The sequence below is a fragment of the Brassica napus genome, chromosome C1, assembly GCF_020379485.1.
Source record: "Brassica napus cultivar Da-Ae chromosome C1, Da-Ae, whole genome shotgun sequence".
In the NCBI taxonomy this organism is placed as follows: Eukaryota; Viridiplantae; Streptophyta; class Magnoliopsida; order Brassicales; family Brassicaceae; genus Brassica; species Brassica napus.
In genome coordinates, this window is record NC_063444.1 from 15,403,014 (window position 1) to 15,528,186 (window position 125,173).

Below are 125,173 nucleotides of genomic sequence, written 5' to 3' on the forward strand. Positions count from 1 at the left end.
TGATGTGTGGGCCGAGTTCCCATCATCTTTGCCTCTGGAACGTTGGCTTCTGATATAAGCACAATCTGAAACCACACAAAAATGAAGCCAGTGATTCACGGTGAACCAAAGTTGAACAAAACAACTTTTTACCTTGTGATTGGAAAGAGGATCCTGCTCTTTTAAAGCTGCGAGCACTTAGTGTGCACTTTTCATTGCAATACTTCTCCAGTGTCACAGAATTTCCCTTGCTCTTAGAAATGAGAAATTTATAAGAGGCAACAAAAATCGAATATGGGAGTTGTAGATTATCCATATCAAAACTTGAGACTAACCTTGGTATATGCACTCAAGACTCGGTTGATGTTATCATGAACTTTGTCAGCAAAGTCATTCAAGGAGAACGATCTGACCGTGAAAGAGATAAAAAAAAAGAATATCATTAACCAAGAGGAGAAACATTTTCAAACAAACCTATTAGCCTCTACGACTTACGGATCTCTGCGAAGTATCTCTTTTCCATGATCTGTTTGTTTAAACTCTGTCTCAAAGCTGCCAAACACACACACACACACATATATATATATATATATAAGTTCGTTGTAAGTAAGTTCAGGAAGATAGGAGCAATTAGAGCATACCCTTCCCCAATTGCCATTCTCCCAACCTGTCGTTCCAAATGCATCCTCTCGTTCCTGGCCCTTTTTCTATCTTGTACCTTTTCTGACCTTGTCTTTGCGATGATATGCCAGTTGTTGTACTTTCCTTCGGATAGATTGATTGATTGTGCTCCACTTGTAAGTGGAGCACACACATTACGCTCAGGTTTGATAAAATACACCACCATCTCCTTAGATCTGAGATCGTCCACTACATCGCGGAATCCTTTGTCGCCGGAAATCAACACAAGTCTGCGAGCTGTGTAAACTCCATCCTTCATTCTTTGGATAAGCTCCTTGAGAGAAGCCACAACTTCTAGGTCTGCGACTTGAGTTTTGCCGTGATAATCAGCTTCTGGAATATCTCTTTCATCATTGTAGACTTTGTGTTAGTGAAATCCATCTGATCCATGTCCTTCCGTGAAGAAAGCATGAGAGGTTTTTGATACCGTCATCTCATGTTTGGAGGCCATTGATGATCCATCATTTGATACTTGAGAAGTATGAGGCGACGAAAAGAAGATCAGTTCATTATCTTCGTTGTGGTTGTGTTTGAAGGTGAGAAGGAGACGAGGTCGGGAGATAGACATTGACATGAAAGTTTGTTTGCACATTTGGCTGCGGGTTATGGAATACCATGTCTTCGAGACACATGTGAACTCGACCAGGGATTTGGCAGGAGATTTTAAGAATATGTGGCTTGTAAAATATAATAGAATAAATATATTATTGTGTTGTGTTTGATAAGAGAATACAATATGCATATATATATAGTGGTAACATTAACATAATGTTAACACTAGATAATGCTAACTTTCCTAAACACTTAATGTAAATATGCTAAGAATATTTTGAGATTAACTTGTTTTTCAAGTCTTTTCTTTTAGTTCATGGGTTTCACGGGCTTCACAATCTAGGTCCGTAAGATACATATCTTTCGGCACAACATATCTCTAGTACTCCCCCACATGACAAACATGGGATGCAACACATAAATCTGCAATCACAAAGCAGACCACGTATGTTGTGGACGCTATGTCGAGGAAAACAAATCAGTAGATTCCTTCGGGAATAAACTTCAACTTAGACAAGGAGGGATGAAATCTTCAGCTCTTCTTTGGTCTTGACAATGAGAATACATCTCGTGGGTGCAACTGCAGCTCCAAAAACAATTGTCCTTGACTTGGATAGTCCATAACACGGACTAAAAACTGACCTAAGAATTTGAACGTTCAAAAAGAAGTCCTCCGTAATGGTTAAACTATAACCAATAAATTCCAAACTATGGGAAAACAAATTTTAAACTATAGAAAATCTCTAACAAAAATAACCTATGTGAAATCATAAACCCTTAGCATTACTAAAACCCTCGTATTCTCTTGCACTCACCCGACGAAAACCAAGAAAATTATCAGAAAAATAAAATAAACCAAAAACACTAAATAGAAAATTAAAAAAAAAACCAGCAAACCACATTGACTTTATGAAACCTGATCATGTGGCCGGCTGCTCATCGTCTTCATCATCAGCATCATCACCATCTTCTTCAGCATCGCCAACACCAATGATGGTTAGCATCTTCAAAACTTACAACGCAGAAATTTTATTTCAGATCCCTAAGAATCGAATGCTCTGATATCATGTAAAGTAGAATAGAATAGATATATTATTGTGTTGTGTTTGATAAGAGAATACAATATGCATATATATATAGTGGTAACATTAACATAATGTTAACACTATATAACGCTAACTTTCCTAAACACTTAATGTAAATATGCTAAGAATATCTTGAGATTAACTTGTTCTTCAAGTCTTTTCTTTTAGTTCATGGGTTTCACGGGCTTCACAATCTAGGTCCGTAAGATACATATCTTCCGGCTCAACATATCTCTAATATGGCTCGTTAGATCAAGAGGGATTGAGTCTAAGCTATTTGGGACGGTTGTGATCGCTCCTTCGTTGTTGTTTCTCTTTCCTTTGTCTTCATGGTAAATTTCTCTTAACCGTCTTTCTTGAATTAGTTTTCTTAATCTCACTTAGATTTGGTATTTTGATAGGAGGAAGAGAGAAAGAAGAGAATGGAAAAACTTTTGATTCAGAGGCAAAAGTGAATCGCTGAGAAGAGTTCTGGTAGTAGTGTATCAAGTCCCGTAACCTCCAAGAAAACTCCTGCTGGAGCCAAAACCGTGAAGACCATGAAGAAGGAGAAGATCCCTGAAGCTGTGACACAGTCCAAGGCTAAGCCGGTGCTGAGAAGCTCCACCATTGAGCGCCTTGCTGTTGCCAGGACAGTACCAAAGGAAACGCAACAAAAACCAGTCACTAAAAAAGCATCAAAACCTTTAGGAACAAGACAGAAAAAACCTCAAGAGAAGAAACCTAGTAAAAAAAGTCCGGGACTTTCTCGTGACCCGAGTCTCGAAATCAAGGAAACAGTTGAAGAAGAAACACAGTCTTACTTGCCGGTGAAGCAAGCTGATGAACTTCTTCCTGCTGCTTCTCCTCTTGATGAGTTCAAAGACATTAAAGTGATGCATAGCTTGCCGAATGAAACCATCAGAAACAAGATCAGACTAAGTTCACTGGTTTTCGTCTCAATCGTTGTAAACCAACCAGATGTCAACTACCACATCGATATTTTATTTGGTTTAAATATCAATATTTGTTTAATTAAACTTAGGGTTTGATGTTACTTGCTCTGTTCAAATGTGTAATTGCGAACAGTACAATTGCATGCGTTTGATACCCGATTATAGAAATCAATATGTGTCATTTCCTAAGGGTTTAAATTGTTCTAAATAAATCAAAGAGTCTGGAGATGATTAAATTGGATGGGGTTTCCAAATGTAGATATCTATCTTTCCACATCTGAAACTAAACAGAATTAATAAACTAATATAAACATAATGGAAATATAAAAAATGACAAAACATAAAATACATTTAACCCTCCACTTAAGAAATCAAAGGTGGAAATTCGCAAGTGAAAAGTAAAAGTTGAGCACGCGATCATCCACTTAAAACAACTTAGTTTAAAGTGTTCTAGATATAAATTTTTCGTTTTAAAATACAAACTAGATTTTGATCCGCGCTTTGAAAGCGCGGAATAATTTTGGTTTAACAAATTTTTATTTATTAGAAATTATAATTTCAAATATTTTATATATTTTTGAAGCTATGAAATTTATTTTATTTGTTTTTAAGGTATGCTAAATGTGTTGGGATAGGAAATTTATATGAAAAATATTTTATTAAAATTGTAGTTTTAATTTTGCTAAAACAGCACAATTTAGTCTTCTATATTAAATGTATGAATAGAAGGTGCAACTTTATTTTGTGACATCCATTTGTGTTTGTGAAAAATAATTCAAAATATATACTACGAAGCTCCACTTGGTAGGTTCCAACTTATTTTATGAAATCAGAGTGAAGAAAATTACAATATATTTTAACCCGTTTTACATTGGTTATATTTTTATAATAATATTATAAAATTGATAATATTTTTGTTCAACCCATTGTATTTTACATATTTATTAGAATAACCACAAAATATGAAATTGTAGAAACATCAAACACAACTTGATTCATTGTATAACATTATAACTAAATAAAAATAATCAGCTAATTTTAATATTTTATTTTTATTAAGCAAAAATATATTAATATAATTTAATAAATAAAATAAATAATCTGTTAAAATTAAGTATCTTAAATTAAAAAATTGTCTGCATGGTTAGGTACTATATTATGTTTTGTGTTAAAAATCATATTGTGGATGACCATAACCGGTCCGGTTCATAACCGGCCTAATGCTAGAGAGAGAGAGTCGACCGTGAGGAGAGAGAGAGAGAAAGAATCGGCATCTTGCATTTTCCTTATTAGATTATGATTTGTACTCTTTCCATATTTGTATTTCCTTTCTTTAGTCTTTCTATTATTCTATGACGGTGTAATTTCCTATATATAAAGGATTCCTTATGTTTATGAATAATATAGAAACATACAGATTCTATTCTTTTGTTTCACAACACGTTATCAGCACGATCACGCTCTAAACCCTAAGCTAAACAAACCCTAGCCGACGAATCCATAATTCCCTCGACGATAAACCCTAACCGTTGAGAACTCCCGATCACGAACCCTAAACCTAATTCTCATCTTGTTCCCGTTCGTGACACAATCCCAGCTCGCGACCTCAGACCGTCTCAGCTCGATCCCGAGACACGATCTCAGCCAGCTTGCGATAGACGACTCGATACCGCTCGCGACAACAGCTTGTTTCCGTTTGTGATCAGATGATCTCAGCTTCCGCTCGCGTTCCCGATACCAGCAAGGACAGCTCGTGATCCGTTCGAGCTCTAGACGACCTCAGCTCGTTCGCGTATCAATCTCAACGTTCAGCTCGCGGTTCTTCTTCTCATTGGAGGTCCATTCAACCCTACTAGAGGTTAAGGTAATTCGAAACCTTAAAGAGAACCCATAATCGAATGTTGATTGCTTGATATGAATTGAAACCATAAAATCTTAAACCCTAATCGAAACCATAGGGTAATAGATCAAAACCCCAATGAGTAAATCGAAGCTCATAATCATAAGTTCGATACCCCAATTCATGATACCTTAGCCGCATACATGTATATTACATGTTATGCAAGAAATCGATCCAAACCCTAAAAGCTAAAGACATGATCGATTTTATATAAACCCTAATCGTATTATATATGTTCTAAATTAAAAATTAACTTCTTGATGCATTGCTTAATTATTTGATTGCAATTATATAACTTAGAATTCGTATGAACATATAGAAACCGTATGATAGGCTTGCATTATAACCATATGTACATATAGAATTCGAATTGCTTGGACATACCTTATAGCCGTGTGGCTTCTTTTGTATCATGCATGCATATCACATATGAACTGATTGCATATAGAAATCATATGCTAGGATTGTAAACGAATAAATATTGCATGATCATCTCTTGCTTGGCCGTGAGGCTTGTTCTTAGCCGTGAGGCTTGTCATGGCCGCAAGGCTTGATTGAACTTAGAAACCTAATTGCTAGAACATATTGATTGCATTCGATTGAACACTATAATCTTAAAGATGAAATATATGATTTCAGATGTCGAAAATCAACAACTTGGATTTTGCTGCCTTAAATCTCTCTGGAGATAATTACTTGCAATGGGCACTTGATGCTAAGATCATCCTAAAATCCTAGGGACTCGGTGAATGTATCACCGAGGACAATAATGCAAGTGAGAAAGATAGATACAATGTGATATTAATTATACGTCATCATCTTATTGAGAGTCTCAAAGATCAGTATTTGACTATTGAGAATCCTCTAGACCTTTGGACAGGGTTGAAAACGAGATATGATCACCAGAGAACGGTGTTATTACCAAAGGCTATGTATGATTGGATGAATCTCAGAATCAAGGACTTCAAGTCCGTGGACGAGTATATTCGGCCCTGTTTAAGATAGTTTCTAAATTGAAATTGTGTGGTGAGGATATAACAGATAAGGATATGCTTGAGAAAACATTTTCCACCTTCCACACAAGCAATGTGTTGTTACAACAACAGTACCGAGAGAAGGGCTTCACAACTTATGCTAATCTGATCTCTTGTCTCTTGCTCGCTGAGCAGAACAATGAACTATTGATGAGAAACATTGAATTGAGACCTCCTGGAACAAACTCATTACCTGAGGCACATGCGGCCGTATAGGATAAGAAAGAGTCAAACCATGTACAGAGTGATAGCCAACATGGCCGTGGTCGTGGAAAATGGCATGGACGTGGTAGTCGAGGCCGAAACTCGTTTGGTCGTGACCGAGGCAACTCATATGGCCGTGGCCAAGGAAACTCTTATGGAGGCCGTGGTCATGGCCGAGGCCGTGGTACATCATTTAAACCACAAAATTCGACCAAATCCGTGTGCCATAGATGTGGTATGGATAATCATTGGGCTAAGACATGTAGGACTCCCAAACATCTCGTTGACCTCTACCAAGAGAGTTTGAAAGGGAAGAATCCTGAAGCACATATGACTTATCAAGATGGTGAAGATGATTTCAATCATCAACAAGACGATCTCATGGAGTATGAAACGTCTGATTGTTTAAAAGAATGAAGTTGAATTCGACATCTATGTTTTTGTGTTCTTTGCTTTATGTTTTCTATGTTTTGATATTGCTTTGAACTTGTTTTCTTATTATAACTTAATGAATGAAAGTTTTTGATATAAAAGTCTCTAAAGCATCATGACTATACGTCTTGATAATGCTGGTGAGTTCACGTCCCAAGCGTTTAATGATTATTGTATGTCCATGGGGGTAATTGTTGAACACTCCGTGGCACATGTACATACACAGAACGGCTTAGCCGAATCATTCATAAAACAAATTCAACTAATAGCTAGACCATTACTTATCAGGTCTAAGCTTCCGGTCTCAGGTTGGGGACACGCTGTCTTGCACGCGTCCCAATTGATTCGTATAAGACTGTCTAGTGAACATAGATATTCCCCATTACAATTTCTTAGGGGTCATGAGCCAGACATATCCAATCTTAAGACATTTGGCTATGCCGTCTATGTGCCAATTGCACCACCACAGAGAACAAATATGGGACCTCAAAGGAGGATGGGGATATATGTTGGATATGATTCTCCGACGATTATAAAATACCTTGAGCCAACTACGAGTGATTTATTTAAGGTCAGGTATGCGGATTGTCACTTTGATGAATCCGAACATCCAACATTAGGGGGAGATAGCAGTAAACTGGTAAAATAAATTACATGGAATCAAACATCCTTATCTTGGCAAGATCTTCAAACTCAGGAATGTGATTTCGAAGTTCAAAAGATAATACATTTACAAAAGATAGCTAATCAATTACCAGATTCCTTCGATGACCCGAAAAGAGTGACTAAGTCATATATACCAGCTGCTAATGCACCAATCAGTATTGATGTTCAAGAGGGACACAATCAAGTTGCTACAGAGTCTAGACAAAGTTTGAAACGTGGTAGACCAATAGGTTCCAAAGATAAGACCCTCATAAATCTAAGAAAAGTGCAAAGAATGAAACCGAGGTTGTCAAAACCCTAGACACGACCGCGGCCGTTCCAAAATCCCGGGACTTACCCGTGGCCGATCCCAAAACCCTAATAGCGATCGCGGCCGATAATGAATGCTTAGATGCGGCCGGCCCTGATGTATCTAATACTGATTCTTGGGACGCCAAGATTCAAGGTACTGAAGGTCCTGATAATAATGAGATCTCAATAAATTATGTCTTATCTGGGATACAATGGAACACAAAGAATGTTGACATTGATGATATATTTGCATACAAGGTAGCACTTGAACTTATGGATTTGAATGAGGATCATGAACCCACGTCTATTTATGAGTGCACTCAACGATCAGATTGGATCAAATGGAAAGAAGCTATAAACGTGAAGTTAAACTCTTTAAAGAAGAGAGGTGTCTTTGGACCAATAGTCCGGACACCTTATGATGTTAAAACCAGTCGGCCATAAGTGGGTCTTTGTGAGAAAGAGAAACGAACATGGTAATGTCGTTAGATATAAAGCACTGCTTGTTGCACAAGGATTCTCACAAAGACCAGGAATAGATTATGAGGAGACATATTCCCCTGTGGTGGATGCTACTACTTTTAGATTCCTGATAAGTCTTGCTATAAGAGAAAAATTAGACTTGCGGTTAATGGATGTTGTAACTGCATACTTATATGGGCCACTGGATAATGAGATTTATATGAAAGTACTAGAGGGTATAGAGTTGAAAAACAAATCGAGTACTCGAGAACAACCCTGTATAAAATTGAATAAGTCACTTTATGGATTGAAACAATCAGGCCGAATGTGGTACAATAGGTTAAGTGAGTACCTAGAGAGAGAAGGATACAAGAATGATTTGATCAGCTCTTGTATCTTTATAAAGAAATTTAGCCAGGGTTTTGTGATTATAGCAGTGTATGTTGATGATTTGAATATCCTAGGAACCTCTGGAGAGATCTCCCAAACAGTTGAATATCTTAAGAAAGAATTCGAGATGAACGATCTTGGAAAAACAAAGTTTTGTTTGGGATTACAGCTTGAGTACATAAGAGATGGAATCCTTGTGCATCAAATGGCATATACAGAAAAAGTACTCAAGAGATTTAACATGGCTGAGTCTCACCCCTTATCTAGCCCCATGGTCGTGAGGTCTCTCGGCCTGGACACTGATCCATTCCGTCCTAAGATGGACGATGAAGATGTCCTTGGTCCCGAAGTGCCATATCTCAGTGCCACAGGAGCTTTGATGTATCTGGCTAGTCACACACGACCAGATATATGTTTTGCCGTGAATCTATTGTCTAGATTTAGCTCATGCCAACCCAAATGCACTGGGACGGGATTAAACATATTCTTCGTTACCTACAAGGAACGAAAGACTTGGGTCTATTTTATACAAACCATAACAAAGAAGGATTAGTTGGCTTTGCTGATGCAGGTTATCTCTCGGATCCTCACAATGCTCGATCACAGACCGGCTACGTCTTTACTCATGGTGGTACGGCCATCTCATGGCGTTCCATGAAGCAGACAATCGCGGCCACTTCATCAAACCATTCGGAAATCTTGGCTATTCACGAGGCCAGCCGCGAGTCTGTGTGGTTACGGTCCATGACCAACCATATCCGAGTTGATTGTGGGATGACCGAAGGCAAGGACACACCAACCGTGATGTATGAGGACAATGCAGCTTGCATTGCTCAGCTTAAGGATGGCTACATCAAAGGAGACCGGACGAAGCACATACTGCCTAAGTTCTTCTTCACGCACGAGCTTCAGAAAGCCGGCAAGGTCCAAGTCGTCCAAATGCGTTCCAGTGACAACTCAGCCGACCTATTCACCAAATCACTTCCTACCTTCACGTTCAGGAAGCTCACGCATCAGATTGGGATGCGTAGACTGAAAGACCTTCAGTGATGTTCAGAACAGGGAGAGTAATACGTGTTGTACTCTTTTTTCTTCACCATAGTTTTGTCCCACTGGGTTTTCCTGGTAAGGTTTTAATGAGACAACATCTAAAGCGTATTACAAACTTCATATGGTTATGGCATCCAAGGGGAAGTATTATAAATCATATTGTGGATGACCATAACCGGTCCGGTTCATAACCGGCCCAATGCTAGAGAGAGAGAGAGTCGACCGTGAGGTGAGAGAGAGAGAGAGAATCGGCATCTTGCATTTTTCTTATTAGATTATGATTTATACTCTTTCCATATTTGTATTTCCTTTCTTTAGTCTTTCCATTATTCTATGACGGTGTAATTCCCTATATATAAAGGGCTCCTTAATACAGAAACATGCAGATTATATTCTCTTGTTTCACAACATTTTGCAGTTTATTCCAAAACCTATAAACACAATCTCGGAAAAAAAATGAGTAACCAAAAATATGAAAGTATATTATTTTGAAAAATATTTGATATATCTTCGACTTTCCTCAAAATAACATTTGTTATCTGTTTGTTAATGAATTCCTAAAATTATGGAGATTTTATTAGATTAATCATTGTTTTTAGATTATAATTATTTTGTCGTTTGCGCCGCCGCTTAGGGTTTTAGGCGACAAAAAGGCGATTCTTGGCGAAACTGGATCTGTGAGGCGTGGAGTGTAAAGGAAGAAGGGAGGGAGACTATCGAACACTCCTCTCTTACTTACGGATTCCTGTATTGCTTACAGTGCACGCTTTTATTTTGTCTGCTGTGGATTTAAGAATTCTTTCCACCCTTTGGTGCGTATAGGTAAAGTTTACTGATCACGGTATTGGTAAGCGACGATGAATCGTATGGTGGAATCACGTCACAGAGGGGACAACCCTCGTTACATAAGACGTCGAGTGCAAGAGAAAGAGGAGGAGATTATTCGAGTGCCGGCTTTCGACAATTCGGATTTGATAGCAAAGTTTAAACTCACGCTGGTAGGAAGGATGTTTCACTCTGATGGTAGAAGTGTTGAAGCTCTCCTGAAACATATGCCGAAACGGAGGATATGCGACGTGGAAGGAAGAGTCCGTGGAACTAATCTGGGAAATAATAAGTTTCAGTTTGATTTCGATAAAGAGGAGGACCTTCAAAAAGTCTTACAACGTCGCCCATGCCACTTTAATAAATGGAGCTTTTCACTGGAACAATGGATTCCAACAATCAAGGAAGATTTCCCTAACACTCTCGCTCTCTGGGCATCAGTATCAGGAATCCCAATTCACTATAAGAAATGGGAAACGTACGAAAGCATAGGAAAAGCACTGGGCTCTTTTGATACCGCAGATGTGGAAGGAGGACGGGTGAGAGTCATCATTAATGGGGACATGCCGCTGAAGTTTGAATGCAAAGTAGGTTTTGATAATGGGGATGTAGTAAAAGCATTGATCATATATGAAGATCTTCACAGGCATTGCTTTACATGTAAGAGGATATCACACGAGGAAGGAACCTGCCCTGAGTTATCTCCAGAGCAGAGAGAGGCTAACCGAATCCTCCGACTGGAATAGAAAGAAAAGGAAGAGCTAGCAGCGAGAGAGGCTTTCTCTGCTCCAGCCAGAGGTTTTGAAAATCATGCTAGTTTCGACATACAGACGAGATATCCTCGGGAGGTACACCTCGAAAGAAAAACGTCTCGATTTCAAGCAAAACGGAATGAGATTTCAAGCTCTGATCGAGCTCGTGGATCTGAACATGGAGATTTAAGAGATAGAATCTCGAGCAGGAGAGACAATCTTGCTAAGAACGTCTGGAACAGACTTGACCAGAGCCCGACGGATAAAGAATCTCGAGGACGAGAAAGGTTCCACCCGTATCACAAAGATAGACGCGAGCTCCCAAAATTCACAAGAAAAGGCTCTGAGAGTCTTAGTTATAGAGGAAGATATGGCGATTCTGCGTCATCCTCCAGTTGGAGAGTAAAAGAGAAAAGCCCACTCCCTGGGGATCGGTCCAGAGTGCAAGATAATGAGAGAAGAAGGACTGAAACCCCTACGAGATCGAAACGAACGTCATTTGACTCTCAAAGGACTATCTCAGAAGCGTTTCGGCCGTACAGTAGACCCCATCAGGGAGGAAGAAAAGATTATCATGAACGGCAAGAACAGATGAAGGAATGGCAACCCGTCCGTTCAGTGGAAAGGCGGAGTGAGGACCAGCATCGCCTTCGCTATGCTCAGGAACCATGTAACAGAGAAATAGAGGGTAGAGAGCGGGAGGCAGAGGATGAGCGAAGACGTCTTCTGAAAGGGAAAGCAATTGTCGGGACAGAAATGGAAAAGGAGACCAACAGAGATCCTAAACGGTTTGCTAGTGGGACTTTGGTCATTAAGGAACCGATAACAACAATGTTCCCGGAGAATCAGGTGGGCCCGGAGAAGCGTAATCCCTCTCCTCCAAGGCATCTCGATACGCTGATACCGCAAATTGATACGAGGACGACAGTACAAAAGGCTATCGTGGTTAACAAGGAACCCCAATTGGAGGAACAAAGGCTAGAGGAGGACCCACTTCTCTTGAGCGAAGAAGAGATGAACCTATTGGCTGAACAGTACGGGAGTGTTGATCTGGAGATGGATGAGGAGATGATAGATGAGGATGACCTTCTGGATGATCTGATGGAGGAAGTAGCTATGGTCCCTGAGACGCAGGAACCTCTGGAGACGGATGCAACAATAACACACGTGAAGCCTCCCTCAAAGAATCAAGAGGACCAGGAGCAGCTGAATAGGGCTATGGCTGGTGAAGACCTGATAGGAGAGAAGATACAGACGTCAAGTAAGGAAGCTGGAAACGAGAAGGAGAGGAAACAAGAGAAACAAGGGAGCAAGGGAAAGAAAGACAAACCGACTGGAGTCGATGGGAAGCGCAGGAACATGAGGAGCCCAGACACGAAAGGTCTAACAGCTTCCAAGAAGCTGGCTATCAGAGGTCGTGCCTCACCCAAAGGCAAATTGTCTAAGCATGCTCGGCTTAATTCGGGGAGAGTTTTGACCTCCACGACGGTCCCTCGTACTGAGGTGTATCCCTCGGCTGTAAGAAGCCGAAAAACTTCTGTTGCTTTAGGTTCGGTGGGGTCCCAGAAACCACCCAGTACTCATATATGAGTGCAATCGCTTGGAATTGTCAGGGAGCGGGCGCCTTCCTGACAAAGCAACACCTGCGGGAGTTGCATCGATACTTTCATCCTAGTTTTCTTTTTCTTTCTGAAACAAAAAACAGTTTTTCATTTTTGCATGATTTTAAGTTGGAGTTTGGTTATGATAATTTGTTCACCGTGGATCCTGTTGGTAGGAGCGGTGGACTTGCTTTGTTTTACATGGATGCGTCTGAAGTCATTATTAACTTTTCAAATAATCGTATGATTGATATTGAAACGCAGATAGATGGACATAAAGTGTATATCACTTTCATGTATGGAGATCCGGTGGTGGAATGCCGAGATAATGTATGGGAAAGGCTATTACGTATGACCGCTACTAGGACGAGAGCTTGGCTTCTAATGGGTGATTTTAATGAGATTACCAGCAACTCTGAAAAGAAAGGAGGGAAGAAACGTACTGATGCCTCATTCCTATCATTTAAAAACATGCTGTCAGGTTGTGGTATGATAGACTTTCCCTATAAGGGGAACCCGTTCTCGTGGGCTGGAAGAACAAGAGCAGGACGGGTGCAATGCCGCTTGGATCGAGCGGTTGGGAACGAAGACTGGCACAATATCTTTTCCCACACATATGTGGAGTATCTTTTACGATGGGGATCTGATCATCGACCCATCCTTGCGCGCTTCCAATCCAAAGACAAACAAGGAAGGAGGAATTTTCGATTTGATCGTAACTGGTTTGGTAAAGAAGGCTTTGTAGAGGCGGTGCGAGAGGAGTGGGAAGCATTGAAAGGGGAGCCGGCCATGAAACTTTTTGACAAGATCTGTAGAACGCGCGAATCTATCTCGAGATGGAAGAAGCACCGGCCTACCAACAATGCCAAACTGATCGAGATGTTAAAACAGCAGCTGGACTCGGCACAGAACGATGAGAATATCTCAAGTGAAGAAGAACTAGAGATAAAGTGGAAATTGTGTGCGGCATATAGAGAGGAAGAGATGTACTGGAAGCAAAAGAGCCGTGTATTATGGCTCCGGGAGGGTGACCGTAACACAAAATACTTTCATGCCAAGACAAAGCAGAGGCGGGCCCGGAACAGGATAACCAGATTGCGGAACTCGATGAATCAATGGGTTAGCTCGGAGGAAGACATCGAAGCAGTGGCCACTGACTATTTCCAGCAGCTGTTTACAACAACGAATCCTGAAACGATTGAAGAAACACTCCGGTACATTACCGCGTCGGTTAGTGATGAGATGAACCAACGTCTATTACGCATCCCTCACGATGAGGAGATTAAAGAAGCCACTTTTGCTATAAATCCTGAGAAAGCTCCAGGGCCAGACGGTATGACTAGTCTTTTCTATCAACGGTTCTGGAGTATTGTGGGTAAGGATGTATGTGCCCTGGTTCGAAATTTTTTCGAGACGGGAGAGCTTGATGAACGACTGAACAGGACCAATATCTGCCTCATACCTAAAACGGACAGACCGGAATTGATGACAGAATTTCGGCCGATCAGTCTTTGTAACGTGGGATACAAGATCATATCCAAGATCTTCAGCTCTAGATTGAAGTGCATACTGCCCAAGATCATTTCAGAAACACAATCGGCATTTGTAGCAGAGAGGCTCATTACGGATAATATAATGGTGGCACAAGAGATGTTCCATGCCCTGCGGACTAACCCGAGTTGTAAGGAAAAATATGTGGCGATTAAGACTGATATGAGCAAAGCATACGATCGAGTTGAATGGAGCTTCATGGAAGCTTTGCTGCTGAAGTTTGGCTTTGACCAACAGTGGGTGGCGAGAATTATGAAATGTATAACATCTGTCTCGTACCAAGTACTGATCAATGGCGAAGCCAAAGGACTTATAACGCCATCCCGGGGTCTCCGACAAGGCGATCCACTCTCACCCTTCCTGTTCATACTGTGTACCGAAGTGCTGATCTCACATATCAAGCAGGCTGAAAGGAACAAAGACATCACAGGCATCAAGATCGCTAGAGGAAGCCCCTCCATCTCTCATCTGCTTTTTGCAGATGATAGCCTCTTCTTCTGCAAAGCGGAGCAATCCCAATGCGAAGAACTGGTTCGTATCATCGACGTCTATGGTAAAGCCTCAGGACAACAACTGAATAAATCAAAATCTTCAGTTCTGTTCGGTTCTAAGGTCATAGCGTCCAAAAAAATCGATCTGAAAAGATCACTTGGAATCAATAAAGAAGGTGGAATGGGGATGTATTTGGGTATGCCGGAGAAGATTTGTGGATCAAAGAAACAAGTTTTTTCATTTGTCCAGGAGAGAATGAATGGGAGGATAAATTCGTGGTCAGAGAAACTTCTATCAAAAGGTGGGAAGGAGGTACAGATTAAATCAGTTGCACAATCAGTACCAACGTATGTTATGTCTAGCTATTTGCTGCCCCAGGGGATTTGTAAGAAACTTTCCGCCGCAGTGGCGCGCTTTTGGTGGAGCACAGGCAATAATAACAGAGGTCTACATTGGGTTACCTGGGACAAGATTTGTGTTCCAGAAGAGGAAGAAGGATTGGGTTTCAGGGACTTCCGAGATTTCAATCTGGCCTTACTTGCCAAGCAAGTGTGGCGCCTACTGACACACTCACATTCCCTCATAGCCAGAGTGCTTAAAGTACGATATTATAGATTTTCTAACCCTTTGCTGACTGGGAAAGCCAACTCACCATCGTTTGGATGGAGTAGCCTCATGGCATCAAAATCTATCCTAATGGACCGGATCAGGAGAACCGTTGGAACTGGCGCAGAAACAAAAGTCTGGGAGGATGTTTGGATCCCCGGGTCTCCTGCTAGGGCTGCAAAACCAAAACTGCCAAACTTTGATGTTGATCTCAGAGTTCATCATCTCATTGACCATGACAGGAAGGAATGGAAGGTCGATCTTATAAGCGAATTCATAGACGTGGAGGACGTTCCTAAGATTATCTCTCTCCGAATTAGCAAGACAAACCGGAGTGATGGATATAGCTGGAATCATACAAGCTCAGGATGCTACACTGTGAAATCGGGTTATGCTATTGCAGTGGAGCAGAGGAGGAACAAGCAGGATGCTGAAATGCTCTTGGAACCGAGCTGCAATAGTCTTAAGAAGAAAGTTTGGAAGCTGAAAGCCCCGAGAAAAATGAAACACTATCTATGGCAAGCACTGTCAGGCTACGTGGCCTCAGCAAGCAAGTTAAAGGAGCGACATTGTGGCACAGATACGGTCTGTCAACGGTGTGGAGCAGAGAATGAAACCATTAATCATATTCTTTTTGAATGCCCACCGGCAATCCAATGTTGGGCCCTGTCGACAGTTCCTTCATCTCCGGGGTTTTTCCCGTGTTCATCTATATACGTTAATTTTGATACTTTGCTGCGACTGGGAGGAAGTTTAAATACTGAAGGTATGGATACACCGATCTTTCCATGGATCATTTGGTATTTGTGGAAAGCCCGGAATGATAAATGCTTCAGTAATAAGGACACATCGCCAATGGATACTCTGCAACTAGCGAGGCATGAAGCGGAGGCTTGGAAGCTAGCTCAAATTGTTTCAGAAATGGTTGGAACAGATGAGACCCACGAGGAGACGCAACAAGCGCATGGGACTTCTGCAGCGAATGGAAGATGGAGATGTCAGGTCGATGCGTCATGGACTGAGCAGGACACCGGGACTGGACTGGGATTCACACTTTTGGAAGAGAATACAGAGATAGTAGTGGGACAGCGCAAGGTTAGACGCTCGAACTCACCACTACATGCGGAGGCAGAGTGCCTCGTCTGGGCTATGGAAGAGCTAAGTGGACGAGGTTTCAAACATGTGATTTTTGAATCCGACTGTCAACAATTGGTGCAAATCGTTACATCCCCAAAAGCCTGGCCAGCACTCGCACCGGAACTCGATGATATTCAACTACTTCGATCATCTTTTTCTCTATTTTCTTTATGCTTCATTTCGAGATCTCTGAACCTCCGTGCGGATTCTCTTGCAAAAGAGGCCCGATCACGAGACTCACCTTTTATACTTGTAGACGTTAAGGTCCCTCAACAACTAGCTCTCGAAGCTAGAGTGTTAGGATCTATTTGATCTTTGAATGAAGCTTTTGATGACAAAAAAAAAATCATTGTTTTTAGATCTGTATCAGTTGTTCTGAATTATTGTAGAACAACATGTGTTCATGGTATATATAAGAATCATGATTAAAAAGCTCATTAAACTACAAACATCGTGTACATACATGTTACCAATTCAAGTTTCTTTTGTTATTGTTGCATTATTTTTAGATCTGTATCAGTTGTTAATCATCTAGGAACGTTTAATATATTTTTATATGCTATTTTTTTAAATAAATTAGCATATATGAATTATTAGTTCTAAAATTTTCGTAGTGTAAATCATTGTTTGAGATAAATATTGACGTAAATTGTCAAAACTTAAAGGTTTTGTTCTGAATTATTGTAGAACAACATGTGTTCATGGTATATATAAGAATCATGATTAAAAAGCTCATTAAACTACAAATATCGTGTACATGTTACCAATTCAAGTTTCTTTTGTTATTGTTGCATTGTTTTTAGATATGTATCAGTTGTTAACCGTGTATACATATTTTGTGGAGTAAGAGCAAACAAATGAAGAAGGAGAAAGAAGAAGGTAACCCCTTTTAAAAAAAGGAAGAAGAAGACTATATAGGATCGCTTGATTTTATGCCATTAGTATAGTAAATGTTGTTGCCGTGACTGAACAATAAAACCTGTTTTTTGATTGGCCGAATATATTGGTAAATTGATTAAAAAATTCTAAAATTAAGGAGTGACGTAAGATTGTAATTATGAAAGAAAAGTAAAGGCAAAATATTTTGCTTTCATAGTATAGATGTATAAATCTTTGGTGTATCATAGTAATTTGAGTAACAAATAAGAGCATTGATTATTTTATAGTTAGAGAAATATAAGATAATTCTTTGGTGTATAATAGTAAGTTGAGTAATAAATAAGAGCATTGATTATTTTATAGTCAGAGAAATATAAGGTAATTGATTATTGAATAGTTAGAGAAATATAAGGTGAGACCAAAAAAATAGTTAAGTCTAGTGAATAGGTTCAACAACCTTTTTATAAGTAGATTTTTTGGGACTCCTTCCCTTTCAATTGTATAGATTAATATATATATATATATATATATATATTATTGTGGATGCATTAGAAATGCTATTGAATCCAAATAGAAAGTTTATTTTTATGATAAACTTATCGTACATGAACATTGTAATATTTGGTTTACAAAAATATACAAAATGTTAAGATATTTGGATTTTCTATGAATTAAATTATATTCCCTCTGTTTTTTAATATAAGTCGTTTTAGAAAAATTTTTATGTTCCAAATTATATGACGGTTTCGGTTTTCTATGTAAAATTTATTAACACTTAATGTTATATGACCAATGATAATATACCTTCTAGTTTATTATTGGTTGATTTGTGGTTAGGTATATAATTAATGGTGTTTTTATTTAGAAAATATAAAAAATTAATGATTTCTAAATCTATGTGCACAATTCTAAAACGAATTATATTAAAAAACGGAGGGAGTACTAATGTTAATTACTAAACTAAATTTGTTACAAGAAAGTCAGCATTGTTGTAATTAGAGAGTTTAGAGACTGAATATTTCTATGTTATTATTAATGATCAAGGGGGTTCCTTTATATAAGGATTACAAGATGAAAATAAAAGGAAAGTGTACATATCCTAATCCAACAGGAAATAGAAAAACTACCAAAACATTATAATGGAAAGATTACATCTACTAAGAAAAGGAAAGAGTTTTCTTTTCTCTAAGCTTTGTGGCCGTCTTTCTCTCTCCTGAAGTCGGCTCTCTCTCTCCTCTCTCTAGGCTTCGGCCGTCCCTCCATCTTCTAGGTATTGGGCCGGTCTTGGACCGGGCCTTGTTAATGGCAATCCACTCCATGATTTATAACACTCCCCCTTGGATGCCATAACCATACATGATTCGTAGTACGCTTCATGTTACCTCATTAAAACCTTATCAGGAAAACCCAGTGGGATAAAACCATGATGAAGGAAAAAGAGCACAACACGCACTACTCCCCCTGATGTAAACCTCACTGTAGGTTCTACATTCTACGCATCTTGGTGCGTGATATTTTCTGTATGTATAGGATGAGAGTAATCGGCCAGTTTCATTACTGAACCGTAATTAGACCATTTCGACTTCTTAGGTCGTTTCTCATGTCCTTTGACATCGAGTGTACCGGTAAAGCATATGTGCTAAGCAATGTGAATCACATTGTCCTCAGAGATCACTATTGGGTCTTTACAAATCGTGTTTGCATATGTCCATAGTCTAGACGTGATCGTCTACTATCAACTGCTCTTTACTTTGGCGATTTATGGTTACCATCGACCATGTATCAATCTGGCCGAATCATGACCGGGTCATAGACCTCGTCTATAAGTGTCCACTACTTGCCTTGTGGAGTTTATACGGCAGCAGACCGTTCTGCTATGCCGGATCTTTACTTAGGGGATCTGATGTCGGATTGCAACCTGATGGTTGATCTTTTGTTTCTACTAGTCTGTGATCAAGGGATAAGGACCGGATGCCTTTTAGCCGATGGGCCGGACGTTTTTATTCGAGTGTTGGACGCCTTTAGCCAGAGGGTCGGACGCCTTTAGCCGGGCACCCATATAGATTTATTCTATGCCTCTTTTAGGTTTAGTATAATCACAAGGAATTTCAAATAAATGGACTGTATTGGATTGTCTTTTATACAACTCCAAGATCATGCGTGATCACTTTATTTTACATACTATATGCAGCTGCTTTTCAGTCCATGAATCAGCTTAGGAACAAAGCTGTTCTTTCAATTTATCCAGTGATCCATATGCTGCTTACTACATCATTTGTATCTAATTTCATTCTTATGACCAGACCATTGTCAATTTCGAAAATCTGTAGCAGCATCCACCACATAGGAGTTTATCTCCTTATAATATGTTCCTTTGATCTATATGAGTACCTTGTGTAACAAGCTATAATCTAATGCTGTTAAGTAGGAAGACATGAACACTCTTAGACCTCGTGATCATGTGCCTTCTCTCACGGTTTCTTTATCTCACAAGATCCATATATTTCACTGGTTTATAAGATGGCGTTTTTGTATATGTATATGGCCAATACGCCCATCTCTCTTTTAGGTACCTTGAACCTCCACGTTTTATCTTTTCTAATCTCTATGATCTTTTATGATTGTACGAGTACTCATTCGTGGGTTCATGATCCTCGCTTATCTCTTTATGTTCAAGTGCTATTCTCTTATGCATCTTTTATATACATTCATGTGTGTGTGTGTGTGACACTTTCATATGTGGTTCCATTATGTTCCAGACATGATCTGATCACTTTAAGATTTCATTATCTAGGACCTTTGTTACCTAGTAGCTTGGCGTCCCAAGCTACATGGTTCGGTACCTTAGATGTGTAGCTGCGCAGCCTTTTCTCAATGTCTGGTATGGTTTCTCTTATAATCTCGGATCTGTATTCTTTGCACCATTCTTTTCTATCCGAGATTCCTTTATCTTATGGAACACTTGGTCTATCTTGTATAGACTCTATAGCAACTTGATTATGTCTCTTCTAGGACATTCATTTGGTGCTAAGCTGGTTAGTCATTTCTCGGGTCAGTGTCTGGCATTTCGATTAGCTTCTCAATTAGATAGCTTTGTATAACCTTTCTTTGGACGTCTTAAATCATAATGTATAGTCTGAGGATCTTTGCCAAGACAATGATGGTTTAAAACCATTCTTATCATTCTTTATCCAGCTTATAATCTTTCTCCTTTATTGTTTGGATAGACGGATGCAATCCGTGTACTTGGCCACAATATGATCACCCATGTTTGGCTCAAGTTTTCTTTATAAATCGTGGGAGAAAGTAATACTCCTATCCAACATATATTCCCAATCCTCTTCTGAGGTTCCATCTTAGACGGCACATTTATGTATGTGGTGGTTTATTCAAAATCTCTTAAGATGGTGTATGTCTGGTTTTATGACCCGCATTCAATCTGAGATGGGAATATCTATGCTCACTTATATGGCCTGGTGCATATTATCATTCTATACATGTAAATTCATAATGTTCCAAGCTTATAGACTTTAGAATCTTAGTCTTATAGATAATGGCTTACTTGGCCGAACCTTTTATGGTAATGGCCTCTCTGGCCGGTTATGGCCCTTGCGGCCGACCTGTTCATAACATGGTCTCTTTGGCCGAGTAATGTCCTTATGGTTTGGCTGTTTTAAAACATGGCCTCTACGGCCGAGGAATGGCCTTTTATGGCCAAGCCATTTGTAACATGGTATGGCCTCTACGGCCGAAGAATGGCCTTTTATGGCCGAGCCATTTATAACATGGTCTTTAGACCATAGTGGTACATGAACTTGTAGTATTGATCATGGGTTTATCCTCTCTCCCCCTCATGACCATGCTATAAGGTCGTGGTGCTTGGGACAATTAAGCCTAATGAGTTTCCCTTTGTGTACATGTTTCACAACGTGAGATCTTTTACGGGATAACTCTGTGCCTTTTCAATCTTTGCATCGAGTTTAGACTGTAGGATGGCTAATCCTATCATGCCATATAGTGTAAAATTTCGTGGTGTATCTCAATATGGTCACCACGGTTCTTGCCTCTCATCATACTGATCTTATAGCATAGTTTAAATCAGTAGAGATCATTAGGTATAGTCTCGACCACTTTCTTATAAAGTCTTAGGCGATTTTTCTTTCAAAATCTGAAGGAACTTGTTTCCTTTTGTTTGCCCATTGTTTCTATTTAGAAACCATATTATCATAACTCAATGGGTCACATATTATTGGGTGTATCTAATGTCCTTTAGACAATGCCTTAGCCATAGTTTCTTTACTAGGCTCACTATACTACTTTCACGATTTCTTACTTGGATATTATGCCCTTTAGGCAATTCTTTATCAGTAAAAACATTCATATGTTCAAGTAAGATCAGGCAAGATATAATGAAATCAAATCACACTCTTTTATATATATATAAAAATCGTGAATCATCAAGTAGGTTAAAAGCAAATCATAAAGCAATAAGACAAGTCGTATCGAAAATTTAGTCCTTGAGACAATCAGAAGTCTCAAAGTCCATCTGGTCATTTTTAGGAATGTCGGAATTATTATCGGCCTCATATCCGGAATTGTGAACCATGTGAGTCTCAGGGTTCTTGTTCTTAAGACTTTCTTGGTAGAGCTCACATAAGTGCTTAGGGGTTCTACAGTTCTTGGCCCAATGGTTTCCCATTCCTCATCTGTGACAAACGGATTTGGTCGAGTAAGACGGTTTGGATATGCCGCCTCGACCACGGCCATAACTACCTCGGCCACAGCCATAATTGGAACCACGACCACGGTTATTGTGGTTTCCTTTCCGGTCGGTCGAGTAATTGTCTCAGCTGTTCGAGTAATTGTCACGGCCATGCCCCTTGTATCCACCTCGGCCTTTGCCGTGTGATCTCTTGTCATTTTGGACATAATTGCACTCGTTGGGATCTTTCCTTTCAACCTCATTAGCCTCCGGTAATGGTGCTGTTCCAACAGGTCTAGCTTCACTGTTCTTCATCAGGAGCTCATTGTTTGCCTCGGCCAGAAGTAGGCACGAGATCAGATCAGTATATGTGGTGAAGCCTTTCATCTTGTACTGCTGTTGCAGTATCACATTCGATGAATGGAATGTAGAGTAAGTCTTCTCAAGTAACTCTTCTTCGGTTACTACTTCACCACAAAGTCTCAGCATCGAGACCGTCTTAAATAAGACTGAATTGTACTCATCCACCGACTTATAATCCAAGAATCTGAGATTCTTCCAGTCGTTTCTAGCCTTTGGAAGTAACACCGTTTTCTGGTGATCATATCTATGTTGTAAAGCATCCCAAAGTTCTAGTGGATTTTCCATCGTGATGTACTGATCTTTTAGACCTTCAATGAGGTGATGGCGTATAATACTTATAGCCATGTACCGATTCTTATCGGTCTCATTGTTGCCCTTGATGATAGTATCACCAAGTTCCTTTGACCTTAGACTGATCTTTGTAACTAGCGCCCACTGCAAGTAGTTATCTCCGGAGAGATTAAGGGCCGCATAGTCTCTATTTGAGATTTTCGACATCTGAATCACACCATTTAAAATTGAGTTTCACAATGTGATCATGCGGCCGCAAGATATATTAACAAGCTCGGCCACAAACATGTCTTACGCATTTTTGAAAAACAATCAATCTAGAAACGACCATGGTGCGATCAATTCATCAAGCCACTCGGCCATGCAGTTATATCTAATGCACCGGTTTCAAGATTGTATAAACTACATGCTGGTCGATTCTTATTTAAACAGTATGAATGCAATCCATATTCAGATCCATATGTATGCAAGAAATCCTTAATCAATCCTAGGGTTTCTGATTTAAACACTAGTAGGATTCAGTTTTAAGATTAAGGTTTCAAGGCCTTTTAAGATTTAAAACGAAATTTAGAGTTTTAAACATTTAAACTTTCAAACAATGCCTCACGGCCAAGGTATATGCCTTACGGCCAAGTAGGAGCCACACGGCTATTTAGTTCAATTCAGTGTCATCCTTAGAGTAATATCTAGGTTCAATTGCAATCAATCATGTATGATCAAATTCGATTATGAAAGCAATAAGGCCACACGGCCATGAGATGATATAATCAAGATCTTTATCAAGTTTAATTAGGATTTTTAGTTTAAACATGTCAAGCAATACAGATTCGAGTTTAAACAATCCTATCAATATCTCTAGGTGATCAAACAAACAATCAAATTTCAAATCAAACAATTTTAAAATTGTTTTTCCAAATTAGGGTTCCATGGGATTTCGAAAACTTTGATCTTTGATCAAGAGAGTTTGATTTGAGATTCAAAATCATTAAGACTTTGATTTTAATTGATCAATGGATCAATCTCGAATTATTGTTTAGGGGACCGGACTTATTCGAGCTCCGAATTACTCTTTTATGGTTTGATCTATTTGTCTTAAGGCTTTCATCTTAGAGATTAGTTTTTAGGGTTTCAATCTTTACAAACAATCATGTTCGATTCATGTTCTCAGAATTTGGGATTACCTTTGTTTTTCAGGTTGTAGAAACCGGACCTCCAAGATGAATGGATGAACCTCGGACGCGAGCTGCGACGCGGACGCGAGCTGTCTTCTACCTATCGGGTCTCGAGTTGGTTGATTGGGAACTCAAGCTAACCGTGATACAAACTGGAATCTGATGTCGTCTAGGATCAGGAACACCTTAGGGCTGGAGCTGATCGGATGCTGATGAGCTGGAACGCAAGCAAGAACAATTTAGGGTTCTTCGGGGTTAGGGTTCCAAAAGACCAAGGCGGCGCCGTGTATTGTTTCTGCGAGTGTGGGCGTGTCTGAGATCGGATCGACAAACGGTTTCTGCTGATGGATTCGTCTCGTCAAGAGCTTAAATTTGATATGTGGCTCGTTGTCTGGTTCCTCAGGGTTTGAGAGATAGATTGATCTTAAGTTGCGTCTGGATTAGGGTTTATGTGTGACGGATTTTAGGTTAGGTTTTGTCTCAGGGTTTTGGAGTCTATCGTGCTGATAACATGTTGTAATTAGAGAGCTTAGAGACTGAATATTTCTATGTTATTATTAATGATCAAGGAGGTTTCTTTATATAAGGATTACAAGATGAATATAAAAGGAAAGTGTACATATCCTAATACAACAGGAAATAGAAAAACTATTAAAACATAATAATGGAAAGATTACATCTACTAAGAAAAGGAAAGGGTTTCCTTTTCTCTAAGGTTTGTGGCCGTCTTTCTCTCTCCTGAAGTCGGCTCTCTCTCTCCTCTCTCTAGGCTTCGGCCGTCCCTCCATCTTCTAGGTATTGGGCCGGTCTTGGACCGGGCCTGGTTAATGTCAATCCACTCCATGATTTATAACAAGCATCACGGAAATATATGTTTTTATTATTGAGAGTAACATTTCTTTATGAAAGTAATTTATTACTCCCTCCGTTTCAGATTACTTGTCGTTATAGCATTCGACACACAGATTAAGAAAACATTTAATTTTGTATATTTACTAGATAAAAACGTCATTACCAATACACCTAACCACATTTTAACCAATTGAAAAATAGATTAAAATATAAAATCATTCAATTTTGCATTGAAATTATAAAACGACACTCATTTTGAAACAAAAATTTTGCCCTATAACGACAAGTAATCTGAAACGGAGGGAGTAGTGCTCAGACCTTTTCGATTGAAAGGAGAAGCCCAAAGCTGCATTTTCTTTACTCGAGAATAGATTCAATTTGTATGGAAACTAATGAATTTAGTGTTGGGTATGGGCTTAGCCTTCCCAAAAGGCCTGCAAGACAATTATCCAGTCACATGATTACAACAAAGAAAGTCAGCTCGTCGACTCGCGAGCTGACGATCGGCTCGGCTCTAGACTACTTTTTGTCGGCGAGACGACTGACTGAACGTCATCGGCTCGACGACTTGACTCAGCGGTCTGACGCCCCGGCCCAATCACTCGAGGAGTCCCATCGAGACAGAGTGCATTAGGTCAACGAGCATTTGTCTATAAAAGGAAGAGGAAAGGCAACAAGTGGAGGATCCGCAAATTACTACACACACATTTTCGGCTAGACTTAGGGTTTTACATCTTACATCTCGCCGACTTGTACGGTCCGACGAACTTATCTTCGCCGGACTATTTCATCCGTTCTCTTCCCCTTTTGTAACACTGTTTCGAAACATTGATCTAATAAAACACGTCTTTGTCTTGACCCACCGACGAGAACTCGTCCTTTCTCTTCACTAGTTTATTGACAGTCTCAGTTTAAACAGTTGGCGCCCACCGTGGGGCAGACAGAGTAGCGTCAACAAAAGATCATGACTCGACCCGACTCGCCGTCAGACGACGACTCGCCGGTGACTGAAGGCGCTCCAACAGCAGCAGCCTTCGCAGAAACCATACTCGAGAGGATGGCGCAGCAAGACGCCGCCCAGAAGGCGACAACAGAGCAACTCGTCGCCATCGCCGCCATTTTAGCTCCGTTGGCCGGGGGCTCAGGAGATCCGGCTACGACTATCCGAAAACAACTGTTCGACACTTACAGAACAGCCAGTGCCGGAAACCCCACAAACATGGATGCCGTACAGGTCCAAACGCCCGGCGGCATCGATCTCGTCACTATCCGAGAACTCGCCGAGCTTAAGCAATCAGTCCTGGACATGAAAGACCGGATGCTTGAAGGGCCTACTTCAGCACCGCTGATCAAACGCGTCCTCGCCGAAACCTTAAAAACCCCTTTTTCTCGGAAGATCACCGACGTTCGTTACCGGCCGACCGAAAAAATTTGCCTTCCGACGTAAGCCAGAAAGGCGGACCCAACAGATCACATCACGATGGGTCGAACCAACTTCTCCGAAGAAGAAAGGGACGCCGGTTACTGTCCTCTCTTCGTCAAAAGTCTTCAAGGACCGGCCCTCTGGTGGTTCACTGGATTGGAGCGAGACTCCATCAACGACTTTCACGACCTGACGACTGCATTCCTCAAGCAGTGCATTATGTTTACAAGACAAGGAGCGACTTTGTCTGACCTTTGGAATCTATCTCAAGGATCGAGCCAAAGCCTCCGCGACTTCATGGAAAAGTTCAAAGCAGTCGCCTCGAAAGTGCAAGTCCCCGACAGTGTCGCCGTCGACCCGCTAATGAATACCCTCTACTTCAAGTCCTTGTTTCGCGAGGACCTCTACAGAAATCCTACCACCTCGCTCCAGGATGCTATCGCTAGGTCGAACAACTTCATCCGTATGGAGGAAGATACAACAGCGATACTCAAGAAACTGAACACGGCAGCCAAACCGGAAACCGCCCCGAAAGCTCCCGAGGCACGCCAAGAACCCCGTTAGCACACCTCTGGCAACAAACCTAACCAGACGAAGAGTTTCGTCTATGTGGTCGAAGATAAAAACCCGCCTCCTGGACGACTGTCGTCGTACGCGAAAAAGGTTGGAACGTCTGGGAAAACGATGAGAAGCCGCAAACCTCTTTGACGCCTTCAACTTCAAGTCCTGGGTCAGCTGAGCCAAATCTGTGGTGCAGCTTCCATAAATCTAAAGCACATGATACAAGGAGTTGCATGCATTTGGTCGATGCCCTTATCTCATCTTATGAAAAGGGGACATCCAACGTCGAGCTGCCCAACCCTAGGCCAAACAACACCAAGAGCTGGAGCAAAAGCAAAGAAAACAAAGCTCACAAGAATCATGATAAGTCTGGAACTCGGCCAAAGCATACGGAGGATGACAAGCCAGAAGAGCAGGACGAAGATGAGGGCGAAGCACAAGTCGAAGAAGAGCAACCTCGTCGACGTGTCCAAGTCATCCTCGCACGACCAAGTTCCCCCTCGGATGAAAAAGAGGACAAACAAGTCCATGACTCGCACGAGTACTCCAGTAAGCGACCAAACGAGAGCGTCGGGTCAGAAGGGTCGAACGACTTGAGAAACAAGCTCAGAAGAAAGTCGCAGACAACTGATCGCACACACGACCACACGGCAATCTACGCTCAATCATCGAAAAGTCCAAGGCTAGGAAAATCGAGGACTCAAATGCTCGATTTCACCTCAGGCCACGAGTCATCGATCTTCGCGATAAGCTCAACTCTAAATCAGAAGATTTCAGGATCAAGCTCAATCGACCAAAGTGTTCAGATTTACGACGAAGGCTCGAGGAGGTGAAATCCAAGAGTTTCAACAAACACAAATATGTTATCAAAGACACGTCCGTCGCCAAGGACTTACCCGTTGTCGAAGACTCGCCTAGCGACTTGAGAACTCAATTGAGAAACAAACGAGTCGTCGAATCGAATTTCTTAAACGTAATCATGGGTGGCTCACCTCCTTGCGGTGATTCTGTCCGGTCAGTAAAGGATCATCGACGACAGGCAATAACCTCGAAGAAATGGCCATCGAAACCTAAAAATGATCCCTCGATCACTTTCTCACCAGACGATGCCATCGGCGTCCACCTACCTCACAACGACCCCCTACTAGTCGAAGTAGGAATCGCGAAGTGTGACGTCGCTAAAGTTTTGATCGATAATGGTAGTTCAGTCGATTTGATCTTTCGAGACACGCTCGATAAGATGGGAGTCGACTTGCGCAACATGAAACCATCATCTCGCTCCCTCACAGGGTTCAACGGAGCTTCTGAGACAATGATCGGGACGATCAAACTCCCCGTCTACGCATGCGGAGTGACACGCACAGTCAAGTTCTCAGTCATCCGAACGAAGGCTCCTTACAACGCGATCCTCAGAACCCCCTGGTTACATTCTGTTAAGGCAGTGTCCTCGACGTACCATCAGTGCGTGAAATTTCCAGGACCAAACGTTCAGGTGCAGACGCTTCGCGGAGACCAGCAGGCCGCTCGCGACCTACTCATTGCGACGGTGAAGATGCAACAATCGAATCCCCGCATCAACGCGGTAGCAAAGCAAATTCAACCTCAAAAAGACGATATCCTAGAAGTCACCATCGACGACTCTGACGAGAGCAAAGTAGTTCGAGTCGGAGCCTTCCTCGACGAAGAGATGCAACGTACAATCATTGACTTCCTCAAGAAGAACGCATCAACGTTCGCTTGGGCGACATCGGATATGAAAGGAATAAACCCCGCCATCACATCCCACGAGCTGAATGTCGATCCAACCGTCAAGCCCGTTCGCCAGAAGAGACGCAAGCTCAGCCACGACAGAAGCAAAGCTGTCAACGAAGAAGTTGAGCGACTCCTCGCAGCCGGCTCAATCACAGAGGTGCGATACCCTGAGTCGCTAGCTAACCCGGTCGTCGTCAAGAAGAAGAACGGAAAGTGGCGCGTCTGCGTCGACTTTACCGATTTGAACAAGGCTTTCCCAAAAGACAGTTATCCGCTCCCGCAAATCGATAGACTCGTTGAGTCGACTGCCGGAAACGAGCTCCTGGCTTTCATGGATGCATTCTCGGGCTACAATCAGATCACGATGCATCCGAATGATCAAGAGAAGACTGCGTTCATCACTGATAGAGGAACTTACTGTTACAAAGTAATGCCGTTCGATCTTAAGAACGCCGGTGCGACTTACCAAAGACTCGTCAATCGAATGTTCGCCGAGAAACTGGGGAACACGATGGAGGTCTACATCGACGACATGCTGGTAAATTCATTCCGCGCAACGGACTATCTAGACCATCTTAGAGAATGCTTCAAAACGTTGAACGAATATGGCATGAAACTCAATCCAGCCAAGTGCACCTTCGGCGTCACCTCAGGAGAGTTTTTGGGATACATCGTCACCCAGTGAGGAATTGAGGCAAATCCTAAACAGATCACCGCCATACTCGACCTCCCCAGTCCAAAAACCAGCAGAGAAGTCCAGCGACTCACGGGAAGAATCGCAGCCCTGAATCGCTTCATTTCCAGATCTACGGATAAATGCCTTCCCTTCTACGAGCTGTTGCAAGGGAACAAACGTTTCGTTTGGGACGAGAAGTGCGAGGAGGCGTTCAAACAACTCAAGGAGTATCTTACGACTCCTCCCGTATTGTCAAGGAGTATCTTACGACTCGTCCGAGAGGATCGAGGAGAGCAGAAGCCTATCTTCTGCACGAGCAAGCGCATTACTAATCCGGAAACTCGATACCCCACCCTCGAGAGGATGGCCCTCGCCGTTGTAACGTCGGCAAGAAAGCTGCGTCCTTACTTCCAGTCGCATACAATTGAAGTACTGACTAATCAACCGCTTCGAACGGTGATGCAAAATACAAATCAATCTGGACGGCTATCGAAGTGGGCTATCGAGCTCAGCTAGCACGACATTGTTTTCAAGAATCGAACAGCTGCAAAATCTCAAGTCCTCGCAGATTTCCTCGTCGAGCTCGCGCCAGAGCTCGAGCAAGATCTAATCCTTCCAAGTCAAAATTGGATACTCCACGTCGACGGATCGTCAACAAACAAAGGATCAGGAGCGGGAGTACAACTGCAATCCCCAACAGGAGAGTTAATCAGACAGTCGTTCAGCTTCGGCTTCGCCGCTTCGAACAATGAAGCAGAGTATGAGTCGTTGATCGCAGGACTACGACTCGCCAAGGCAGTCAAGGTAAAACGCCTCAGCGCGTACTGCGACTCCCAACTCGTAACCAGTCAGTTCAGTGGCGACTACAACGCCCGTAACGAATGGATGGATGCATACCTCAAGACCGTTCAAGCACTCGCCAAAGACTTTGAATTCTACAAACTCACCAAAGTCCCCGGAGGAGAGAACGTGTGCGCTGATGCCCTCGCTGCCCTAGGTAGCAGACTGCGCGATCAGGTGAAACGTACCATTCCTATCCACAAGATTGACAAACCAAGCAACGATCTACCTCCTAATGAGACCACCGTCGTAGCATCAATAACCGAAGCCACGCCCATGGATCAAGTCCTCAAAGCGGAATCAGCTGACGCCACCGACTGGAGGACGGAATTTATCGACTACTTGGTTGATGGAAAGCTACCTCCCGAGAAATGGATTGCGAGACGGCTCAAGACGCGGAGTGCCCATTACGTCGTCCTCGATGGAGAGCTCCATAGATGGACCGCAACCAAGGTGCTTCTGAAGTGCATCAACGGTGAGGAGACGCACCTAGTCATGGCTGAAACGCACGAAGGCGCTGCAGTAAATCACTCTGGAGAAAGACAATTGGGTATGGGCTTAGCCTTCCCAAAAGGCCTGCAAGACAATTATCCAGTCACATGATTACAACAAAGAAAGTCAGCTCGTCGACTCGCGAGCAGACGATCGGCTTGGCTCTAGACTACTTTTGGGCGGCGAGACGACTGACTGAACGTCATCGGCTCGACGACTTGACTCAGAGGCCTGACGCCCCGGCCCAATCACTCGAGGAGGCCCATCGAGACAGAGTGCATTAGGTCAACGAGCATTTGTCTATAAAAGGAGGAGGAAAGGCAACAAGTGGGAGATCCGCAAATTACTACACACACACTTTCGGCTAGACTTAGGGTTTTACATCTTACATCTCGCCGACTTGTACGGTCCGACGAACTTATCTTCGCCGGACTATTTCATCCGTTCTCTTCCCCTTTTGTAACACTGTTTCGAATCATTGATCTAATAAAACATGTCTTTGTCTTGACCCACCGACGAGAACTCGTCCTTTCTCTTCACTAGTTTATTGACAGTGTCAGTTTAAACATTTAGGTAGTTTCTCTTACAATTGTTGAACTTTGAGTGGATTAAACTCTCTCTCTCTTATTGGAGTATATGCTATATATTGGGTGTCGTTGGTCTATCTTAACCTTTGTACACACGAGCAGTTGAATTTCCCCTTCGACTTGACACCGTTACGTACGCATCATATTACTCTTTCTTTCAAACTCTTACTCTCATTTTATCTTTTCGTTCTATAAATAAACGAGTTTTACTAGCGCTTGATTTTAGGAGATAATATTTTCAAGAAAATCTATACAAACTTACTATTTGTCCATGCTATATTTTAAAACCATATTATTATCATTTTTCATAGTTGGACTTGGATCTACGTATCATAAAAAAAAAAAGTTTCTATATGGAAAAATTTATACTCATTCTGTTCCTAAAAGATCCATGTTTTAGAATTTTCATAGTTTTTAATAAAACATATTAAAACTTAGTTATAAATACATAGTTTTTTGTAATTTTATATTTCATATATTTTTAAACCAATAAGATTTTAAGAAATGCAACTAATGTTCTAGAACTTCACAATTTTTCATTATTAGTAGACAAAAATTACATTGGAAATATAAAATATGTATCTTTTTGAAAAAAAAGTTTTCTCTAGAATATGGATCTTTTAAGAACGGAGAAAGCATGATTCAAGCTTCAATGCTTAATATTTTATTCGGAATAATGATTGTATGTATGATTGTTAACCGGTCTGAAAACGTGAATCGAAGAGATCTATGAACAGAATTATTTGTGACTTTAACTATCTTCGAAACTCTAAGTCTCTAACCAATAATCCAGTCTTTATTTTGTAAAATATCATCATTTTTGTCTCCAAAATTTAAATGCCTAAATAACTGAAACAATACAGTTAAATGATCTAGAAACTTCGTCTTTCTAATATATTCACTAGAAACTTGCAATCTAATTATGTGGAACTTCTTTCATGTCAAGGACTAAGTTTTCAAAGGCAAAACCTAAGCACAACCCGCTGATATTTTTAGAGAGTTTCGAAACAACGTCTTTGATGACCGTTAGCTGAGACAACTTTCGGTGGTTGCAACCCCCATATGAAATCAAGAAAATGGTCCAAAACTTTTGTGGCCACTCTCCTCTCTAGTTTCACATATCCCTCACAAAAATATTTTACCATAAATGTCCTCATATATTGAGTTTACTACCAAAAACATTAGGGAACAAAGGAGATGAAGTCGAAGAAATGATTGCAGAGACGGGGATGCTGATGGTAGGCGTTCTTGGATTATGGGCTCGACTTGTTCGGAAGCCACTGCTTGAATTCACCGGAGAAGTTATACAAGTTGCCTCTGAAGTCATGTCTAGGATTGGTGTCCCAGATACAGCTTCCTATATTCCTCTTTCTTCTAGTACAAACATTGCATCTCCTCTCATCTCCCGAAGAAGGTGATATGAAAATGTATAGATGATAAGATGTTATATTGACGAGATTCGGCGATACAGATATAGGTTTTGCTTTCCATATTTGTAGGTTCTCAATTATATATAAGTATACATATTTAAATACGTTAAATCACTGATCTGGAACAGTTATACATACAAGAGTTTGAAGAATGCTAAGGAATCATACTTTATGTTGGTAGCATTCTTTCAAACTCTACAGACTCTTGTAGACTACATGGTTTGAGTGCGTGACTGGTATTAGTGATGTCTCATGTTCCTCTATCTACATCAGCTGAAAACTCAACCGCCGTAGACTACTAGAGAAAGTGCGAGACATCTCCAAAATGATTAGTGAGCAAATTTTATACAAATCGTTGACCATATGTGACAAGAACGTGATATCAACCGAGAATGAGTTATCGGGGTTTATTAGAAGCGGACGGCCCCGTCTCCACTAGACTACTTTAGATCCAGCGAATTGTTGGAATTCATACCGGTTTATAACAATTTATAAATCAACCTATGAATTTAGTTTGCCTAGATCTCATGCAAATACTGAAATGAATCTAGATCTTAGGGTTCCGAATATACCTGGTTATTCGCAGTGGAAAGATGAATAAACCAAGTCGAGATTTCAAGCACTCCAAACGTCGTGCCTCTATCGGTATCCACACGCACACAAACTAGATCGATACGGGATGCTAGTGCCGCAAGAACTTGACAACAACGAACTGTTCGTCTCTAATTCTCTTCGTTTAGGTTACGGCTTATGTCTCTAAACCTTATTAATACAACACCTTGTGCCTTTTATAATACACGTACAATAACCTTAATTAAGGGTTAATGGGCTTAGCCCAATCTATGAAGAGATTACATTAATCATTCTTCTCGTGTAATTGCAAACGAGCATAACACATATGCATATATACATATAACATTTTATACTGTACATATCATATTACTTTAAACCTAAAATATTATTGATCTAGTTTGCTTAGGTGTGTGACCCTATAGGATCATATAATATTAGCAATGAATTCTTAATTCATAAATTATAAGTGGTTTCTAGCAAAACATTATAACCACCTAATATTATACGACTGTCGAATCTCGACGTTACGACTATAACTAGAGTAAGTACAAATGATTTTAGGACATTCCCAACAATCTCCCACTTGTACTAGAATCATCTATTCTCATAATCCCTTTGTCTCTATATATTGATCTCAGCATAAGGCAAGAACTTGTGTCATCCTTATTAAGCTAGATCACGTTTATCGAACTCTGATTTATACTGATAAAACAAATGACTGGCATTCACCTCGTTTGAGCACGGCCATGCATTTCTCAGTATCAAATCTTCGATAGGCCCAAAGATATGTATCTCCCGTTATATGGGAGGGACAAATTTCATCTTGTTCCATCCATGTTCCTTACAAACTTCGTAGAACACCTAATCAATGCCTTTATAATCACCAGTTACGGCTGACGTTTGACAAGGTCAAAGTGAACTAATCCACAAGGAAAGAATCATGACGAACTCAGGTCTAAGGACTATACTCTATAGTCGTAATGAAAAACTCTTATGACACTCATATAACAATCTTGCAGAGTTCTCATAGCGGGTCAGTCCGATCATGTGTTCTCTAACACATATCCATGTGATTGACTTCAATACCACATATTGAATGACTCCATGAAACTTAGTCATCAATCACCTCACATACTAGACATGCTTGGTTATTAATGTCCCATGTTAACAACCTTGACTAGGGACCTAAATAACTTATATCATCTTTCACTTATAGGGTTTCATGATCAAGTCACGTACTTGATGACCTACAAGAATGATATAAATTAGTTTGGGACTTTTATTTAATTATCCAATAATCAAATAAATCTGAAACAATTTCATTAGTTTGAATACATAATCAAACGTATGTCAATATGAACATCAAATCATAAAAATAAAGTCTCCCACTAAAATCAAGATCACATCTTAATATACTTAATACCCAGTATGACTCTCATACTTAGGCCATGGAAGAGGCCTGGTCAATGGATCAACAACATTTGCATCCATTGAGACTATTCTGTGGTGCTTTGCTTGGAACTCTTCCAACTCACCGCTCCTCCATTAGAACAAAAGATGAAACCAACTTGTGATCAAAAACCATCTTTGTCATTTTGAAAAACTGCCATCACTGTAACCACTTACAGCAAGCTCGTCACTTTCTCCATAGACCAAATTTATCCTTATATTTCTTAAATACTTGAGGATAATCTTGACCTTATGTCCAGTGAATTTCACCTGGATCAGAATGGTATCGACTTTTTATACTCAAAGCACATGTGTTTCTACTCATGTGCTCTTGCTCATCATGTGTACAAGGACACTGAGTCTTGCTGAGAGTTATGTCATGAGACATTGGTAAGAAGCCTTTCTTGGAATCATGCATTTTGAATATGTCCAAGACCTTATCGATATAAGTATCTTGACATAATCCAATATGCTTATTTAATCTATCTCTATAGATTATTGTTCCAAGAATATGTGCAGCTAGTCCCATGTCTTTCATTTAGAAAAAGAACCTCGTGCGTTTCTAGAACTCCTTCGAACTGTACTTTACTCCCTCTGTTCTTCTTGGAAAGAAAATGTCTCTCTAGAAAACACCACTATGAGCAACAAACACTTTGTTCTCGGTGGGGTTGTAAAAGTAATAATCCTTGGTTTCTTTAAGACAACCAATAAAGTAATGTTCATCATATTTGGGTCCAAGCTTATCAGTAAACATACGTTTGTCATAAGCATCAGAACCCTAACTTTTGAGAAAAAGACAAATTTGGAACCTTTCCAGTCCACATCTCATATGGTGTCTTCTCGACTGACTTTGATGGACATCTACTTAGCGTAAACGCAGACGTTTCTAGAGTGTGTCCCCAAAGGGGTAATGGAAAATCTGCATGACTCATCATTGACCGAACCATATCCAGTAAAGTTCGGTTTCTCCTTTCAAATACACCATTCAACTGTGGTGTTCCCGGAGGAGTGAGTTGTGAAACAATTCCGCATTTTCTCAGATGATCATTAAACGATTGACTCAAATATTCTCCACCTCGATTGGATCGAAGAGTTTTAATTTTCTTGTCAAACTTATTTTGTACATCATTATGAAAATCTTTGAACTTTTCAAAAGATTCAGACTTATGTTTCTAAATAAACATAACCATGAAGTACTGATACTTTCCTCTAATATTTATACTCATTGGTCCACATACATCAGTATGTGTAAGTTCCAATAAGTTTTTATCTCTTTTACCGTTTCCAGTAAAATGAGCTTTAGTCATTTTACCCAACAAACAAGATTCACATTTTTCATGTGATTCGTAATCAAATGAGCTTAAAAGTCCATCACTATGAAGCTTTTAAATGTGATTCTAACTTATGCTGCCCAAACGATAATGCCAAAGGAAAGTTTGATTCTTGCCATTAGACTTGAATCTTTTGGTACTAATGTTATAAACATGCATGTTTTGGTCTAGAATATAAATTCCATTCTCTAATGGACCGCTACCATAAAAGATATCACAATTATTAAATAAACAACGCTTGTTTTTAATCGAAATGAAATCTTTCCGAATTCAAACAATGAATAATATTTCTGCTTATAGCAGGTACATAGTAGCAATTCTTAGTTTCCAAAACCATGCATAAAGACAAAGACAAATGAAATATTCCTACAACTAATGCAGCAACTCTTGCTCCATTTCCCACACGCAGGTCCACTTGTCCTTTCCTCAAGATTCTAATGTTGTTTAGGCCCTGCATATTTCTACAAATATGAGCATCACAACCGGCATCAAATACCAAAGTAGAAGAATCAGAAATAGTAACATTTACTTTTATAACATAAATACCTGAAGATGACGTTTCAGAAATCTTCTTCTTTTTCAGATCTTCCAAGTATTTCTCACAGTTTCTTTTTCAATGTCCAGAACCATTACAATAATGGCACTTATCAACATTAGAAGGACCCGACTTAAACTTAGGAGAAGGCTCAAGCTTGCTTGGATTCGCAATCCAGCCTGACTTACCCTTTCCTTTGTTCTTACCTTGTTTCTTAAACTTGTTACCCCCTTGTACCATAAGAACATTTGGGGTATCCTTCTTGATGTTGGGTTCAGCTGTTTTAAGCATCCCATGCAACTCAGTCAAAGTCTTTGTCAAGTTGTTCATGTTGTAGTTCATAACAAACTGATCATAGCTTGACGGCAATGACTGTAGAATGAAATCAGTCGCCAACTCTTGGCTGATAGGACAATCCAACTTAGCCAAGTTATCAATATAACCCATCATCTTGATGACATGTGGACTAACTGGACCATCTATTGGTAGCTTGCACTCAATGAGAGACTTAACCGTTTGGTATCTCTCAGTTCGAGCTTGCTCCTGAAACATACCTTTCAGGCTAGTGATCATGTCAATTGGTGAATCCACGTTCTCATATTGCTTCTGCAAATCTGAGTTCATGGTTGCCAACATAAGACAACACACATCGACCCTATCACTGACATGCTTATCATAAGCAGTTCTTTCAGCATGTTGGACATTGGTCTTAGGTTTTTCAGGAAGAACCTTCTCTAGGACATAGTCCTTTTTCTCCTGTTTGAGAACAATTCTCAGGTTTCGATACCATTCAAGGAAGTTTGACCCATTCAATTTGTCCTTCTCAAGGACATATCGTAATGAGAATGAACAGTGGGGAGTTGACATTTCTGAAATAGAAGAGTGGGAAATGTTAATATGATGTTCAGGAATTAAAGAAATCTCAACAATTAAGAAAACTCATATTATATTCTAAACATTTTCTCAAATTGAATATAATAATCCAAGATCCATATTTCACTAAAATCCGAGTGAGCTTTGGCTCATCGCCCGAATATAAAGCTATTTAGGTAAGCAACACTTTGCTAATGATTTGTTACGGGCTATTTCGGTTGCTTAATGGGCCTTTAAGCTAATTAAATTACTAATCTCGTGAGATTTTCCTTACATTCTTTGTGTTCAAACCTACTGCTAAAACCAAGTGAACTGAACCAAAATAGTATGTAAAAATTGACATCAAATTGTAATTCAGATTATTCACTGTTCCTTTAATAGACATTTAATCCGACATAACTTCCAAATTCTTTTATAAAAAATACAGAATTCAAACAACAACCAAAACTAGTGATCATATAATCCACTTTTAATCCCTACTACTCTCTTGTTGTGATTAATCATCTTTTGGACGACAAAAGTTATCTGTTGGAGCGACGGAGAAAATATATTATATACCGTCAGAAAATTGTCAGCATTTAATCTTTTTGTTCAGATAATGAAAATGTTACAAAATATCAAGAAGAAAATAATGAATCTTCATTTCTCGATATCCTTTGACAAGAACTCAAGAAGTATAAGAAGACAAGTAGATACAATTGATCAATCACGTGACCCACATTAATAATAACCATAATACTGCCTAATAACTTCTTGTATAATTATTACGAACAGAACTTCCCTATGACTATTCTTGAATTGGTTCCAACAAGTAGTTTATACCTTTTGGTCATAGTCTTGTGATATCATTTAATGAAGCATATGTTCTAACCAACAGATGAAGTTTCTCGGTGATTAGCCACTTTACCATCATTAATGATTTATACTTTCCAACCTTATACACACCATTTATCCAACAAAACAATAATTACGTTTGTATATTTCGTGTTTTAAACTATTAATATTCGCAAGTCTAGATAACTGAATTGTGGACGATAGGTTTTTAGACTGATGTAACAAATAGTATTTTTTAATTTAGTTTTATTTTATCAGCATAGTGAGTGGTGGTTATCGTGTTAGCATCGAAATCACATGTCGACATGTCGTAGTGCAACATCCATGGTAAGAAGTTACAAAAAACATCCATGGTGAGATAATTAAATTTGCATCACTTTATAACTTTTTCATCAAAACACAATACACGATTCATCAATATACAGTAACTCCTTCAGATTCGTTTTTTTGGTGTGTTGCAATTTATTATATAAAGAACTTTAAGTATCTGGGCAAATACTACTACTTCATCACTATCTTCTGCAGCAAGTCCGAATCATTCTATACCTCACATGGTTTGATATTCTATTAAATAATTGTGTAACTCGATTGTTTCCCCTCCAAGCTAAGAAAAAATAATAATATATAATAGTAAACTTCATAACACAATCATTTTGGTAAATATAGTTTCGATTATAATGTTTATCTAAGTAACTGTTACTGTCATTTGCTCACTCTTAGTATCCAAGTTTTGGCAAATTTGAGTGATCTAACATGTCAACTAACACTTTCATTACAAACAAAACACTTGTTTATGTCGACAAGGGACAAGCGGTGCAACCGTCCCGGACCCAAACTTGTATCCCACATATGTAAAAGGTCCAATATTTTTTTATAAAAATATATAAAAAATATAAATAGAATAAATAGAACTGAAAAAGACCTAAAAATATTTGATATGTATATAGTTTTATTTTCATCACAAATATACAAAATATTAATGATTAAATTTTAAAAATATGTTAAATATTATCTGAATATAAATCGTAAATAGTAAAAAAAATTATTTTGTCCTAAGGTCCATAACCATGTTAAGTCGATCCTGATTCAAATTATATACTACTATTTTCTAGGGAAATTGCAAACATTTTATAGGGAAATTGCAAACATTTTATATTATCATTTATCAACTTGCACTGTTTTTTTTAGCAAAAAAAAAAAAAAAACTTGCGCTGTCTTCTTATTCTCGTCACTGCACTACAAGAAAACAACAAGGATACTGAGGGAAAAAATCGTCGAAATTTCGTCAGAATAACGTTATTCCGACAACATACCGACGAAACAAGTCCTCGGAAATAATTCCTCGGAATTTCTTCTTTCCTCGGAAATCCCTCGGAATTTTCCGACGGAATTCCGAGGAAACAAATTTCCGAGGAAATTCCGAGGATCACTAGTTTGTCGGAAATCTCCTCGGAATATATCGAGGGAGAACTTCGTCGGGATATTTCCTCGGAACTTCATCGATCGATGCGTTTTTGGACATATATACATTGATCGATCTGTTTATAAAAAAACGTTCGGAATATACCGAGGGACATCTTCCTCGGAATATTCCGAGGAACATGTCCCTCGGTATATTCCGAGGAACATGTCCCTCGGTATATTCCGAGGAAAGGTGTCCCTCGGTATATTCCGAGGAAGATGTCCCTCGGTATATTCCGAACGTTTTTTTATAAACAGATCGATCGATGGATATATGTCCAAAAACGCATCGATCGATTGAGTAAAAACTATAATTAATTTCCTCGGAATGTAAAAAATATTTATTTTTTTAAAAAAATAAAATTTTTTTAAAAAAATAAAATTTTTGAAATTTAAATTCGAAAATATAAAATTAAAATTAAAATTGAAATCATATTAATTAATATTCAAAGTTTCACAAATAAAAATAAAACATTCCGAGTTTTTGGAAAAAAAAAACTACGGGTCTGGCACGTCCGGGAACACCTCGTTCGGGTACATCCTCTGCATCATCTCCATCATTTGCTGGTTCAGCCTCCTATGTGCCTCATAGCCCGCCTGTTGAGCCGCCATCTGGGTCTCCAACAAAGATATATATATATTAAAAATATTTTTAAATCCCAAATAATAGTTTTTAATCACAAAAAAGCTTTATAGATATTAAAAATGTTTTGTAAAATCCAAAAAATCGAATTTATATACAAAAAAGATTTTGTAAAATCCAAAAAATCGAATTTATATAGAAAAATCGTTTTGTAAAATACAAAAATCGATTTTATATACAAAAATCGAGTTTATAAATACAAAAAAAAAAAAATTATAAAAAAATTCTAAATCAATTCAACAAAACAAATTATTCAACCAAATCACAATTCTAAACCTATTATGCAACCAAATCACAATCCTAACCAATCACCCTAAAAAAAATCTATCAAAACTACACAAAAACCTAACAAATAGAACTTAAGAGAGTGGGATAGGGTCCTTACATGATTTGTGTAAGAGAAGGGGGAGATCGCCGGATTTCAGAGGGAAATCACCGGAGAGAAGAGAGGAGTCGCGCAGAGGAAGAAGAGAGAAATGGGGAAGAAGAAGCGGCTCGTGGTTATAAAACCTAGGGTCCGACGGACATTATCTGTCGGAATTCTAATTTCAATTTTCGCGAAATATTTGCCCGGTAAAATGAAAATATTCAGAGGAAATTCCGACGGATAGTAAAATATCCGTCGGAATCTCCTCAGAATATTCCGAGGAAATTCCGAGGAACTAGTGTTTGGGGTTTCAAAACATCAATTTTTTTTTGCCGTATTTCATTTCTTATACAATTGTAATGCATACCATTGAGGATTCTTTGTATAGATGAGGAAACCCTTTTCTTCCTCGGAATTCCGTCGGAATATTCCGAGAAAATTCCGAGGAACTAGTGTTTGGGGTTTCAATACGTCAATTTTTTTTTAAAACGGATCGATCGATGGATATATGTACAAAAACGCATCGATCGATAGAGTATATCAGGTGTTCCTCGGAATTTCCTCGGAATATTCTGAGGCTTTTCCGAGGAAACAGGGTATGGGGTAACAATGTGATCGATCGAGAACAAAATCTCGTACGTTTTTTTATAAACGGATCGATCGATGTATATATATCCAAAAAATCATCGATCGATCACTAAGATGGACCAAAGCGTGACAATGTGATCGATCGATTAGATTATCCCACCGATCGATCGAGAACATCAAGTGTTCCTCAGAATTTCCTCGGAAAATCTCGTAAGTTTTTTTATAAACGGATCGATCGATGGATATATGTCCGAAAACGCATCGATCGATCACTAAGATGGACCAAAGCGTAACAATGTGATCGATCGATTAGATTATCCAATCGATCGATCGAGAATATCAAGTGTTCCTCGGAATTTCTTCGGAAAATTCCGAGGCTTTTCCGAGGAAAGAGGGTATATCAAGTGTTCATCGGAATTTCCTCGGTATTTCTTAAAAAAAAAAAAAAATCAATGGTAGTCTGTTTCCGAGTCATCATCACCAGATGAATCTGAATCTGGATCTTGGTGAAACTCTCCAATCACTGGTTCATCCTCTACGTGAACGACGGAATTCCGACGGGAACGAGAATCGAGAGAAACAAAAACTCTCGTCGCAAGCACAAGTTTGGGGGTAGGTTGTATGGTGTAAGAATGACGGGCCATAGAGAATACTGTCTTCCACTATTGCCAATCGGACTGAAACCATCAGTACATAATCCAAGGTAGACATTTCTTCTCTCATACGCAAAGTTGGGATACTTTGATTGGAAATGCTTCCACGCTTTTGCATCTGAAGGATGTCTGATCTCACCATCTGTTGAGTGCTCCGCATGCCATCTCATTGGTTGCGCTGTGCGTTCAGACAGATACAACCTCTGCAACCTTTCCGTCAAAGGTAAATACCACATCCTTTTATATGGCACTGGAACTCTTCCACTCGTATCTTTATAACGAGGCTTTCCACAAAATTTGCATGTAACCCGTTGTTCATCCGCCCTCCAATAAATCATGCAGTTGTCGCTGCATACATCTATTACCTGATACGATAAACCAAGACCAGCTACGAGTTTCTGAACCTCGTAGTATGAACCAGGAGCTACATTATCCTCGGGTAGAATACCTTTTACAAAATCAGCAATCACATCCACACAGTCTTCAGCCAAATTATAATTTGTTTTAATGCCCATCAATCTTGTAGCAGATGATAAAGCTGAATGACCATCTCTGCAACCTTCGTACAATGGTTGCTTTCCAGCATCCAACATATCATAAAATCTCCTAGCTTGTGCATTGGGTAAATCTTTCCCTCTAAAATGATCATTTACCATCTGCTCAGTACCTACATCATAATCTACATCCGTTCTAATTGGTTCTTCTAATCTAACTGCTGGCTGAGGTTCACTAGTACTACCATGTTCATAATCAGTTTCCCCATGATGATACCAAATTTTGTAACTTTGTGTAAACCCACTCAAATATAGATGAGTCCAAACATTCCACTCTTTAATAACCTTTCTATTTTTACAATTAGAGCAAGGACATCTTAACATACATGTTTTTGCTTCCGGTTGTCGGTGAACTAACCCCATGAATTCGGTTATACCTCGTTGGTATTCTTCCGTAAGCAATCTCGTGTTCGGATCCAAATGAGGTCGATCGATCCAAGAACGAAAATAATTTGAAGAAGACATATTTTTTATGAATCAAATTCGTGTGTAAATAGAGTAAGAGGGAGGATGAAGATATGGAGTGAATGAAGAAGAAGAGGAGTGCTTGTATTTATAGTTTAAATTCTGCCGACAGACCAAGGAAATTCCGACGGAATTCCGACGCCAACGGCTAGTTCGTCGGAATTTCCTCGGAATTTTGTAAAATCCCCCAACGGCTCTCCAACGGCTATAATATTTCCTCGGAATTCATCGGTTTTTTCCGAGGAACACATATTTCCTCGGAATATTCCGACGGATTCATATTTCCTCGGAATTCCGTCGGTATATTCCGAAGAAATTCCGAGGAAACCAAATTTTGTGTTTCCTCGGAATTTCCTCGGAAATTCCTCGGGATATTCCGAGGATTTCATTTTCCGTCGGAATGTCCGTCAGAATATCGCTGTTTTCTTATAGTGCTAGTAGCACAAAAGTTGAGACTTGTTAGAAATAAACACACCTACCAAACTTCGATGCCGTGTACCAATTTACATAAATGAAATATAGACATATTGGCTAGTTGAAAAGATTCTATTTGGTCAGATGGCTAATTTAGTCGCCGGTATCTCAAAGTTAGAGCAAAGTAGACATGTACTGGAAAATTGAAAAACGAAGGCCTCAAAGTTAATGCGCTAAAATCAGCTTGTTTCGAGGTTTCGCATTAGATTTGTATAATTGAATGTGATTTGCGATGAATAAGGAGATGAAGAAATTTGATAGACTATACTTCCATCTGTTTCACAAAAATTATCATTTTAACAATTTTCACATAGATTTTAAAAATGATTAACATTAATTTCAAGGCAATTCTCTTACATAGCCTTTTTAAGCTTTTGGTACAAAAATGGTCTTCGAAAAAAAAAAAGACCAAAATAGGTTTTTTACTTTGAAAATTTTAATATTTATTTTTTATTTTTTAAAATTTGAAACAAAATCCCCAAAACTCTATACCTTAACGCTAAACCCTAAGTATAAATTAATTAACCCTGAATATAACTCTAGGCAAATACATTTTTACCCTTTAATAAAACTTATTTTGGTCATTTTCTTCGTTGAACACTATTTTTGCGGTAAAAACTTAAAAAAAGTTATCCTAAAGAATTTCTCTTAGTTAAAATTATTTATAAAATTAATACATTGTGTAATTAATATTAATATTTTTGTAAACAAATTATATTATAATTTTAAAATAGTATTTTGAAAGTAATAAAAAATATCAAAATAACATTTTTATGAAACAAAAAGTAAAAGATGAAACAAAGTTCAGTGAAGTCTTCCGGGAACTTAATCAGAACTTGCAAAACTGATTTGATTAACTAATAGTAGTATCCTACATCAAACCCTTACTTCCTTTAGTACGTATTAATGATCCTTAATCCTTTAATCTTGCGAAGTTTGGTAAAATTAAGGAAATTGCATGTTGTAAGACAAATAAAATATTTAAGTACAAGTAAACAGTCAATATAGAAGTCTGTGTGTTATTCGGGTGAAGTGGGTGTGTCGGCGTACAGAACGAAGGGACCCATATGGGCATATGATTAAATCATTTATTAAATATTAAATAAATGAGAAAAGAAAAGAAAAGAAAAGAAAAAAAAGAAAAAAAAAAAAGAAAAGAGAAAGAATCAAAGAAACTTTCTACTATGAAAATCTCTCTCTCCTCTTTCTTCTTCTTCTACATGTGAATATCTGAGCGTCAAGTGCATGTGCTCGCTATTGGATCTCAAATCATCGTTTATACAGCTTTTACTTCTCTATCTCGTAGCTGTCACGAAACATTCTCTTTCACTTCTCTCTCTCTGCTAAAATAAATCAGAAACATATCAACATTCTTGAACAGAGCCATTAGTTCTTCAACTCTCCTGCTGAATCTTAAATTTACTCATCTTCTGTGTTTGTTTGTTGGATCTTTAAATGGATCCAAGAACAAGACTTGACTACGCTCTGTTTCAACTCACTCCCACCAGGACAAGGTAGTTCTTAAACTCAAAACGGCATTTATTTCTTTCTTTTTTTTGTTCTTGACCATGTTTGATTCTCTGTTTTTTTTTTTTTTTTGTCTTTTTCCTGTCTGAAGATGCGAGCTTATGATTTTCTCCGGTGGTGAGAACGAGAAGCTTGCTTCCGGAATTTTTCAACCGTTCGTCACGCATCTCAAAAGCGTCAGAGATCAGATTTCTAAAGGCGGATACTCCGTCACTCTCCGTCCTTCCTCCGGCGCCGGCGTCAATTGGTTTACCAAAGTGACGCTTCAGAGGTAAAAAAAAAAAAAAGCTCTCTCCGTCTTCTAGTAATCATTTGTCTGAGAATGTGCTAAACTTTTGCTTCCGAAATTGGTTAAAGATTTGTGCGATTCGTGACCACTCCGGAGGTTCTTGAGAGGTCCGTGACATTAGAGAAGGAGATTGAGCAGATCGAGGATTCGATTCAGTCTAATGCAGCCGCCATTTCCGGCGAAGCAGAAGGTAACATCATGTTCGGACACAGACATGCTTTATGTTATTAAAACATGAATCAGGGATTTGCAATTGTTGTTTTGACTAATATTTTTCCAACGTCCTGTATATAGGAAACGAGCTGGGTACTACTCAGAAGTCTACGGCTTTATCAAAGGTTATTCCTTTTTAATGCTCAAAGCTCTGAGTTCTTGATTAATGTTTCAGTTGGTTATTGACTCTGTTTGTATTTGTATAGGCACAAGGTGAATCTGATGGCCAAGAAAATTCTAAGTAAGTTTTAGCATAGCCTTCCTTTGTTGTTATTGTCTTGATCGGTTTTGTGAAGTAGATGACAAGCGGTGAAATGAATGTAACAGGGTTGGTCTTCAGCGTGTTCTTGAAACCCGCAAAGCGGCTTTGTGCAAAGAGCAAGCCATGGCTTACGCTAGAGCTTTGGTTGTTGGGTTTGAATTGGACTACATGGACGATCTCTTGTCCTTCGCAGATGCTTTTGGAGCTTCGCGTTTAAGGTTAGTAACTGAAACCATCCATGTCCTTGTGTGCATTTGTATGAAGATGGTGAATAAATCACTTTTGTGTTGCGTTCAGGGAAGCATGTGTTAACTTTGTGGACTTGTGCAAGAGAAAGAACGAAGATAGGATGTGGGTGGACCAAATCACGGCAATGCAAGCCTTTCCCAGGCCTGAGCTATCCTTCATGGGTGACTCTGGGATCATACTCGCTGGGGAAGAGAATGATATCGTCAAACAAGGGAACAACATGGATGCAATGAGCCAGGGTAGCTTTGAGACTAGCCAAGGTCCTCCTCAGATGTCAATCCCCTGGCCAAACCATTATCCTCCTCAGTACATGCAAGGACATGGCTATCCTCCTTATATGTATCCCGGCCAGCCACAGTACTTCCCTCAGTGGCCTGTCAACATGGGAGGAGATGTGGAGTCAAGTGAGAAGACTTCCAAGAAGAAAAAGAAGAAGAAGAAAAACAAGAAGAAGAAGTATGAATCTTCCGAGGAGCAAAGCGATGAGTCCAGCGCCGAGACTGTATCAGAGGAGGGGAATGAAGGGAAGAAATCATCTAGAAAAGTTGTTATACGCAACATAAACTACATAACTTCAAAGAGAAACGGAGCCAAGGATAGCGATTCTGATGAGTCTGTAGACGAAGAAGAAGAAGGCTTTGTGGATGGAGACTCCATCAAGCAGCAAGTGGAGGAAGCTATTGGCTCGCTGGAGAAACGGCATAAATCGACTTCACGCCGTAGCAGGAGGAAGCACAAAAGTCATAGTGAAGATGAGGAGGACTCAGGTAGTAAAGAAACTAAAGGGAATGATAACTGGGATGCCTTCCAAAACCTTCTTTTAAAAGACAAAGATTCAGACCAGGAAACAGCTTCGTGTCCGTTGAACATGGAGTCAGAAGTTGTGAGCAAGAGAGAGCTGCCTTCGGATGATTCTTTCTTGGTTGCAAATGGGAATGAGGATTGGGGGAGGGAGAGCAGTATTAAGAAACTTGATGCCGGTGAGAATGTTAGGCTGATGAGAAGAGAGAACAACTATGACGATGATATGATGATGAATCCTGGTAGAGGAGATGAATCAAGAAGCTACTCACAGGCAGAGATGTCTGTTTATAGTGGGAAGCTCCGAGCTAGAAATGAGACGGAGGAAGACTGGTTCATACGTAACCAAGCAGACACTGAAAGAGATGTCAAAACCTTTGTAGGAGACGATTTGCATGTAACAAAGAGAAGTGGGAGAGATGTCCTGACTGATGACTCGTTCATGATCCATTCTCGTGTTGAGAGCCAAGTGGAAGAGTCTCGGTTAAGGACAGAGATCATGGACTCTGACGTTTATGGAACCACCAAACAAGAAAACTCCTCTGCACCGGAGGAGATTAACAACAGACAAGAGCCGGATGATCTTTTCATGGTTCTTGGACGTGAACAAGATGTTACACCTGCGATGGTGTCGTGGACCCCTGAGATTGACTTCGAGGCTAACGCTTTGGCTGAAGAGAAACGCAAAAACGATTTGGAAACTGCTGCAAAGGCCTCTGAACAGACTTCAGATGTTAAAGAAAAGAAACTTCGTGTCGTTAGAAAGGATGCAAAGACAAGAGCAGCAAGTAGACCTGACCCTGCTTTGAAAGCTAAGAGAGCTCCCTGGGGAAGTAGAGCAGCTGCCACCAAAACCAAATCCGAGCTGGTAAATTTCGCTTAACTAACAGCGTTTCATTTTTCTTGATTAGTTTCACTCTGGTTCTATAAATTGGTACGAAACAATTTTCTTAAAATTTAATTAATACTAATCAAATCGGTTTAAACCATTTTAATCGGTTTAAACCATTTTAAATCATTCTAAATTGGTTTAAACTATTTTAAATTGGTTTTAGTAGAACTAAATTAGTCTAAATATGTTAAATTAAACAATAATGTTAGTATAAATCCACAATTTTGTCTTTTTTGTTTTGTTTTGTATATATACTTATGATAATTCATCAAAATAATTTTATAATAAAACCAAAAACTAAAATATCGTATATAAATGTGAAATATATATAAAATAAATTAATAATTCATCAACGCCTAGAGTTCTGAATTAATAAAATGCTTCTAGTTACAGCCTAACGATTAACATTGGTTTCACTTTTTCTCACTTGGATTTGGTATTTTGATAGGAGGAAGAGAGGAAGAAGAGAATGGAAGAACTTTTAATTCAGAGGCAAAAGAGAATCGCTGCGAAGAGTTCTGGCAGTAATGTATCAAGTCCCTTGGCCTCCAAGAAAACTCCTACTGGAACCAAAACCGTGAAGACCTCGAATGACAAGACACCAGCAGAAGCCGTGAAGGCTAAGCCGTTACTGAGAAGTTCCACCATTGAGCGCCTTGCTGTTGCCAGGACAGCACCAAAGGAGCCACAACAAAAACCAGTAACCAAAAGAACATCAAAACCTCTAGGAAACAAGACAGAGAAACCTCAAGACAAGAAACCTAGTAGAAAAAGTCCGGGACTTTCTCGTGACCCGAGTCTCGAAATCAAGGAAACAGTGGAGGAAGAATCACAGTCTTACTTGCCGGTGAAGCAAGTTGATGAACTTCCTCCTGCTGCTTCTTCTGTTGATGACTTCAAAGACATTAAAGAGATGCATAGCTTGCCGAATGAAACAATCACCAATCATCAGAAAGTAGAAGATCAGAGGAAGATTGATGATGAGGAGATAGTGAAGAAGACATCCGTCTGCGAAGACAAGCAAGTCACTAACAACCTTTGTTCGGAGGATGTTGAAGAAGTTAAGGCTTCACCGCCAAAACCACTGTCTCCAAAGAAGTCGGTGACGTTTTCAGAGACAAACATGGAGGAGAAGTATTTCTTCTCACCAACGGTGTCGGAGACTGACGTCTCGACGCCGCCGGCTACTGAACAAGATCACTCGAGGAAGAAATGGAACAGTGAAGAGACGTCTCCGAAGGCTACGGCCAAAGGCTTCAGAAAGCTTCTTATGTTTGGAAGGAAAAAATGAAAGATTCTATAGTTACTACAACGACGTCGTGTTGAGTTGCCAGGGTTTAATACTTTTTATCTTTTATTCTTTAAATTGTTTGTTGTGTGATATTAAATTCTGCTGCGGTGTTTATCAATTTGATTTGGCTGTTTATATATTATTGTTGATGTGTTGTTTACAACATTTGAGTGAATACATATCGGTTTGGTGAGTTTGAATAAAGTAAGGTTATTTGGATTTTGTAACTAAACTATTTGATTGTGATCATTATAATAAACTGTTGGACCAATATTTTATTGGTTATATGTGAAAACGAAATGGACCATATTGAGCCAATCATCTAATAAGCTTCTAATAAGCCTCTGAGACATGATGATTAATGAATGGAAGTAGAGAAAGTCTCACATCGGGGAGAACTCGAACAAATGAGGAGTATATATATGTATTCACTTTAACTCTTGTTTAAATGGCGCACATGAGAGGATAGGCTCGCCCTTCACGCGCGCGCCGCCGCCGCCATCCGGCTCGGCGTGGTCCTGGGTTTTGGCCTCCGGCCCAATAAAATTCTTTTTGGACCAAGTTAATTTTAACGTTTTGTCATTACGTTTCTAAAAAACAGCATGACATTTGTGTATAAACGACATGTAGTTCGTATAAAAACGACACGAAGTTTATCTGTTCGAAATGGATCAGAACGAGTCAACAAGAGAGAAACTTGCGGAGAAAGCTGCTCAACGTTCCACTCCGAGATCTTTAAGAGATTTTCGGAAAACGGTCACAACATTTTCGAAAAACCGCTTCTCGTCTCCTCTTTAAATACGGACTCTCCTCCTCTTCATTTTTCACCTCTTTTCATATCGAAAACCAACAGCAAAAAATCTCTTAATGTAAGTCATAAAAACCGAGAGTGTTTCGTAGAATTTATAGTTCGATAGGGGGTTCACGAGTGAAGCGTGAATCGTCTGCCATGGTTGTATCCTGGGACTCGATATTCGTATAGTCTCGTCTCACTAACGGAGCGAATATTTAGAGTTAAGGAAAGAGATCATATCTCGACTCCATGTATCTTTGCGAATAAGATTCTTATCGTTCTTGTATTCATTTTTTACATTCGTCTATTTCCTTAACATCGCTTTTATTTTATCGTTTATGTCAGTCCGGTTTACTGGCTTTGACAATCTTAACTCTAAATCGCTTTATGTCTAAAGCTCAAATCGGGTTGAAGAACGATTTATAAAAACGGGTTTTGGAACGGTGTTTGCGATTTCCTTTCTAACTCTTCCGCGAAACGTTTGTTATTTTTCTCATAAACGGTTTGCGTTTTGCTCTGTAGAACTATCGAAAAACGTTTATTGATATACGATTCATAAAAACCTTTTCTGGTTTCGTTCAAAACGATGTTTACGATTTGCTTATCCGCGAAACGTTTCTTTGTTCTTTTGTAAACGTGTTTGCGAACTGCATTATAGCCCTTACGCGAAACGTTTCCTATGTATTTCATAACGATTTACGGATTGCTTTCTAGCATTATCGCGAAAAGTTTTTGAAATACGACTCTTAAAACAAAGTACATGAATCGTTTCCATAACCGCTTCCTTAAGCGAGTTTATGAAACATTCTAAGTCTATACAAAACGGTTTCTGCGAACGCTTCTCTAAGCGAGTTTGGAAAACGTTTTTTCCAGACTAATATCGATATGATTTGGCTCAAACACCAAAAATGACCATCGATTTCAAACTATTATTTTTCTTTAAATAATATGTTATTTGTTGAATGGAGTACTGATTCGCTTTCATGTTTTTCTCTACAGAAAAAACAATGACGAACGATAACAACACCCCCATTGACACCACGGATGTCATTCAGACTCCACTCAACGTTGCAGCAACTGATGCAACCATGACAAATGTTGGAAACATCACAGCGTCAACCGCTGCAGCAACAACAACCACTACCCTTCCAGTGGGTAATGCTGCTGATGAGACCACACGCCGTAGTCTATTCGGTGCTGGTATTTATCAGACGGGTTCAGTTTCAGGAACCGCAAGTGATCCGGTGGCAGTTCAAACTCCTTCGTCTGTACCTAACTTGTTCACTCAAGGACTGATACCAGACAAGTTTGATGGCAAATGCTTCAAAACGTGGCAGAAGAAGATGATGTTCTTCCTGACAACGATGAAGCTGAACAAGTTCATCCAGGAGACAAGCCCCTTATTCCTTACGGGATTGATGATGTTCACAGTCTTGTAACTGTTGACATATCGGTGCATTCCGACTTCATCTGCAAAGGGTATATTTTGGGTCGTCTCATTGACCCTTTGTACCGTGTCTACTGTGAGATCCCCACGGCAAAAGAGCTATGGAGATCACTAGACAAGAAGTACATAGGTGAGGACGCTGGCTGCCAGAAGTATGTGGTTGCAAAGTTCCATGACTTCAAAATGGTGGATTCAAAACCCATCATGGATCAGGTGGAAGCGTTTCAGCTCATTTGCCATGAAATCGCTTCTGAAGGAATGTTCATCTGTGAGACATTCACAACTCTCAGCTTCATTGAAAATCTTCCTCCAAGCTATGCGGATTTCAAGAACTACTTGAAGCACAAGAAGAAGAAGATGGGGCTCGAGGAGCTCATCCCGAGGCTTCAGATGGAATCCGGAAACCGAACTGCTGACAAGGTCACTGCTAAGGAGCGCAGTGTCAACATGGCTGAGCACAAAGGCAAAGGAAAGTCACACACTGATTCTCCTGCCAAGCCTTCCAAAACTGCTGCAGCCTTGAAGGCTTCTGGAAAAAACTTCAAGAACAAAGGTATTGAGATCAATGCGAATGTGGAGAAGTTCAAGGGGAAATGTCACTACTGCCACAAAGTGGGGCACAAGACTGTTAAGTGTCGCAAAAAGATCAAGGATGAGAAGGCTCAGGAAAATCTCACTGAGGAGGATCTCGTTGCTGTGGTGACTGAAGCCAACATGGTTGAAAGCAACAACCCCAAGGAATGGTGGTATGACACTGGTGCAACCACCCACATTTGCACCGATAGGGCGATGTTCAGCACCTATCAGAAAAGCGAGACTCAGGAGAAGCTCAGGATGGGAAACACTGCAGTCTCCAAGATTGAAGGACGCGGCAATGTGATTTTGAAGATGACATCTGGACGTGAGGTCACTCTGACGAATGTGAAGCATGTGACTGACATGAGGAAGAACCTGGTCTCAGAAACCTTGCTCAGCAAGAATGGATTCGCCATAAGTTTTGAGGCGGACATGCTCGTGAGTAGGAAGAATGAGATGTATTTGGGAAAGGGGTATGTTAAGGGTGGACTTGTCAAGTTGAATGTAATGACAGTCTCTCCGAAAGTTGTAGCTCCAAAAGTTTCAATGAATAAGAAAGAGCCAGTTGCTTATTTGGTTGAGTCTTTTAATATATGGCATGAAATATTAGGCCATGTAAACTACAAATCTATACAAATATTAATGAATTTAAATCTAGTTCATAAATGCAAAACAAGTAAACAAAAATGTGAAGCATGCGTACATGCTAAGCTCATAAAAACGCCATCACCTCGTGTTGAAAGAACTAATAAACCTCTAGATTTAATTCACACCGATTTATGTGATTTAAAATACATACAAACTAGAGGTGGGAAAATATAATTTGTGACCTTCATAGATGACTTCACAAAATATTGTTATGTATATTTATTACATAGCAAAGATGAAACCTTAGAAAAATTCAAAGAATTTAAACTCGAGGTCGAAAATCAGCTTAAAACAACTATTAAAGTAGTTAGAAACGACAGAAGAGGCGAGTATGACGGTCCATTCAATACATTCTGTAAAGAACATGGAATAATCCATCAAACTACAGCTCTTTACTCACCAGAATCTTATGGAGTTGCTGAACGCAAGAATCAAACTCTAAAAGAGATGATGAATGCAATGTTGCAGGAATCTGGGTTACCCCAGAACATGTGGGGGGGAAGCGTTGCTTACCACTAATTATATCCTCAACAAAATTCCACGCAAAGTAACTGGCAAAACTTCATATGAATTATGGAAAGGTAATTTACCTTCGTATAAATACTTCAAAGTGTGGGGGTGCTTGGCAAAAGTTGCGGTCCCACCACCAAAGAAGGTCACTATTGAACCTAAAACAGTGGATATTCATCGGATATGCACATAATAGTAGTGCTTATCAATTTCTGGTACATAAATCTGCAATATCAGACATTCATGAAAATACAGTCATGGAATCAAGAAATACATCTTTCTTCGAAAATAATTTTCCATATAAGGAAAAACAAGGTTCAAAACGAACTCGAGAAGAAAGAGACAATGACAAGAACTCAGAAACTGAGATAAACGTCGAGATTTCTATAAATGATATTTCAGAAAATGAAGAAAAAGATGAACCTCGAAGAAGCAGAAGAGCTCGCAAGGAAAAATACTTTGGTGAAGATTTCCTAATGGCATTTTTAGTAGAAAATGTTCCAAAAACTTTGGTAGAAGCCATGGCTTCACCAGAAGCTCCTTTTTGGAACGAAGCTGTCAGGAGTGAATTTTACTCTATCATGCAAAATTATACATGGTACATAACAGATTTACCACCTGGCTGCAAAGCATTAGGAAATAAATGGATAATGACACGAAAACCTGGTGGATTGTAGTTCAAGGATTCCGACAAAAGTAAGGCTTTGACTATTTTGATACAAATTCTCCAGTAACGAGAATAACATCAATAAGACTGATGATAGCAATCGCAGCCTTAAGAGATCTAGAAATCCATCAAATGGATGTAAAAACCGTTTTTCTAAATGGTGATTTAGAAGAGGAAATTTACATGAAACAACTTGAAGGTTTTGTCGTTCCCGGACAGGAAGACAAAGTATGCCGACTTGTAAAGTCACTTTATGGGCTTAAGCAAGCTTCTAAACAATGGTACGAAAAATTTGACAATACAATGATGTCAAAAGGTTTCAAAATAAATGAATGTGACAAATGCATATACTACAAAACAACCAAAAATGTGTATGTTTTGCTATGTCTACATGTAGATGATACTCATTATTGGAAGCAATAAAGATATTATCAATCAAACAAAGAACGTGCTCAAAGGGACATTTGAGATGAAAGACTTGGGATTGGTAGATCTAATTCTCGGGGTTAAAGTTATAAGAAACTCAAACGGAATTACCTTAACCCAATCTCATTATGCTCAAACTATATTAGAGAGATTTAAAAATTACTCTAAAAGTACGACAAAAACTCCTTTAGATCCCCAAATGCACTTGACAAAGAATTCAGGTGAAGCGGTGTCCCAAAACGAGTATGCACGTGTGATCGGAAGTCTTATGTGCTTGACTAATTGTACGAGACCAGATATAGCATATGCAGTAAACATACTTAGTCGATATACAAGTAATCCAGGTCATACACACTGGAAAGCTATAACGAGAGTACTTAATTACTTGCGCTACACAAAAGATTTTGGGCTTCACTATGGTATAGAACCAGCAATTTTAGAAGGATACAGTGATGCTAACTGGATATCAGGTTCTAAAAACTCAAAATCCACAAGTGGATATGTATTTACACTAGGAGGAGCAGCAATATCAAGGAAATCTACCAAACAAACAGTGTTAGCAAGATCCACAATGGAATCTGAGTTCATAGCCTTAGACAAAGCAGCAGAAGAAGCTGAATGGCTTAGAAATTTTTTGGAAGATATTCCTATGTGGGAGAAACCTGTGCCAGCTATACGCATACATTGTGATAGTCAATCAGCTATAGCTCGGGCTCAGAGTAATCTCTACAATGGTAAATCTCGTCACATCAGAAGACGACATAAAACCATTAGACAACTTATCTCAACTGGTGTAATCACAATAAACTACATCAAATCGGCTGACAACCTAGCAGATCCATTTACAAAAGGTTTGCCACGAGATGTTGTTGCTAAATCATCAAAAGGAATGGGTTTAAAGCCTATAACGAATGAGGATGCTTGATTGCAACCCTACCTATCATGACTGGAGATCCCAAGACGTAGGTTCAAAGGTAAAACAAAATCAAACTGAATCTAACCAAAGCACTTGAGACACAGTAGTCTCTTCCCAGCTCCTAAGATGATAAAAGTGCTAACAAATGTGAGAAGGATAAACATAAGCTTTTAATGATTCCATAGCTTCCAAAGCGGAGTATTACTCAATACTTTTCATGGTCAATCACCTAATGAGTGTGAAATGGGGTCGTTTCTAAGAGAATGAATGCAAGGCTATATTATCTAAGTTCACTCATGAAAACCAGGAATAGTTCAGGGCCACAATGAACACAATAGAGAACTAAGTTATACGAGAAAATGAAGATGTGTTATGCATGTCGTATCGGTCTACATAAAACACTGGTTGGTTCAAGACATCATGTTCACCCTCTGGTAAAGTAAACCCGGCAGATATTAACTATGAGTGGTTCAAGGCTTAAAAATGCCACCAACTCAAACACAGTGAATTTTTTCTTAAACACTCTCGGTAAGTCTGTCTAGTCTAGTCATGATTAGAATATGTATTTTTTTAGAGTCTATCGAGTCTGCATTTAGTCTACATATGTTTAGAGTCATTTCTATTCATGTGGGAGATTGTTGGACCAATATTTTATTCGTTATATGAGAAAACGAAATGGGCCATTGGGCCAATCATCTAATAAGCCATTGAGGCATGATGATTAATGAATGGAAGTAAAGAAAGTCCCACATCATGGAGAACTGGAACAAATGAGGAGTATATATATGTACTCACTCTAACTCTGGTTCAAATGGCGCACATGAAAGGATAGGCTCGCCCCCCACGCGCGCGCCGACGCCGCCAGCCGGCCGGCTCCGCTCGGCGTGGGCTTGGGCTTGGGCTTGGGCTTGGGCTTGGGTCTTGGGTCTTGGTGGAGGCCCTCCGGCCCAATAAGATTCTTTTTGGACCAAGTTAAACTTAACGTTTCGTCATTCCATTTCTAAAAAACAGCATGACATTTGTGTATAAACGACATATAGTTCGTATAAAAACGACACGAAGTTTATCTATTCGAAATGGATCAGAACGAGTCAATAAGAGAGAAACTTGCGGAGAAAGCTGCTCAACGTTCCATTCCGAGATCTTTGAGAGATTTTCGGAAAACGGTCACAACAGTTTCGAAAAACCACTCCTCGTTTCCTTTTTAAATACAGACTCTCCTCCTCTTCTTTTTTCACCTCTTTTCGTATCGAAAAACCAACAGCAAAAAATCTCTTAGTGTAAGTCATAAAAACCGAGAGTGTTTCGTAGAATTTATAGTTTGATAGGGCGTTCATGAGTGAAGCGTGAATCGTCTGCCATGGTTGTATCCTGAAACTCGATATTCGTACAGTCCCGTCTCACTAACGGATCGAATATTTAGAGTTAAGGAAAGAGATCATATCTCGACTCCATGTATCTTTGCGAATACGAGTTCTTATCGTTCTTGTATTCGTTTTTTACATTCGTCTATTTCCTTAACATCGCTTTTATTTTATCATTTACGTCAGTCCGGTTTACCAGATTTTACATAAATAACTTCGCAGGGTAAATTTATATAAAAATTATTTTTAAAAAAATATTTTATGAAAAAAAAAATTATATTATTGATCGAATTAATATATTTGGCCCTTAAACAATTTTTAAAAAACTTTTTTGTTAATTACGTAATTTGTTTACTAATGAACTGATCCCATTTTAAAAAATATTTTAGGTCAAAAAATGATTTATCGCATTAAAACCTAACGTTTAGGTCGAAAAATTTCATGCCTACTATTTGGTTACAACGAAACTATGTCAGCTCGGTTTTATATCATGATTTAGCAGTTTAAAAGTTAATTATGGTCTTGACAAAAAAGAGTTAATTATGGTTATGAGAAGTTTACGCTCATGTGCCAATCCTATCTATCTTCGATATTTTTCTCTTTTTTGTGTCATTTTGGTTATTGTTCGATATAAATATTGATTTTTAAGTTTATTCTCATTTCTTTCTTTTATTTTAGCCTCAGATTTAGAGAATATTTAAGATTCAAAATTATTAAAGAGATACATACTTAGGTTAAATCGTTAAGATATGCACCTTGTGCAGAATAAATACTTATTTTTTTCTGCATAATATGAAATAATAAAATAATAATTATATATTAAATAACTAAGAAATCATTTACTATTATATAATAAATTGGCTTGCACATATAAATCAAATGACCGCTCTTGTTTATTCGCAACCATTTTAGAATTAATAAATCAAAATAATCAATCTTATCTATCGTATATGATATATAATTAAATTTAAACGATATGAAGTATATATATATATATATATATATATATATATTAACATAAACATCTATTAAAATAAAATTATTTACTTATATGATTTTATTATCATTGTATCTTATTATAGAAAAAAATTTAAACATTGATCACAAAAGTTTATGTGAGACTTTTAACAGTTTTAGTAATTTATACTCGTTTAGAAAAATTCAAAATATAACATATACAAAAAATTCTAAATTTTTAATATATGATTAATGTAATTGTGTAATTTATTTTAATAGTAAAGAATTAAACAAAAACGATAGAAAGCAAACAGATTACTAGCAAATCTTCATTATTTTAAATCATTAATTACTATATATATATCATAATCACATTAGGTAATTCGTAGGTTTTATTTAAGAAAATAATATATAATAAATAGTCACCTTGTTTTAGTTAATATCATATGATATCATATACAAGTTAGTATTGAATGTTTCTAGTGAGATATAAAAATCGAATTGAACCAACATATTTTTCAATTTTAATGTGAGGCTGACACGTAGGATTAATTAACTACCTAATTGATTGACACGTAAACATGAGTTATTTTTTAATTATTACAAAATTGAGATTACATCTTTTTAAATGTTACTCAATTAATATATAGGGGATAATAAATAGAGAATTGCTAAGGAATTGAGTAAGAACTTTTTTGGACTAATGGAGATCGTTCATATAATGAACCATGTATTATGAATATGGTTAGTTAATTACGAAAATGCTTTCTCATGAAATTCGGTGAGATGATTCTTCGGATTTAAGCATTTGTTCCATCAGATTGATGTAGAAGTCTCCAACATTACCATCCAACTACAATTTCTTTAAACATATTTTCTTTTTCTTTTTTAACGACTTCAAATCATGAATAATAAGGAACCCAAAGAGAAAAGTGCTGAACATGAACATAGAGACAACAAAAGATAAGCACTCAATTTTAAGAAAAAGATCTACGAGTGAGTAAGGTTTGCCTCTCTAAAAATCTGTTGGTGAAGTCAAGCTGATCCACCCATGGCCAAATAAGAATGAAAACGTCCGTCCCGCAATATGCTCTTAGCAATCTTCCTTGCAATACCATTTGATGATGCAGATTCAGATTCAAAGGCCACGGAAGGGAAGGACAAACAGAGTATCCTCACTCTTGACAGTAATGCCCTGAACCTTGGCCAGTTCGATTGTCTCATTACGGCATTGATAAGATCATGCAGATCAGACCCAACCACAACATCCTGATAGCCTAGATCTTTCATACTTTGGAGAGCCCATTCCAAGCAGCGCAATTCAGATGTTAATCTATTAGGAGAGAAAGTGAATGCTTCTCTTGCATGATGAAGAACATCACCTCTATGATCACGAATCACATAAGCGCCCCCACTATGCAGTTTAGCGTTCCTCCAATTCGAGTGAATGTTACATTTCACAGTACCTGTTAAGAGCGAGTCCCATCTCCTGTTTTCCCCCATCAGGCCACTCATAGGCTCCGTACACGTCTGCTCCATATTTAACTCATTCCAGGTCCTAGCCTCTTCACTTGCCTGCGTAACTTGCGAAACAAGCGAGTCTTGAGAATCTGCGTACAATACCTTATTTCGATTCTTCCAAATGGTCCAAAGAACCCAAGGTATCGCTCTTCTTTGTGAAACCTGAAGAGATTCCACCGACATTAATTTGAGGTAGCTAAACAACCAACCAATCAGAATGGTATCAGATGTCAAAGGACCTTGGTGAAAACCCGCTAAAGACCATATCTCCTTTGCAATCTCGCATTCAAAAAGAACATGTTTGATCGATTCTACTCCATTCTTGCAGAGCTTGTATAGCGTGTCCAAGTGCATTCCACGTGTGTTCAATCTTTCAGAAACAGCTAAAGCTCCAGAAGCCGCTCTCCACATGAAACTTCTAATTTTTGGAATCGTTGGGACATTCCAAATGACTCTCTTCAGCTCCAACAACCCTTGATTAGCCAAGCTTGTTTGTAAAGCCTGCTTTTCTTTTTCTTTTGTAGCCACCATGTATCCACTCTTAACCGTATAAGAGCCATGAGGTGAATATGCCCAAATATCTTTGTCTGCTATGTTTCCCACAGTCATATGTAAGATCCGGTTAACCTCATTTATAGGAAAGATATCTTGTAGCTTATCTCTGTCCCATTGATTCTCGTTCAGCTTAAGAGCGGAGACTTTCAGATTAACATCAATCATCGTTTCCTTGTTAATAGGTCTGCGCGGGACTTCATCCATGATCCATTTCTGACTCCACACCAAAGTTTACTGGCCATCACCGATGGATCTAACCAACCCCTTACTCAATAGCTCCCGGCCAAAAAGGATGCTTCTCCATGCGTACGAAGGTCTATACCCTTTTCCACACTCCATAAAACCCTTCTTAGCATAGTACCTTCCTTTATAAATCCTCGCTAGCAAGCTGTTAGGTTCATTTAACAACCTCCAAGCCTGTTTTGCTAGGAGTGCTTGGTTGAAATCTTCAATATCTCTAAAACCCAAGCCACCATTCTCTTTAGAAATACAAAGTTTCTCCCATGATACCCAATGAATCTTCCTCTTCTCGGCACACTCATCCCACCAAAAGCTCGCCATAACACTCATGATTTTCTGACAATGATGCTTTATCAATCTAAAACAGGACATTGCATAAACAGGTAAAGCCATGGCAATTGACTTAAGGAGTACCTCCTTTCCACCAAGGGAAAGCTTTTTGGCAAACCAACCTTTAAGTCTTTTACCCAACTTCTCACTTATATATGCAAGCAACTTCTTCTTGGATCCACTGAAACATTCAGGCAACCCAAGGTACTTTCCATCACCACTTTCATTCTCTATATTCAGAAACTCAGCCAACAATCTCTTCATAACCGGATCAATCCCAGCACCAAATGTAATTGCGGACTTTTTGAAGTTAATAACCTCGCCTGAAGAGTCACCATACAATTTCAGACGTCGAAGAAATTCTGCACACTCTGCTCGTGATAACCGACATAGAAAGAAACTGTCATCTGCAAATAAGAGATGTTGCACCGCAGGACAGCTTGGAGCTAACTTCATCCCTGATACCAAACCTTGTTGTTCCGCTTGATTCATTGTGTGGACCAGAGCTTCAGCACACAAGATAAATAAAAATGGCGAGAGTGGATCCCCCTGCCTGATCTCCTTTTAGGCTTGAAATGGCCATAAGACTGTCCATTTAACAACACGGAAAAGGACACTGATCGCACACAGCACATAATCCATGTGATCCATTGCTGATGAAACCCCAGTTTGTGAAACAAAGCTTCTAGGAAGTCCCATTCCACTCGATCGTAAGCTTTCGACATGTCAGTTTTTATTGCAATGAAGTCAGACTTGCACAGAGGATTCGTCCTTAAGCCGTGCACCATGTCATGCACAACTAAAACATTATCTGAAATCAACCTGCCTGCTACAAAAGCTCCATGGGCAGGGGAGACAATGAGAGGGAGTACAATCTTCAGACGATCACATAGTATTTTTGACACAGTTTTGTACACCACTGAGCATAGGCTGATTGGTCGCAGGTCCTTCATCTGATTGGGGTTCTGAACCTTTGGTAGAAGGCATATCTCTGTGAAATTCCAATCTGCCGGTAGATGACTTACTTCAAAGAAATTTCGGACCTCCAATATCACCTGCGGCCAACAATACTCCAGAATTTTTGAAAGAACTAGCCAGTCATACCATCGATACCAGGAGTACTGTCACTTTTGATCGCCTTGACTGCTTTCTTGATCTCTGCATCCGAAACTGGCTTAATCAATCCTCTGTTCATACGTTCAGAAATCCTTGGAGTCATCCCTTCCAATAATTCAGTGGAATCAGCAGCACCAGAGGAATGGAAGAGATCCTCAAAATAACTCACCGCAATCTCCCCCATCTGTTCCTCCGAGAAATGTTCAACACCTTCCGAGTCAAGTAGAGAGTGGACTTTGTTCTTCATTTTCCTCACCTCAACCCAACCATGAAAGACTTTTGTATTCTTGTCTCCAACTTGAAACCAAGAGTTCTTGCTTTTCTGTTTCCAAAAAGCTTCTTCCTCAGAGAAAGCTCTTTCCAAATCCAACCAGAGAACATGCAATCATGCCAAATCCGGGAAGATTTTACTTTCTTCCAACTCGAGTTCATGCCTCAATCTCTTTATGTTCACATTTGAATTCACGTTTGCTGACCTCTTCCACTTTGAAAGCTCACGGCGACACGACTGAATACGTTCTGAGACTGATCCTTGCCCTGAAGCGAAATTATTACACCATCCCCTCCTGATCACCTCAGCTATCTCTGGTTTCTTACACCATCGCTTATCAAACATGAAACGGCCTGATCTCCGCTGCCTAGACTCAGCTATACTTGTATAAATAGGACGATGATCAGAGCATGTCTTCTCCAGATACACAGTGTGCGATTTTGGAAAAATCCTGAACCACTCCGCGTTCCCAAAGGCTCTGTCTAAACGACATTGAACCCATACTTTTTCTTTTATACCATTAGAGTTAATCTCTCTCACACCACCCCAAGACAACCTATTTCCGGAGCTCGGGATCTCTTTCAGCATACAATCCCTCGCCATAGCTCTAAAATCAAAAAAGGAGCTCTCCTGTCTCCAAGGCCCTCCAACCTTCTCAGAGTTATTCATCAACTCGTTAAAATCTCCAGCCAAAAACCAGCCTCCATTCCTGTTCAAACTAATGTCTCTGAGTTCATTCCAAACTGCAGCTCTTCGGTGTTGAACAGGATCACCGTAGACAAAAGACATATAAAAAGTCACCGCACCCAGCTTTACCTCTGTATCAATAATTCTTGCTGATGCCGACAAAATATTCACCTCATACTTATTCTTCCAAAACAGCGCCAAACCTCCACTTAGTCCCACTGGGTCTACCAGGTAACAATGGTCATAACCCAACGAACTACGAAGCTTCAGAACGTGACTACTAGAGTTTTTAGTCTCTAGGAGAAACAAGAAATCCTCGAGATGTTCACGACACATCTCCTCTAGGCGTCGAACTGTCATGTTGCTCCTCAATCCCCGACAGTTCCAAGCAAGCGTCGTCATTGATGATTGGATGGTTTCGGGGAAACCATCAACCCTTTCACTTGTTTTGACATTTTTGAAGACACCTCCCCTTCCTCATGCGCCTTACGCTTCATTGAAACCTCAGATTTCTCACTAAGTCCATTGTCTGAACCAGTTGGAACACTTTTTCGCTTGTTCTGGTTCCTACGAGCCCACGATGATCTGCTACTTTGTGAATTCCTGCTTCTAGTCTGTCTTTCAGTGGAGATGTTGCGGCCACTTCCTATAACAAAACCTTCAATGTATGTACCCTCCAGACGTACCCCATCTCTTTAATTCACCATGTAACCTTCCTCTCTTCTACTGGTCTGCTGATTCCGGAGCAGCAAAAGACCTTCCTCCCTTTGATCTTCCCCAAAGCCCTCCGAGTGACCCTTCTCAACTTCACCACTAGCTCCTCCTTTCTCAATAGCTACTTTTTGTCGTAGTGGACCACGAGATGATGATTCTGAGATATCAGGTGCAACCTCAGCTTGTACTCTGCTAAAGTCAAACACCATGCCTCTGTTTGTGTTCACTTCCTTCGACAGCACAGGTGCTCTCTCAAACCTTAAACAAGATCTTTGATAGGGTCCTTAGAAAACTCTTGAAGAGTCATTCTCATTCCTGATTCTCTGATTCTTCTCTCTTCAGGGTCAGCACAGTTCATATATATCTGCATCTGTTCAAAAACTTCAGGCGCCACCACTGAGGATGAAGGCTCAAAACCCGGAGGTATTGCCGGTGCTAACAAAGGCATGTTTTGTCAACGAGATTAACATGGTGCTGGCGAGCTTCTAGTGCATGATGTTCTGTTGCATTATGACGCGCCATCACTCCTTTACCTTTATCTCGAGAGCCTTGGAGTAAAGGACACTTTTGCTTTTCATGAGACAACCGCAAACAGTGATAACATTTCTTCCTGATTCGCTCATACTCTACATCCACATATTCCACCCTACCCTTCGGTAGCGTCACAGATTTCTTGTCCCTTATAGGCTGATTGAGGTCCAGCACTACTTGGACTCGAACATAATCATGTAACAGTGGCTTCTCTGGATCAAATTCAATGACCTTGACATGTCCAATACCATCAGCGACAGCATCAATGGTCTTCAGTGTAAAATAGTTCACTGGGAGATTATGGAGCCTCACCCAAATCACAGCAGTCTGTAGATAATTCGGTGGAGGAGTCTCAACCCATCGCTCCATTGCCATCCCCCAATCATCAAAAGTCCAGAAACCTTGCTTGAGAACCATCTGGATATCAGTTTCCAGATCAAATATGAATTGAAAACTTTCCTTAGTCAAAGCGATGCCCCTCACACGTTCATAAACTTTCCAGATGTTTGGCATCCTTTTGAGCATCCTACCCATATTCTGACACTCCGGGTTCAAAAGCCTACCGAGGATGCTTCGTCCTCCTCTTTCCATAGCACAAAAGTCGTCATCATCAGAAATGATGATCGACTTATCCTCTCCCAAAGATATACTTTGCAATACTTCAGCCAAATTCGCATCCATTAGAAGCAAAAAGAGGGTTCTTGATCGCCGTGAGTAAGGGGAGTATTGGTTGTGAAGAAAACCGCAGAGCGGCTGAAACCCAAACACTAAATAGCTCAGAAGTTCCATCGAGGATTTTTTGGAAAAAAGTAATATTTTCCCAGGATTTTCGAAAATTTTCAAAATTTTTTTGGAAATTTTCCATAGTTATCCAAGTTAAAGCAGGGATCTCCTCCCTCTGTAGATAAACTCCACTAGGATTGACCACGCGGCCATCGCCATGGGAGAAGATTTTGGCTTCCGCCGCCGTGAATGTTACCTCCGATATCGCAATCGCAATCGCCATCAAATTATTTTTCGACTTGCTGCCTCTTTTTATTTTATTTTAAATCTTTATTTTGGTAACATGTTCCAATCAAGTGGGAATCTAATTCCCACGTTATATCTTTTCACGTTTTTAGGCATTTTTTCAAGCTGTTTTCCATTTTGAAACTTAGCAACAATCAAAAAGATAAAGATAAGAACTTTGATTCCATCACGTTAATTTCAAAGAAATGTCACTAAAATTAAAAAGAGAGGTGATTAGCTCATTTGCTTTTCAACAGAAGTAATATCTTATGTTGATTTGTCATAAACAACAAAAAACTTCTCTAACAAGGAATTTCATGTGTCTATCTTTCGCTCTACGCATCCATTTTTTCCCAATTTCTTAGACAAACTTTTTCCAAGACATAAAATGTACTTTTTATTGAACAATTAGAATATATAAATAAAAGGTGAGATGCACATTTCAAACGGTAACGTGTCTTTTTCCATTAGGCGAGAGACAATCAAATCTGAGCAAACGAATTGTCTTTATAATATCGAAACAAACATTTTGTGAAAGAGAGCGATAGTAAGTTGAAACCATGGCGTCGAAGATTGTCTCAGCCATAGTCTTTGTGTTCAACCTTATTGCCTTTGGTCTAGCCGTGGCTGCTGAGCAAAGACGAAGCACTGTAAGTCTTAATCAAACGCATATCGATTGAGCAAGGTGATGATTATGTGATCTTTCTCTTAAGATTTTTTCTTTATAAAAAATTGGTGGGGGCAGGCAAAGGTTGTGCAGGACACTGAGGTGCAATACAACTATTGTGTGTATGATTCGGACAGAGCCACAGGGTATGGAGTTGGAGCGTTTTTGTTCTCAGTGGCTAGTCAACTTCTTATCATGCTCGTTAGCCGCTGCTTCTGTTGTGGAAAGCCTCTCAAGCCTGGTGGTTCACGTGCTCTTGCCCTTGTTCTCTTCATTGTCAGCTGGTAAGATATATACTCTTTTGTTATTTTAACTCAATTACTATAAAAGATAACCTAATAACAAAACGCAAGTTGTAGCAATATGGAAATTACAAAGATGATTTCAAATCCACAATCATGAATATCCAGTCAATGACGTTTGGCTTTAGCATATGTTATGCATTAGCCTTTCATCCTCGGCGGTCCTGAGATTTTAAGAACCATAAACATTATATTTGACATATCTAATCGACGGAATGTGTCTCCGAAGCTAAATAACCAAGCATTTTAGTTGGTTATAAAATGAGACATGCTTATTATTATCTTTTTTACTAATCCAGTACTCCAGTTGGCTTCTCTCACTGAATTGATCATATGCACAAAAATTTCATTCAACCAGCAAAATAACTAAAACTGGGGCTAATATAATTTTCATATTTTGATTGTTGTTTTATTGGGAAACAAAAGGATATTCTTCTTAATAGCGGAGATATGTCTATTAGCTGGATCGGTAGAGAATGCATACCACACAAAGTACAGGACAATGTTCATGGACAATCCCCCTGATTGTCAAACTCTTCGCAAGGGTGTCTTCGCTGCGGGTGCCTCTTTTGTCTTCTTCAACGCCATTGTCTCTCAGTTCTATTATTTTTTCTACTCCTCTGCTGCTGACGCCTCCCTCTCCCCTTACTAGAGGATTTGGAGCAACAATATACGTTTGTTTCTTTCCTATGTGCTATGTGATATACTAATGTCATATTTTGGGCTTGTTGCTTGTTAAAGTATGACTGGAAACTTACTTTGAAGTTGTGGGTATATCTATGAGTTTTGTAGATTGATTTGTATGAATAATAAAAGTGAAATGTTGTTTCTAAGAGTAAGAGGTGGATATAATGTGACGCATTGCGATGTATACTCAGTGGTTGTGCCATGTGCTTGCTATACATGTTAATTTAATATATGGCTACAAGAATTATATATGTAAAAGATGATGGTAGAGCATGAACAATAAATAGTGTTTTACACACACAAATTACCCATTGTAAAACTTAGGATTGAAATCAGTAAGTTCTCATCTTATTATATAAAGTTTGGTTCTTCAAAGTTGCTAATTAACGCGACTGTGACACGTGGCAATTATATATTTAAGATTGTGACATGTGTTAAACTATCTTCTAATTAAAAATATATATAAATAAATAATAACAAAATAAACGATTTATAAAAAAAATAACTATAAATATTATTTTTATTATATAAAGTTTGGTTCTTCAAAGTTGCTAATTAACGCGACTGTGACACGTGGCAATTATATATTTAAGATTGTGACATGTGTTAAACTATCTTCTAATTAAAAAATATTTATAAATAAATAATAAAAAAATAAACGATTTATAAAAAAGTAACTATAAATATTATTTAAAATAATTTTCCTTTTTAAAAAATATTAAGCAAATAATTATCTGAGAGTGATTTTCCTTTTAATATATCGGCATGTGTTAAAATCTTTCATGATTTAATATATATATATGCTAAGATAATAAAAACGAAATTCTAAAATTATTTAATAGCAAGAATTAATTTCAAAAGTTATTTAATAGTAGCTGTTTCTATAAAATTTTGATAGTATTTTTTACTAATTTTTTTTCTTTTTAAAATTTCTAAACAAAAAGTATTTGTAAAATAATTTATTTAATACTAATTTTCCTTTTCTAAATCCTAAAGAAATGATCACTATAAAAATATTTGATAGTAATTGTCCTTTTCTAAAATTGTAAACATAGGAATATTGTAAAAGAGTGTTTAATAGTAATTTTCCTTTCTTCAAATCTTAAACAAAAAAATTATTAGAATAACTATTTCAGTATTTTTATGAATAATCAACTTTCCTAATTAAATATTTAATTTTCTGTTTAAAATCATAAACGAAAAGGAACTACAATTATTCACATCTATATTTCGGATTAATCTCTCTCATATTTTGTAACTAAACATAATAAGAGTAGAAGAAAAATAGTAGGGGAGTTTTTCTGCATGTTCTTTTCATATCTCTGTGTGTTCTTTTTTTTATGACACATGTTGACAAAATAACTAGGTTTCCCAATTTTCACATGTTTTTTTTTCTTCTTAAACTGATGTTGATTTTTTTTTTGTCATAATTGTCATGCTGCTGTACGTTAGTTATTGCCACAATTATACTTTGGCGTTTGTACATATAGCCAAATAGATTTATGCAGTTATGTTGTTGTACAAAAGTTAATGTGACTATTATGCTTATATGTGTTTGTTCTTATCGACAATATAAATTGGTTTTACTGCTGTAGTTAAGTTAATGTCAGTGTCAATTTATTTATGAATAATCGACTTTTCTATCTAGGTGAATTTTTCTGCATGTCCTTTCACATCTAAACTGATGTTCACATAATTTACCTTCCGAGATAAGACAACAAATTGCTCTTGAAAAACAATGCAGCTCCTTCTGGATGCATTACAACATCTATATATCAAGATTTCCAAATTCACTTTTAAAGACAAGACTTATCTCATCGAAAAAGAAATGTTTACTCCAAAGAATAAGGAATGAAACAGTTGGTAAAGTGAATAACTATATGTTAATTTGCTTAGACGGTGTGCAAAAGAAATATTTGAGTTATGATAGTATTGGTAACGACAAAGAAGAATATTGATTGGTTTCGTCTGACATCAATTTTGATTTTTTTTTTGAATTTTCTTGCACATTATAAATAATATAGATAGTTTACAACAATTCTATATTTTTCAATTAACTGCAATATTAAAAATAATTTAAAGTGAATTATTTATGGGAAAAAAACATTATATACTATTTTAAAACATCATGATTATTGAAGTAGAAATACTAATCAAAGTTTATGTAGGAAAATTAATTATTATACTAAAATAAGTATTACACCAATATATACTGAAAATTTCAAGAACTAATGTGAAAAATATTTTTATTCTTTTTATGTTTTTCGTAAAATTAAAACATCAAATAAAACCCGTGCAAAGCACGGGTCCATATCTAGTTAATTATAAAGTGTGCCCTTTATATAAGGAATTACAAGATTGATAAAAGGAAATATTACAAATCATAAACTTAAAGGGAAAAGGAAAAAGGAAAACCTGTAGCCGCCTCTCTCTCTCAATAGGCTGACTCTCTCTCCTCTCTCTCTCTCCTACGGATTGGGCCTCTAATGGATCGGGCCGGTTATGGACATCCATCACATGATTTATAACACTCCCCCTTGGATGTCATAACCATACAGAGTTCGTACTACGCTTTGGATGCTGCCTCATTAAAACCTTATCAGGAAAACCCAGTGGGACAAAACCATGATGAAGGAAAAAGAGTACAACACGTATTACTCTCCCTGATGTGAACCTCAGTGAAGGTCTTTCAGTCGACGCATCCCAATCTGATGCGTGAGCTTCCTGAATGTAGAAGTCGGGAGTGACTTAGTGAATAGGTCAGCTGAATTTTCGCTGGACCGTATCTCGACGACATGGACCTCGCCGGCTTTCTGAAGCTCGTGCGTGAAGAAGAACTTAGGCAATATGTGCTTCGTCCTGTCTCCTTTGATGTAACCATCTTTGAGCTAAGCAATGCACGCAGCATTGTCCTCATACATCATGGTCGGTTCCTTGCACTCGACCATCCCACAATCTGATCGGACATGTTGGGTCATCGACCTTAACCAGACGACCTCGCGGCTGGCCTCATGAATGGCCAATATTTCCGAGTGATTAGACGAAGTGGCCGCGATCGTCTGTTTCATGGAACACCATGATATAGCAGTACCTCCATGTGTAAAGACATATCCCGTCTGTGATCGAGCATTGTGTGGATCTGATAGATAGCATGCATCAGCACAGCCAACTAAACCATTTTTGTTATGGTTAGTATAAAATAGACTCAAGTCTTTTGTTCCTTGCAGGTAACGAAGAACATGTTTAATCTCGTTCCAGTGCCTTTGGGTCGGACTTGAGCTAAACCTAGATAGTAGGTTCACGGCAAAGCTTATATCAGGCCGTGTGTGAGTTGCCAAATAATTAAAGCTCCTATGGCACTGATATATGTCATTTCGGGACCTAGGACATCTTCATCGTCCATTTTGGGACGGAATGGATCAGTGTCCAGGCCAAGTGACCTCACGACCATGGGGCTGGACAAAGGGTGTGAGTCGGCCATGTCTCTTGAGTACTTTTTCTGTATATGCCATTTGATGCACAATGATTCCATCATTCATGTACTCAAGTTGTAATCCCAAACAGAATTTCGTTTTCCCGAGATCTTTCATCTCGAATTCTTTCTTAAGGTATTCAACCGTTTGGGAAATCTCTCCAGAGGTTCCTAAGATATTCAGATCATCAACATATACTGCTATGATCACAAATCCTTTGTTTTCGAATTTATTAATGAAAATACATGGACTGGTAGGGTCATTTCTATATCCTTTTTTCACTAGGTACTCACTTAGTCTATTATACCACATTTGACCTGATTGTTTCAGTCCATAAAGAGATTTATTCAACTTAATACAATGTTGTTCTCGAGAACTCTCTTTGTTTTTCAATTCGATACCCTTTGGGACTTTCATGTAAATCTCATTATCCAGTGGACCATATAGGTATGCGGTTACAACATCCATTAACCGTAAATCTAGACCTTCTCTCACGGCCAGACTTATTAAAAATCTGAAGGTCGTACCATCCACCACAGGGGAGTATGTCTCCTCATAGTCTATTTCTGGTCTCTGTGAGAATCCTTGTGCCACAAGTCGTGCCTTATATCTCACGACTTCACCATTTTCATTTCTTTTTCTCACAAAGGCCCATTTATATCTAACTGGTTTGATATCATGAGGTGTCCAGATTATTGGACCAAATACACCTCTTTTTCTCAATGATTTTAACTCCACGTTTATGGCTTCTTTCCACTTAAGCCAATCTGGTCGTTACATGCATTCATATATAGACGTGGGTTCATGATCCTCATTATCCATAAGTTCAAGTGCTACTTCATAAGCAAATATATCATCCATGTCGACATGTTTTTTGTTCCATCGTTTCCCAGACGAGACATAGTTTATTGAGATCTCATTATTATCTGGACCATCAGTACCATGAAGCTTGGCGTCCCAAACAACATTGTTTGGCACATCAGGGCCGGCCACATCAATGGCATCAGGTCCGGCCATGTCTAAAGCCGTAGGGTCGGGCGCGGCCACATCTCGGGCTGGATCGGCCGCGGCCATGTCTGGTATCTTATCAACCTCGGTTTCATTTTCTGCACCTTTCTTTGTTTTCTGAGGGTTCTTATCTTTGGAACCTATTGGTCTACCACGTTTCACACGTTGTCTAGACTCTGTAGCAACTTGATTGTGTCCCTCTTGAACATCAATTCTTATTGGTGCATTAGCAGCTGGTATGTATGACTTAGTCACACTTTTCAGGTCAGCAAAGGAATCTGGCAATTGATTAGCCAGCTTTTGTAAATGTATGATCTTTTGAACTTCTAGATCACATTCTTGAGTTCGAGGATCTTGCCAAGATATGGATGTTTGATTCCATGAAATTTCTTTTACCATTTTACTGCTATCTCCCCCTAATGTTGGAAGTTCAGATTCATTGAAATGACAATCCGTGTATCTGCCCTTAAATAAATCACCCGTAGTTGGCTCAAGATACTTTATAATGGTGGGAAAATCAAATCCAACATATATCTCCAGCCTCCTTTGAGGTCCCATCTTTGTTCTCTGTGGTGGAGCAATTGGAACATAAACGGCACAGTCGAATGTCTTAAGATGGGAAATGTCTGGCTCATGACCCGTAAGCAATTGTGATGGGGAATACTTATGTTCACTAGATGGCCTGATGCGTATGAGCTCGGCTGCGTGAAGGACGGCGTGTCCCCATGCAGAAACCGGCAGCTTTGATTTCATAAGCAACGGTCTAGCAATGAGCTGTATGCGTTTTATAAATGATTCGGCTAAGCCGTTCTGTGTATGTACATGTACCACGGAGTGTTCCACAGTTACCCACATGGACATACAGTAATCATTAAACGCTTGGGAAGTAAACTCACCAGCATTGTCAAGACGTATAGTCTTCAAAGGAAAATCTGGAAAATGAGCTCGTAATCGAATTATCTGAGCAAGTAACCTGGCAAATGCCAAGTTTCTCGTCGAGGGGAGACAGACATGCGACCATCTAGTGGACGCATCTATGAGGACCATGAAATATCGAAATGTCCCACTAGGTGGGTGAATTGGTCCACAGATGTCTCCTTGAATTCTTTCCAGAAAGTTTATCATTTCCTTAGTGACTTTAACTGGTGATGGCCTAGAAATGAGTTTCCCTTGGGAATAAGCAACACACGATAGGTTATTAGGGATAATTCGTTTCTCTTTAAGGGTATGGCCGTTAGTGTTCAGGATCAGTTTACGCATCATGGTCGAACCGGGATGGCCAAGCCGGTCGTGCCATAAAGTAAAGTTGTCGATTGCCTCTTTATTAAAAGTGGCATTGGCCTCGATCATACTGACTTTAGCATGGTAAATACCAGTAGATAGTGCGGGTATGGATTCTAAAACTTTCTTATTGCCATGGACGATTTCAATGATCTGAAGGGATTCTTTGTTTCCTTCGCCTGTGGTTTCAATATGAAAGCCATTCATTCGAATGTCTTTAAAGCTTAATAGAATTCTCTTAGATTTGGGTGAATACAAGGCATCTGATATCTCAATATGTGTACCCATAAGCAATAGGATGTTGGCCTGGCCGTGACCCTCTATGAGACTAGCTATACCCGCAATGGTGGAGATGTTGGCATTTTTCAGAGTTAGGTTTATGAAGTATCTCTTGTCTTTTAAGATCGTGTGGCTTGACCCACTGTCCACAACGAGTACATCCTTGTTCTCGTTCATTTCTTTAGCTTAGTTGTTTGATGAACCGGACCAACAAAGAATGAACCTCGAGCTGGACAGGAACGGAACGCGAGCTGGCTGTTTCCTATCGAGTCCCGAACGGTATTGAGGCTGAGGTTGCGAGCGGCTGATCGGAGACGCGAGCTGTTTGCTGTCGGATCGCGAGTGGCTTATCGTCGAACGAGAGCTGCGAGCTGAGGCTGAGTTCGTCTATGATCAGGAACGCCTTGGGGCTGGAGCTGATCGGATGAAGCTGAGACGGGAACGCTTGCAAGAATAAGAGACGCGATCGGGTTAGGGTTCGTCGGGTAGGATTAGGGTTTTTGATTTCTGGTTTTTAGCTCTAAGGTTTTTAGAGGCTATCGTGCTTATAACGTGTTGTAAAACTTAGGATTGGAATCAATAAGTTTTTATTTCATTAATTATAAAGTGTGCCATTTATATAGGGAATTACAAGATAGATAAAAGGAATGATTACAAATCATAAACTTAAAGGAAAAAGGAAAACATGTAGCCGCTTATCTCTCTCAATAGGCCGACTCTCTCTCCTCTCTCTCCTCTCTCTCTCCTGCGGATTGGACCTCTAATGGACCGGGCCGGTTATGGACATTCATAACATGATTTATGATATTACCATCATTTAAAAAAATTGATTATTAGATTTCAGTCACAGTTTAAAATTACCCCGAATATTATGAATAAAAAGTTAAAAATGTGGAAAATTATCCAAACATATCAGAGTAACCATAACGAATAGTAGCATACTTTTGTAAGATATCTCCTTCTCCCATGCCATAGTATGGAATCCCATGACCACCAATCACAAACCTTTTATTGCAAAAAAAAGCCAATAAAATAAAATATCTACTGAGAGGGAAATCTAAACCTCGAATTCTGATTGGATACTCAGTGATGATGTGGCCGATACTTTCTTTAAGATAATGTTATCCACACATCTTCGGTGATCTCTGGGGACCACTCTCTCCTCTTGTCCGAACTTCATCTCCTCCACTCCTTCGCGAGTATACATAAACGCACACACACACACTCTTGCAAAACATCCACTTCGGTAGTCTTCTACTTCAATCGCTTTTGGTATCCCACTCTCTGTTTGTTCCAAAAATGGCCCTTCAAGCTGCTTCTTTGGTCTCCTCTGCTTTCTCTGTCCGAAAAGATGGAAAACTGAGTGCTTCTTCAGCATACTTCAAGGACTCGAGTCTCTTTGGTGCCTCCATTACCGAACATGGTTCTTCCTCATTAAGATTCAAGGTACATAACAACTCCTCAGTCCCTACATTAGAGTCTCGATTTAACCTTCCTCGACTAATGATTGGTAATGGTTAATTGATTCAGAGAGAACTTAGCGTGAGAAATGTAGCGATAAGAGCCCAAACCGCTGCAACTTCCAGCCCATCCATCACAAAATCTTCAGTTGACGGCAAGAAGACCTTGAGGAAAGGTAACGTGGTGGTCACGGGAGCTTCGTCAGGGTTAGGTCTGGCCACGGCCAAAGCTCTTGCCGAGACAGGGAAATGGCACGTGATAATGGCGTGCAGGGACTTCCTCAAAGCCGAAAGAGCCGCCAAGTCCGCAGGGATGCCTAAAGACAGCTACACGGTGATGCATCTAGACTTAGCTTCGTTAGACAGCGTGAGACAGTTCGTTGATAACTTCAGGAGATCGGAGATGCCTCTCGATGTTTTGGTCTGCAACGCTGCTGTCTATTTCCCGACGGCTAAAGAGCCTACTTACAGTGCAGAAGGGTTTGAGCTCAGCGTTGCGACTAATCATTTGGGACACTTTCTTCTCTCGAGGTTGTTGCTTGATGACTTGAAGAAATCTGATTACCCTTCAAAGCGTCTCATCATTGTCGGATCCATTACAGGTATTCTCTAGAATATACTATATAGTAATGATTTTGATCATTAATTCATTATATCCAGTGCCGAATCTGAAATTTAGAGGGTTATAAACATTTTTAAGATAAATTTAATTTGAAAAAAATCTATAATTAGGCGATGAATGTTGAGACGAATGTTTCATCCCGCTGTGCATAGAACCGGCCCTGATTGTATCTTTGTTTTTGGTGTAGGGAACACGAATACATTGGCTGGTAATGTACCACCTAAAGCTAACCTCGGAGACTTGAGAGGTTTAGCCGGTGGATTGAACGGTTTGAACAGTTCGGCGATGATTGATGGAGGAGATTTCGACGGTGCAAAGGCTTACAAAGACAGCAAAGTGTGCAACATGTTGACGATGCAAGAGTTTCACAGACGTTACCATGAAGAAACAGGAATCACATTCGCCTCGCTTTACCCTGGTTGCATCGCGTCTACTGGTTTATTCAGAGAGCACATTCCTCTTTTCCGTACCCTCTTCCCTCCGTTTCAGAAGTACATCACTAAAGGATATGTGTCCGAGACAGAGTCTGGCAAAAGACTTGCTCAGGTAATAAAAGATTCTCTTGTGAGTCAAGGAAAGAGTTGTACTTAATGAGTAAAGTTTTTTGTTTTGAGTAGGTGGTGAGTGATCCGAGCTTGACGAAATCAGGAGTGTACTGGAGCTGGAACAAGGCTTCGGCTTCTTTCGAGAATCAGTTATCGGAAGAGGCAAGCGATGTTGAGAAGGCTCGTAAAGTGTGGGAGATCAGTGAGAAGCTCGTTGGCTTGGCCTAATAGGGCATGAAAGCCTCTTTCTCTTGATGAGACCTCTCTGTTACCTACCAACTGATGAATCCTAGAGGGTGTTCGGGATTTTTAGATTGTTTGATATTGTACTGCGAATTTTTCAATAGTGCATGTTGAGTGTAGATCTGTTTGGGCGAGTAGCCCACAATAATGAAATAAAAGTTGGTCTATCTTTAGTATATTGCTATGGTTTTTTGTTTTCAACATAACGAAAGGTCACCAAAACAAGAAGTCTCGTACATTCCTTACGGCGAAGCCAAGCGCCTTAAAAGAGTTGGTAAAAATTACCACATTCTCAACGCATTATACTACTGAACAAGAGGAGGAAACGTAGAAGGAAAATGAACAACTCTCACGCGTTTCATTACAGAAAGGAGAGTAAGGAATAAATATGATCGATACGTCATCTTCTCTCTCAAGCAGTTCCTGGTCGTCGAGCATGTTGTTTACACTTCTCTGAAATCATATTCAGAGAAACAGAACAAGTTGTATTCCAGAAGCTTGAAGAGCAGATAATGAGCGCTGAGAAGTTTATTTTTATATAGAACCTCGAAAGCTATTCACAGTTTTTATTCATGGCTTATTCCATAACAGAAGTAGAGAAGAACAAGAACGGAGCATGAAAGTGCGGAAAAGAAAGTATCATTTAGGAAGTTGAGAGAATGCAAGCATTCAGAGAGACCAATTGGCTTCACTTCCTCGACGAGGGATACTGTTAACACGCGTATACACATCCACCTTGAAGTTAGCACCACATAGGACTCCTTCACTGTCCACTCTCGGCATCGCCTTTATCTTGTTCATCGGATGCTCAAAGCTCATTAGCCCTCCTTCACTGTGGAACATACATCCTGCAACATTCCCAATATCCATACAAAATATTTCATTATTTGTTGAAAAATGATTATACACATTAGGCTTCAATATGCATGCTACATTCCTTAGCTAAGCTAGATCAACATCATTGTGCATCCTATCATATATAGCTAATTTCAACTCATATATTTGGGTAAAATATCAAGATTCAGCTCTCATACTTACACATGATCAAGACCTATCTTTACATGTACCAACATGATCATTTCCTATCATTTGTTATAGCCTATGACTATTTTTGTTATGAAGTCAGTATTACCTGTAGGAAAAGGAGCAAAAGATTTAGCACAGCCCTCTTTGATAACTTCCAAATCATCTGATATCACCACAGATCCATCAGCAGCTATTCCCCAAAACAGCTTCACTCCTCCATCAGATCCCTACAAGACAAATCTCCTCAATTTTACAACTTTCTCAAATTCTTAAAAAACATTGAAACGTGATCAGATTGGTTTGTGAGAGTACCAGAGCCGTGAAGACAGAACCAGCTTTGCTATCATAAACAACAAAGGCAAAGCTACCATCTAAATCCTTGACAACCTGATCAGCTGGATAAGGACCTCTGTCTCTAAGAGTCCTATAAGCCTCAATCACAAACATGGCCTCGTTTGTTGTCTTGGTCAGACCATATTGCTTGTTTAGCTGACACAGATTGTTCAAGCTCCCAAAGAAGAGACAGTAGATGTCATCAAACCCACAGAACAACCTAGACCAAAATTTCAACATGAAGATTCAACGGAACAGAACCACCTTCCTATATAAAACAAGAAGTGAAGGCAGGATCATATATGTTTTAACCTCTGGTGGACGGAGAAGGAAGCAGAGGGACGAACGTAAGCAAGAACAGCTGCTTTTCCGAAAGACATGGAGAAAGTGTTGTCAGAGTGACGAGACAAGAAGTCGTTTAATGTTTCTTCTGGAAGTTTGGGCTGTTTAGAGCATTTCTCAGACGCCGGACTGTAGAGTTCCTCCGGCGGGTGAGCAAAAGCCTCGTGAAATATAGCCAACATTTTTCTCCAGCGAGAGAAAGAGGGAGAGAGAACACAACAATGAAAAAAGAAAAGTCAAATATAAAAGAAGAGTTTTGTTTCTCTTTAATAAAGATAAGAATCTTGGAAGGAAGAATGAAGCAGGAAGAGTGGTGAGGTTTATTGAGTTTATATATAACTCAAAGCGGTGGTATTTGTTTTTATTCCGTTGTCTGTTTTTAATTTTTTTCTGTGGGTTTGAAACGGTTTTGGATGAGTGAGATCTTAAGACTATTCGTTCATTTATATTGCACGTAGTTTGCTGCTAAGAAGGCAAATATTACACGTAATTTTATTTATTGGATAGATTTTCGAAACATTGTAGTGTCTGTTTTGGCTTGTTTCAATTTCCAGAATTATATTTACTGAAATAAGATATTCTTGGAAAATAAACAGAAAAATATATTTTCTTAATGCTTTTTTAATCAACTGCCTATATTAATTAGACCAAATTTACATTTGACAAGAAATTATTTTAAGGAATATTTCTATCTGTGTTTGATTTTCATTTAGTAATAAATTTGCACAGATCGTAAATAATAGTTGGTTTCATTTTCATCCTTAAAAATTTACTATCTTCGACATGAAAAAAATGAAATAAATATTATTTCAATATTTTGCTTCATTTTCTCTTTTCAAAAAAATATTTTATCTTTTTTTAGATATATTATATTTTTATTTTATCATTAATTATTAATAACACTTTATAATTATCAAGTTTACTTTTTACTAAACTATTTTGTTTTAACAGTAACCCAACGCAATTATTACTTAATATAAACTAAACATTGTCATAATAAAATTAGTACACAAACATAAAAAAAGAACAAAGGAAATTAAATTTCTTTAAAAATATTAAATATATATTTACCGTACAAATGACCAACTGAAGTGTTCCGGAATAAAAAAACATATACTTATTTATATTACATTCTTCTAAACTGAATTAAAGGTCCTATAAAGTAAATATTTTCATGTTTTCTGGCATCAATTTCTAATTACATGAAATTAATAATATAAATTTTAAATTAATTGAATAATATTAACGTATATAATTTATTCTATTAGAAAATAAATAAGAATATTTAAAAGTTAAAGACCAATTACAATTAAAATAAATCATTTTAAAAAATGAAGATATCAACAATATATCTTTAAATTTGAATCAATACCTTATATTATTTTATTTTGAAACAAGAAATAAAATATCATTAGAACAAAAAAAATCAAAATAAAGCAAAAAAAAAAAGAATATGAAACACCATTATAAATTGTCTTAGGAATATAGATAGATTATTCACACTCTCAAAATTTAAAAAGCATTAAGTTCACAGATCAGTTCACCAAATTCATACTAAATCTGAACAATCGGTTTAAAAAAAAATATGTAGTTGATAATAGAATACATAAGTTTTGGATATGGAATCTCTCCAGTAATATTTAGAGCATCTCCAATTCACTTCTATATTAGTCTGTATAATAGTATTTAGAGATAAAACCACTTCAACCCTACTCTATTTCTTCCTTTAAAATAGAGGTTGCTATTTTCACCTCTATATTTAAAGAAAAAAATAGCATTCTTCTATAATAGAGGCATATTTTTTATCTACAAAATGATTTTTTAACTTTTACTTTAACAATTATAACCAAAATAAATATTTTTTAGTGAAATTTTACTGTTTATATAAATATATAATCATACTTCTTATTTACATAATAGTTTCTATAAAAATATTCAGTGTAAATAATATCATAATTTTATGAATGTTACACTAAATTGAGTTGGTTTTCAACTTTCACAAATAAAAGGTATTATTTGTAAAATTAGAAAAGAATACATCAAAAATATTCTTTTTTAGAAAAAAAAATAGAAGAATACATTGGAGACATACTTATCTCTATTATAGAGTTTTAATATTTTAGAGGAAAAAATAGAAAAATACATCGGAGATGGTTTTGGCCAAGAAGACGTGGGTCATGGAAAGTGTGATGTCAGTGTCACGGGATAAGCATTCTCGTACTTTTATGTTGTTCTTATCTTCCCACTTCCCACTTCCCACTTTTGTCTTCTTCTTTCTTATCAATAATTTGTTTTCAAAATTAAAGAGATTAAATCTTCTGCGACTCCCGAGGCTGAATCAGAGTGATGCACTATAGTCATCTCTTTCAGTGGCAGATTTGTTGAAGGCTGGTTTTGAATTTACCAAAGTCTGGTCCAATCATTATGATTAATACCCATATTAGCTCATTTCACTTATGATTCGTCTTTGGTGTAGGACTGTAGAACATAGATTACTGTCAGATTTGTATGAGACAACTATTTAATACTGTTGCTATATTCGTTCTGGTCCGCTATTGCGAGTCATCAAGTCACTTTCTATTACATTTAATTTCTTCGAAGGAAGATAAACACACACTGTATATGCACCATGATAAACATATAAACACTGTAAGAAAGACTAGAGGTGGTCTGGTATGAGTATACAACTTCTATAATACGAGGCCGGTTAAAATATATTTGAGCCCGTGTATAAGCTGGGTACCTATATTTGCATTGAAACTAAAAGCCCATATTAAAAAGAGGTCTAATGGTATAAAGACTGATAAGGTAAAAACCCATTATTGGAGTCTTGGAGCATCTTTATCCCTAGAGTCCATTAAAGACTCTTAATCACTTGTTTAATAATAAATTTATGTTAAGAACTTTAGTTAAGAGATACAAAAATTTGTGTCTTCCATTGCAAGTTTCTTTAAGTAAAAATTCTTAAAAAAAAATTGAAAGAATTTGAGAAGGAAGAAAGAACTAGAAAAGGAACATTTGATCTTGTGAATACACTTTTATTATCCATATCATTTATACAAGTTTCTGATAATACAACCTTTCTCTAATTCAACGTACAAAGGCTATACATATCACCTAACTTCAAAGTTTTGCAATTCACCAAAAAACAATTCAACAAGACCAACGTACTGTCTTAGTTCCCCTGCACAAAGAGTTCAAACCACCACCATTGCTATGTTATTAAAGCTCCACTCTCATGTAACACTAGATAATTACCTATCACGCTGCTTAAGAACATACCTCAATTGTGTAGCTTGAAGGGTGGATTTGCAGTGATAACACTTGAAGCAAGACTTCTGAAAAGGGACACCATCAGCTGAGAGAAGCTCCATAGCGTACACTGTCTTCTCGCACGCCCTGCATTTCTGCGGCGTTCCTGTAAACGACATCGTATTTTGGCTCTCTAGCTCACTACACACCAAAACAAAACCCTGTACACATATCAGAACCAGAACACAAAGACAAACCCCATCAGTCCATCAAACATTCTTAACTTATCGACATTGACAATGCTTAGCTGTTTGCATCAAATCAAGATACTCAAACAAGATGAAGCAGTAAAAAGACATCAAATTTTAACCGGACTGTAACAAATAATCAAAGGTTCTAGCCATCACATGCTATTGCTATCGCATATCAGGTCAGATACTAGGAAACGATTGAAGAAATACTATACATGAACTTGATCGGTGGTGCTTGTGAGATTTATTTTCCTTCTTCTAACTTCTCCTCTCATCTTCTTTCTCTGTTCCTCTTAACTTTTTCTTCGCCTGCCCATTCATAAAGACACAAACTTGAACCTACAGTCTCAATCTAAAAAATCATGTCATCCACAAACACAACGATTCAACACTAAGTAAAAGTTTCGACCTTTCAACCGACTCAAAACTACCAATTAAAAACTGAGTATGATCTTTCACTTACAAACGGAGCAATTCAACAAAGCCCTAGATTTTATGGGGAAACAAAAGAGAAAGTATTATCAAAAAGAGAAGAGAGTACATACTCTCGGAAGAAGAAGGATCTTCGCTCCGTGCTCTGCTTCTCTTCTTCTCCATTATCCATTTATCCTTCCCTCCTCCTCTCTATTGATTCAAGGAAAACATCAGAGAGAGCATTGATTCAATTGAAACATACAATACCCCAAAGGGCCTCTCTGCTTGTACTTCCAATCATGAGTATTATCAATCAAAAGTGAGGAAGAGAGAAGACGATTCATCTGATGCTGGGAAGCTGACGAGAGATTCCAGAGGAAGCAAGAGAGAACGACGTGTGTCTACAAGAGTCGCCTCTTCTGTCTCTTGATTAAGAGACATCTTTTAAGATAATTGTCTTTTTTTTTTTTAATTTTAATAATAACTAAGAGACGGGGTAAGAGGCCCGTTAATGATGCTCTTACTACCTAAAAATATCAGGTGACCTTTTCTAAAGGTTCATTTGCTTATATATTCTTTTTACTCCGGACAAGTTAATTTTCCTGCAAATTATAAAGAATTTCAAGACTTAAATTGTACAAATAACTATCAGTAAAATAAAAATTCATACTAATTTTCTGACATACGTGCACGCAAAATAAAGTTCTAGACTTGCAAAGCAATGTGATAAATGGAAATCTTTCACATAACCAAAACAACTATATATCTCGTTTAGGTGCTCTAGTATATATAACATGATTTCACAGGACATGTGGAACGAGGATTTCAATCCAGTTAACCATATAACTACTATCCAACCAAAAATCACGCCAATGATATTGAGTGCATTCTTATATCTATCAACCGATTAAATAACTAAAGATAAGCAAACACACATCTCATGCTGTCTTTGTTTTTTTTTATGTCTCATCCCTTTTCAAAGTTCATGAATAACACTAGCTTATAATATACGGATATTGAAATCCTCTCTCCTCTCTTTCACAGAGGTTTCTCTCTATCGTCCTTGTTCTCTAATTAGATCTTTCACAAGGAATAGAGTTTTGAGAGATTTCTGCCTGGTTTTCGTTTCCGGTGACGCATCTTCTCCCTCGGTGGTCGGTCGGCTCTGTTTCCGGGTAGAGGTGGCTCGTTCAGCACCAGCTTCGCCGGCTCTGTTTCCGGGAATAGATGATTCTATTTCATCGTCTTCGCCGGTTTTTCACCGGAGTTCTTCCGGTTTCGTTTGATTGTTGCCTCCTGTTCTTCGATCTACCACCGACTCTCGATTTGATCCTCTGTCGCAGTGATTAGATTGATTGAAGACGGCGGTTATCTTTCATGAAGTGATGATCCGGTTGTGTCTTGGCCATCTGAAGACTGCTCAGTTGGTCTTTCACTGATTTATCTCCGCCGATGGCGGAGTTTCGGCGTGGCTTCCGGAGGAGGTGAAGACTCTCTCTTGACGCGTGTTCTCAGAATCGTTCGTCGATTGTACACGTGATGGACGGATGTTGCTTTGCTTCCTCGACGGTGTAATCGCCTACGGTTTCCAGAGATGAGTTGCATGTTCCCTCCGGCGATGGAGGAAGGAAAAGGGATTTGGCGACACGTGTGCCTCGCAGTTGAGGTCTCAACACGTGTGCCGTGTGTTGGCGTTTTGGGGCGGTGGCCTCTTGTTTGGGTTTTTTTGGGCCGAGATTTTGGAGGTTACTTTGGATGGGTGTTAGGTTTTGGGCCTGTCTTGGGCTTCCGTTGTAATGGTTTCGGGCTTGGTCCAGTTTGGACTTTGTTTCTTATAATAATAGATGAAAAAAAAAAAAAACACTAGCTTATAATATAAGAAACTCTCTATAATTGAAGGTTTCTTTTTTTTTTTTTTGCTTTATTTGGTTAATTATTGCGTAGGTATTATTTTGTAAGAAGAAAAGCAAGGTCTGCTTATCTGTTGCACGTGGCATATAAGGACAACCACAGATCACGTTGCTTCGTTAGCTACTGTACAAAAAGCTGGAGAGCAGTCACGTTCGTTCGCCTACTTTCGTTGAATCTAAAATTATTCACGTCAACGCTATTCATATATGCTTTCATTTAGATGCCATCTCCACCTTTCTCTATGCATTTTTACACTTTGAAAACCTAAAATAATGGAGTTTCCATTTTCGTAGCAATATGTTTTGCAGAATGTGCTACATGCTTCATTTGTGTAATTGTTAGTTTGTTTCCACAATCTATATTCCAAATTAATGAGTATCATTCGCGTATTATATGAATATAAAACCCCGAATGAGATCTTAAAGTAGTGTTTTTTTTAATTATTGAAATATACTATTTAGTTAGTAAATGAAATTAACAAGTTATTCAATAATAATCATGAATATGTTTACAGAAAATGATTGATTACTCGGTCTGAATTTCTTAATAAAAGCATCATAAAAGTAAACACCACATGAAACATAAAGCCAACATGCAAAGGTTAACGGGATTTTGGATTGTCGAGGCTAATTGAATAATGTTTACATGGGCACCACCGTACCAGAGGCTAATAATGAGTAAATTAGTTAGCATTGTTAGGAAATGACAACGTGCAATTATCAGGGAATCTTAATTATATGCGTACGGATTCGAGCATCTTATAGTCTACGAAAATAAACCCTTTATACCAGTGACGTTATTGTATAAGGCACACTGGTCGGATTCGTTGATGTATATAGTTAGATTGCTTTTTTGTCGGATGCAGTAATTAGGTCGTGGGGTTCACAATTAGATTATAGCAATTAGTTCTCTGGGATTGAGAAGTGGTAAGGATCAACTGTGTGGCTAAAGACAGCCGATCGGATTTTGCTTTATTTATCTCTTCAACAAAAAAAGGTCCTGTCAGATTGTGTAACAGAGAGGGATCATATTCAGTACATCAAATAGTGTTGTTTATATATATACATATTTTCCGTTGGATATAATGTATATATATTTTTGTTGGATATAATATTATATTATCTTGGGACTTAGTTATGTTTGTGATTTTGACTGTTATGTTTGAATATGTTCAAATTGTGGTTCTAAACAGATTTGAGTTGAAGCATATAGAGTAGGAAACAATTGAAAACTACTGCATTTTTAGCCCCCCAAAAAGCCTACTACATTTTTGGTTACTTGTATTGTATAGAATATAAGTCTACTGACGTTTGACTTCTGCTCTCTTTACAATTAACATCGGAGGACTCGTCTAGGCTCATACTTACAAAAAGACCAAACATACATGATCAACTAATCACGTAATCGAAGACAATAACAGGTAACTATAATCGGCTGCAGGCTTTGGGTTGTTCAAAAACATCTAATTACACTCCATCACGTGGTTACGCAAATCCCTTATATATTAAAGGAGAAGCATTGTAATAAATGCATTCACACTAAACTGGACACATGTCACGTATAGAAACATTGTAATAAATGCGTTCACACTAAAATGAACACATGACACATGTAGAGAGTTTCTCAGTCAAACTCTACATAAATATGTTCACACTATGTACTTTACATTTTTTTAATATAAAACTCACATGCATGGTTCTTATTTACGTTATTTTTACTGTTTACGAATAGAACTAGACAAATTATTCATAAATTTTGATTCGATTTGTTATCCGTAATAAAAGTAAATCACAAATATCAATATTTATAGGAACATATATCCAATTTGATCTGTTATATGCATATATATATACATATATTTAAAGAATTATATATATAAGTTATATATTATATAGATTTTATAATATTTTTATTTTTAAATAATTTCATTTTAAGAATTTTATTTTTCATGTATTATTTTGAAAAAATGTCATTTAATATTAATTAACAATATCTTTATATATTTATCAACCTTCTTTATATACTTTTATATACACATACATGTGCACATTGACGTGAGCACCTTATAACTAAGTATTTACCAAAACTGAAATATCTAATTTTTTTGGAAGTTAAAATATTCTTTTTTCTTAATGTTTCTTTCACTATCGACCAAATTGTAGTAAAAATAATTGTCTTAATCATTTTATTTTCTTTTTTTAACCATTATCCATTTAGAAACTATAATATGAAATCATTGGTTCGACATCACGACTATCTAAGATTCATAACATGAAAACAAACAAATAATAGTAATTTTTGATTATCACAGAAAAAAAAACAAAAACATAAACATTTTAATCAAACAAATCAAATAAATATTAATTTAAAATGATAGTTATATTTTAGGAGATTAAAAACCAAAAAACAATCTAAAACCGAACCGATATCCAGATTAAACGGATTAATGTCTTCTTATTAAAAAATAACGTAACTAATATAATCACATTCCGCGCAAGGCGCGGGTTATTACCTAGTATGAACCTATTACTTAATATATATTTGAATATCTGAAAAGAAGGTCCATTCGTGGACTACATTTCTAATATTTCTTTTTCAGAAAAACAACTATAATCGGCAAAAAATAAACTTTCAAAAAAGGATTAGTACACTTAGCTTGAGTGAAAAATATATTTAAAAGAAAAGATTTCAGATGCTATTAGAGCATTTTCAAAAAACACTCTATTTCTATAACTTCAAAATGAAGTTTTTTGCTCTTCAAATATGAACTTCAAAACTTCAAATTTGAAGTTTTATATTTTTATTTGCATGTTAGTTCCTACAATTACACATCATATTTATGATTCATAAATATTTTCTCGTTTATTGTTTTAATCCTGAAAAAAATATATCTCATAAATATTTTAAATTTTGTTTACAGAATTTAAGTTTTAAAGATAAAATTAAATAAAACTTTAAAATAAGATTTAAAATATTTTAAACTAGATTTTGACAACAATAATATACAAAACAAACTTAACAAAAAAATAGATTAAAAAAAATTACATGAGAACATAACTATTACACATATATAAATATTACAACAACACTAATAGTCAGGTAAGTTTGATCTTGAACCTTCAAAATTTTCAAATATTGTCCAATTTTGTTTTTACGTAACTGAAGATGGTTGCTGCTTTTGATGTTTTTTCGTACACTTCTTTCTTGTTCATATCAAATATATTCACGTGTATTAATATCATCAAAAATAAATTAGTCTTTTAGTAATATTTTACGTTTCTTTTTTAATTTTTTGTTCTGGTCTAATGTATTTACAAGTATTAATATCACCCTATTTCAACAACTTTTAGTTCGTAATCTACAAAATAAAAATGAAGAAAGTCATTTTTACTTGGAAATGCACTAATAGAATAATATGGTATTTTGTTTGAAGTTTAATATTAATTAAGTTACTTTTATCTAAATTTTAAATTTTAATAGAATATTTTATTAATTAATATTGTTGTAATATTTTTATATATGTGCTAGTTATTTACAAAATTTTTATGAATTCAAATTAGTTATGAAAAATATAAGGACCATACTCAGGGCCGGCTGAGGAGGGGGGACAAGTGGTGCGACCGCCCCGGGTCCAAGCCCGTGTCCCCTGTATATTAATAGTTAAGGGTCCATTTTTTCAAAAAAATCTACATTTTTATATAAAAAAAAATTACAAAATATAATAAATAAAATTGAAAAGGGCCCAAAAATATTTGATATGCATATAGTTTTATTTTCATTACAAAATATACAAAATATTACTGATTAAATTTTAAAAGTATTTTAAACATTATCTGAATATAAATCTTAGAGGGTAAAAAATGTTTTTCTGTCCTAGGTCCCATAACAATGTTAAGCCGGTCCTGGCCATACTATAAAATACAAATTATTTTGAAATTGAGTTTGGAGTTTCGCTTTTGGAGAAAAACACATTTAAACTTCAAATATAGAATTTTGATAATTTCAAAATAGAGTTTCTTTTTGAAAATGCTCTTATATACCATGTCAAATTAAGGGAAGACTATATCTCGATCCCCACAACCATGCGGGTGATTATTTTCATTTTTACACATATAAATATTTTTACATAATTAATTGTATATAATTTTAATGTTTACCATATTACTAACTGTTAATATAAAATTTAAAAACACAACAATTTTATAGTTCCATGCAATAATTTAGTTTATTTATTTTAAATTGTCAATGATAGCATATTTCAATCATGTGATAAAAAGTTCTAAATCGAATAATATTATTGGTTAAGGATCAACAATTTAATTGAAAAGTATTATACCCCCTCCCTTTCAATTTAATTATTGTTGTAGAGTGAAATTTTCGTTTCAAAATAAGTGTCGTTTTATAATTTCAACGCAAAATATATTGACTTTATACTCTAATATATTTTTCTATTGGTTAAAATGTGCTTAGGTGTATCGATAATGATATTTTTGTTTTAAAACTATACAAAAATTAAATATTTTTTTAATCTGTGTGTCCAACTCTAAAATAATAATTAAAATGAAACGGATAGAGTATTAGATTAATATCAAAATTTAATATGAAATTGTATATGAGTTTAGTTATAATTAAAAATACAAATTAAAAATTAAAAAGGTTTGTTTTAAATAATTAAAAAGGTTTGTTTTAAATAAAATGAAATATGCATTTAATTTTTACATAGACACAAAATAACTAAATATTTAAAAGTTTTGTTTAAGTGAAAAATGAAATATACATTTATATTTTAAATAAATACGAAATTAGTTAATTGTTTAAAAGGTTTATTTTAATGAAAATGAAAAATGTATTCATATTGTAAATAAAAAATATGAAAAAAATTTATTCAGAAACAATTTCAGAGAAAATATAGGAATATCTATTTGATTTGTTTGTTTTAGAATAATTCAAATAATTCAAATATTTATGTAAAAATTAATTTAAACAATTTTGTTAAGAGTGGTCCAAATAAAAAAAAAATTCACATGAATTAAGTCATGATTTATGTTTTAATAGTATTTATTGGACATTTGCTATTAGTCCTAATTAGGTCAACGCACCTAACATATTTAAACACACTAGACGTGTGAATGCATCTATCTGGTTTTGTGTGTCAATTTGAATTTTGGTCACTCTATTACTATAAAACAGTAAAATGTTGCATGTCGTAAGTAAATCAGGTTCACATGAGCATCCCTTGTTTAATATATCATTTATCTTTTAAGTTTATTAGATTAAAAGTTCATGATTTTCATATTTTTAATATCAATCATTTGACTCATATAATTGTAAGTCAAAGAACACGTTTTTGTGTTGGCGGGTGATGACTGTAATAACGGTGAGAGATAACAAAGAAGTCAACAAAAGAGGACTTCATTTTGTCAATAATTGTGGCTTTGTGGCTTTCACGTATCCAAACTTTTCCTATAAATACTCAACGTGAGTAGAAGAGAAGATGCATCCCAAAACAAAGAAGAACACAAGAGTAAAGTGTTTAAGGGAGAAATAAGTTTTTTTTTGTGAGAAAAAAATTTTCTTGTAAGAAAATTAAGAATAATTTTTTTGAGTGTATTTGGTGTCGGGCGTGAGTTAAGAACTTGTAAAATTTCTTGGGTTGATAATAAAAGATCTGTAGCAGGTCCGGAGACGTAGACAATATTGGCCGAACTCCGTTAACAATTTTGTGTGTGTTTTCCCGCTCCCATAAATTCGGTTTTCCGCAAAATTTGACCGCACATTTCCAAACAACTGGTATCAGAGCTTGAGTCATGGTGATCGGTCAAATTTTTGCGGAGTTACTATTCATGTGAATAGTAATTTGTGAATTGTGAATTTTGTCGGTAACATTGGTTTGTCGACAAAAGTGTTCTAATACACGGTGGTTCCAGAAACGATGGGAGACGAAGATGGTTCGGCGTACAGTATCGGGAAATTTGACGGTACAGATTATGCATTTTGGAGAATGCAAATTGAAGGTTATCTGTACGGAAAGAAGCTTCATCAACCGCTGAGCAAGAAGCCTGAGAAGATGGATCGGGATGAGTGGGAGCTCCTTGACTGACAAGTTCTGGGTGTTATAAGGTTAACACTGTCGAAAAACGTTGTGAGCAACGTTGCGAAGGAGAAGACCACATAAGGACTTATGAAAGTTCTCTCGGATATGTATGAGAAACCTTCGGCAAACAATAAGGTGTTTCTCATGAAGAAACTCTTTCATTTGAAGATGGAAGAAGGTGATCTGGTTGCCGCACATGTGAACGAGTTCAACACGATTGTCAACCAACTGTCATCAGTTGAAATCGAGTTTGACGATGAAGTGTGAGCACTGATTTTGTTGGCATCTCTGCCAAATAGTTGGGAGCCAATGAGGGCAGCGGTCAGTAATTATGTGGGTACTCAGAAGCTTAAATTCAATGATGTTAGAGATCGTATCCTTGCTGAGGAAGTTCGAAGGATAGACACTGGGGAGGCATCAACGAGCTCTGCTTTCAACGTGGAAAACAGAGGGAGAAACCCAGATAGAAATAACCGGAGTAATGGCAGATCGAAGTCAATGAATGGACGGGGTCAGTCCAAATTCAGACAGCCTGTAGAGTGATGGAATTGTGGAAAGACCGGTCACATTTAGAAGAATTACCGAGCACCACCGAAGAAGGAAGACAACAAGAGAGGCGGAGCCAATGCAGTGACACGTGAAATCGTTGATGCATTGGTAGTGTCTGTTGATTCCCCGAGAAAAATTGAAGCTCGTGATGCAAGTGCAAATACCAACAAAGCGTCAATCTCCTATATCGATAGCCCAGTCGATTCATGGGTGCTTGACTCAGGAGCATCATTCCACACCACACCGCACCATAATATCATGGAAAATTATGTTGCGGGAAATTACGGATTGGTATATCTTGCTGATGGATTACCTTTGGACATAGTTGGTATTGGAGATATCAACCTGAAGATGTCAGACAGACGTGTGTGGAAGATTACGAAGGTCAGACATGTACCAAAGTTGATGCGAAATCTGATCTCAGTAAGTTAACTTGATGATACGGGGCACGATGTTAATTTTGGTGGTGGAGCCTGGAGAGTCAAGAAAGGTTCCATGGTGGTGGCTAGAGGTCATAAAAGAGGCACTCTTTATATGACGACGAGTTATCAAGACACTGTTGCTGTTGTCGAGAATGCCAAACGGACCAAGTTGTGGCATTGTAGGTTGGGACACATGAGTGAGAAAGGGATGAAACTCATGGTGGAAAATGGCGCTCTTCCGGATCTGAAGACGGTGGATCATCAGATGTGTGAAAGCTGCATCCTTGGGAAACAGAAACGAGTTAGTTTCTCTAAAGGAGGAAGAGAGCTAAAATCTGAGAAGTTAGAGCTGGTGCACACTGACGTATGGGGACCCGCTCCTGTCGCATCGCTGGGAGGTTCATACTACTATGTGACCTTTATCGACGACTCCACAAGAAAGGTGTGGGTTTACTTCATGAAAAACAAGCATGAAGTGTTTTCGGTTTTCAAAATATGGAAAGCTATGGTTGAGATTGAGACGAATCTCAAGTTGAAGTGTTTAAGGTCTGATAATGGTGGAGAGTACATCAGCGACGAGTTCAAGAGATATTGCGCTGATAATGGGGTCAAGATGGAGAAGACTATTCCTGGAACGCCTCAACATAATGGAATATCGGAAAGGATGAACCGAACCTTTAATGAGCGTGCAAGGTGCATGAGATTGCACTGTGGATTGCCAAAGACGTTTTGGGCAGATGCAATCAATACTGCAGCCTTCTTAGTAAACAGATGACCATCTATACCGTTGGGATTTAAGATCCTTGAAGAAGTTTGGAGCGGAAAGAAAGTAAATCTTTCTTATCTAAAGGTGTTTGGATGCTTAGCTTATGTTCATATTGATGATGCTGCAAGAAGTAAACTTGACTCGAAGTCAAAGAAGTGTTACTTCATCGGCTATGGTAACGCGGAATTTGGTTACCGGTTTTGGGATGATGAAAATCGAAAGATCATCCGCAACAAGAATGTTGTGTTCAACGAAGAAGTGTTGTACAAGGATAAGCTAAGAGAAGGCTCGGAGAGGAAAGAGCCTGGAGCTGTTGACTTAGAAGATATCCTGACACCGGAGTTGCCACAAGATACCGCAACAGCAGAAGAAGAAATCTCTCAAGACGAGAGTGGTGAAGCTGAAGAAAGTGATGATTCTGAAGTGGTCTCATATACACCAGTCACGGAGTTACGACGGTCAAGCAGAATCATTAGAAAGCCAGTAAGATTTTTTCCATCACTCAACTACATTCTGCTCACAGACAGAGGCAAGCCTGAATGTTATGAGGAAGCTATGCAAGTTGATGAGTCGATCAAATGGGAGCTTGCAATGAACGACGAGATGGACTCGTTGTTATCCAATCACAACGTGGGAGTTAGCAGATTTGCCTAAGGAGAAAAAGGCATTGCATAACAAGTGGGTCTATCGAATAAAAGAAGAACCTGATGGGAGTAAGCGCTATAAAGCGAGGCTTGTTGTGAAGGGATTCCAACAAAAAGAAGGCGTTGACTACACTGAAATCTTCTCTCATGTAGTCAAGATGGTGACCATTAGAACGGTTCTTGGGCTGGTAGCACAAGAATATATGCATCCTCAGCAGATGGATGTGAAGACGGCATTTCTTCACGGTGATTTGGATGAGGAAATTTATATGAAGCAACCCGAAGGCTTTGAGATCAAAGAGAAGGAAAGCCTTGTTTGCAAGCTGAAAAGGAGTTTGTACGGCTTAAAACAAGCTCCAAGACAGTGGTATAAACGGTTTGACAACTTTATTAAAGGTGTCGATTTCTTGAGGTGTGAAGCTGACCACTGTTGTTACTTCAAGAGGCTTGAAGAGTCCTGCTTGATATTGCTCCTATATGTCGATGACATGCTGATAGTAGGAGCAGACTTGCACGAGATCAATAGCTTGAAGACGAAACTCTCAGAAGATTTTACGATGAAAGACCTTGGAGAAGCAAGACAGATTCTAGGGATGAGAATCAGTAGAAGCAAAGAAGGTCTTAAGCTATCACAAGAGGAGTCTGTGAAGAAAGTCCTCAAGAGGTTTAACATGGATGATGTGAAGCCAGTCAGTACTCCCCTGGCAAGTCATTTTTGGTTATCCAGAGAACAGTCTCCAAAGACGAAAGACGAGATGAAATATATGGATAAAATTCCATATGCTTCTGCTATTGGCAGCTTGATGTACGCGATGATATGTACAAGGCCAGACATTGCACATGCAATGGGAGTCGTTAGCAGATTTATGAGCAATACAGGAAAGGAACATTGGGAAGCCGTTAAGTGGATTTTCAGATATCTAAAAGGAAATCCAAGTTTATCGCTATGTTTCACGAAGTCTAAGATGATATTGCAGGGATATGTTGATGCTGACAATGGAGGTGACATTGATAGCACGAAGAGCACAACCGGGTATGTCTACACCTTTGGCGGTACTGCAATTTGTTGGGTTTCAAAGTTGCAAAAAATTGTATCTCTATCAAGCTGTGAAGCTGAGTATGTTGCGGTAACGGAGGCAACAAAAGAGATGATATGGCTACAGTCTTTTCTAGAAGAGCTAGGCCATGACCAAGGGAAAAGTGTGTATACTGTGATAGTAAAAGTGGCATCGATTTGGCAAAGAATCCGGTTTACCATGCTCGGACGAAGCATATTCATCGTCGATATCATTTCATCAGATCAATATTAGAAGATGAAATGTTAGTGGTTGAGAAGATCCCAGGAAGCAAAAATCCGGCAGACATGTTGACGAAAGTCGTGCCATATGATAAGCTGAGGTTGTGTGCAACCTCAGTTGGCTTGTTGGAGCAACAAGCTGGGGAGACCTGCTACATTGATCAAGATGTGAAGACAAATTAAAATCAGTCTTCAAGTAGGAGATTGTAAGTCAAAAAACACGTTTTTGTGTTGGCTGGTGATGACGGTAATGACAGTGAGAGATGACAAAGAAGTCAACAAAAGAGGAACTTCATTTTGTCAATAATTGTGGCTTTGTGGCTTTCACGTATCCAAGCTTCTTCTATAAATACTCAACGTAAGTAGAAGAGAAGATGCATCCCAAAACAAAGAAGAACACAAGAGTAAAGTGTTCAAGAGAGAAATAAGTTTTTTTTTGTGAGAAAAAAATTCTCTTGTAAGAAAATTAAGAATAATTTTCTTGAGTGTATTTGGGGTCGGGTGTGAGTTGAGAGCTTGTAAAAATTTCCCGGGTTGATAATAAAAGATCTGTAGCAGGTTCAGAAACGTAGGCAATATTGGCCGAACTCTGTTAACAATTTTGTGTGTGTTTTCCCGCTCCCTTAAATTCGGTTTTCTGTAAAATTTGACCGCACATTTCCTAACAATAATCAAATAATTTATTTGGGTCATTTGACAACTCTGGACAGCGCGTAATAAGCTTTTATTTGAAGGAAAAGCGATCTCGGAAGAGGAGGCGGTGACGAACGCCTTAAGTCTTGCAAGAGAATGGCTAGAGGCTCAGGGACCCAAGACCACGCACAAACCTCGGCGCGCGCCACCGGTGGCTCGCCGACCCCCCAACTGTAGTGTTTTAAACTCGGATGCCGCTTGGAAAGCAGAATCGAAGCTTGCTGGATTTGGTTGGACCATTACAGAGGCAACGGGAACCGTCTCCTTCACAGGATACGAGAGCTTTGTGGGATCAGCGCTGGTGGCCGAGGGACTAGCAATGAGGGAAGCCTTAGCTGGATGCAAAGAAAGAGGTATAAGGAGGGTGATCTGCGAATCGGACTCGTCCCAGCTAATCAAAGCCATCGACGCGGGTGGTGAGAAGCCAGAAATCTTTGGAATTGTAGCAGATATTTGTGAGCTGTCTAGCTCTTTTGATGTTATTAATTTCGTTTGGATTCAAAAATGTTATTACTGATAGACTGGCAAAACTTTGTTTGGTGGAGGTTGAAGCTTTTATGGCTGTCAACTAACTCTGGTTCTGATTTAATATAATGGTGTTTCAAAAAAAAAAAAAATCAAATAATTTACAGAGAATATACGACACATTGCAAAAACAAAGACGATAAAAAAAAATGTATAGAAAACACTTGGCCAACATGTCCCATTACATGCAGGTACGACTTGTTATTTGTGAAAGCTGGAAAGCGTGTTTCTAGTGGGGATGTTTAGTAAGGGTCGAAATATAATAAGATTCGAGAATTCGACACCACCGGTAAAACACCACAAGGGATCACACTAGTTTTAAATTCTGCAAAAATTACTTGTAAGAAATTCTAAGCATTTTAATTATATTTAAAGAAAAACTATATTTAAAGCATGTATACACCTCTAAAAATGAAGGTAACTAAAAAACATCTGCCTACTAAATACACAAGAGTAATTTAGTGGTAGGTAAGTTTTTAGAAAACTTAAAAATCCATGTTCTTTTCAATTCAAAAAAAAAAAAAAATCCATGTTCAAAATAACTTCATAAGCCACGATCGATTTGAATAACTTTATTTAAATATTCGAGAAGGTACGATCAATTTGTAAACTGCGCTTCCTTTTTAAAAATTAGTATGGATTCTACCATAAATTAGAGATACCTTCAAATTAATAGAAAAAAATATTAACATCAGTTTTGACCACAACGAAACGACATATTCATTTTGATCCTAAAAATTTAAATAATCAATATATATATAATTTATTTGTAAATATGATTATATATCATTTTAGTTACAAATCTGAACTTTTCTTAAAGTCTGCTACAAATTTAAAACCGCCCCTATAAGACACCGCTAGTTAATAAAAGTTGCTAATTAATATTAAAAATAAGAAAAATATATATGCCAATATATATATATATATATATATATATAATACCATTGGCATATAGACCTGGAAAGTAAATATATCTATCAAAGAAAAGAAGAAGATTGCAAAATGCGAAAAAATAATAGACTTAGTATTGAAAAAGTTATTTGAGAAAAATGTTTGACTGCCACCGCCAGCTTGTTCGACAGTTGGAGTAGCCGATTAAAAAGAAACTAAAACGTGTCTGGTAAATATCATTAAAGGTCACCACACAAAAACCATTAAGTGCATAATTTCACAATTAGGAATTTAGGATCATAATTTCCCTAAAAAAAGCAAAATATAAAATTGGAAAACTTTGGTCATATGACTCATCTAATCAATATCTTTGGTTAGTTCTTTTATACGACTTGACCCCTAAGAAGCATCATATTAAACCTTTCCCTAATCTTACCTATAAAGTATGAATTTAAATATTTTGTCATTTGCTTCTAGTGGGCTTACTGTTTGCTCTGTCCCACTACTTTACATGAATGAGTTATAACTTGGGGCGGACGCAGGTAAAGGTATGGCATGTGCCACATACTCTTTTTTTCTTCTTCAATAATTACTTTAAAATTTATTCAGATGTTCTTAAACTAAATGTTTGTTGCAATGTGAACTCCATAGTAAATATATTTTTGGATCCATCCCTGGGTATAACCCGTATCTTTTGACGATCTTGAATGATTCATCTCTTAACAGATTTATGTATCTGTTGAGTTTCTTTGTCAATCTCAACTTCCAACAATATTTTGGAGTTAAATAGGAAGATTAAGTCGAAAACACTGGAGAAGGTAATGAAATGATGGAGCAAAAATATCACTTTAAGTCTCCTACTACAAAACCATCTATTTATTTATAGCTGAGCAGAAAAAAAAACTCAGAAATTCCCTAAAACAACCATGTATTGTTACACCAAACAAAGCCAACCTTGAGACCAACTTCATAAAACCATGATCTTGCGACTCTCAATAGTATCAATTAATTTTGGCCCTATTTTTCCAAAAGCTTATTTGATCTTGTCGTCTAATTATTATGACGACATCCAGAGCCAGTCCTAGAATTTGAAAGGCTGGATGCAAAACAAAAAAAAAATGACTACTTTTTGAAGTAAAAAAACTTGAAAGAACAAATAGAGAGTGGAATCGTGGCTGTTGGTTGTCGAGCCAGTGTTCTATTGATAATGTGAATATGAGTTTACCACTAGACTACAGAAAACATCTGCAATATGTAATCGAATTTAATAAATAAATTATACGGCCGCAAGCTGGTGCTTCGTCAGCTTCGTGCAAGGGCCGGCACTGACGACATCAACATCTCTTGGTTCCAGAGGTGAGTCTGTCAATTTTATGTTTTTTTTTTGTTTGTTTTCAGTTTAATTTACGTTCAAAACACGTCTGAAAATGTGTAAAACGACCCTTTTATTGTTGTGACTTTCTAAAACGTCACAACTAATCACTACAAGTAAGATTCTATCTTTCTTAAGAAACTCTCCAAGAACAAGAATTTGATCCATTTACCGTCAAGTGACTAAAACGACCAAGAAGAACCGTATGTTTGATCTAATCTACATTATAATAGGACAGTTGCATCACTCCTGATGCGACATGTCAGCGATAAGTGGGTTTAACTTTTAAAAAATGTGAAAAAATGTCAAGTCTGTGATTCAAACCCGAGTTATTGAGATTTGAACAACAACATTTATACCACTGAGATAAATGATTATTTGTATATTGATGGCTAAAACAAATATATATATTTATGAAGGTCGGAAACCTTTGCTTTTTCAGTTTTCTCTGTGGGATCCACACTTATTTATTTTATCTAATGATTTAATAAATATTTTATAACTCACGTTTTGAAATGAGATTCGTTAAAAAAAAAGTCCAGTAAACCTCTTTGGTCTGTAAGCGTTCTCTTCAATGGAAGTTTAGGGCTTTCAATTTTTAATCATCGGTTCATGACTCATCTAAGAAACACAGATTGACTCTTTGAGTTTCATGAATCTTCTTTAGTCTCTACATCTCCCCATCTTTAATAAATTCATCATTGGTTCTTTTATTTTGCCTGATAAATCATGATTGTGTGGTTTTAATTTTCTTTGGTCATCCTTAGCTTGCACCCTTTGATCTAACCAAGAAGAAGAAGGAGACATTTGTCGTTCAGGATGCCATCGAGGACTCAGCTGAGTCACATGGGAGACATACTATCTGTTGTCTGATTGTTCAAGAAGAGTTTATGTGATGTGAAACATATTTGTTTCTTTTCATCAGTTGCTTTGTTTAATCTTTTTCCTGCAAATAATGATGGGTTTGACAGTTCATTCATGGGAGCCAAGAAGTAAAAGAAGAAGAAGCCAGTGAGTGTTTGACATTTTCTGTCTTCCTGAGTTTTTTTTTCCATTCATTAAACTTGGATTTTGAAGATTATGTGCCTCACATTCTTTTTATTTTGATGGTTGTTAGGTTGAATGAAGATCATTGAATAAAGAAAATGTCGATGCTCCTGAAGATTTGGAAAGTACTTTATATTTCTTTCTCTGGTAATTCTAGTGACATAAATTTGAACCTTACAGAGGGTATATTGAAGAGCATCCTAATGATGAGGAAGAGGTGGAGGGAATTGATCTGCACCAGCAACGTTACCCGTGGGAGGGAAGTGACATAAATTACTTATACGATGAGGTAAGCATATCATTAGATGGTTTGCGGTCCATCTTTGAGAGCCGTCGATTGTAAGTGTCTATCGTTTTGAAGTTGTATGACACTAAGATGTAAAGAATTACTAATCACGATTACCTTACTAGCAGAGTTCTTTTGCACAGCTATTGTCAATGGAATTAACACTGAAAATTGATGGTGCTATATTTCATGTTCCAAATGCTAACGCAAGCTCCAATGTTGATTCTCAGCTTTAACATGCCAAAATCACAATGCAGTGGGTGTTGTAAGGTAATTCAGTAGGCGCAAATGTTCAGTTGAAAAAAATTCTAAACTGTATTTATGCATCAAACTTATCATCCGTAATATAATAATATGCTTTTTCTGTGCTATGAACCGTTTGTAAATAAATGTCTCGGATGTATATGACTGCTTAGTTTATTACTTTTGACAGTGAAATCACTAAGCTTGCAATGTGTCAGGACATCAAAAGCATCTCAGCTGATGGTTAGCTTTACAATTTCGTTGGTTTCTTTTTCCTATTATGTTGGATGAATTATTTTAGCTAACAAATATCGCAACAGAGCGCTGGCAATAACTCTAATAGATTTATATATACATTTAGAATTGGAAGTTTGGTGAGAACAGGAACAAATACTTATGTCACACTATTGGACAGTTATACGCCATTTCAAGAAAATTGATTTCTTATATTTCCCATAATCAGTAAGATTTTAACTGTTTTTTGTCTACTTTGCATTCATACCTCATTCTCCATCTAACTTCTCGGTGCTACTATATAATGATCAACTCATTTTCTGCACAAATAGGCAAGTGGGGATGTTACGTTGGGTGCTTGGTTTATTGGGCTTGGCTATACAAAGTCTGTTGTGACTCTAAAACTTTTACATCATTTAACATTGATTCTGGTTCTTGGGAGAATTGCGGATTGTGAATGAAAGGCACAAGCAGGGAACATATGTGTAGCTGCGTTCGACTCGACATGTAGCGGTATCTGCAGATCCGATGATCCCATTGTGGAGGTTAACATGCAATGTGTTGACCTGGAAATCATTATTTGGAAGCTAAATTTCGAGGCATTTCCTCAACATATAAATAGACCATAGACAGAGTTTGATATTTATAATACTCAGTGATCATGGAGTCTGCAGAAAACAGTCATTTTGCATATTATATATGGAACCAAGAGATATGTCATTTGTTTGATGATTGTATTATGATAGCTACTAACACAGGAGATGACTAGAGAAAGAGAAATGAGTATGAAACTCTTATATGGGTAGTTTTGTAAACACATTTGGGTTTATTAATAGTTGTGACAAGCAATTATGTTTATACTAAAGGAAACCCGCCGCAGCGTCAATAACAAATGCGCCTGTTTTTTGGTTGTTTGGGATTGAAATAGCTTATGGGTTTTCTAAATCAATATAATTGATTTGACTAAAGCTATCTTGGATGACAAAAAGAAGGATTGCAAGTTTAATAACTTCTACTTGTTCAATACTTAGTTATAATCGTAAGAATTTATTAGAATAAATAAACAGTTTCAACAATATTTAATATGTGATTTAATAAACAAAAGAACATGTAGAATTTTTAGGATTTAAAGAGATTGGAGACAATAGTTAATGAATATGAAAAGAATACGAAGCAGATGATGAAAAATGATTCGAGCAAATTAGTGGCAACATAGAGCTAACCGAGATAAAAATATCAATCAATAAAGAATGAAAGAATAATAAGCAGGGTTAAGTTATTACACAAACCAAAACTAAGACAAATCAAACGACAGAACGTGAAAACAAATGTAAACAAGACAAGAGGATATGGTGAAGATAAAATGCATCGAAAAACTGAATGCTAGATTAGTAAGCAAAAGACAAAAATAGATTAAAATGCAAAAACCTCTGCGCTTTGGCCCGGATAACGATCCCTAGTACAATCAATGTTTGTCTTAAATATCTCTTTATTTTTCACATCATGTACTTTCATTTGAATAATTCCAAGGTATTTACATATGCAAGAGATAGCATGTGCCGAAATTCATCATGAATTTTGGCATATGTAGTAATTTGCTAATTATTTATTAGTGTAGATAGTCAATTGCTAAATTTTTAATTGTTAAAGGTGGTAAGGTTATCTTTCATGTTTTATTACTGCAGTTATTAGTTTTTTTTTTCCGTCTAGTGATATTATTATTAAAGGGACTAAATCCCAAACAAAACAACATAAAGCCCAAAGAGACATATAAAAGGGTAAACCGTTCACCCAACATGAGCCACAACTAGGGGTGGGCGTTCGGATACCCATTCGGGTTCGGGTCGGGTATTTCGGATTTTCGGGTATTTCGGTATAGGGATAGAGAACCCGTTCAGGTATTTCTGTACTTCGGGTCGGGTTCGGGTATTTTTAGTTCGGGTTCGGTTATTTTGAATCGGGTTCGGATATTTAGATTTTAAAAGAAATTTTTTTTTTTTCATTTTTTTAAGTTTCTTGTATTTAAAAATATAGATTTCACTTAACTGATTTTTTATTTTTTATAGATTGGATGTTTAATAGGTTTGGAGATAATATTTCAATAACAAATAGATATTAATTTGGGTATTGTTTTTAAACTTTGAATGTAACTTTTGTTAATACATGAAACAAAAAGTTTGACATGCATTTTAAATGAATATCAAATCATTTTCTCCATAATTATATATATATACTTTGATCATAAAGTATGTGTAACATCAATATAAATATTTTTAAAAAAATAAGAGATGTAAATTAGAAATATAATGGTAAGTATATATATGTTCGGTTATCTTCGGATATCCATTCGGGTTCGGATATTACCCGTTCGGGTTCGGATATCCAATCTCTGCTAACTTAATACCCGTTTGGGTATTTTGCTACTTCGGTTCGGATTTCGGTTCGGGTTTTTCGGGTCGGATTCGGGTGCGGCTTCGGGTATCGGGTAAAATGCCCACCCCTAGCCACAACTACTACAACCAAGCCCAAAGGCTAAAACTTCAAACCCACGTAAAACGCGATCCACGTGTAGAAACAAGGAAGAAGCAAGACCACGTGTTGAACCTCAACTACGAAGGACACGCGTTGCCCTATCTTTCATCCGTCATCGCCGCTTCGAAAACCCACCGCCGGTTACGCTCACCGACATTTTCACCACAACTGAAATTATGCTATTGGCCGATGATGAAGAATCGCTCACACAGAGCCATCCTTTCAACGAGCCAAATCGCATACCAGATCAACGCTTCACAACTGGAATCAATCATCTTCAATCTAACCTACGGCCTCTGATTTACTTTAATCAAGGGAAAAGGAATCGATCAGAGGGAAAGAGAAGAGAGACGATTGAGCGATGAAGCTGAGAGAAGCACCGATCAAAGAAACCGGGAGAACTCTGGTGAAGGACCGCCATCAACACCAAAAAAGGGTGACGCGGAGAAATAGTCGGACGTCCCTCACCGGAAGAGAAGACGAGGACGCCGGAGGCAAAGCCAGCAGACCATCAAGAGAAGGCACGTCTCCGGAAACATGGACCGGTCGGAGAACCCAAAACCGGTTGAAAGGCGCCGAAAAACAAACCGGCGAAAAGGAAAGGCTTCATCACATCTATATTTCCGTGAAAGATGTTAGTGAGGAAACAGAGAAGAGAGGGAAGCCTTTTGACCTTTGTTTTCTTTTAAATTCACGCATACTGCAGTTATTAGCTATCCATGACTCTTATGCGTTTTTAACATATTTTTGTGATTTTTGTCTTTTTGTCGTTTTGATAAGGGCAAATCTCCAAAATAGCACATTTCTAAGTTTATATCACAAAAATAGAACTCAAAAACTAAAATGACCAAAATAGCACATTTCTAAGTTTATCCTTTGAAAATTTTAATTTTTTTATTTTTCAAAATTTGAAATTTTATTCCCAAAACCTCATTTCTCAACTCTAAACCCTAAACTCTAAATCCTAAACCCTAAACCCTAAACCCTAAATCCTAAACCCCACCCTTTAACTCTAAACCCTAAGTTTGTGACTTTTGATAAAACATTAAGTGCTATTTTTGTGACTTTTGACCTTGAGTACTAGTTTTGATTTAGTGCTATTTTTATCTTTTTCTCTTTTGATAATCTTATTTGTTTTCACCTCCACCCTATAAAAACATGGTTTTTCACCATAAAAAACATTACTTTTCAAACCCATATTGTATTTTAAATTTCATTTTTAACTCTTTTACTGTCATGTCCTACTCCTAGCAAGGTTATGATTTTATTATTATCACACCGAGGATTTGAACTTGTTTATAAGATCTGATGAGGTGGTCTATGTTTCACTTACATCGTACTACCCATCTTTTTTCTTTATAAGTCCCCTCCACTCTCTTTATCTCTGTGTCCATCATCATACTTTCTAGAGACTTCTTCTTCTTCTTATCTTTCCTTGATTTTTGATGGCACTATCTCTTCTCTCATACGACGTTACTGACCTCTGTCTCGGCAAGCCTCCTCTCCGTTGCCTCTCCGCCTCTTCCTCCTCCGTATCCGACGCCATCGCTGCCCTCAAATCCTCTGAAGATCCTTTCCTCTCCGTCTGGGACTGCAATCACGACCATGATGATGTGGCAGAGTGCGAGTGTCTGGGAAAGATATCAATGACTGACGTCATCTGCCACTTGTCCAAAGACGAAGTCCACACACTCTCTGCCTTAAACTCACCTGTCTCTGTTCTTCTCCCGACAACTCGCTCCTTAGTCCTCCATGTTCAACCCTCCTGCAGGTTTGTATTCTCGATTTCTCAAAATCCAAACATGGGTTTTTATAAAATTTCAATCTTTCTCGCTCTTCCTCTGTTACTATGCTCTGTTTTATATAAAAATTCGATCTCTATATATTATTCCTCTGTTTTAAGCTCTGTTACGTCACTAAGATTAACTTTGATTTGATTTGTTCAGCTTAGTTGAAGCCATTGATCTGATAATCCAAGGAGCACATAATCTGATTGTCCCGATCCAGACAAAGACCACCACCAAGAAGAGACAGCAAAACGACAACGTTTCACACACCACCACCACCCACTCGAACGGACAAAGATTCTGCTGGATCACACAAGAAGATATCGTACGCTTCCTCCTCGGGTGCATCGCCGCGTTCTCCCCTCTACCTTCGATGTCAATCTCCGATCTCGGCATCATCAACAGCTCACACGCAATTCTCGCCGTCGACTACAACTCCTCAGCCTCCGCCGTCGTCGCCGCCATCTCCCGCGCTCTCGCCGACCAAACCTCCGTCGCGGTGGTCGACAACGAAGGAGATGACTCAATGATGTACCTGATCGGAGAAATCTCTCCGATGACGCTAACTTGCTGCGACGAGACAGCTGCGGCGGCGGTGGCGACGCTCTCCGCCGGGTACTTGATGGAGTACTTAGACGGTGTGAATCCACCGGAGAGTCTCGTCCAGGAAGTGAGAGACCGTCTGGAGAGCAAAGGACAGATGGGTTTGCTCTCGCTTTTGGATTCTCTCTCGCTCTCGTCGTCGCCGACGTCGGGGTACTCTTCGGATGAAGAGTCTCCGGCGAGGTCGTTTGGGAGGTCGATGAGTATATCGACGAGAATGGCGAGGAAGGCGGAGGCGGTAGTGTGTAATCCGAAGAGCTCGTTGATGGCGGTGATGATTCAGGCGATTACTCACCGTACGAACTACACGTGGGTGATTGACAAGGATGGCTGTTTTGTTGGCATGGTTACTTTTGTTGATATCTTAAAAGTTTTTAGGAAATTTTTGTAGAATATCTTTTTTTTTTGTGCTTTTTTTGTCTATTACTAAAACCCAACAAAAAAACAATAAAATTGTGTTGTTAAGGGTTTTTTTGGTTGTGTGTTTGTGTGTGTGGATGAGGTTGTTTGGAGTTTGCTATTAATTTAAAAAGGAACAAAATATTTTCGTTTGTTTAAATATATCAATCACTTTAATTTTAGAAAATATCATAACATCACGTTATATCAACTAATTTGTGATTTGTTTTGTTTAACAAAAGGGATTGAAGAAAGTTAACCACAGTTGTAACGATGGTATTGGTATGATAAATAATTGGGAAAATTTGGAAAAATACTTTGCAAAGAGATATTATTTTGAAAATTGCATTGTATTTCTTTTTAAACTACACTTTTTTAAGCTAAATGACTAGTTATCCTGACTAAAACGTATATACAACAAGAAAATAAATTTATTAAAATTTTAATTTAGATGACAAATAATAAAAATAAGATATAAAATAATCATCGTTAATACACATAATATATTACGTGAAAAAACTTGTAAAATTTTGATTCAGTGTTTTCGTGTTTTATATTTTGTATATTTTTCTCTTTTTTGAAATTTTTGGGCATAGTAATGACCAATCCAGATTGTGTTCCTAGTTCTATAATCATTCAGTAGAGATAAAAAAATTTGAAGTTGCTATTTCGGTGAGATGATGAGTTATATTATGTATCAAAATGATCTTTGTTATGTAATATTCTCTAGTTATCTAAAGTTTATATTTTTTATAACGATAAACATTGAAATACTATAAAAATAATATCCAATTATATATTTTAAAGCAATATATTTATTTCAGTAATTTCGAAATTTGAATATTAATCATTAAAAGATAAAATTTAACTTAAACCTGGTCAAGTTGTCTTTTTATATATTTGATAAGTGTAATTTTCAAAAAAAATTAAATCATTGTATTTTTCAAGTTTGAAACATAAATAATGTGTTTTCCTAATTATCCCTAAATCATTACTTTTATATATGGGCAAATAGTTATGGGCAATTCTCTCCGATAGTTTTTTTTAAGTTTTTGTCACAAAATAGCCTACAAGAAAGAAAATGATCAAAATAGTTCATTTTTGTTTTAAAAATTTTAATTTTTAATTTTAACTTTTTAAAATTCGAAACCATAACCCCAAAACTCTATCAACTCTAAATCTTAAGTTTACATTAGTTAACCCTAAATTTTAAAATTTAATAAGACTTATTTTAGTCAATTTCTTCGTTGAAGGCTATCCTAGGGAATTGTTTAATACTTAATTCTAATTTTAAAATTTTATAGTTTAAAGACGATCTAACTTCGAGATTAGTGGGTGGTCATTAAGAAGATATTTTAGTTACAGCGTTTATCCTTTTACAAATTGCTATCCAGTAACAAAAAGAAAAGGATGCTTAGTTTGTTCGGTAATAAAAAAAAGGCTAAACAAAGACAGAAGAGGAAGCCAAGCCATCACCGTCCTTGTCGTTAAAACCTCCATTAGTCGCCACCGCACGTTGAAAAGACGTCGAACTGTAGAGCGAATTAACATCACCCAATCCCTGAAACCCCTCTCATCGGCGATTTTCCTCATCTCCGACTCGGTACGTTCTTCTTCATCTGTCTTTGTGTGGATTCTCTTTAGTCATTGTCTGTTGATTCTTCTATCTCGCGTATGTAAACGGATGATTTAGGGTCAGATTCATCTGCAAGCCCCTCTCTTTATGGATTTTAGAGGAATATATAACTGGTAAAGTTGGGGACTTTTTGGCTAAAAGAGAATTGAAATCTGAATCCTGATTTCGACCGTATTGATTTTTTTTTTGCTTAGAATTAAGACAAGAATAATGACTTTGTCTGTTCTGATATTTTTGGTTTTAGCAAATGAGAATGTAGAAATCTCTTTGCATTTGCTTAGGATTTGACATATAGAAACACAAGTCAATTCAAGTTGATCAAAATCATTGTCTGGGTGGAAAGATCTTGAGAATGTTATGTGTTCTGCATAACATAGCTGACAATGTTATGTTTTATTTTGTTCCATGAACAGTAATTAACCCTCCCATGGAATTAGAAGGGAACTTCTTCATGTCTGATGCTCAACAAGCACATGACGATGCCTTCTTAGCTAAACAAAAACCTAATCTCGTCACGGGTCCCATTGGAGGTCAAAACGCTAACGAAAGTGGCTGTTTTGATTGCAACATCTGCCTAGACACAGCCCATGATCCGGTTGTCACACTATGCGGACACCTTTTCTGCTGGCCTTGCATTTACAAATGGTTACACGTTCAGCTATCATCCGTCTCAATCGATCAGCACCACAACAACTGCCCTGTCTGCAAATCCAACATCGCCGTCACCTCACTGGTTCCTCTCTACGGAAGAGGCATGTCTTCCGGGTTTGTCTCGAAGAAACAAGACGCAGTAATACCACGGAGACCTGCTCCACCAATCACTTCAGGATCATCTCTGAACCCAAGGTTGCAACATCATCGAACAATGTCTCCAACGTTTCACAGCCGCAACCAATACTCCCCTCGTGGCCTCACAACAACCGAATCAACCGACCTTGCGAATGCAGTCATGATGAGTTTCCTCTACCCGGTGATTGGGATGTTTGGGGACTTGGTCTACACCAGGATATTCGGAACCTTCACAAACACAATAGCTCAGCCTTATCAAAGCCAGAGGATGATGCAGCGTGAGAAGTCTCTTAACCGGGTATCCATATTCTTCTTCTTCTGCATCTTCCTTTGCCTCCTTCTCTTCTAGCTCTCTCTCTCTCTCTCTCTCTCATTCTCCCTCCCACTTGTATAGTTTTTGAAATGTATATAGACTGTAAACGTTATGGTATAACAAGTACAGACATTATTGTTCCGAGTTAGGTCTCAAATTGCAAGGCCATTTGCTCTCTGTGTGTTGCATATCTATAGACATATACGTGCTTGTATCTTAACTTCATGAACCATATATAAACACTTCATCGTCTATTCTATAATTTGTTGTGTTGTCTGTCTTATATCAGATAAATTATATTTCGAATAGAGTTTAAATGTGAAGAGAAGAAGTGAGTTGTATTGCATTACGGCATGAAACATATTACATAGATCGCCTCTGAGTTCCAGCGGCAAACGTATTTAGCCTATCTGCATTGTCTTTGAGTCAGTTTAGATGGCGAAACAAGTCTGCTAACAAGCCTACGTAGCCGGTTAGCTCCAGGACCAGGATTGATCTTTGATGGATCACCAACCTCTGAGCACTTCGGTTTGCCTGCACACCAACCACCAGGTGTAAAGCTCCCATTACCTCTACCGAGCAGCTCAGTGTCAATCTTGTCCAAGGCAAGATCATTGTGTATGAACTTGCGGGCAAACACAGCTCCGCTTGCAATCATCTTCTCTGTATCACTGATGTTGAGCGTCTTAGGATGCTGTTGTGGACGTTTGTTCCCAGGTGATGTAATGCAGGTCACTGTTAACCACCGTGGTCGAGTACTCCGGTGCATTGCATATCACTGTGTGGAAATAACCTTCCGGTGTAGAGAGGAAGTTAGTGTAGTACATTAACAGAGTCCGTGGAAGATTGTCCCAGCCCCAGATGCAGTATTCTACAAAGGAACGAGATAAGACCATCCAAGCAGAACCTAAAGTCTCCATCCAAACATGCAAATTAGTCAGTCATTACAACACTTATAACTAACTTGATGAACACTAGTTACCAGTGAATAGTTTGAATGCAGTTGGTAGTGTTCTATTAGGTGAAACCCAGAAGAGATCTGACTTCTTTGTCAAGTAAAGCGCCGGGTCTATGATCAGAGGCTTTGCCCGTTTCTCTCTAAGAAGAATAAAAGAAAAATCATTACAAGAGTCATTACTCTTTTAAACACATCTCAAAAGTAAGAATCATTACGCTTTCCAGGCTAGTTTGCTATAGTGGTCGATAAAGTTTAGGTTCCGCTCCAGCCCTGAGAATGTATGAATAAGATCTGCAAAAAGAAGCGCTGATGATCACAAGCTGAGAGATTAGGATACAAAAGATACACTAAACATTTATATATGGTACCATCTGGAGTCACAAGAGGATAATCAGAGGCGCTGAGATTGATGAACCAATCCCAATCTTTACTCTGCCTCAAGAGAATGGCGCATGCGTGAAGCGTGTTAGCCACCATCGTTGGTCCACGATATGTAACGAGATTAGCCTTTGTGATCATGAAAAAATTGCCAACTTCGCAAACAGGATCTTCACTCACACATTTAGCCAGCTCGAGTCTCTCTTCAGCAGGAGACTCAAGGTCGAGATGAACAACATATTGGTTCCTTGGATGGTACAGTGCTCTCAACACTCTCCATAGAGACTCTAAGTCACCTTTTGACCCTGAAACTAGATAACCAAAGCGAGGACTAGACTGTACTGGAGGAGGAGGGTGTGAAGAGGACTGATTGAGCTTTGACTCTGGGAGTTTGATGTTTGTTTCGTTTGCGGTTGATAGATTGGAGGAGAAGATGAGTGAGTTAATGGAACGCATGGAAGAGAGGAGACCCATGTTGAAGGATGCAGCTGTCAGTAATATGAACATGAGAGAAACCATTGCTAAAGGGAAAATCCATCTCTTTTCTGAGTTTGAAGACGCTGTAATGAAGAGCCTTTGTGTGATCTTCTTCATCATGAGGGAAGTAAGATCGTCACAAATCGAGGTTGCCTCTAACCTACGCCAAATAAGAAAAAAAACAGTATTAAAAGCATCTCCAACTTAAAACTCTATTTTTTCGTTCAAAATAGAGTAAAAGTGAATATGGAGTAAAAATGCTCCTAACCCTATTCAATTTCTTAGTTCATAATGGAGCGATGAACAAAAAAAAAATAGATTACTCCATTTAAAGAGTAAATTCTATTATGGAGTGAAATATGAGGTTGGATTGGAGCATTCCTTACTTCATATTCAATTTTACTCTATTTTAGAGGAAAAAATAGACCGAAGATGGAGATGCGCTGACACATAGTCAGAGTCAGAGATCAACATAGATTAAGTTTCATCGTTAATTCTGATCATGCTTTTTAAACAGTTATTTTTTTCAATATACAACAAATCAAGTATGAAAAATCCTGAAATAATCGATGAGGAAAACAAAAACACCAAGGAGTGATGAACAGTAACGTCGTGCTCCTCAAGTATGAATCTATCTTATATAGTAAGATAAACCGAAAAGACAAATCTAAGCTGTCTGAAAATAAGAAAGGCTCAGGTTTTAGGCTATGAATGAGATGCAAATGAAAATGCAGATTTTATGCAGAACATTAGATTTGCAGATAGTTCTGCATTTGTTTTCCAATCACCTTTTTAAATGCATAATAAGAAAATCCAGTTAAATCTGCATGCAGATTCATTTTAAGAAGTAAATCACTGATCTGCAATTAAGGAGGAAAATGTGCTGGGTATTTTGCAGGAGACAAATTATGTATTTTTTTTTTATTTTTTCCTGCATTAATTCTTTATTAATAATTTCAGTTAGCCCATTTAATTCATTTTGAAACTAAAAATGAACTCCTTTAAAACTATAGTTAAATAGTTTATTTCATTTGTTATCTTAAGTAATAATTTATTTTATACAAATTTGTTAATAAAAAAGATTTAAAGCATATATTATTTATTTGTATAGTATATTCTATATAAATTTTTGTAAATATTATAATATATATTTAGTTTAATTCTCTTTATAATTTGTTTATAAAATTAATATGAAACATATATTACTTAAACCAAACATTAATTCACTTGATTCATTTTTTACATAATAGTTCTTTAGACAAATTTATTTATAAAATTAATATGAAACATATATTACTTATATATACAGTATATTCTATATAAATGTTCCTGAATATTATAATATGTATTCAGTTTAGACATCACTAATAGTTTTTAATTTTAAAATACTTATATATAAATATATAATTTATAAATTGTAACTTATTAAAAACCTGGATTATCAGAATATTTTTTTGGGTTTTTCGAGTTTAGCGGCGGTTTTTAGAGTTTTTTTTTCTGAATTCTAACTTTAAACCTAAATCGAATCGAAACAATTGTTAACTTGGTTATGCTTTGGGTTTTATAAAATAGAAATATGACCCAAAGTTGGTTTTTCTAAGTAAATCGTAATAATTACAACCGTAATAACCCATTTCGACCCAAACTATGCAGAGATTGGAAATGCTAGTTCTACGGGTGAAAAAAATGATTTGGAAAAGCTGAAAATCGGACAAAAAAATTTTATGGTAAACAATAGAGAAATTATTGCAAATAAATTATGAGAAAAATCTTTTAGTGTTATTGTATGTTGTAATTGTATTTATCTTTTATAGAATGTTTAAATTTCCTTGTATTTATTAAAATAATAAAAATAATTTGTAAGAATTTGTCCTCTTGTTTTAGATATTTATCTTACAAAACTATTTTTTAACATTTGGTCAAATATGAATTAAATTAAATTAGTTAGATCTGCATTTGTTCTACGTGATCTGTTTGATCTGCATTTATTCTGCGTGATCTGCATTTATTCTGCGTGATCTGCATTTGGAGTTTGATCTGCATTTTTTTGATCTGGATGCCATTCGAAGCCTTAATTTCGACGGATCAAAACACCAACCAATGAACTTAAATGTGAATCGTATGAGCAAAAAAAAAAGAAGAAAGAAAAAAGAAAGAAAGAAAGAAGACCTGATTCTCAATTTTCCTGAACTTGACAAAGCTCCAGGCACTTCACTATCCACGAGGAGCCGAAGGTTTATTTATCTTAGACTGACACGAGGATTTTATTAATTAAACTGTATGGAACTTGTTATTTATAAAATAGATAATAATTTGATATTGACTTACAAAAGAAGAAATAAATAGAGAGAAATGTTATAAAATTCATAAAAGATTATTTTACTTAAATATTAAAATGGAGAATCAATCAGACAGCAGATTTTTTTAAAAATCTTTCATATAGAAAGCATGTCCTATATTTTTTTATTTCTCTAATTTTTATTATTATTTTTAAAATGGATTAAGATATCAACAATAAAATATTTAAAAATATTAATAAGATTGTTAATTAAATTTTTAATTATTATTATAAATTATATTAATATTTAATTAGATTTTTAGTAGAATTTGTTTATCAAAAACTATTATCAGATTCTAATATAAAATTTCTGAGTTTTTGAAAATAGTTAAATATCATTATAATTTATCAGAAAATTAATTTAAAACCCCAATAATAATGTTTAATAGTTATTTTAATTTTTTGTTTTCCATGTATGTCTTCTTCTTTATCATTTCCCAAATTCTCTTTTGACCTTTTTTTTGTTGGCAATCTTTCTTGTTAAGTTCCATAACTAACAAAAAGCTTCTAATGATTTTTTACAGTTAACTATTATTTGTTGTGGTCAGCATGGTAAGAGCATCTCTAAAAGACACTATATAACTTTAAATATGAAGTTTTGTGCTCTCCAAAAAGGAACTTTAAAACTTCAAATTTGAAGTTTTGAGGAGTGAAACTCTATATTTGAAGTTTCACTTCTCAAAACTTCAGATTTGAAATTTCATATTTTTATTTGTATTTTGGTCCCTACAATTACATATTACATTTATAATTCATAAATATTTTCTTGTCTATTATTTTAATCCTTATAAAAATTATCTCTCATAAATATTTTAAGTTTTGTTCACAAAATTTAAGTTTACACATAAAATTAAATAAAACTTTAAAAGAAGATTTAAAATATTTAAAACTAGATTTAGATAACAAAATTATACAAAAGAAACTTAACAAATTTTTTTTAAAAAATTACTTAGACATAACTATTAAACATATTTAAATATTACAACAACACTAATAGTCAGGTAAGTTTGATCCGGAACCTTCAAAATTTCTAAATATTGTCCAATTTTTTTTGTGTAATTTAAGATTGTTATTGTTGTTGATGATGTCTTTTCGTACAATTCTTCCTTGTTTATATTGAATATATTCACAAGTATTAATATCATCGATAAAAGTTAGTCTGTTAGTAATATTTTATGTTTCTCTTTTACTTTCTTGTTATGATATAATGTTTTTTTAACAACAAGACACTCACAGACTCATATTGACTCTGCAAACCAAAACGGTAACTCCGCATCCATGTGAACGACGAAAGACGGTTGTTTCATGGCATTACGTGCCAAGCTATCCGCCCGTAGGTTCTCCGTTCGGGGTACATAGACGATCTCTGAGTTTAGGAAGCTTCTACGTAAAAGCTTGATATCTTCCAGATAACTTTCAAATGCTGGCCATTCTTCTGGTTCTGAAACCATCTTCACCAATCGAGAACAATCCGTTGCCAACGTAACCTGAAACTGTCGTAAGTTCTTCATACATTTCATTGCCCAAATCAACGCCTCCACCTCCGAGTAAAGAGGTGATAGGCATGCTCTTACGTTCCTTGCTCCTAATAAACCATCAAAGCCGGGTAAGGTACTATACCATCCTTGTCCCGAAAATAGTTCCTTCTCTTTCCACGAACCATCCGTAAAACACCATCGTCCTGAAATTCCTAATGAGGGTGTAGTCAGAACTTGTTGTTCCCTCCTTTGGTCAGTGAGTACTTGTGCTTCAGCCCAAAGTGATGATTCCAGTTCTGCTAGTTTAAGAGTTTCTCTTGGATCAATATCCAGATTACTAAACACTTTATTATTCCGACATTTCCATATATACCATAATGTCCATGCAAATTGGTGGTCCTCCATTTTTGGGTTGACTCTCCAAAAGAGATGATCCATGTTACCAAAAAACGAGCAAGTAGGGAAAATAGTCGGGTTCAACGGTATTTTATATAATGCCCAAACTTGACGTGCTGGAGGGCATTCAAAAAACACATGGTTTATTGATTCCTCCGGATCTCCGCATCGAGAACAACAAATATCCCCTTGTATACCTCTCGCCCGAAGATTCTTCATAACCGCTATACAACCTGAAAGAAGTTGCCATAAAAAATGCTTTATCTTCGGCGGACATTGTACTTCCCAACAGAAAGCTTTTAACGTGTCCACTGTGGGTTCATAAAAGTCTGGTAGTTTTTCCTTATCAGGATAGACCCTCTCCACTTGATACCTTGATTTGACCGTATATTTCCCATTATTAGTGAAATGCCATCCATCCCTATCTTCCATCTGATGTCTACTTAATGGAATACTTTCAATTATTTGTACATCATGAGGATCCACCAAAGCCCTAATTGCCTCAACATTCCAAGTTCGGGATTCCGAATTAATGAGGAAATCCACTGTTAGGTCCGGGTAACTGTTTTGAAGGTTTTTGTTTGCTGGTCTCGGGCGAGTGGCTGGGATCCAAGGATCATTCCATACCGATATAGATGAACTTGTTCCCACCCTTTTGATTAGTCCTTTACAAACCAGAGATCTAGCAGAAGTAATACTTCTCCAGCCATATGACGGAGAGTAAGATCGGATCGGTTCAAGGGGTGAAGCATTCCTATAGTACAGTCCTTTAAAGACTCTAGAAAAAAGAGTATTTGGCTTCTCAATCAGCCTCCACAGTTGCTTTCCAAGCATCGCCGTGTTAAAATCCATAAGATCCTTAAAACCCAAACATCCATTGTCTTTAGGTAGACATAACTTATCCCATGATTTCTAATGCATACCTTTTGTGCTCCCTCCTGGGCTCCACCAAAACTGAGCTACTGCACTCGTTAATTTTTTAACTGTGGCTTTTGATAATCGATAAACAAACATTACATGATTTGGCAGAGCCGTGACCACCAATTTAATAATTACCTCCTTTTCTCCTTTAATAAAAAATCTAAAGGCCCATCCATTAACCCTATTATTCAAGCGTTCTTGGACATACCCAAACACTTGGACCTTTGATCCCCCAAGGCTTTCAGGTAACCCTAAATAAGATCCTATTCCTCCCAAATTCTGAATACCCAGGATATCTCTCAATTCTTGACGACTGGATTCTTCAATCTTATGTCCAAATTGAATTGAGGATTTCTGAAAATTAATTTGTTGCCCTGAAACAGCCTCGTACTCCTTTAAAATCCTGAGAATAGTTTGACATTCTTCTTTATTTGCCTTACAAAAGAAGAGACTATCGTCGGCAAATAACAAATGAGAAATTGCCGGACAAGCTCTTGCTACCTTCATATCGGTTAACTGTTTCACCCTCTCCGCTTTCTTGATATTCACAATTAAAGTCTCAGTACACATAATAAATAAATAAGGAGATAAAGGATCCCCTTGACGTAAACCCCACTGTGGAATTATAAGGCCTCGCGGCTGGCCATTGAGGAGTACCCTATATTGAACCGAAGAAATACATTCCACCATTAGATTGATCCAGCGAGGATCAAACCTCATTTTACTAGGAAGGACCTCAATAAACCTCCATTTTATCCTATCATACGCTTTGCTCATATCTGTTTTAATCGCCATAAACTTATTCTGACAAGATTTATTTGTTCTCAATCCATGAAACATTTCCTGCACTATAAGAATATTATCCGATATTAACCTACCTTCCACAAAAGCCGATTGTGTCTCCGATATTAATCGGGGGAGGCATATTTTCAGCCGTTGACACAAAACCTTCGAAATAATCTTGTAACCCACATTACAAAGACTTATCGGCCGTAGTTCCGTCATCTTTGTAGGCCTCTCTACTTTTGGAATCATACAAATATTAGTAATATTTAACCGTGGGTCCAAGTCACCTGTAACCAAAAAATTATTCACCATCTCAACCACATCCTTCTTAATAACATGCCAGGAATGCTGGAAAAACAAGGTTGTCATTCCATCCAGGCCTGGCGCTTTCTCTGGATGCATCATGAATAAAGCCTGGTGGACCTCTTCCTCCGTTGCCGTTCTCAATAGTACCTGATTCATCTGGGGGGAAATAGACGGTACTATATCCTCCATAAAATTACCAAAATCCGTTGGATTTGTAGTACTAAAGAGACCATCAAAATAATCAACCGCCACCTTCTCAATCCCATTTTCCTCTGTTATCCAATTACCTAAATCATCATGAAGTCCCACTATCTTATTACGGATTCTACGCTGCTTCGTCAGAGCATGGTAAAATTTAGTGTTAAGATCTCCAGATTAATGCCACATATTTCAGCTTTTCTGATGCCAATATTCCTCTTCATCCTTATAAGCCTCTTGTAACTTCGTGGAAACCTCAAGAATCTCCTCCTGTGATCTACTATCATCTGACTGCACTTCCTCAAGTGCATTTTGAAGATCTTTTATTTTGTCCTTCCCATATGGTTGGTTGTCTTTTCGCCATAATGAAATTTCATGACGACCGTTATTAATTTTTGTAACAAAATCCTCTATTTGTCCTTCCTGGTTCTATGTCCATCCTGCCGCAATTGAATCCATAAGCCCCTCCTATCCAATCCATCTCTTATCAAACCTAAACTGACCTCTCGTTTTCTTGGGTACATTATCCTCCAAGAAAGCTATCACAGGCCGATGATCAGAGCCCACCATCCTCAAGTATTCTGTATAAGAGCATGGGAAAAGCAAATGCCATTCCTCATTTGCCAAAGCCCGATCCAATCTACATCTAATCGTCACTACTCCCTTTCCTTTTCCTTTACCTCTCCTACCTTGCCATGACCATTTATTACCTCGAGCCGGGAATTCCAATAGTCCAGTATTCCTTATCATATTGTTAAAAGGAATAAAGGAAGTTGCACATCTTAGGGATCCTCCATCCTTTTCATGATTTCCAGTAATCTCATTTAGATCTCCAATAATAAACCAAGATTCCGATCGTGATAATCCATATCGAGTTAATCTCTTCCATACCTGTTCTCTTAACTTTTGAACCGGTTCACCATAGACAAAAGTAAGAAAAGCCTGTTTTCCTTTTACCACCGCCTCAATATCTATCATCTTGTTGCTAGAATATAAAATTTTAACTTGATACTCATGATTATAATAAAGAGCTAAGCCACCACTCCTCCCATTTGGATCCAACGTGACCAAACTATCATATCCAAAATGTGATTGGAATCTTTGTACAAACTCAAAATCCTGTTTCGTTTCAGATAAAAATATAAAATCTGGTTTATGTTTATGTCATGTCTCCCGAAGATAACTTATAGTCCAATGACTTCCAAGTCCTCTACAATTCCAACTTAATATTTTCATATATAAAAATATTTATATTGCTCCTTCGAGCTAGTAAATACAGGTTTAATGATACCCGCTACAATCGTAACCTCAAATTCCCAATCCCACCATATCTGCATAAACCTTGAATATAAACTAAAACGAGGTAAAACAAAATCCCACCCACTTCGCTCAAAGTTCTGATGAGTACCATCGTGATCATCTTTACCAAAGAGCTTCCAAAAACGAGTAATACACAACCATTGAGAAACCATAATCTTATAAAAATTGAGAAGCGTGAAGTTGAAAATAATTTGTATTTCTTTCCAGCCATTCTGTAAATGTATTTTCATTAATTCTACTAACCAATACCACATTACATATTCCACATGAGAGCCAATAATGAGTTACTCAAATTGTTGCCACTTTTCTAAGAGAACCATGACTCCCAGCACATAAGCGGACCACACATTTATATGCATTCTGATATCAATGCCGCTGATCCAGGGACCAAAATATGCCCTGAACCTCAAACCACTCCACCAAGCGAAAACCAAATACCTCCGCTGCCTCCACAAAATCAACGAGACCCAAGTGTCCCCCCTGGAATCTGATCTTGAAGAAACCATATCGCAACCAAAGTAGCAACAAGCAAAAACCCATTTATTCCCAACCAAGAGACAACAATACATACCGAAGTCAAAAGCCTACTAAGATACCAAGAAACCACAACAAAATAATATAGATAAAACGTGTCATCATTGTCCCACCTGTGTCCATGAACCAATAACCCCAATTCAAAACAAATATAACTCCCTATATCCTTAGGTTCACCACCAGTTTCATGCATCAGTCCCTTCATCGAGTAGCCTACTACATCAGAGACAACCTCTATATTCACATACCGCCAACAACATAAAGCACCATTTTTATTCCAAAAATTTAAAAATTACAACAACTACAATACGAAAAGACAAAATCACAGACCCTTAGCTCCAACTAAAACACAACTGCCCATAAGGCTAACCAATAAAAGGATCCAAATCAAAACTTTAAGATCAGAGCCAATACCATCAAAGATCTGCGATTTCGTGTTAATGATGATCGAAATCTGACCCAGATCACTCATAATCATGTCTTTCCTTAATATCCCGAGATTCCCTTCGCCCATAACCACCAAATCTGGAGACGATCTCCGATACCATTCACCATTATTGTCAACATAACCCTTGTCTCTTCCCGAACACTCCTCTTTACCAATATCAGGATCCCATCTTCGCAAAATCATTTTGAAAACCTAGATCCCATCTTTACCAAAACCATAATTGTTGCAACCTTAAGCTTTTTTTCATATAACGTGATGAATCCCATTTAAAAATGAAACTCATAACATACTTGTAGGTCCGACCCTCAGAGGAAGCTGAAGAAGCAAGGGCCTCCGACCTTCATAAATATATATTAGGTTCGACCATCAATGTACAAAGATATCAGTTAGCTTGGTGGTATAAATGTTGGTGTTTATATCTTAATAACCCGGGTTCGAGCCATAGGCTTGACACTTTTTTACACTTTTTAAAAGTGGGATCCACAAAATGATGACGTGGCGCGCTGAGGAGTGAGCAAAAACTGATCTATTATAATATAGATTCTCTTTTGACCTTTTTTTGTTGGGAATCTTTCTTGTTAAGTTCCATAACTAACAAAAAGCTTCTAATGATTTTTTACATTTACCTATTATTTGTTGTGGTCAGCATGCTAAGTAAATTAATTATTTTAAGAGTATGAAATATTTTAATGAAACGGTTGGCAAAGATGTCTCCAGTAATGTTAATGAAAATTATCACATGGCTTTAAGTCTTGAATAAGACATGATGTGTGTCGATTTGTAGAAGTAATTAATGATGTTATCAAGAAGTTATAATGATGTTTCTAATATACAGTACACTTTAAAAGCAATTTGATATGTTCCATTATTAATCATGTGAAAGAAAGTAGTTCTGCCTGGCTCTTGTAGCACGCTGGTCCGTGATGGCAATTCAATGTGCAACGTGCGACCTGTTCGAAGCTCGAGCGAGGCACCCAAAGAGAGAGCGCGACCAAGAAAGTAGTAGAGCAGTAGTGAGCGCCTTGATATCATTAAACAAATGAGGTATTTCTAAATATCTTTTTGGCTCTTTTAAAAAAGATGTATTTTTATTTTTTTGGTATAAATGTTAAATTTTATTATCAATTTTTGTTTTTGACAGAATTATAAAGATGATAAGAAACATAATGCAGAAAAAACTATACAAACTAATCTAAAACTCAATCTAATCTAAACAAAGCCTTACTACAAGCAAAGCAACAACCTAGGGACGCAACAAAATTGGAAAATCACTTGCCACAAGACATATTTTCTTTCACTCTCAATGTGTTATTGATCAAATTACTTTCTAGATATCTATTGAGTTTGCAAAATGTAAAATAGAAAAGTTACATAGAGCTGGCGATATAGATTGATAATTTTATGGACTTGGGTATAAATGTTAAATTTTATTATCAATTTTTGTTTTTGACAGAATTATAAAGATGATAAGAAACATAATGCAGAAAAAACTACACAAACTAATCTAAAACTCAATCTAATCTAAACAAAGCCTTACTACAAGCAAAGCAACAACTTAGGGACGCAACAAAATTGGAAAATCACTTGCCACAAGACATATTTTCTTTCACTCTCAATGTGTTATTGATCAAATTACTTTCTAGATATCTATTGAGTTTGCAAAATGTAAAATAGAAAAGTTACATAGAGCTGGCGATATAGATTGATAATTTTATGGACTTGGGTAACTGAAGTTCATTAAAAAGGTGATATGCATATTAAGTTCTCTACTTTTGCTAAGTTGACTTGTTCCTTCTACCATTGTATTTCTTATGTCATTATTTTTTCCGTATTTCACATTTTAAAAATTTAAACCCTATTGTATCTTTGATATATATTATATTTTTTACATATTTCACTAGTTGACTTGAACAATGAGACAATGGAGGAGATGAAGATGATCATATAAAATTCAAAACCATACACACTTTATATTTATTAATTTAAAGTTGTGTCTGATTTAAGTAAATAACGTAAAGTTCGAGGGTATGTATACAAATATACAACTTTACCTTCTGTTTTTTTTTTCTTTTCTTTTGATAAACCCTAAACCTTAAACGACGGTGTTTGTATCGCTCTTCCTCTCTCTCTCTCTCCGCCGCATCACTTCTCTTCTCTTCTCAAAGATTCGATTTTGTTTAGTCTTACCATGGCAGCGAAACAGGGAGCCGCAACCACAACGTATTCACCCAAAATCATCGCCAGAACTCGGCCTCCTATCTTCAAAAACTCCGACCTCGATTGGACCCGTCCCGATGGCCGTGGATTCCACCAATGTCGACCTGCCTGTAAAACCCTAACTCCCTTTCTCTCTTCTTATATCTTTTGAACGGTTCAAGGGCTCTCTTTGTGAGACTTGTTAGACTTCAAAGTTTACGTCTTTAGTGAAAAAAATGTGTTTTTTTTCCGGTTCAGTACTTCAAACAGGTGCTGTGAGCTCTGCTTCTGGTTCTGCTTATGCTGAGTTTGGAAACACCAAAGTCATTGTTTCAGTGTGAGTGTGTTCAGAATTTGCATGTTTTTTTTCTTTCTTTCTTTCTTTTGCTGTTTAGCTAATTATGTTCTGTTTGTTTTGGCTTATTCTGTTAGATTTGGGCCAAGGGAGAGTAAGAAAGCAATTACTTATAGTGATGTTGGTAGACTGAACTGCAATGTTAGCTACACTACTTTTGCTTCCCCAGCTCTTGGTAGTCAGGTACCTGAGTTTTATACCTCAGTCTCTGTGTTTCTTTGTTTCATCAAATTAGTTATTCATGTGTGGTGTTTTTTCAGGGGACTGATCACAAAGAGTACTCATCAATGCTTCACAAAGCGTTGGAAGGCGTGATTATGATGGAGACGTTTCCAAAGACAACTGTTGATGTTTTTGCGCTTGTGCTTGAATCTGGAGGCAGTAAGTCTCATGTCTCTGTTCTTTCTTTTAGTCTCAACAATACTCAAAATGGCTCTATCAGAATTCTTTTACGAGAAAAAAATATCAAAGTATGATAGATAACTTGTGGAAGCATAGGAGTATGGTGCCCGTGGAGTTTGATTATGGATGCAATTCATATACATGTTATTATAGGATTGTTGTTTGGAATATTCTGATGTGTCGAATTGTAATTGTAATTGTATTGCAGGTGACCTCCCTGTTGTGATATCATGTGCTGGTCTTGCTCTAGCAGACGCCGGGATTATGATGTATGACCTTATCACAGCTGTCTCAGTGGTATGTCTATGTTACAACAGTTTCTCTGGAATTACAGTCGAGTTTATTAGCATTAAGTGAAAAAGTAACACATACACTGAAATAAACAAGAGGGCCATGAGCTTGAGATATATAATCAACCTACTGTTATCTATTAACTCTAAAACACTGACTGAGAAATGGTTTCTTCGATATTTTAAAAAGTCGTGCATAGGGAAAAGCCTTATGATCGACCCGGTAACAGAAGAGGAAGGATGTGAAGATGGAAGTTTCATGATGACGTGCATGCCATCTCGGAGTGAAATCACTCAGCTGACTATCACTGGTGAATGGACAACGCCTAACATTAACGAGGTATGCCTTTCAATAATACTTTTGTCTCCTTTTAGTTGTTGCTCAGGGTTAGAGACAGTGGTCTTTCTTTCTCGCTATTGATGTTATCCCTTTGTCTAAAGCACATTATATTGATTAATTAAGCTGTTCTTCATTATTAGCTTTTAAGCACATATTAAATTATAGGTAAGCGTATGGTTAACATATTAGCATTTGATTGTGAACTAATTGGGTGATAGGAGCGGTGTAGACATGTTTTTAACAAACAAATCTCCGAAATTTGCAGGCAATGCAGCTATGCGTGGATGCCTGTTCAAAACTTGGAGAGATCATGCGTGATTGTCTGAAACAGGCTGCCTCAGCTTCCGATGAATGAACATACTCTCAAGAAACTATGGATCCTCAGCCATTGGTATGAAACCGGTTAAGATGTGGTTTAGGTAAAATTGAGTTTATACTAAACTGGAGTGGTGTAGTTTAAAACCGATGTAATTTGCTATGTCAAATTTGATGGAACTAGAGATATTTAAAGAGCGTCCTTTGCTGTATTACCAATAGCTTTCAACTCTAATAGTAAAATCAGATATTCAGTTTTAGTAATTTGAGTAAAGAAAGCGATTTTGTAACTATACAATCTCTTTAGCCGTGACCACATCTCTTCATGATTGTAAATTACAAGAAAAGTTGCTAAATGATAGTTATCGTTGTTGTTGAAAGTGTACGAAATTAGATCACATATTTTTTTATGAGAAATTTTCTTGGATAACTTTTCTTTTTTTTTTCGCAAAATTAGTCTTTAAAGAGGAAAATCACCAAAAAAGTTTTATTAAAACTAAAAAAACTAAATATACATAACCACAACTAAATATACATTTATACTTTAGAGTTAACTAATCTACACTTAACTTTAGAGTTAAAAGATGGAATTTTGAAGAACGGGTTTCAAATTTTTTTTCTTAAATAAATATTAAAATTTTCAAAATAAAAGAGGCTATTTTGATTTTTTTTTTTAAGATTATTTTTGTGACAATAAATCAAAAATGACTATTTGATAGAATTATTTTTTTTAATAGTAAAATCAGAGTTATGCGCAATTCAACTAGATCAAAACATTAGGAACCTAGAAATAATATCATCTTTTCCAAAGAAATTCAATATTTTTTTTAAAAAAAATTACAAGTAGATAATGGAATAAATCTTTATATGTTGAGAAATGTTCTTTCTTTCCTACAATGCCACGTCACTAAATCAGACTTTCACAGTGCGACCGCGACCCGTGTCCGCATCCCATGATCCGCAACGTTTCTTTAACTTGCGAGTCAATGTGTTTTGGGCTTAATCTATTATTTTATGACAATGTGTTTATGGGATCTGGAGACTGGCCCGATAGGCCGAATAACTCAGCCGTAACTCTGCTTTACGCGAAAAATTAGATTAGGGTTCGTCTCTCCTTTCTCTGTTGCGGCCAGAAATTCAGCAGCTGAACCAGAGGTCGACCCAACACCCTACTCAACCAGCCAAGGCGCCAACCAGGATATACGTGCACTAAAAATGCCATATCTTACAAACCAGGAGGGTTTAAATCACGAGTCTAATTTTTATGGATTCTACACTCAAGAAGGAGTCCAGGCCAATTGGAATTGGGCCAATATATTCACGGAGCAAGAAGTTGTGAATTTTACAATTCAGAGGTTTCTCAACCCGTCCATCTGCGAGTACCCGACTTTAGAAGAAGATCCAAGCTCAATTAAGGAGCGACCTGAAGCAAAGCCCATCATAGGATTCAATAGGAGTTTATCAGCTTTCCAGAAAGCCCAAGATCAGGAGAAATGGCCACGGAAATTAGGAGTTATGATCAATTCCCCATAACCGGCCAAACCGACGTCATCTATGGAAAGTCTCCAACCAATTCAACTTGGTTCGATCCAGAGCTATTTATGGGAACCAGGAGATCATCTTAACCAATCAGGAGGTATTCCAGAAGTCCTTTGCTGCACCAGAACCCAGGAGATCAGTTGGTTCAATGGAGAATCACTTAAACCCAACTGGAGCTATTTATGGAAAGATTGGACAATCTTTCGGTTTGATCCTTTCCAAGCAATTCCAATCCAACCAGGAGAACCAGACGACGTCCAGACAAAACCAAGACATCCAGGAGACATTATACACGAGCCAGAAGAGTTCTACAACTTCATCCCATGCACCAGCCCACATAGGAATAAGAAGATCCCCATTATCACCAAACTGCCTTATTTGGAGTCTCAAGCATTAAAACTCCAACAGCTTTTTTTTCCTTCTGTCTATGCACGACATCAGCACCTTCCAGACCATTAAGAAGATTTCCAGGAAGCTCACTTACCCCCTCAAACCGTCCAGATACAAGGAGGACACCATCTACATTCATTTGGCCAAGATTCTCATCATTAAGCCTCCAACGGCTAGTTTTTAAGGAGCCATCAATTCCTTTGTTTCCAAGTTTATTATTTCGATTTTATTTCTTTCCTTATGTCATTTTATGACTGTTAGAGAGTCCTTAGTCGAGCCTATAAAGCTCTAGTCTTTGTTTCATTGTAAAGCACCCCATTTTTAAAGTAATAAGAATTATTCAGTTTTTCTAGTTTTCTTAAAACTATTGTTCTAAGTCTTTTGAGTTTGTGTGAAGCAACTCCAAAGCACCTTGACTTATCAAGGCTCCTTTCCATAGAGTCTTGTGGCGTCCTCAACCCCCCCCCCATCCTTGCATTCCAATTCGTTTGCCAAGCTTGAGAGTGATACACATCCAGCAAGCAAAGCACCATCTCAATCCACTTCAATCATCAACTGATTAGGCTGAGAGTGTCACACGACCTGCAGCCTAATTACATCCTATCTATCTTTATTTATCTTGTTTTATCATATTAGAAATCATATCTCATTTGTTTTTGCATTTGTTTTCAGGATCATAACTTGCATTCCATTATATCGCCCATCCGATCATATCTTTGGTCGATCCATCAAGCTTCCATCAACCATTTTGCCATCCCTGATTTCCAGCCTGCAACATTTGGTATCAGAGCTTAAGCTCCTGACTCAGGTGATATCTATCCTTGCATCTCATACTTGCTTGCATTTGTTTTTCCATTCATAAACCGAAAATCCATAAAAAAAACTGTTTCTTTTTGTTTCAAGTTTTGTTTCTGCATATTTTTGTTCTTTCTGTTCATCATACTTTAAAGCCACGAAAAAGAAAAGAAAAAGTTTTGGTTGATTCATTTAAAAATCAAAAATCCCAAAAGAAAGTGTTTGCATTCATTAGTTTCAATAAAAGAAAATCCCATAAAAATTTATGTTTTGAATTTGATTCCTTTTCATTTGCATTCATAAATTCAAAAGCCAAAAGAAATCATCCTAGTTATTGTTTCATACCATTTCTACTTGTCCATTTCGTGATTGCATCAGAAAAGAAAAACAAAATATTTTTAAGCTTTAGTTTATATCATTTGCATATTTAATTGTTGCATTTCATCCAAAGAAAATTCAAAAAAAAAAATTCAGCATTAGTTTGCTTTCCATATTTTCTTTTCATTTGTGTTCATTTTCATTTATTATTGTTTCATTTCGAGATTTGCATTAAGAAAACCAAAAAGAAAAATCATTTTGCATAATTAATTTCATTTCGGTTCAACATTGCATATTTTCTAGGTTTAGTTTTAATTAGCTTGCATTTTGGTTCTTATACTGATCCGACCATAAATTCCCTATTCTTCACTTGATCTTTGTGATTACTTGCAGGAAGAAATGGAAGAATTAGCACAAAGTCAAGCCTTATTGGCCTCTCAAACACAGCTATTGGCTGCTATGAAGGGTGTACAAGATCAGATTTCTCAGCTGGAGGAAAGAAACAAGGCACAAGGTCAACGACCACAGCAAGGAGAAAGAAGATTTGGAGATGCACTAGATGCTGGCTATGTTGAGCCCAAGCCACCAGATCCTTCATGGATCACCAAACACCAAACTTCTCATACTCATGAATACTTAAATCATTCTTATCATGATTATAAATCTGCTAATAATGTTAAAATTTATTCTTTTTCAGGAAGTAGCTGGCCAGATGACTATCTATCATGGGAAAGAACCATGGATGATTGGTTTACATACTATGGTGTGCCAAAGAAGGAGAGGATAGCTCATGCCATCAAGCAACTTTCCGGAAAAGCTTACTCATGGTGGAAAAGAGTAGATAAGACACATGGTAAAAGTCCAGAAGAGGTTGTCACCAACTGGAAAGATCTTAAAGATGTTATGATCAGGAAGTATGTGACTACACTTCCCACGCAAGAAACCAGAAGAAAATACCCAAGGAGATTTTCAAATGGTGTGTCCAAAGAGGCAAAGAAAGTTGTGCCACAACAAGGCCATAGAAGCTTGATCTATCAAGACCAGATTCGGTCAAGCCAGATGCCCACGGTTTTATATGATAAATACCAACCTTATGAGGTCCCAAAGGCCATGGAGAAGAAGAACCTTGTCAGCCAAGACACGTTGGCCAGACACAAAGAAAAATCAGACAAACCGATCTTTCAAGAGCAGGCCAAGGTAAGTCCTATACTTGATAAATTTGTTTATAAATCATCTCCCACTGTTATGAGTCACTTGTCTTTGTCCAAGGATGATAAGACAGGTCCTGAAGTCAAGAAAGACACGATCTCAAAGTCCTTGTTGGATTTAAAAGTTGTTCATGATTTAAGTCCAAGGAATGATGAGATTTCAAACCCAAAGAAAGAAGAGGCATCAAGCCAATGTGTTGTAACAGGAATTAAAGAGCATGAATTCAAAGGAGAGGAGCCACCAGGCGCCACACCAGTGATGAACCAGGAGAAGGTTCAAGACACAATGCAGTTCATGTTGCTTAAAGAAGCAAAACCAGTAAATAAAGTATCAAACCAAGGTAAGTGTCAAACACCACCTAGAGATACTGGTATTGACGTGTGTGTTCTTGATGTAGAGAGTAAAAATGAAAGCTATTTGCTTACTGAAGTTCCAAGGAAAGAACCAGACCATAAGCCCAGCCATGAACCACCTCACAAGTGGAATTCTAGTGTTGAACAATGTGTTCACATGCCAAGGCTTAAGGTAATCTTCTCTGATCTTAAAACGTCCAAGACACTTGATTATCCAGATATAATGCACTTGTCTTTGCCAAAAAGTTTTGATCCAGGAATAAAAGAAGTTGAAGTTCATAACCACCAAGGTCAAAAGATGCAAAGAAGGCTGCAAACAAAAACAAGTTGTCCAAAGAAGAAAATCATTCCTCAACTTGTGGAAGCTATCAAAGTAAGTCTGAAAATTTCAAATTATTTTTATCAGTGTCCAAACACAGATATAATACACTTGATTTTTGTCCAGAATGTTGAGAATTTTTCAGGTTGCAAAGGAGAAAGCTTCAAAGAAATCCCACCGGATAATCTTTTGTTGTTAGGAGAATCAAACCCAAAGATGGTCAGAACTGAGCCTACTAGGAGTATGAAGGACCATCCACTGAAGGAGATAAGAAATGCCAAAGTCAAAAGCAGAGGCGTGATCCTATCCTATTTTCTGAAAGAAGAGCCACCTGATGCACAATCCATCCC

The 125,173-nt window shown here is 37.5% G+C and overlaps 13 protein-coding genes, 1 long non-coding RNA gene and 1 pseudogene across 16 annotated transcripts; 10 read left to right on the forward strand and 5 right to left on the reverse strand.

Moving 5' to 3' along the window:
• Nucleotides 1-2,752: 2,752 nt before the first annotated feature.
• On the forward strand, nt 2,753-3,587 carry LOC106373198 (COP1-interacting protein 7-like; the record flags this gene model as incomplete). Its single annotated transcript, XM_048743708.1, has 1 exon — nt 2,753-3,587. A coding segment is annotated over one exon (576 nt), but the record flags the coding sequence as incomplete, so codon positions are not given.
• Nucleotides 3,588-8,367: 4,780 nt separating this feature from the next.
• Nucleotides 8,368-9,713, forward strand: LOC125580171 (secreted RxLR effector protein 161-like). The gene has a single exon (XM_048744287.1). It carries the CDS (start codon nt 9,059-9,061, stop codon nt 9,659-9,661), a length of 603 nt encoding a protein of 200 aa, XP_048600244.1. The 5' UTR covers nt 8,368-9,058; the 3' UTR covers nt 9,662-9,713.
• An 18,134-nt stretch (nt 9,714-27,847) lies between these two features.
• On the forward strand, nt 27,848-30,739 carry LOC106373200. The gene is made up of 3 exons (XM_013813412.2): nt 27,848-29,158; nt 29,330-29,725; nt 29,831-30,739. Exons 1-3 carry the CDS (start codon nt 27,848-27,850, stop codon nt 30,737-30,739), a joined length of 2,616 nt encoding a protein of 871 aa, XP_013668866.2.
• Nucleotides 30,740-36,611: 5,872 nt separating this feature from the next.
• On the reverse strand, nt 36,612-37,400 carry LOC125579837. The gene has a single exon (XM_048743709.1). The coding sequence runs from the start codon at nt 37,398-37,400 to the stop codon at nt 36,612-36,614; it is 789 nt and encodes a 262-aa protein (XP_048599666.1).
• Nucleotides 37,401-44,600: 7,200 nt separating this feature from the next.
• LOC106373201 (COP1-interacting protein 7) lies at nt 44,601-49,188 on the forward strand. Its single transcript, XM_048744288.1, has 8 exons — nt 44,601-44,959; nt 45,064-45,243; nt 45,330-45,451; nt 45,556-45,599; nt 45,681-45,715; nt 45,802-45,954; nt 46,034-47,654; nt 48,127-49,188. Exons 1-8 carry the CDS (start codon nt 44,901-44,903, stop codon nt 48,967-48,969), a joined length of 3,057 nt encoding a protein of 1,018 aa, XP_048600245.1. The 5' UTR covers nt 44,601-44,900; the 3' UTR covers nt 48,970-49,188.
• Nucleotides 49,189-62,966: 13,778 nt separating this feature from the next.
• Nucleotides 62,967-64,027, reverse strand: LOC106373202. Its single transcript, XM_013813415.1, has 2 exons — nt 63,241-64,027; nt 62,967-63,142 (listed from the first exon to the last, which is right to left on the reverse strand). The coding sequence occupies exons 1-2, from the start codon at nt 64,025-64,027 to the stop codon at nt 62,967-62,969; spliced, it is 963 nt and encodes a 320-aa protein (XP_013668869.1).
• Nucleotides 64,028-64,650: 623 nt separating this feature from the next.
• Nucleotides 64,651-66,048, forward strand: BNAC01G19620D. The gene is made up of 3 exons (XM_013816146.3): nt 64,651-64,896; nt 64,992-65,197; nt 65,642-66,048. Exons 1-3 carry the CDS (start codon nt 64,807-64,809, stop codon nt 65,865-65,867), a joined length of 522 nt encoding a protein of 173 aa, XP_013671600.1. The 5' UTR covers nt 64,651-64,806; the 3' UTR covers nt 65,868-66,048.
• A 7,043-nt stretch (nt 66,049-73,091) lies between these two features.
• Nucleotides 73,092-74,989, forward strand: LOC106376104 (protochlorophyllide reductase B, chloroplastic). The gene is made up of 4 exons (XM_013816147.3): nt 73,092-73,389; nt 73,474-74,005; nt 74,213-74,571; nt 74,643-74,989. The coding sequence occupies exons 1-4, from the start codon at nt 73,243-73,245 to the stop codon at nt 74,796-74,798; spliced, it is 1,194 nt and encodes a 397-aa protein (XP_013671601.1). The 5' UTR covers nt 73,092-73,242; the 3' UTR covers nt 74,799-74,989.
• A 337-nt stretch (nt 74,990-75,326) lies between these two features.
• LOC106376105 (stem-specific protein TSJT1) lies at nt 75,327-76,924 on the reverse strand. The gene is made up of 4 exons (XM_013816149.3): nt 76,485-76,924; nt 76,152-76,392; nt 75,946-76,066; nt 75,327-75,661 (listed from the first exon to the last, which is right to left on the reverse strand). The coding sequence occupies exons 1-4, from the start codon at nt 76,694-76,696 to the stop codon at nt 75,483-75,485; spliced, it is 753 nt and encodes a 250-aa protein (XP_013671603.1). The 5' UTR covers nt 76,697-76,924; the 3' UTR covers nt 75,327-75,482.
• Nucleotides 76,925-78,656: 1,732 nt separating this feature from the next.
• LOC125580172 lies at nt 78,657-83,748 on the forward strand. The gene is made up of 2 exons (XR_007317915.1): nt 78,657-78,927; nt 82,376-83,748. It is a non-coding gene; the product is annotated as an uncharacterized LOC125580172 (long non-coding RNA).
• Nucleotides 79,515-81,307, reverse strand: LOC106374487 (pollen-specific protein SF3). 3 transcript variants are annotated; one of them, XR_007317914.1, is made up of 4 exons: nt 80,563-81,307; nt 80,233-80,326; nt 79,797-79,987; nt 79,515-79,698 (listed from the first exon to the last, which is right to left on the reverse strand). XR_007317914.1 is itself a non-coding variant. In XM_022694809.2 (3 exons), exons 1-3 carry the CDS (start codon nt 80,290-80,292, stop codon nt 79,668-79,670), a joined length of 282 nt encoding a protein of 93 aa, XP_022550530.1. In that variant the 5' UTR covers nt 80,293-80,556; the 3' UTR covers nt 79,515-79,667. The 3 variants fall into 3 exon arrangements, 1 of the variants encoding a protein (XP_022550530.1); XR_001274970.3 differs by having other exon boundaries at nt 79,797-79,967; nt 80,563-81,295; XM_022694809.2 differs by lacking the exon at nt 80,563-81,307 and having other exon boundaries at nt 80,233-80,556.
• A 17,389-nt stretch (nt 83,749-101,137) lies between the features above and the next one.
• On the forward strand, nt 101,138-102,886 carry LOC106376107 (CBS domain-containing protein CBSX5). Its single transcript, XM_013816150.3, has 2 exons — nt 101,138-101,708; nt 101,884-102,886. The coding sequence occupies exons 1-2, from the start codon at nt 101,383-101,385 to the stop codon at nt 102,716-102,718; spliced, it is 1,161 nt and encodes a 386-aa protein (XP_013671604.1). The 5' UTR covers nt 101,138-101,382; the 3' UTR covers nt 102,719-102,886.
• Nucleotides 102,887-104,080: 1,194 nt separating this feature from the next.
• LOC106376108 (E3 ubiquitin-protein ligase RMA3) lies at nt 104,081-105,726 on the forward strand. Its single transcript, XM_013816151.3, has 2 exons — nt 104,081-104,329; nt 104,776-105,726. The coding sequence occupies exon 2, from the start codon at nt 104,790-104,792 to the stop codon at nt 105,498-105,500; it is 711 nt and encodes a 236-aa protein (XP_013671605.1). The 5' UTR covers nt 104,081-104,329; nt 104,776-104,789; the 3' UTR covers nt 105,501-105,726.
• A 57-nt stretch (nt 105,727-105,783) lies between these two features.
• LOC106373203 lies at nt 105,784-107,538 on the reverse strand (annotated as a pseudogene).
• A 10,530-nt stretch (nt 107,539-118,068) lies between these two features.
• On the forward strand, nt 118,069-120,160 carry LOC106376109 (exosome complex component RRP41-like). Its single transcript, XM_013816152.3, has 7 exons — nt 118,069-118,329; nt 118,457-118,535; nt 118,631-118,736; nt 118,814-118,934; nt 119,164-119,252; nt 119,436-119,585; nt 119,851-120,160. Exons 1-7 carry the CDS (start codon nt 118,191-118,193, stop codon nt 119,938-119,940), a joined length of 774 nt encoding a protein of 257 aa, XP_013671606.1. The 5' UTR covers nt 118,069-118,190; the 3' UTR covers nt 119,941-120,160.
• Nucleotides 120,161-125,173: the final 5,013 nt, after the last annotated feature.

What these genes read in the sequence shown, in the direction of transcription:
- LOC125580171 (XM_048744287.1), top strand. Translation starts at nt 9,059, where the DNA reads ATGCCAACCCAAATGCACTGGGACGGGATTAAACATATTCTTCGTTAC.
- LOC106373200 (XM_013813412.2), top strand. Translation starts at nt 27,848, where the DNA reads ATGGGTGGCTCACCTCCTTGCGGTGATTCTGTCCGGTCAGTAAAGGAT. An exon ending in TCTACATCGACGACATGCTG is followed by an intron (nt 29,159 to 29,329) that starts GTAAATTCATTC and finishes AATCCTAAACAG; the next exon opens with ATCACCGCCATACTCGACCT. An exon ending in TCCAGTCGCATACAATTGAA is followed by an intron (nt 29,726 to 29,830) that starts GTACTGACTAAT and finishes ATTGTTTTCAAG; the next exon opens with AATCGAACAGCTGCAAAATC.
- LOC125579837 (XM_048743709.1), bottom strand. Translation starts at nt 37,400, where the DNA reads ATGTCAACTCCCCACTGTTCATTCTCATTACGATATGTCCTTGAGAAG.
- LOC106373201 (XM_048744288.1), top strand. Translation starts at nt 44,901, where the DNA reads ATGGATCCAAGAACAAGACTTGACTACGCTCTGTTTCAACTCACTCCC. An exon ending in ACCAAAGTGACGCTTCAGAG is followed by an intron (nt 45,244 to 45,329) that starts GTAAAAAAAAAA and finishes AATTGGTTAAAG; the next exon opens with ATTTGTGCGATTCGTGACCA. An exon ending in AGTCTACGGCTTTATCAAAG is followed by an intron (nt 45,600 to 45,680) that starts GTTATTCCTTTT and finishes GTATTTGTATAG; the next exon opens with GCACAAGGTGAATCTGATGG.
- LOC106373202 (XM_013813415.1), bottom strand. Translation starts at nt 64,027, where the DNA reads ATGGAACTTCTGAGCTATTTAGTGTTTGGGTTTCAGCCGCTCTGCGGT. An exon ending in CCAAGGCTCTCGAGATAAAG is followed by an intron (nt 63,143 to 63,240) that starts GTAAAGGAGTGA and finishes TGCCTTTGTTAG; the next exon opens with CACCGGCAATACCTCCGGGT.
- BNAC01G19620D (XM_013816146.3), top strand. Translation starts at nt 64,807, where the DNA reads ATGGCGTCGAAGATTGTCTCAGCCATAGTCTTTGTGTTCAACCTTATT. An exon ending in CTGAGCAAAGACGAAGCACT is followed by an intron (nt 64,897 to 64,991) that starts GTAAGTCTTAAT and finishes TGGTGGGGGCAG; the next exon opens with GCAAAGGTTGTGCAGGACAC. An exon ending in GTTCTCTTCATTGTCAGCTG is followed by an intron (nt 65,198 to 65,641) that starts GTAAGATATATA and finishes GGGAAACAAAAG; the next exon opens with GATATTCTTCTTAATAGCGG.
- LOC106376104 (XM_013816147.3), top strand. Translation starts at nt 73,243, where the DNA reads ATGGCCCTTCAAGCTGCTTCTTTGGTCTCCTCTGCTTTCTCTGTCCGA. An exon ending in CATTGTCGGATCCATTACAG is followed by an intron (nt 74,006 to 74,212) that starts GTATTCTCTAGA and finishes TTTTTGGTGTAG; the next exon opens with GGAACACGAATACATTGGCT. An exon ending in CTGGCAAAAGACTTGCTCAG is followed by an intron (nt 74,572 to 74,642) that starts GTAATAAAAGAT and finishes TGTTTTGAGTAG; the next exon opens with GTGGTGAGTGATCCGAGCTT.
- LOC106376105 (XM_013816149.3), bottom strand. Translation starts at nt 76,696, where the DNA reads ATGTTGGCTATATTTCACGAGGCTTTTGCTCACCCGCCGGAGGAACTC. An exon ending in GTTCTGTCTTCACGGCTCTG is followed by an intron (nt 76,067 to 76,151) that starts GTACTCTCACAA and finishes TTTGTCTTGTAG; the next exon opens with GGATCTGATGGAGGAGTGAA. An exon ending in TTTTGCTCCTTTTCCTACAG is followed by an intron (nt 75,662 to 75,945) that starts GTAATACTGACT and finishes GGAATGTTGCAG; the next exon opens with GATGTATGTTCCACAGTGAA.
- LOC106374487 (XM_022694809.2), bottom strand. Translation starts at nt 80,292, where the DNA reads ATGAGAGGAGAAGTTAGAAGAAGGAAAATAAATCTCACAAGCACCACC. An exon ending in GCACCACCGATCAAGTTCAT is followed by an intron (nt 79,988 to 80,232) that starts GTATAGTATTTC and finishes ATATGTGTACAG; the next exon opens with GGTTTTGTTTTGGTGTGTAG. An exon ending in CTTCAAGCTACACAATTGAG is followed by an intron (nt 79,699 to 79,796) that starts GTATGTTCTTAA and finishes CTCTTTGTGCAG; the next exon opens with GGGAACTAAGACAGTACGTT.
- LOC106376107 (XM_013816150.3), top strand. Translation starts at nt 101,383, where the DNA reads ATGGCACTATCTCTTCTCTCATACGACGTTACTGACCTCTGTCTCGGC. An exon ending in CATGTTCAACCCTCCTGCAG is followed by an intron (nt 101,709 to 101,883) that starts GTTTGTATTCTC and finishes TGATTTGTTCAG; the next exon opens with CTTAGTTGAAGCCATTGATC.
- LOC106376108 (XM_013816151.3), top strand. Translation starts at nt 104,790, where the DNA reads ATGGAATTAGAAGGGAACTTCTTCATGTCTGATGCTCAACAAGCACAT.
- LOC106376109 (XM_013816152.3), top strand. Translation starts at nt 118,191, where the DNA reads ATGGCAGCGAAACAGGGAGCCGCAACCACAACGTATTCACCCAAAATC. An exon ending in CCACCAATGTCGACCTGCCT is followed by an intron (nt 118,330 to 118,456) that starts GTAAAACCCTAA and finishes TTTCCGGTTCAG; the next exon opens with TACTTCAAACAGGTGCTGTG. An exon ending in TGTGCTTGAATCTGGAGGCA is followed by an intron (nt 118,935 to 119,163) that starts GTAAGTCTCATG and finishes ATTGTATTGCAG; the next exon opens with GTGACCTCCCTGTTGTGATA.